We start from the raw sequence: 142,962 nt of genomic DNA, 5'->3' as shown, positions 1-142,962 counted from the left end.
CAAAAACAAAAAAACTCAACCTATTACCATTGGGTCGATGATGACAATCCATGGAGCGCAGATCACCACCTCTTCCTCCTACAGAACTGCTGGGGAGTTTGAACGGACAACCCTGAGCTTAGCAGTCAGTGTTCGACCACTGTGACGCCAGGCCTTTCTCAGGGCCCGTGGACAAATATTACAAAGGGCTGAGAATCTCAGAGAACTCTTCACGAGAATTTTATCGATTATTATTTCTTACATTAGAAATACAGTTGAGAATTTAAAACAACACTTGATTCATTTAAGAGTAGCAATACTTATGCTTTCACCTGGATAGCAAACTCTACTTATAAAAAGATTCCATGGTCACATTATACTCAAACAAACAAAATAAAGTTAAAAATATGTGTTTTTCAACCAACATATACCCTGAACAGTCAACTGCTGTAGTCTAGGGAGCTTTATGATCAAAGATTGAATCAGTTTTCTGGTTGTTTCCCCAAATCATGCATGTAAGCCATCCTAGAAATACTGAGGATTTGACGTCATTATTGAGTATTTTACTTCCTCTCCGTTACTGTGATGACACGAGCAGTCAGATTTATCACTACGACAAGGAACCCTTTTAAAAATAAATTTAAAATAGCAACGTTAACATCAATATTTTGTGAACATAACTTTCATTTTTCAAACCGGATGAAGCGTGCCATTGTTTCTGCATTTTTGCAAGTCTCTAATGTCTGTGTTAGTGGAAAAAGCTAAATTGCCATATCTGCTTCTGCACTCAGTCTCTTGTGAGATCCTGTTTTGATTGAAATATATGCAGATAATCTCACCTTGCATAGATATGTAATGAGAAAAAGGAAGGAGCATTTAATAGGCTTTCCTGATAATTGTGGATATGTTTTCTCTAATGTTACACTCACTTAGCAAATCCTCTAAGGCTCATTTTCATGTGGAAGCTGAACCCATATTAAATGAGCCTGTCTTACACAGTCACATTAAGAGGCCTGGGTCGTCTTCATATTTGAATGGATCTCGTATCCATGCCCGTGTGAAGTACTAATTAACTGAGGTTCGGTGCTCTTCCAGACACTGGTACATCTCTGACACCAAAGCACATCCCATCCACTTAATACCACTCCCAATCTCCACACGAAAGTCCATTGGAGCTGCTGGTGGCAAATACAAGTTTCCCCAAAATCTCCTCTCAACTTGAAAGCTGAAATGATACCACAGTCAATTACAGACAATTGTTTTCCTCAAAGTGACAGGCTTTCCTCCTTTGCTTCTGAGAAAATGCTGGCCGCATCCCCAAGTCGGAGTAACCCTGGATTGACTGCCATGCCTTCAAGTAAAACTGATGTTTCACTCCGCTCACAACAGGATCGCACGAGCACGTCGCATAGAACAATCACCGAACTTCAGAACGCACGCCTAGTGCTGACTCACACTTTGCAGGTTGTCCCACGGGATATTAAAAGACATCATAGTTGAGATTTGCTAAAGTGGATTTTTTTTTACTATTTACTCAAGAACATTTCTAAACACAACATGGAGATTTTAAATTCAAGAGTATCATAGTTAAAAAAATAAAATAAAATAATCAATGACAGGTAGTCCAGTTTGGAAGGTAGTGGAGATTCAGCCACAGACTTCTCACCATCTGTCCTGGGAACCTGGGTGTGAGTCCTGGCCAATGACCAGTCCGTGGAGACGGGCGTGGCACTATGGTTTCCGACAAGGAAAAATCTGGGAACCCACTATGGAAATTTACCAAAAAGAACCCCTGAGGATTATCAGACCACCTTTTATTCCAATGACAAATTAGCACACAAAATTAAGGATATGACCCATAGCGATGTTACTTTACTTAAAAAAAAAAATCATCTACCTGAGACCCAAACACCTTAACTCTAAAGAATAGATTCACAAACTTCTTTGGCCTACCACCATCTTTTCATATCTATATCTCGCCTCCTGGCAATTAAACACTTCTGTACAATAGCCCACTGACCAAGATCAAGTGTAGGCACCTGCTTCACTGCTTCCGTTGGTCCCCGGATCATCTCAGCACTCCCCAGGGGGTGGCATCTATCCTCTACTTTGGGAAACGCTTCTCTAAAGCAAAAAATGAAAAGATAAGGGGGCAAGGGATCTAGAATACTGGACGCAGAACAAACAGAACACTTTTTTTTAAATGCTGACACATTGTGAAAACAAAATTAAGGTCACTGAACACTTGGTGTAGAAATCGTCAAGGTTTCATTCAGGATACGGACAACAGTATAGATTGACACTGTGGGGAAGCTGGCTCACTTCTGCAGTTGAATCTGGATTTTGCATCTGGTTCATTGACTTCCTGTTATATTTGCCTGCCAATCCCAGAAGCCACCAACAACCTGCCAACCATGGATTCGTTTGACTCTGCATCCACCTGCCTGGCTGGTCTTTCTTCTTCATCTTCCTGCTTCCTGCCAGTCAACTCCTGCAGTTATATGAGTCAGGGGAAGCCTGGGGAGTTAGAAACCTCTACAAGGGACCTAATGCCCGTTCCACACAGTGCTGTGCGCCTTGCCAAAAGATGCAGCCGTGGCCTCAGGCTCTATAAAAAATATCTTGTCTCCATTCAGGAAACTTTAATAAACCAGAGACCTCTCTCTATACCGCCGTTATTGATTGAGCAAGCCTGAGCTCAGGGCATATCATTCCTAATGGGGCCCATCTCACTCGCGATCCTAACCTCAAGCTTACTTACACTTGACCTCTAGACTTAAACCAGACCGGACTTATCCCTTTCCACAACTGGGTGAGCCATTTCTTGTTCTAAATCTCTTTCTATATATACATACTCATATGGATAACTGGTTTTGCTTCTTTACAGAACCTAGCCTAACATAAAGGGAAATGATTGTCAAGGGGAAAAAAATTATCCCTTTTAGCCAATGTTTAAAGGTCAATGCACAGCCGTGGTTCCCAAGGTGGGAGAGAGGGAGAGTGCCGTATCACTGTGGAGGGGCAGGCAGGGAGTTTGGTAATGGTGGCAGAATCATTTGGGAAAAGGTAGTGGTGACCATTGCATGACATGAAGAATGTAACCAGTGTCACTGAATTATACATGTAAAAGTTGTTGAATTGGCAGGTATATATTTTGACCACAATTTTAAAAGAAACTATAATCTTTCTTCTTTGCCCTAAATAGCATCCTTTTAATTTGATTTTATTGTCTAAAAATTTGTAACCAATACAGTAGAGAAATTCCCTTAAGTATATCCAAATAAGAGACTTGAATGCTTTTGAGTAATATTTGCTAAAATGCTAGTAACTGAATCAGTAGCAATATGGTGTCTGGAATCAACTTGAAAAAGCAATGATCATTCTGTCTGAGTCATGATATAAACTGTGATAGAAGTCATGTATATGTTGATAGAAAGTCATGTATATGTTGGGGCCATAATCTTTATGATACACTGAGATAAGTCATCATGTTAATTCCCAATGTGATTTAAAAAACACACTAAATTACTTATCATGGGTTTCATACACTGTTACTACCATTCAGAGACCAGTGATTGAGATTTTTCTTTCTTTGAAAATTTAAAGACTGTAAGATATGACAAAATAATAATTTACAAATTATTAAGGGTACATGAGAGAGGGGAGCAGGAAGGAAGGGGGAAAATGAAGAGCTGATACCAAGGCCTCAAGTAGAAAGCAAATGTTTTGAGAATGATGAGGGCAACAAATGTACAAATGTGCTTGACACACTGGATGGATGTACGGATTGTGATAACAGTTGTATGAGCCCCCCATAAAATGATCACATACTATTCAATAGACAACAATTAGGACACCAGTAGGCTAGATAATAAAAATGCCCTAAAATACGGACCACACAGAGATAATTGAGATCACAGGCCTGTAGAACATGAAGCTTTTTCTTTACTAGCAGGCTCTGCCAGTACCTTGTTTGGGTTCTGGGTTTGTGCTTATCTGGTATTGTGTGGACACAGGCTGGAATGTTCTGAATTTTTGAAGAATGTGTGCATGTCTGAGGCTGTTGTTGATATGCTTGCTGGCAAACATTTCTCTTAAGGAAGAATTTTTGATAAGTTGTGAACATTTCACAACATATAGACACTTGATAATGGCAACATGTCTTCCTTGAGAAAAGCAACGGGAGACCCAAAGCCATTGACATTGAGTGTGTGCTGTTGTGCAGACTCAAACTCTGGGTAGAGAGTGCTGGGAGTTTGTATGAGGGCAGAAATTTCTGGAGTTTGTAGGAACAGCAGAGTTGTGTCGTACTGAACTGTGGTATTGATTAATGAGCATGTAGGAAGATGGTTCTCAGTTCTATACTCTGAGCTTCCAATCTTCATAGAGTCAAGCCTGCTGATGGTGGCAAGAGCAGGTTATCCAGTAAGCAAGGGAAACAAGGGTTTACTTGTATTTACTAATCTGGCGGGGACTAGTCACTACAGATGAGTAAATCAACCCGGGCTGATTCTGTAGGAAGATACAGTTTGAAGAGAAGCAGGTTCCAGTCATATCTAGAAGCAGAATCTTTGAGGAGGTGAAATTGTCCTCTACAGACTGCTAAATAAACACAAGGACCTGTGCTGGGGGCATAATGAGTATCCATTGGGTAGCTATCCCAAAGCCAGCAGTTCAAAGCCACCAGCCATTCCTCAGGAGAAACGACTATCTGTGGAAAGAGATGATGGAGAAGCTCAACACTATCAATCGGAACAAGTCTAGGAACCAACTGAGAAACAGATCATCAATTGCTCATATACACGCTCATTTTGAATCCTGCGGACAATGAAAGCAAGTCCATGAAAGCCAAAGTACAATCCTGAGAACATTCCACCTGAATTTAGAGACCAACTCAAGAAAGATTTGACACATCACACATTAATGACCAAAAGACAGAAGAACTGTAGAATGCCCCCAAGGACATCATACATGAAGAAACCAAAAGGCCATTAGAAAGACAAGAGATTAAAAGGTTTTAAAAGACGACAATGGCTGTCAGAAGAAACTCTGAACCTTGCTCTTGAATGTAGAGCAGCTAAAGTAAATGGAAAAGTCGTGAAATAAGAGTTGAACAGAAGCTCAAGGATACCAGGTGTTATAGTGAAATGAGGAAAGACCTGGAGATAGCAAGACAACAAGGACAAACATGCTCAGAATTTTTAAAGTAGATAGAACTGAAGAAGCAAATGCAAACCTTGAGTCACAACACTGAAGGATTGCATAGTCAATATAGGGAGCTCGGGTGGTGCAGTGCAGGAGAAAAGCAGGACTTTCTACTCCCATAGACAGGTGCAGTGTTGGCAGCACAGAGGGGCAGTTCTACCCTGTCCTAGAGGGTCACGATGAGATGGCATCAACTCAATGATGCTCAGTGAGTTGGTCTTCTTCATTTTTGTTTTGTTTTTTGAGGGGGTGGAAGGATGGGGATGGTAGTGGAGCTGATAACCACAAGGTCAGCGGTTCCAACCCACCAGCTGCTCTGCAGGAAAAAGATGAGATGGCCAACTTCTGTAATGATGTAGAGCCTCCAACCCCCCAAGGAGTTGGCATCAACTCAATGGCAGTGAGTGGGTGTGCATACATCCATACTAAGCAAGTAAACAGTTGAGATCACTTAAAACAATATTAAGTAAGAAAAAGTAGCAGGATCTACTAATAATCTAGGCAAATATGTGTTAAATTGAGTCATAAGACCTGACTCGGGTCTGGTGATATAGCAGGAGGTGCACTGGGCAACTGACTGACCGGTCAGTCGTTTGAAGTGGACAGTCGCTCCACGGGATAAAGATAAGGTTTCCTAGTCCTGTAGAGAGCTAGTGTTCCCGAAGCCCACAGGGACAGATCTGCCCTGTCTGCTAGGGTCACTGTGAGAGCATTCAGACAGAACAAGGTCATTCTGTATGTGCCGTAATTTAAAGTCAGGGAAGATGTGCATAAGCATTGTATTCTTTCACCACACTTATTCACCTTGCTTATGGTAAGCAAATAATTAGAGAAAGGTAGACTATATGAAGAAGAATGTGGTAGAAGAAAGGGAAAGGGGATTGGAGGAGATGCGTTAACAATCTGGAATATGCAGATGACATAACTTTGCACACGCAAAGTACAGAGGACTTAAAACACTTACAGCTTCCAGTATGAATTAACATAACAAAAACAAAAATCCTCATAACGGGACAAATAAATCATGATAAATGGAGAAAACAATGAAGTTGTCAAGGATTTTATTTACATGGTTCCACTGTCAACACCCTGGCAGCAGAAGTCCAGGGATCAAACAACATGTCACGTTGAACAATCGCTACCAAAGACCCCTTTTAAATGTTCAAAGATGTCCCTTTGAGGACTTAGGTGCATCTGACTCAAGCCAGGGTCTTTTCAATGGCTCTGTGCAAAAGCTGGGCAACGACTCAGGAAGATCAAAGATGGCTTGATGACTGTGAATGATGACGCTGATAAAGAATATGGAATAGATTGGACATCCAGAAAAACCAACAAATCTGTCTTGGAAGATGTACCACCAATATGGCCCTTAGAAGGGAGACTAGTGAGATAGCATATGTTCTTTGGGCATGTTATCAGGACATTCCATTCAGTCCTTGGAGAAAGACATTGTGCTTGGTAATGTAGAGGGTTAGCGGGGGAAGACAAGCACACTCAATGAGGTGAGTTGACTTGGTGGCTGCTAACAATGGGCTCAAACACAGCCACAATTGTGAGGGTGGTGCGGGACTGGGCCAGTGCTTCATTCTGCTGGGTGGGTGTGGGAAGTCATGACTCAGAACTGGCTCAAACGACAGCATCACCAGCCAAGCTTACTACCCATGGTCAATTGATGAGGGTCTTTCCCCTGAATTCCAAGCCAGAAATGTTTTTTTATTTCCCTAGCTATGAGAGGATTAACCCAGCAGAGTGTCTTTCACATCAAAGGTGCCTCAAATAGCCACTGTCACATCTGTTGGTTGATCCCTATACTAAAAGCAGATCAAAGGGTATTAAAACTGCATTATCAAGTGTAAGGTTATTCAAGCCGAAAAGCACATGGGCCTTCTTTCTACAGTTATTTCTATTTTTCTAATTATTCATCTATGTTTAGAAAATACATTGTTAATTCCTCTTTACATGATACAGATATTGTAAGCCTAGCCTAAGAAAAATCAAGTAGAATATTAAATTTCTGGACCATAAAAACATACAAATAGCTTCAAATGCACATTTACATATAAATGATGCATAACATTGGTCCTTGCTGGACGCATCCATTAGGTCAGCTGAAGGGAGCAGGTCAACTGGCCATGGATTGACAACCAGCCTCCTGGTCAGGCTCCTCACCTGTGTGCTGTCTAAGGTCATGTGTCTGCACAGGCACCAGGTCCCTCTGCATCCCAGCCTGCCCGGTCTTCTCCACTCTCCCCAGAGTAAGCCACACAGCCCAAGTCCTACTCTAACCAAACATATTATACCTGGGAAGCTGGGAGGGACACAAATTCATTTTCTAACAGGTCGGGAGGCTAAACTTCAGAAATCAAGGTGAGGCTCTAGACCAGTGATTCTCAACGTTCCTAAAGTCACAACGCTTTAATACAGTTCCTCATGTTGTGGTGACCACCCCCCCCCCCCAGCCACAAAATAATTTTTGTTGCTACTTTATAACTGTCATTTTGCTACTGTTATGAATTGGGCGACCCCCCAAAAAAGGGTCATTTGACCCCAAAAAGGGTCACAACCCACAGGTTGAGAACCGCTGCTCTAGACTCTTATTTGTTTTTTTCTAGCTTCTAGTAGCTGCCTGCAATCTTCTGTGTTTTGGGACTTGTAGCGGCAACCCTCTCCGTTTGCGACAATTGTGTGTTTGTTTCTGTTGCCTCTTCTGCTTCTCTGGATAAGTCGCCAGGCAAATGTGATAAGGTTTAGGACCCGCCCTATACTAGTGTGGCCTCAGTGACATGCCACAAGAACCCCAATTTCTAAATCAATCCATGATGCACCCCCAAACGGTGTATTAAGCTTCATTTAATTTTTTAAAAGCTCAAATAGCTTCATCAAATAGGCAGTGGAAAACAGTTTCCTTCATCAGACTGTTCAAAGAATAAAACAAGAACAGACACACCCAGAAACTTATTAAATATCTTCCACAATTTAGTTCTATTCCCATCCCCACCCTAATCCCACCCCCATTATTTTTTTCCATTGCTCCAGAATACTCAGTACTCAAAGAAAAACATACGTTTGTAGCAAATTGTGTTACTTGTATTGATTCAGGATAAAGGAGGAAATCCTCCTGACTACTTTCTTTGTGCTTCAAAACCACCCCCGCAGGCAGATGATACCTTTGCAGCTGCCAGAAACTGTTGCGTTTCAGGTAGCATTACATTCTAGAAACCTCCTCCAACCTTACTTTCCATTTGGTGCTTGTCAGTTAGCTGCCTGTTGCTGGACCATTGTGCTAAAAGCAAATCAAAGATGTGAATGAAAAATGAGTGTAAATGTGTTCAAAGGCTCAGGCCTGAAGACCATGGCATTTCACTCATTTCCCTTTCCCTTTGTCAACAGATCAAGACTGCTTTTCTCACTGGAGCAGGCCTTTGCACCTGCCACCAGTGCCCAGGTGGGCAGCTCGACACTGCTGTGGACCTGCATCCAGGGGACAGTGGCGCTCTGACGCTACCACCCAAAACCGAACTAGTGCGTTCAAGTCAACTCCAGCTCAGAGCAGCCTGCAGAGCAGGGCTGGATTCCCAAGGCTGCAGTCTTTATGGAAACAGGAAGCTACATCTTTCCCCCGTAGAGTCGCTGGTGGGTTCAAACTGGCAACCTTTTGGTTAGCAGCCAAGTGCTTCCACTTAACACAATGTTAAAGCTCCTTTCTACATGACAGGGCCAAGCAAATTGGGGAAACCGAACTAGATGTGGGAGGGGTTGAAAACTCACTCACCAAAACAGTTGTTTCTACAGAAACCTTGGAGGCCCGTTCCTTCTGGCTCTCCCCTCCCCTCCCCTGCCACCAAGTTGCCGAATAGACTCTAGTCTAAAATTCATCCTTCCCCTACATTGTATATAGACAATACCCGTAAGACCAAGTCCACTGCCATCCGGTCAATCCTTGCCCGTACTGACCCTGCATATGAAGCTTCCTACTCTGGGAACCTTTGCAGGGTCAGACAGACTTATCTTTCTCTCCTGGAGTCGCTGGTGGGTACCCGACACTACCATCGCCGTTACACCTTCCAAAGAGGACGATCACAAATTTACCGATACATTTGGGGACACTCGTGTCCCAACCAACCACCCAAACCAAACTCCCTGCCATCAAGTTGATGTCAACTCATAGAGACCCTTACAGGTCAGGGTAGAGCCGCCCCTGTGAGTTTCTGAGGCTGTGGCTCTTTACGGGAGTAGAAAACACCCTCTTTCTCCTGCAGAGCTGCTGGTGGTTTCAAACTGCTGACCTTGCAGCTAACAGCCCAATGCCTAACCACTATGCCACCAGGGCCCACCGTGTCCTTTTCCCAGAGCCTTTGAAATACTTTCAACTGCAGGAGAGTCGACAGTTAGAGGCTCATAACGTAGACTGAGTTTGAAGTGTCGGCGACTTGTCCCCACCTGGAAAGTTAGAGATGGCAAGAAACACTGGGTGTTAACAGCCCTGATATCAAGGCCTTTGATCCGTTCAAATTGGATCAGTTGTGGCAAAAGAAGCAACATTAAGACAGACTTCTTATTTTTTCTTTCAAGTTGGAAGAGATGTAAAATAACAACGATGGTAAAAATCACGAGTCATAGCCCTGCGACAGGAGACTCAAACGAAGCACCATGAGCCCATTCAGTAGCCTGATGCAGGAGACTGGTTTACTGCCAGGACTGTGAAGACCAACCTGCATTCAAAGCATCGTGGTTGGCACCACTCTGAGCAGGGCATGGACGCTTCCAACGCTGTCAGTCAGGAGACTTGGTCGCTATGCAACATGAATGCTGCCCTTGTTTCCTGAGAGGGAGATCATGTTTCTAGCACGGTGTCCACCTGTTATTTTCCCCACCCCACTTATCCTTTTGCTTCACCCACATTTGACCAAGTCTGGTCCGCTTCAGGTACACATCACAGGTCGTGACTGAACGGACAAGAACCTGGTTGGAAGCTCTACCCAGTACAGATGAGGGCTCTGCCTGTCGCCAGGCTGGAGAACGGGCGAAGAACGGATGCCACGGTTATGTTCCATAAAGCCTCCCCAAACCTCAGGAGATCGGAAGGAACTGTGCAGCTGGAGGGAACCTTGGTGGCCTTGTGGTTGTGCGGGGGGTGGTTCACTGCAAGGTCCACGGTTTGAAACCACCAGCTGCTCTGCTGGAGAAAGGCAGGACTTCCCGTTCCCAGAAAGAGTTATAGTCTCAGAAACCCACAGGGACAGCTCTATCCTGTCCTATGGGGTGGGGGAGGGGGGAGGCACTGCAAGAAGTGAGCATTGGCTCCATGGCAGGGAGTTTGGTTTGTTTTTTCGGTGCAGCTGGAGCCGGAGCCTCCACTCCAGGGGGCACCGGTTCATAGGCAGCCAGTATGAAGGGCCCCCCGGGGCAGTTCAGGACAGGAGCCCTGTGTTCCTCTGCGGGCCTTCGAGAACAAGAGAGCCTTTCTTCAGAATGAGCCTGGTGGTTCTCCTGAGAGACACGCCACAGGGAGCTTCCTGGGCTGGAAGCAGATCAGCCCGTGAATGTGAGAGGAACTGGCCATCTGCAAACAGGACTTACTTCGGTGCCTTTTGTCCACAGAGGCTTGCCCTGGCATTTTTGGAACTAGCTCAAGGTTTGGAGTCAGGAAGTTAGAAAACTGGTTTTGTTACTTACAGGCTGTGTGGCCTTGGGTGAGTTATTTATCCTGTCTACGTGTCTGCTCTCTCATTGGTCCAATGAGCTCGCTGGTTTTAATCCTAAGCGTTATCACACCTACTTAGAAGACTTTCGCCTTTCTGGGTAGACAGTGGGCCTTTCCGTGTGGGATTGAAGTTCCCTGTAAGGGGAAGTAAAAGGAGGCCACGGGAGCAAACAAGAGAATTATTACGAGAGGGAGCCGGGAAAGTCCACTGGGAAAACATGAGTGAAAGGAGAGACCACGAAGGGGCACCGCGGCCGGCCTGCGGGGACGTGGAAGCAGGGGACAGAGGTGTGAGCGCACTGTGTGACAGGAGCAGTCTGGAGAGAGGGGAGTGGGGCTTGCATGATCATGCATGGAATGTTCCCTCGGCATTTTTAGAGATACTTCAGTCAAGGTAGTGTATTGCTTTCCATATTGCCTGTGTGCCTGTCAGCCCTTTGGATGCTACATGGAACTGTGCTTGAACCCCGCCAGGAAGCATTTTGGGGTCACGGTTAACATCCAATCATATGGGTGTGAAACAGCCAACTTTCCATAGAAATCCAATTTTTCTTCGCGACTTTGGCATTTAGCAGGTCCCAAACCAAACTCAAGTAGGGCAGGGTCGAGCTGTCCCGGCAGGTTTCCAAGGCTGGAACCTTTTACGGGCTGGAATGTTCGCTCTTTCTGCCTGGAAGTCACTGGTGGTTTCACACTGTATACCTTTCGGATCAGAGCCAAATAGGTAACCACTATGCCACCAGGGCGGTAGGAGTTTTTTTTTAAAAAAAAAAAAAACCAAAACCCCAAAACCATCTGCTTCTGTCATGTCCTAGGTGTGTGATGGGGACCAAGCCACAATGATAAGCCACATGTTCACAATGATGATTATTGATTATGTGAACTCTTTTCAAGGTAATGTTTTCTGTGATGTTTCTAGGTCTCGGGGGCCTCTGACACTCCTGGAGAGTGTTGCGACAGAATTACAGCTTTCTGTGACTTCATCCTCATGGACTGTGGTCCTAGGCCTTGTGATGACCACTCCATGGAAAGTGTGATATGAGCATCTTCTACAAGTACCTTTGAGGAAGAAAGACAGGCTTTCTACTGGGGTAACCAGTTATAATCTGGGACCCACAGAATCCAATTATGTCATTGAACACTTCCTGAATCCAAAAGAAAGTCCACAACAGTCAGCTAAAAACCTTTATAGAGGTCTAAATACAGGCATGTACATATATAAATAGATTTATATATGATGACGGGGAAATAGATCTATGTACATATATTTATAGATTTAGTATTAAGGTAGCAGATGGACATTGTGCCTCTACTCAAGTACTCCCTCAATGCAAGAACACTTTACTCTATTAAATGGGCATTCCATGATGCTCACCTTCCCGGCACCATTGCTGAAGACAAATGGGTGCATAACCAAATATGGTGAAGAAAGCTGATGGTTTCCAGCTATGAAAAGATATAGCAGCTGGGGTCTTAAAGGTCTGAAGATAAACAAGCAGCCATCTAGCCGAGAAGCAACAGAGCTCACATGGAAGACACACACCAGCCTGTGTAGTCATGAGGTGTCAATAAGATCAGGTATCAGGCATCAAAGAACAAAAAGTCATAGCATCGTGAATGAGGGGGAGAGTGGAGTGGAGCCCAAAGACCATCTGCAGGCAACTGGACATCCCCTTACAGAAGGATCTTGGGGAGGAGACGAGCCAGTCAGGGTGCAGTATAGCACAAATTAAACATACAACTTTCCTCTAGTTCTTTAATGCTTTTACACACACACACACACACACACACACACACTATCATGATCCCAATTCTACCTACCTTACAACACTGGTACAGATCAGAGCTGGAAACACAGGGAATCCAGGACAGATAAACCCCTCAGGACCAATAATAAGAGTAGCAATACCAGGAGGAGAAGGGGAAGGTGGGGTAGAAAGGGGAAACCGATCCTAATGATCTACAAAAAACCCTCCCTGGGGGACAGACAACAGAAAAGTGGGTGAAAGGAGACATCGGTCAATGTAAGACATGAAAAAATAATAATTTATAAACTGTCAAGGGTTTGTGAGGGAGGGGGTGTGGGGGAGGGATGGGAAAAATGAGGCGCTGATACCAAGGGCTCAGGTAGAAAGCAAATGTTTTGAGAATGATGATGGCAACAAATGTACAAATGTGCTTGACACAATGGAGGTATATATGGATTGGGGTAAGAGTTGTACCAGCCCCCAATAAAATGATTTAAACAAACAAACCAACCAACAAAGAAATGCAGTGTAATAAGAAGGATCATATATGTAAAATATGTTTGTCATCAACCCACAGGGCACAGGGGAAGGGGCGGTAAGCATCTAAAGAAAGGGTGGTAGCATTTCTTTACGAGGCATCAACTCTCTTTTGTACTTACATTTTGCTCACGCTATTTTTGGCATACAGACATCTTTCTGTCTGTCATAAACTCTCCTTGGATGGTGTGACAGGTCATATATATTTTTAAATCACCCATTATGTTAAGCACATTTGTACATTCGTTTCCCTCATCATTCTCAAAACATTTGCTTTCTACTTGAGCCCTTGGGATCAGCTCCTCACATTTTTTCCTCCCTCACAGCTCGCCCCTCCTTTATGACTGCAAGGCTTTGTGGAAGCAGCCAGCCTCGTGTTTCTTCCATGGAGCAGCTGGTAGGTTTCAGGGACCAGCTGTTCAGAGAGCAGCCCAGCATGTAAGCAGCGCCACCAAGGCTTCCAGGAAATAGCCGTGACCATGTTTGGAGACTGATGCCTGCTCCGAATGGCATGTCGGGCTTTATGAGCGGATGGCAGACTTGAGGGGGTGGTGGGGGTCAGGAGTAGACAGGGAGACTTGTCCTGGGCTACATACTAGGGGAGGAGCCCTGGTGGCACAGTGGTTAAAGTACTCCTCTGCTCAATGAAAGGCTGGTTTCCCTGGAGAAGGATGTGGCAGTCTGCTCCCATAAGGATGTATGGCCTTGGCAAGTCTAGAAGGCAAACTCACTGCCACCGAGGAGATTCCAACTCCTTGTGAGCCTGTCGGGAGGGCAGTCCCACTCCGTCCTGCAGGGTCACTCCGAGCTGGAACCCACGCACCCGCCATGGGTCTGGTTTGGGGTTTATAAGTCCTGGGCGCTCACATTTAGAGGTTGGGAGGAGGAAGCCTGGAGCAAAGGCTACTTCCTGCAGTGACTGCCACTTCCGGCTGGCTGTCGTTCCTCAGGCACGGGGTCAAGCTGGGTCTGGCATCAAGCCATAACAAGTCAGCTCAGAGGGGGCAGCCTGAGAGCTCAACTGGGCACAACTGCACTGAGACTCTCAGATGGCTTTGGTCTCCTCTCCTCCACTGGGGCTCAAGCTGCACCGGCACCAGGACACGGGGAGGGGTCATCCCCATCCCGCTGGTAGCAAACAGCTGGCGTTGGCTTTGGAGATTTCCTTAGACAGCAAACCACATATTCACTGTGAAGAAGCTCCTGACCGGAATGGATCTCACCAGTGCCTTTTCATTAAGTCAAAGTCTTGTCCTTTGGCTCCAATCCTTGCTTGCTGAATATTAAAAGCTATGGCTGAGTGGAGGGACAGAGGATCTTATGAAATGCTATCAGTTGATGTCAGTAAAAGAGAGAGGGCAGGGGTCAATCAATTATGTTAAGATTAGCCAGTGCTTAATACCCTGGGTTTCTCCCTGCTCTTCTCTCCTGGGGCCTCTGGGGCAGAGGGGCTAAGTTCCCGGGCTGCCCACCCACAGCTGGGCGATTGGAATGGATGCCACAGCAGTGGGTGTGCTGGTTTTACTTTTGGAAATTGCATCGTACCTAACTTTTCAGCCTTTTACTTTTCTCTAGATGGTTTTCCTATGTGCATACAGAATAATAATTATTTTTTCAAATCTTACATTCAACTTATCTTTAACACCCGTCAAAACCTGTTCTGTTTAGGAGCCCAGTCACTCATATTTTAAAAAGCTGGCCTATCCTGGTTTCATTTCTTCAGCCAGGACTGAATGGAACTGGTCTGAAGCTCTGCCTTTTAGGAATCGCACATGCCCCTTCTTCGAAAGCTAATGAATACCCCTGTTCTATCAACTCTAAAGAGAATGTAACATGACCAAGCGTAGTGCACAGTCTCAATGGGTAGCCACTAGTTTACCTCCCTAGTTTCAATATAGGAGCCCAGGTGGTGTAGGGGCAACAGGTTGGTCTGTGATCTGCATGTTCCGCAGTTCAAAACCACCAGCAGCTCCACAGGAGAAAGACCGGGCTTTCTGCTCCCATAAACAGTTACAGTCTCAGAACCACAGGGGTTGCTATGAGCTAGCACTGATTCCGCGGCAGTGAGAATTTCTAATATTCGTCACAACGGCTACACGAAACTCACAGACCAAATTCATGAGTACAGGGTTTATTTCAGAAGTTAACACATTCATGCGAGCGAGAAATGCTCAGAGTAGTTGTTTTCCAGGACAGGTGACAAAGTTTCCGGTCTGCTAATAAATGCCCAAAGGGACACACCACGTTGTTGGAAGCCTCAACCTTAAGGCTTTCAGCGCACACTCTGTGGGTCAGCTCCACGAAGTAAGTAAGTACCCACAGGTTCCCCACTCCAGTAAGCCTCAGCCCAAATCCACTCGGCTCCACTTTTATGCGGCAGCAAGACCAGCTTCCCAATTAAGTGCCCAGGGGCACTCCACTCTGCAAGCCAGTCTCTTGCACAAAAGCTCATGAACTTGCTCTGTGGGTTGGGAAGACCATCACTCTGTTCCATGCTGTGGCTCCTGGTTCTACTGCTGCTCCTCTGGTGGTACAGTTGTCATCGGGAGGGGGGGGGGGTGTCCAAGGGGACTCACTCGACTCCAGGCTCTTGCTGATAATGGGATCTCTCTTCTTGCTTCTCAGAGGGTTCCCTTTATGCATAGCAGGATGCCCCTTCAGGGAGTCCTGTGCACAGCTACTCACAGATGTATCCTATCAGCATCTTTCCCCACCTTCGTACCAGACCCATGAAGTTTGGGAAGGTCATTTGGTGGGAGTTACACACTTTGGCTGGAAAAGCCACATTACCTCATTCGCTGCTCCTGATTAAGTAGCATCTGGATCGAGAGTTAACTTGGCTAACTTTTCTCTATGAATAGTTAGTTGGTAAGTGATTAAATCGTGGAGAAATTTTTACATGAAGAGGGTTCAAAGGTTCGAAGGTGCTTGGTTTGTGGAAGGCTGTGGGGGCCTAACTACATTTTGAGTCTGACTCTTAACCTAACTTCAGTCTCCATTTGAGTTCTTTGCCATTAACAATCCACTAGTAATATGGCAGTTTTGCTCTCAATGCGTATCTTTGAAAGTAGATTACAACCCCCTCAGTGAAGCTCTGGTAGTGAGCTATGGGCTGGATCACAAGGTCAGTGGTTCAAATCCTTGGGAAAAAGATGAGGCTTTCTGTTCTGGTAAAATTCCGGTGTCATGGTAGTGAGTTGTTTGGGTTTTTTGGTTGTTTGGGGGTGGAGGCTGGGGAAAGGAGCCCAGGGAGGTGACAACATTTGCCTTCTGATTTGCCAGGTCATATCCTTAATGATTTTTTTTTTAAATAGACACTTTGTTTTCATCAAGTTAAGTTAGGGTCCTGGGGATTATAACTCAGAACTGAATGGTCACAAGTCCTACCTAGGCCACCATGTAGCCCAGGGGTTGAAGCCAGATAAGCTTTTGAAATTTATAGCTCTGCATATACCCCCATGATGTCCTTTCTCCAACTCTGTCAGCATGTCTGCCACAGTGGTGAAATGACCTGCCATCAGTCACGATTTGATGATGAGTTCCCTGAAATTTACATCACCCACAATTAGCCCCATGGCTGTGAATCAGGGGACTCCATTTATCAGCTTCTGAAATACCTACATGCTGATCGTCTCCCTCATTCCAACATGAATGTCTTTGTTTTTGTCCCGTTTGAGGCTCAATAAAAAAGGACTTCTATAGGTGACATTTGAAACTGGGGTCAAAGATCATGTGACTTTCAACCTTCAGAAACTTAAAAGCATGATGGTAATGAAAAGTCAGTTCCTCTCCACGAAGCCCGGCCCAGCTGTAAGAGTTAACACGGTCCGTGTGTTTGAATGAGAAATCCTGTCACTACGCAGATGACTCGCGGAAACGGGCTCCAATCTCAACAGTTACAAAAGACAAGGCGCGTGATATTCCTTTAAAGCTGATTTGGCTTGGACAAATTCCCCCCGCTACATTCTGCCATGCTTAACTCCTAAGTTAAAAACAACTCAATAGCAATTTGGACCACTCCAGAGTTCCCTCACTGCTCTGTGGTTTCAGGCAATCCATCTATTGTACATGTACATACAAGGACTTGACCTGGAGCAGCAGCACCAAGAGTGTAATTAGAAACGCTTCTGGGGAAATGACGGTGACAGCTGAAGGCTGGAGGCTTTCCTCGTGTGCCCGGTACTTGGGAGGTACGGCTGCCTCCGCTAGTCATTGTGTTGCTGGGGGCAGGCGTGGGCAGCCCAGGGCCACCCAGAGCCAGAAGCTGTGTCCATGGCGACAGGCTGCTCCATTTTAGAACTTTTCTTTACATTAAAAGGAAAATAAAGCCCCTTTAGTTTTCCTCCTGCCAATGTAAACGGCATAGACCTTCGAGGTCTAACATTTCCTGGTGTTTCATGAGTCACTGGGTTAAGTGCCATGGCTTTACCAGACAGCACTTTCCAATCAAATTATTGTGTAGTCAAAACAAAAAGAAAATGAACCATTATCGCTATCATTAATAGTGATCAACTCTCCCTCTGACTCTAAACGGGAATGACTCAGGTTTGACACGTTGTGATGTGGGTTCGTGGAAGTCCTTGTGCGGGGTTGGCTCAGTTGCCCACCAAAAGGTAGGAGGTTTGTTTTCCACCCAAAGGCACCTTGGAAGAGAGGCCAGGCAATCTACTTCTGAAAAGACAGTCACTGAAATCCAATCACCCTGATACACATGTGGTCATAATGAGGCAGATTAGGGTCAAGGGCAGTGGTTCTCAACCTGTGGGTCACGACCCCTTTAGAGGTCGAACAGCCCTTCCACTGGGGTCGCCCAGTTCATACAGTAGCAAAGTTACAGTGATGAAGTAGCAATGAAAATCATTTTATGGCTGGGGGCGGGGGTCACCACAACATGAGGAACTGTATTAAAGGGTCATGGCATTAGAAAGGTTGAGAACCCCTGATCTAGGGCCCAATGACATTGTATCTAATGCCTCAGGTTAGTCTGATGTGGGCAGGAGGAGGGGGACACGAACCAGGGAGGCCCAGGAAGCCATTCTGGCTCTGAAGTTTTCTGGTCATTTAGAGACCAATCCTTGAGTCTTCAGTTTTCCTTTCTGTCAGTGGTCTTATGCCCTCATTGCTAAATCAACTATCCCAAATGTTTCTCTGGAAATAAAAAAGGAGAAGAGATTGCTTCTAAGAGCAATGGATATGCCACACCTGGATGGCCCAAATCACCTTATGTCCTGAGTGCTGACAATGTGCCCCCGGCTAAACACATGATGTAGGATGTACTGAGTTATCCATTGGGCTGCTAAGCACGAGGTCAACACTTTGAGCCCAACAGTGGCTCCGAGGGAGAAAGACGAGGCTCCTGTTCCCATTGAGATTTACAGCCTCTGAAACCTCACCAGTCTGCCGTGTTGTCACATTATGGTAGCCTGTGTGTAGCTAGGATGTTCGATGCTGTGCCACGCGCATCTCAAACACCAACACACACACCCGTGGCGAGCCGATGTCAGAAGAGCTTCACAACTCAGAACAGACCTCAAAGAAGGACTAGGCTGTCCACTTCTGCGGGATTCGCTGCTGAAACCCTTTAGAATCGCAGCAGAACATTGTCAGACATCGTGCCAGAAGACGAGCCTCTCAGATCCGAACCAAAGAGCCACACCCCCTGCCGTGGAATTGACAGCTCCTCATAACGACCCTAGAGGCCAGGGTAGAACTGCCCCTGTGGGTTTCTGAGACTGTAACTCGCTGTTTGTTTGTTTTTTAATCATTTTGATACTATGAGAGTAAAAACCTCATCTTTCTGCTGCGGAGCAGCTGGAGCTTTCAAATGGCGGGCCTTGTGGTTGTCAGCTCAATGCAGAACCACTCCGCCACCAGGGCTCCTCCTCCGGTCAGAAGGCAATCACAGGACACCTGAGAAAGAGCTGCTGCGTCCAACTGGAACGGACCTTAACCACACGGGTGGGCAAAAGTTGCCAGGACCATCATTTGCAGATGGGATGAGACGGTAAATGAGAACAGACATATGTACATGTTCATTTTCAGAATGTGCGGTGCATGAAGTCCGCATGTAAGAAAATCAGAAATCATCAAAAATAAAATGCATAGACATATCTTAGGCACTAGTGGCTAACATGGACTGGTATGGGCCATTCTGAGTTTGTATAGTAAACAAGTTTATACAGTAAGCAGGTGTACTACACCAGGAATGACAAACCCAAGAGGAATGCTGTTACAGTCATGGTTAAAAAGAACACCCAGGGAACCGATTACAAGGATCTACATATAACCTCCCTGAGGGGTGGACAACAGAAAAGTGGGTGAAGGGAGATGTTGGACAGTATAAGATATGACAAAATAATAATCATTTATAAATTATCAGGGGTTCATGAGGGAGGGGGAGTAGGGAGGGAGGGGAAATGAGGAACTGATACCAAGGGCTCAAGTAGAAAGCAAATGTTTTCAGAATGATGATGGCAACAAGTGTACAAATATGCTTGACCCAATGGATGGATGTGTGGATTGTGATGAGTTGCATGAGCCCCCAATAAAATTATTTTTCAAAAAGAACATGTCAAGATCTATTTCAATAACAATGTTGTCTCTGAGAGGATAATATCTATAAGTCTACAAGGAAGTTCACTTACAATGACAAGTATTCAAAAAATACAAGTATTCAAATTTATTACCAACCACTAAGGTAGAGAGCAAATTGAAGAATTCTATCAAATTCTGAAACTGATCAAGCACGCAGTCAAGATACATTGATAATTAATCTCAATTAGAAACAAAGAGGAGGGAATCGCCATTGGAAAATATGGTCTTGGTAGTAGAAACAAAGCTGGAGACTGATTGACCGAGGATTTCTTCATTGCAAATACCTCTTTCTAACAGGAATGTGGACTTCTCCAAATGGAAAACACAGAAATGAAACTAACTATATCTCTGGGAGGAGATGAGAGAGCAGCTCAAGATCAGCTTCTGGAAACAAATATTTGCTATGAATAAGGGCGGGCTATGGAACTGAGCATCAACTGCTAAGATGCAACATCAGGTAAAAGCCAAAGAAAATGAACACAAGTCCACAGCAATCAAAACAAAACCTTGAGTATGTCCCACTTAAATTTAGAGGGAATCTCAAGGACATCTGTTTGATACTGAACACGAAGGGTAGAAGGTCTGCCAAGCTGTGGAATGGCATCAAGAATATCAAACATTTAAAAAGCCAAAAGCTCATTGAAAGGACAGGGGAGGAAAAGTCCAGAGTGCAGGTTAAAAGAGACTCTGAAACTTGCGCTTGACCTGAAGAAGCTAAAGCAAACAGGAGAAACGATGAGGTGGAAGAGCTGAACAGAAGATTCCTAGGGGCAGTCTAGAAGACAAAGTGGAGGCTTCTGCTGAACTATGCAAAGACTTGGAGTGAGAAAGCCAAAAAGGAAGAACATGTTCAGCATCTCTCAAAGATGACTCAAAGGATTGGAGAAAAAAGTCAGGCTTCAGGTTTCAATACTGAAGGATTCTATGGGTAAAATGTTAAATAATGCAGGAACCATCCAAAGAAGATAGAAGGAATAATCACCATACCAGAAAGAATTGATTAATGTTCAACCACTTCCAGATGTAGCATCTGATCAAGAACTGATGGTACTCGGGCTGCAGTGAACTCACTGCATGATGAACAACAAGCTAACGGGACTTGATTGAAAACCACTTGAAAGGTTTCAACAAACTGATGCAGCAAGGCAGACACTCACTAGTCCACACAAAGACATTTAGCAAAAGCTATATACCTAGCCAGGCACCTGGAAGAGATCCATCTTCATGTTTATTCCAAAAAAATGGTGACCCCAGAAAGGGCGGAAATTATTTAGCAGTATCATCAATATCTCATGCAAGTAAAACTTTACTGAAGAAAAGGTTAAGTAGTTGCAGCAGTTCATCCACAAGGAGCATCCATTCAAGACGCAGCAGAGGATGTGGCACATGTGATACCATGACTAGTGTCAGCTGGACATTTGCTACAAGCAGAGAGCACCAGAAAGATGTCTGCTTGTGTCTCACTGACTGCGCAAAGGCGTTCGACTGTGTGGCTCATAACTAATTATAGATGATATTGAAATGGATGGGAATTTCATAACACGTAGTGGTGCTCATTTGGAAACTGGAACTAGATCGAGAGACCTTCATTCAAAAAGAACAATGGAATGTCGCAGGTTTTAAAATCAGGGAAGGTGTGCGGCAGGGTTGTCTCTTTCACCGTACTTAGTCCGTGTGCTGAGCAGACGGGTTGAGAAGCTGAACTATGTGAAGAAAGCAAGATATCAGGATTGGAGGATGGCTTCAATATGCAACAGCACAACCTTGCTTGCTGAAATCTAAGCAAGTGCTGATGGAAACCCAAGACTGCAGCCTTCAGTATGGATTGCAACTCAACGTAAAGAAGACCAAAATCCTCACAACTGGATTCATAGATAATGTCGAGATAAATGATGTTACTCTTAGACTACATGAAGGATTTACCCATTTCTCTGGGAAATAGGAATCAAAGTCGTCAAGGATATAACTTTGCTGAGATCCACAATCAACGCCCAGGAGAGCAGCAGTCAGGAAATCAAGGGATGCATCGCCTGGGTGAAGTCACCAATACCAGAGCTCGTGAAAGCAGTGAAGAGCCAGGATGCCATTTTGAAGACAAAGGTGCCCTGATCCACGTGACGGTGTCTACCATGGCCGCAGATACAGGTGACAGTTGGACAGCGTGGATTAGAACGATGACAGAACAGCTGGGGTCTTTGGATTGTGGGGCTGGCAAAGAATATGGAAAGGATCCCAGACTGCCACACGAATAAATAAATGCGTCTTGGAAGACGTACCGCCAGAATGCTTCTTAGAAGGAGAATCGTGTACTTTTGACATGTTATTAAGAGAGACTAGTTCCTGGAGAAGGGCATCATGCTTGGTAAAGTAAAGGGGCAGGAAGATGTGAGATGAATTCACCTGGTAGCTGCAGCCCTGGGCTTACGCCCAACAACGATGGTAAGGATCGTGCAGGACCCAGATGGGTTTCATTCTGCTGTGCATAGATAGGGTCCCTGTGAGCTGGAATCGACTCAAGAGCACCTAACAACAACACATGCCCAATGGCCTCACCACAGTGGATTTGGTTTGGGTTTTGATAATGTACCAGGCAGGAACTGTACCATGTAAGCTATAACCAGGCATTTTGGCACAATTCAACCTAGAGGAGAGGACAGTCATTATCCAAAGTTCATAGAGAAACTCGGAACAATTTGGACTAAATTGACCGCAGCCTGGTAAAGAGCAGAGCTGGCACTTGATTTCTAGTGTTTCCATCTGAGTCTAACTCTTAACCACTAAGAGGCTTACAGACCGGCACCCTCAGTTCCCAGCTGTCTGTCCACTGTGTGTCTGTCCCATGGGCACCTCCTCCTCGGTGGCTCAGCAGCGTACCGTGCGCTCATCGGTGGGGCCTTCACAGCAGCAGAGAAGAGGTGCTTACCGCCAGACACCTCGCGAGGGTTGGCCAATGGTAGTGGGATTAAATGGTACCTATTTATAAAAATTTCCCAAAGCTTCATTCCCTCGGGTGGGATCCCACAACTCCTGGCCTGAGTTGTGTATCCAATGGAGGGTGCGACTATGGCAGAAGCAGGAACTCCAGGGGCCACCTAGGAATTCAAGGGTGAACATGACCGGGTCCCTGTCTTCAAGGAGTTCCCAGTGTCATCTCCAAGGTCGCTGTGTAGTGCGCCATGGGTGGCAGTGGAGTGTGAGTCAGAAAGCAGCCACTCACCCTCACCTGTGAGTGGGGAAAGGCTTCATTGAGAAAAGTTGGATTAAACTAAGTTCGAAAGGGTTGAGAAGGAGACGCAGGCAGGCAGACTGGAGCTACTGCTGCATGACTACAGTATCAGGAGCCCTTGGTGGAGCAGGTAATGGGTTCAGCGTGATGATCTACTTCAGAAATCTCAGCCACTGAAAATCCTAGGGAGTGCCTCTCTACTCTGATACCTGCGAGATTTCCAGGAGTCAGAATCCGCTCAGCAGGAACTGGTTTTGTGAGGGGTCAATGATGGGGGGTAAGTTCACGAGTGGTTTAAAATGTGGGGTTGGTGTTGTTGATAGGCGTTATCAGTTGGTTCCACCCCGATGCACAACAGAATGAAACCTGGCCCCGGTCCTGTGCCGTCTCCTCCCTGGTGCCTATGCCTGAGCCCAGGGTGGCAGCCATGGTGTCAATCCATCCTTTGTGATCTCTTGACAGCTGCGTCCAGAAGCACTGATTGTGGATCCAAGCAAAACAACATCCTAGGCAACGCTAACCTTTTCTCCTTTGACCATGATGCTCCCCATTGGTCCAGTGGTGAGGATTTGGGTCTTCTTGATATGGAGTCACAATTTGTAGTGAAGGCTACAATCCTCGATCTTCATGGAATACCAAGTTGATAACCTGAAATGTACACTCCCACCTAATCTGCAGTAAGTGAACAAACAAAAACAGCGGCGGGTTTTGGTTTTGCTTGTAGAGGTAAGAGGCCGGTCCAGGAAGGCAGACAGACGGAGCTACATCCCACATCCTTCATCAGTGTCAAGATGCAGAACATGGATCAGACATAAGGCTGCGCTTCAGGAGATGGTGTCTCCCAGCGTTCTGTGCTTGTGACATAAGACACTCGCCAGCCTCCTGGCCCTGCCAGCAGAGGAGGGAGCCCTCCGACTCCTCTCCCAATGGTTCTGTTCCCTCAGAGGACAAGAACTCCCATTTGCGGAACAGCTACTTAATATGCCAAATGCATCACAAAGTTTTGCTCTTTTCAGAACAGGGATACCCACTGGTGTCTTTCGACAATGTTCATTTTGCACCAAGTTCAGAACCTCTCAACACTGATGGCCATGAGTCAATTCCAACTCATTGCCACCCTCTAGGACAAGGTAGAATGAACCCCCGCGGGGGTCTAAGACTAACTCTTTATGGGAGTAGGAGAGCCTCGTTTTTCTCCTGAGGAGTGGCTGGTGATTCCAAACTGCTAACCCTATGGTTATCCACCCAGTGCAAAACCCACAACACCACCAGGCTTCCTGGAGGAAAAGTTAAACAACATCATCAAATGGATCGTAGGTATGATAGCAAAATGCTAAATGTACATACATCTGCTAGTAACATCTTATTTAAAGAGCTATTACACCATCACCACATGATTAAAAATTCAGGAGGGGAAGGAATGAAAACTTACTTCTCTTCTCTCACCACCCAGCTTCACTCCCTGGAGGCAGACAGGAGGCCTCTTTTCTTGGGAAGTGCTCTATACATGCTGCTGCTATAGGGTACCACAGAGTCGGTCCCGGTGCATAGCAACCTCACATGCAACCAAACGAAACACTGACCAGCCCTGCCCCATCCTCACATTGTGGCTGTGTTTGAGCCTATTGTGGCTCACTGTGTTCATCCATTTCGTGGAAGGCATGCCTCTGCCCTACATTTTTCTTCTGCAAACTGCCCATCCCACATAGACCCGTCCCTTGGTTATGAAAGAATATTTGTCGGAATGAGCCCCAGCCAAGGTGACTGATCCCGAGCCAGCTCCTGTTGCAAGTTTTGCCACATGGAGCTTTGTTTGGTAAATTTGAAAAGATACGAAGGTAGGAGTCTGATATACAGGGGTCATCATTCTTCCCATGATTCCCAAGGATCAAGAGGACCCAAATATGCAAGGCGGATAGAGAAGCTGAATCAGGCAAGTGGAGAACGTTAGGAGGGAAGCGTCACAAGGCAGTTACAGCTGGGTTCTTAGGTGTGCTGTGGGCCCAGCTGCTCTCCTCTGTGGTGCTTAGAACCCTCCAACACCCTCAGAAGACAGTCTCCTTTTCAGTGTCAGCTCGTTTGACCTGGATTGCTGTTACCTGTTGTTACCCGAAGGGTCCTGGACTGTGGCCAAGCTGTGTCTGATCCTGAAATTGTTGGTTTCCAAAGTCGTCCCTCTGGTGTATTACAAAACGGAGCGAGAAGGCTGATTTGGCTCTGAATTGTGGATCAAAGGGCAAATGAGCGATCGGGGCCAGCTGGGGCACTGCAGAGGCCAAAGCCTTAGCATTCCACCAGTCCCACCACAGGAACCAAATTGGAGGGATGAGCGAGTGCAAACTCGCAGCCTGCGTCTCTCACAAGCTTAAGACGCGATTTAGAGAAACAAGACGTTCTTAGTCTCCTCACAGGGCCCCTGTGTGAAGGTGTGGAATGGGAATTCAGCGAAAACCTAGGCAGGGATTTTACCTTGTCACCTGACCTCTTCTCCCCTCCCTTCTAGGAACCTCAGCTGCCCCCAAGCTGGGAATCTGGAAGACACTTTTGCCTTGTGAGGTCTCTTCCTTCTCAACGCTTCCTTTGTTTATTTTTCCCATTTTCACTGCCAAGTCCAAGTGATATTACTTACGTTCCTAATGCTCCTGCCCCTGCGACTTCAGACAGCATGAAATGCCCTGGCTCACTGTCAACCAGAGCCCATGTCCACAGAGCCCCTCTCTCTGACCCCTTCGACACCAGCCACAGTATAGGGTACACACCTGCACTAGCAGACAGCACATGGAATGTCGGCTCTCAAACCAGGCTCCGCCAAGGATTGGCCAGGGGACCTGAGGCAGGCCAGCATGCCTCACTTTGCTTGCACCTTGTTTCTGCATCTGTCGAATAGCACAAATCACAGTGTTGTGGTGAGAATTCAACAAGGGTGTTGCAACGCCTTAATGCTCTCTATGTTACTTCTTGGGGGGTCTAATAGTCATTGAATGCTACACAGAACCTCGCAGACAAAATTCACAATTAAAGGGTTTAATGGAGCGGTGGACAAGTTGTAACGTCAGGTAGAAATGTTTACCAGTCTGTGCTACAAAGTCACAGGTCTGCTAATAAAAGCCCCCCTGGGGCATACTCTGCTCTGCTGTAAACCTCACCTCAAAGGCGTTCAGCGCAAGCTCTGTGGGTCAGCAAGCCCAGCTTCCTGAATTAAATGCCCAGAAGCACTCCACTCCAGGGAGCCTCACTTAAAATCATTATAGGAATTACATTTCTGGAGTCCGTGTAACAGATTTTTGTTTCTTTTTTACATGATCGCACTGAATGCTCAAACCAATGCTGTAAGGCCAGTCGTGTTACTCTCATTTCACTGGTGTCCAAAGAAAGTAAAAGAAAAAAAAAAAGTAACGCTCAAAGTCATGATACTGAAACCCCACAGGACAGAGTAGAACTACTCCATAGGGTTTCTGAAACTTAATACTTATGGCGACAGATAGCCTCATCTTCCTCCTGCCGAGTGGCTGATGGACTTGAACTGCGGACGATTTAGTTAGCAGTTCAATGCCTAACCTACAACACCACCAGGGGTCCTTTAAAGTCATGATATCAACTGCACTGCCATTGAGTTGACTCCAATGTAGAGTTTCTGAGACTGAATCTTTACAGAAGCCCATAGCTTCATTGTTCACCCACAGAATGTCTGGTGGGTTTGAACCACCAAAATTAAACCCAATTCAGCGTGACTCAAAAGCCCATGCTCTTGAATCATGCGCTTTCTAAGACTTTTGGTGCAAACTGCCAAATTACTTTCCCAAAAGTTGTTCTAATTTACACTCCATCAGCAGTCTAAGGGCATCCCCCTCACTCTGCTCTCTCTCTGCCAGGTGATTACTAAGCATTAAAACCAAAATTGGTCATCTTAATCCTCTTCGGTGTAGAATTCGGTCACATTAATCACATTCATCTGGCATGTCCTCATTACCACCAACTGTTCCCACAAGTTTGTCATCTCCCCAAACAGAAGCTCAGCAGTCCTTAAGTAATAATTACCCCCCCTCAAACCTCTCTAGTCCCTGATAACCACTAATCCACTTTTGTCTGATGCATCTCTTTTCTAGAAATTTCATAAACCCAGCAACATATACCATCTATGCGTTTGTACCTGACTTATTTCACTCAGCACAATATTTTCAAGGGGTATACATGTCACAGCATATTGCAGAATGTCAATTTTCTTTATGGCTGAATAAAACTCCCTTGTATGGCCATATGACCTTTTGCGTATTCCTTCGTCTCCTGATGGACACTTGGACTGTGTCCACCTTTTGTTCATTGTGAATAGTGCTGCCATGACCATGGCTGTACATGTGTCTGTTGGAGTCCCTGCTTTCAAGGACTGCAAGGCATTTGTATTTGACCTTCTGTGAGCTGACTCTTGTTTATTTGCCATTAATGGAGCAAAGGATGCCACTGGTCACCAATCAGTCTAGCTTGAATCTCTAGGGGCAAAAGGGCTGCTTTCCCGACACGTATCCCATGTGAGAATGCTCTGAACAAATGCCGATTCTATAACATGCTTTTGTTATTACTCACACACACCCCAAAAGTCGCTGCTGAGGCTGTTTATGTAACCACAGACCTCGTGGGATTTGGCTCTTTGGTTTAGAGCAGTGGTTCTCAACCTGTGGGTCACGGCCCCTTTGGGGGTTGAACGACCCTTTCACTGGGTTCCCCTGATTCATAACAGTAGCAAAATGACAATGATGAAGTAGCAACAAAAATAATTTTATGAAAGGGGGGGTCACCACAACATGAGGAACTGTCTTCAAGGGTCGCAGCATTAGGAAGGTTGAAAAGCACTGGTTTAGAGGCTTAGGATCATGGTTCCATGGGACATCCCAGTTAATGGGCCTAATCGTAACATGTCTGGTCTTTCTGTTCTACCTTAGTTTGCTGTGAAGTGCCGAGGATCTTAAAAGCTTGCAAGCAGCCTTCTGGATGTCTGTCACAACAGAGAAAGAAGCAGAGCCAGGAGTTGGAGGAGAAAATGGAATGTGTGGCTAACTGACCCCGACTCCACTGTCTCCTCTGCCCTGAGACCAGAACTGAATGCTGCCCAGCTACCATTACCGAACACTGTGATAAAAGATTCTATCGAAGACTCCCGATCAAAAGGAGGGCAATACAGAAAAGAATTCAAATTCTCCTGGACTTGAGACTTCCTAGAGCCATAAAGGTTGGATGTGTCCGGACACTGGTGTCCTGTGATACATTTTACAACTTTAACCAAAAGTGTGCCCTGAAGTCTCCTTAGAATCGAACAATAGTTTTGCTTAACTAGTGAAAAATGCCTGCCTTGAGCATTAAGCTCTTTTGAGAACCACATGAGATTAAATGAATAACAGCAACCGGGAAGCTGTGCTAGCAGCCTGTGGCCATAGCGGATTTTGCCCATGAGGGATGAGCAACTCAGAAGGGTGAGGATGGTCGCCCAACTCAAAGAAGGCCGTCGATACACATGAAGGGCACGCGGAGTCATGTAAAAGGTCGGAGAGATCCTGTGGTATGGGAGGCAAAGAGCCCTCTAGGCCTGGACCTCCTTCTGCTCTGCCTGTCTGTGGGCTGGAATCTAGAGACGCTTCTTTGGAGGTTTGCGGGTGCGGGTCACATGAAAGCTGCATGTTCATGGGCCGTGATAACAGGAGCAGTCCTTTCTCCATTTTTCACGTATGTTTCCATATTGCAAGCTTCTTTGTTCATGTAAGCTGGGATATTGTTCAAACTGGGTCAGAGTCCAAAGAAGAAGAAAGCAAGCAAGCAAGGGTGCTGTGTTTTGAGCCTAAACGGAGCACAAGAAAAGCATTGATTTCCAACCGGCTACATAGAAACTCCGCAGCTGGATTCTGGGAGGAGTTGTGGGTATGGACAATCCCTTTTGGGGGGCTGTGCACCTCTCATGGAAATATCTAGAATGTATGTTCCTAATAGTCTTGAAGCCGCGTTTCTTCCAAGGCAGTGTTTTGGATTGAATTGCGTGTCCCCAGAATAGGTGTCAACCTGGCTGGGCCATGATTCTCAGTGGTTTGGCAGTCATGCCATGATGTGATCGCCCTCCATGATGTGAACTGATAGGTTCTGTCATTTCATTACAAAGGGATTCTGTTAGGATTCTACACTTTTATTTGGGTCAGGGCCCTGATCCTATGTAAGGGGAAATTCCCAGGATCACCTTTTATCTTACAAGAGATAAGAGAGCAAAGACGCTGAGAGAGGCAGGAGACCAGCATCAAGGAAGAAGAGGTAGGAGCTGAGCACAAACTTTGGACCCACGGTCTCTGAGCTGAAAACTTCCTAGACCCAGGAGAAGAGTGAGGCCAAAAGGCAGATGTAGAGCTCCAAGGGATGCTGTGTCCACAGCAGAAGGCTGGGCTAAAATTAGACACGGGCCTGCCTTCTGAGCTGACCGAGAGTGAGAGCCTTTCCCCAGAGCCAGCTCTTTGAATTTGGACTTTTAGTTCCTAAACTGTTTGCGGAAGCATTCACTGTGGTATCTCTGACTTAGCAACACTGATGTTCATGGGTTGAACAGGATGGTTATTGCCCCCTTCTCACACCAGGCTTCTCTGAGCTCCCTAATTTAAACAGGACTCTAAATAATGGTGGGAGGCACCACCCACTCTACACGGAACACCTGCTAGTGTTTTGTCACTAAATCTTCACAGTTGCCCTAGGGGGGTAGGGTGGGTCTGCTGCAGGTTTGCAATGTGGAAGCTGCAGTCCAGGGGTCCTGCAGAGGTTCAGAGGCCTGCATGTCAAAGCCTAGGCCCTTGTCCTCCCCGAGCTCACCCCATGGAGACGTCCACCAAGGTCTCTTTTCCTTCATGGTTGGCTGGGCTGCATGCAAAGGACACTTCAGTTGAATCACAGGCATCTGGGGTGAAAAAATAAAGTTGTTTTAAGAAAGGAGGAAAGATAAACCTGAAGTGGGCTTGGAGCCTAAGTGACTGTTATTCTGGATACTTTTGAGAAACAAATCCACAGAAACTCACATGTATAAGAGAGAGTTTTATATAATGGTTAAGTGCACATCAATAAAACATCCCAACCCACTGCTGCCCAAGCCCACAAGTCCAACATTAACCCATATGTCCAACACCAATCCACAAAGTCCTCCTCCATCTCACAAAACACACAATGATGCCGACTGCAGGAGGAAAGCTGAATCAGTGAACATGTAAGCATCTCAGAGCTAGCATGGGTCTCCACACAGCTGCTCCAGCACCCAGGGCTGCATCGGGGTAGGTCCATGCGGCTTCTCCTTGGGGATGTCCTGCAGGAAGTGAGCCTTGCCAGCTGAAGCAGGGAACTGGCTACGGCAGTTGCACTTTGGTCCGACCATCAGAAAGCAAGAGACCCAGATCCGAGAACTCAAAGGCGAGGCTCACTGAGCAATTTATCCCTCTGCCCTTCAATTAACCCCACATGTGTTTATCGGTCAGGTTGGCACAATAAACTAACGAACTAGTGACAAACAAGCTCATTTCAACTAAAGAAGGAAAAAGGAAGAAGAAGAAGACGATGATGACGACGATGGCATCTGGAGTGTAGGCGGATCCCACCACCATCTCTGGATAGCTCCTCTACACAGCCCGGGCAGATGGGAAGGCCTTCCTGGACCACTGACCCTTCTCCTCAATGGGCCAGATTACTAAAACCATGCCTGGCTCAAATTACTCTCCTTAATCAACTGGCAACACATGCTTAGGAGGCCAGCCCAATGGACGTACCTCATCGCCTGTTTTTCTTAGTTTTTCATAAAAATAACACCAGATGGAAGGCTCCCAAATATTTCTAAGCAGAGGCTGTGGCAAAATGTAGTTCTCCTTCTGTCCTCAATATCGTGTGGAGTTCAGAGAAGAGCTAAACAGGCAGGGGCTTCGCCGACAGGCTCGGGGCTTATGGCGGCACCCCCAGGGAAGGGCAGGTCCTCAGTCAGAAGACACTCAGTGAGTGCAACAGAGGAAGCAAGTAGAGCAAAATGCCATCTCCCCTCGGCATTCTGCTGGTGTGGGGAGAAGGGATGGGTGATCTCAGAACGAAGATTGAAATACTCTGCTTTAGCAAGCATGAGTGGGGAGGCTGAACCCTGTGACTATAGCGCCCCGCTCCGGTTTGGGGAAACACTTAATGTACTATGTCAAAGCACATTCAGTAGCTGAGTGTCTCCAAGAGCCCAGGTAATGTGCTGGTGCATGTCGGGCTGCTAATGGCAAGGTTGTTAGTTTGAAACCACCAGGTGCTCTGGAAAGGATTTCTATTCCTGGAAAGGATTTCTATTCCCGTAAAGAATTACAGCCTCGGAAACCCACTGGGGGCAGTTCTACACTGTCCTTTTGTATAGCTCTGGGTCAGGGTCGACTTGAGGGTAGTAAGTTCGATTGTAAATTCCCTTCATCTTTTGGGGGGCTAGTATAAGTGGTATTGCTTTCCTGATTTCCTTTTCAGAGCTCTATTTGGTAATGTAAAGGAATTCAACTGATTTTTGAATGTTGACCTTGTATCCTGACACTCTGTGGAATCTTTCCATGAGTTCCAATAATTGTCTTGCCCATTTATTGGGATTTTTAAATTATAGAATCATCTCATCTGCAAATAGAGAATTTTACTTCTTTTTTGTGTGCCATTTTTAATGCCTCTGATTTACCAATTTTGTTTGTCTGGGTTGACTACAGAAACAAATCCAGGGAGACACTCATACATGAATAAGAAAGAGCTTTATATATATCAGTAATTGAATATTAAGAAAACATCCCAGCCCAGTCCAGATCAAGCCCATAAATCCGATATTAGCCCATATGGCTGTACCAATCTATAAATTCCTCTTCAGACTCATGAAACACATGCAGTGGTGCTGGATGCAGGAAGATCACAGGCCAGTGGGTAGAAAGTCTTGTGGATCTAGTGGTGGTGGAAGCATCTCAGCACTAGCGTGGGTCTCCATGTGGCTCCTCCAGCTCCAGGGCTCTAGCGTAGCTCCACATGTCTTGTCATCAGGAATACAAAGCAGAGGGTCGGTGTGTTCCACCTTCAGGGAGCTATTTATCTCCTTCCCATTTCCAAATGAAATCATCAAGCTGCAACCTGATTGACAGACTAGACTCCACCCCTTTACAAGTTGACAGGAGATTATGTAACTTCCACACCAGTCTTGCCTTTAAGCTCTGGCGAGGAGTTGGAGGCACAGGGAATTCAGGGCGGATGATACCTTCAGGACCAGGGGCATGAGGGGCAATACTGGGAGGGTAGAGGGAGAGTGGGTTGAAAAGAGGGAACCGATTACAAGGATCTGCATGTGACCTCCTCCCTGGGGGGCGGACAACAGAAAAGAGGGTGAAGGGAGATGCCGGACAGGGCAAGATATGACAAAATAATAATTTATAAATTATCAAGGGCTCATGAGGGAGGGGGAAGTGGAGAGGGAGAGGGAAAAAAGAGAACTTGATGCAAAGGGCTTAAGTGGAGAGCAAATACTTTGAAAGTGATTAGGGCAAAGAATGTACAGACGTGCTTCATACAATTGATGTATGTATATGTACGGATTGTGATAAGAGTTGTATAAGTCCCTAATAAAATGTTTTAAAAAAAGAAATATAAAAAAAGAAGAAGTTCAAACACAAGCAACCTAAAACAAGCTCAAAAGCAAGCAACCAAATTGATGTCAAGGGGTGTGAACTTAGTGGAGACCCAAAACCCGCCTGAAAAATCATTGCACAATCCCTCACAGAGGGCCATATGGGAGGGATGCTAAATCCAGGATGCAGTATGGCACTGATGAACCTCACAACTTTCCTCTAGTTCTTTAATATTTCCTCCCCCTTGCTATTATGGCTTTTATTTGTTTTACCTAATTAATCACATTAGATTTTTGTATTTCATTTGTATATTTAAGAAGGTTTGCTATATGAAAGCCAACGTGAGTTGAAGGACTTCCAGTATATTAACTGTTCCATGAAAATGAGTTGAACTGAGCCCTCTGTACTGCTGTGTAGACTAATTAGCTGTTATATTCCTTCTTGCTGTATATATATGAAAGAAAAGACCACTACCAGTAATTAAAAAGCCAGAGAAGAAATTTCTGTCATGGAGCAAGCCAGAAATACTTGAGCCTAGAGCAAATTTAGCTTCGGTCAAGAGGGAAATCAACTGACCAACTATCGTATTATACCCTAGTTTGATCCACCATGATAAAGTTTGCAATAATCCCTGTCTGATAGTAGAGCTGTTGCAGACCCTTGCCTGTGGCTAGAGGGGATCTGCTAGAGGCTTAATCTGACTAGTTACTCAGCAGATGGGTTCGGGCTCCCACTGTCTTCCATGGACTTCCACGAATTGGGGGTTTACAATTTAAGTTCTGATACTTTTTCTTTCATCATATTTGGATTTTTGTCATCTTTGGGCGCAAAGGCAGATGTGCTTCTTCCACGTGGACTTAGTTGAGTCCTCACTTAGATGGCTGCTTGTTTGAATACAAACCTTGAAGACTCCCGACAGGATTCCAATTGATAGTCAGGCACCATGTGCTTTCTTCACCACTTGTTATCTTCAGTGCACTTGTCTTCGGTGACCTCTTCATGAAGGTGAGTATCAAGCAGGGCCATGGTATCAGGACTAACTGTTTTTGGACTTAGGCGAGAGTTAAGTGGGAGTCCAGAGGCTATCTGCTTGTTCACGATTACGAAAGACTCTGGTTGACTTTGGCGGTCCTATTACGACAAAAAGCACAAACCCACAAGATCAACAACAGCAACTAAAAACCCAAAACCAAACAAACAAAAGGCAGAAAAACAAAACAAGCAAAGAAAGAAACAAGCAAAACCCAGCACACTATTGAAAAGGTGTGGTGATAAAGGGCACCCTTGTCTGGTTCCCATTCACAAGGGGAATGCTTCCAGTTCCTCGCCATTGAGGGGATGTTGGCACTGGCTTTGCACATGCACCCTTTTTGTGTTGAGGGATTTCCCCTCAATTCCTTCATTGCTGAGGACTTTTATCAGGAATGGGTGTTGGATTTTGTCAGATGGCTTTTCTGTGGCAATTGCAATGATCATGTGCTTCTCTTCCTTTGTCTTATTTAGAGGATAGATTGTGTTGACAGTGTTTCTAATATTACATCATCATTGCTTACCTCCTTGATAGAGCCCCTACCTGGGGCAAGTGGTTATGTGCTTGGCTGTTGACCAAAAGGTGGGTGGTTCAAATCCACTGGATGGGGTGACTTGGAAAAGAGGCCTGGCCATCTGCTTTTTTAAAGACCACACTCCCTGGAAGTCCTAAGAAGGACCCAGGCTTCCTCAGATACAAATGGGGTTGCCAGGAGTTGGAGTCATTCTAGAGCAACTGGACGAGAGTCTCATTGGAGGGTACCTCAACCAAAAACTGGCATGGGCTTGGTATTTAGTAAATTTGGGGATGAGGGCTGCAAGTCACATTTTCTAAATGCCATATATGCTGATATGCTAATCATTATATTTATTTCTTCATCTAATACTTCTCGATCAAGTATTATGTATTTAGATATTGTATCCAGTATTACATATTTAGATATTGTACCTGATCTCAGAAGTCCTAGGGAAATTAAAGTATCAGTGTTTGGGCCTTGGTGGTGCAAGTAATTTGTGACGGAGTGTTAACCTGAAAGTTGCTAGCAGCACCACGGAAGAAAAGCCTGGCTATGTATGTGTCACAGCCAAGAAAGCACTGTGGAACCGTTCTCCTTTATGGTACCCGAGATCAGTCCATGGCAATGGAGAGGATTGAGTCCACTTGCAAAGGAGGGAAACAATGACCTCCCTTTGCCCTTTCCTGCCTGCCAATAGAAACCATCAAAAGTCCCCAAATTTCAGGGAGAAGAGTGGGCATTCCTTTGCCATGACCAGCCTCCGGGGAGCTAAACTACATTTGGTTCAGGAGAACAGCCTGTTTCTCACGGGTGCTGGGTGCAGCTCTGAGGTCTCCAGTCTAGTGGGTGCTCCAGCCATAGGCAGCAGCCTGTGATTCCGTGAACACGCGATAAAATAATCTGATCTCACCGGAGCTGACAGCTGGAGTTTCTCATGGTCCTTCCTGCCTGGCAGAAAATTATGCTGAAAAAAAAACTACAACAACCGAACAGCTCCCAGCTTTGGTTATACGCACCTTCTATAATTTGCAAGTTTTTCTAATAATAGCCAGCCGCCAAATGTCAGATACTCTGCTAGTTACATAATTTATGTTGCTGCTAATCTTCACTACTCTGCAGGGTAAAATGTTGATGGCTTTCTCTCCTGTACAGAGGAGGCGACCAAGACACATCAAGTTTGTAACCAAAAGGTCACCAGCTTGTGAGCTGGCATTTGAACCCCATATGTGTGACACTCATAGCCACCCTAGAGGACAGAGTGGAACAACAGATTATGTAGCAACCACATTCCTTATTCATTCCACTTTTGCTTAAGAAAAGATTGAAAACATTGTGGCCCGGTCATAGATACCTTAGTGGTCAAAGAGGCATCTTTGATTTTTAACATATCAAACAACATGATGAATGGGAAAAATATGGACATTGTTGTCTTGCAATGCTTACAGAAGCAAACTGTCTTAACTTTCACCTAGGGAGTGACTGACAGGTTTGGACTGCCAACCTTTTCAATAGCGAGTCAATACTTAACAAGGTTCCTAAGAGCTATTAACTTACATAACTTGAGAAAATTATTTTATTTTTTCTGTGGCTCCGATGTTAAAAATCGACAATGCCAAGGACTGTCGGTCAGAAGGATTTGTAGCCATCATGTGGCAGCTGTTAATGGGTGCCATTGAGCTGGTCCTGACTCATGGCAGACCTACATATGACCAGGCCCTGCACCACCTCACAGTCATCGCCAGGTGGAGCTCACTGTGGCCTCCCATGTCCATAATGCCCAGGGACTTCCCCTTGTTTGCTGACCCTTTACTTTACCAACTATGTCAGGGATGGGTCCTTCTTAATGACATGTCCAAATGACGTAAAATGATCGCACCATCCTTACTCCCCAAGTGCCTTCTAGCTCTACTTCTTCCAACACAAATGTGTTGATTGTTTTGAAAGTCCAGAGTATGTTTAATATCCTTCACCGGCACCATAAATCAAAGCCGTCAAGTTTTCTTCTGCCTTCTTTATTCATTGTCCAGTGTTTGCATGCATATGAGGCTACTGAAAACACAGTGACATCTTTGTTTTTTTTAACACATTAAAGAGGTCTTCTGCCCAAGACTTTCCCAATGCAGTCTGCTACTTAATGTTCTGATTACTGCTATCCTGGAGATTAACTATGGGTCAAGTACAATGAAATCCTCAGCAATGACCATATTTTCCCATTCGTTGTATTGTTTAATATGTTAAAAATCAAAGATGCCTCTTCAACAACTAATTTGAAATCTTTTCTTACTCAAGCAAAAGCTGAATGAATAAGGAAGTATGGTAGTTGCTTAATCTGTTGTTAATTTGAGAGGATTAAGAGTGCAGGGGTGGAGTCTAGCCTGTGAATCAGGTCATAACTTTATTACCTCATTTGGAGGCGATAAGGAGATAAACAGCTCACTGGAGGTGGGACACATGCTCACTCCCTGCGAGCTATTTCTGATGAGAAGCTACATGAAGCTACCCTACTACAACCAGAGCCCTGGGAGCTGGAGGAGCCACGTAGAGACCCCTGCCAGCACTGAGATGCTTACTCTGCCGCGAGATCCACAAGACCTTCCACCTACTGGTCTGTGCTCTTCCTGCATTTGGTATCATTGCATGTGTTTCATGAGTCTGAAGAGGACTTTATAGATTGGTATCAGACACCTGGGCTAATATCGGACTTATGGACTTGATCTGGACTGGGCTGGGATGTTTCCTCAATATTCGACTTCTCTTGTATATAAAGCTCTTTCTTTTTTTAAAAATTTTTTTTTATTTTAACAATTTATTGGGGCTGATACAATTCTTTTCACAGTTCATACATATACATACATCAATTGTATAAAGCACATCTGTACAGTCTTTGCCCTAATCATTTTTTTCTCTTTTCTTCTTTTACATTTTATTAGGGACTCAAACAACTCTTACCACAATCCATACATATACATACATCAATTGTATAAAACACATCCATACATTCCCTGCCCCAATCATTCTCAAAGCATTTGCTCTCCACTTAAGCCCCTTGCATCAGGTCCTCTTTCCCCCCCACCCTCCCTCCCCATTCCCCCCTCCCTCATATGCCCTTGGTAATTTATACATCGTTATTTTGTCATATCTTGCCCTATCCGGAGTCTCCCTTCCCCCCTTCTCTGCTGTCCCTCTCCCAGGGAAGAGGTCACATGTGGATCCTTGTAATCAGTTCCCCCTTTCCAACCCACTCACCCTCCACTCTCACAGCATCGTCCCTCACACCCTTGGTCCTGAAGGTATCATCCACCCTGGATTCCCTGTACCTCCAACCCTTATATGTACCAGTGTACAGCCTCTGTCCTACCCAGCCCTGCAAGGTAGAATTCGGATCATGGTAGTTGGGGGGAGGAAGCATCCAGGATCTGGGGGAAAGCTGTGTTCTTCATCGATACTACCTCACACCCTAATTAACCCATCTCCTCTCCTAAACCCCTCTATGAGGGGATCTCCATTGGCCGACACTTGGGCCTTGGGTCTCCACTCTGCACTTCCCCCTTCATTTAATATGATATATATACATATATACACATACATATATACATATACACATATATACACATACATACACACACTTATATCTATTTTTTTTGCATGATGCCTTATACCTGGTCCCTTGGGCACCTCGTGATCGCACTGGCCGGTGTGCTTCTTCCATGTGGGCTTATTTGCTTCTGAGCTAGATGGCCGATAAAGCTCTTTCTTATACACATATAAGTGTTTGTGAATTTGTTTCTCTAGTCTACCCAGACTCACATGGGAAAACTGAAGAAAGACTGATGCTGGCCACCATCTAGTGTCTTCATCACACTTTGCTAGACCACCATATCTTCAGTGATCTCTTCATGAGGGTGAGTATCAAGCAGGGTCATGTAATTAGTAGACTGGGGTATAATTAAGTGGAAGCGCCAAACCTATTCATGTATCTAAATGTTTATATATGTCTCTGGTTTATCTCAGAGACATCATTGTCATTTAATATGAAAGAACATTGTCAATCATCCTCCAGGGGTATAAGATAATTCTACTGTAGTGTCATTAATTTAGCCAGTGATATAGAATGTAAAATACTGCTGAGAAAAGCACATTATACAAACATAGGCTGGTTATGAACCACAATACATAAAATGTTGACTTGTGCAGATTAAACTCTTAAAGTAACTGAACATTATTTACACAAACAATGGGGTCTGGTGAAAGGGTAAAATGTTCAATAATATTCATTCACAATGGGAGAACCATACCTATCAGATAAATATGTGTGATAATAAAGCAAGGAAGACATTAAAACAGTAAGTAAATGGTAGTCCCAGGCCACCATTCATTGGGCACCATCTAGGCAAGAGGCCAGAACCAAAGTCCAATGACTGCCAGTCTATACCCTTGGATTGCAGTCACCTGCTTCTTCTCACACCCTTGCACTATCTTGTGATGCTTTCTGCACCATTCAATATTTGCCTACAGAATCCTTCAGCCTTTCCACTCAAGGCTTGAAGCCCCCACCTCCACCACCAGTTTTTGCAGCTTGAAAAGGCTGAATATGCTTCCCCCACCGTTCAGTTTTCTAACTCCATGTCTTTCTACATTTCATTATAATACTTTGTCCTCTCAAGCTGCCCTTTGAAGTCTATTCAGCTCTTTTATAGTCACCATTTATTCCGGTGGCTTTAGTTTCTACACTCACAAGCAAGTTTCAGAGTCTCTTCTGACATCCATGTTGGTCTTTGTTGTTGTTATTGGCTGAACTTTTTAATGTGAAATGACTGTCAATGTCGTGTTTTTGTTTGTTTGTTTTTAAAATCATTTTATTGGGGTCTTGTACAATTCTTATCACAATCCATACATACGTCCATTGTGTCAAGCACATATGTACATTTGTTGCCATCATCATTCTCTTCTACTTGAGCTCTTAATATCTGCTGCTCATTTCCCCCCTCCCTCCCCACTCCCCTCTACCTCATGAACACTTCATCATTCAGCAATTATTATATTGTCATATATTACACTGTCTGATGTCTCCCCCCTCCTTCAATGTTGGTCTTTTCTTTCTTCCCTGTTTTTTTTAAAGGACCTATTGCTTCCTTCATGTGTGATATCTTTAGTGGGATCCTACAATTTGGCCTTTGATCATTAATGTGTTAAATCTATTCTTTGGAGATGGTCTCTGTGTTAGTCCAGGTTGACTAGAGAAACAAATTCACAGATACTCATATGTGTATAACCAAGAGGCTTATATACAAGAGCAATTGAATATTGAGAAGACATTCCAACCCAGTCCAGATCAAGTCCATAAGTCTGATATTAGCCCATGTGTCTGATACCAATCTATAAAGTCTTCTTCAGACTCACACAACATATGCAATGACACTGAATGCAGGAAGATCAACGGCCAGTGGGTGGGAATTCTTGTGGATCCAGTGGAGAGGTAAGCATCTCAGCACTGGCAGGGGTCTCCACATGGTTCCTTCAGCTCTGAAACTCTGACGGCTTTAGGGTAGCTTCATGTGGCTTCTCCTCAGAAACGTCTCCCAGGGAGTGAGCCTTGTCAGTAGAGTCTCCAAGGGATGAGCGAGAGAGAAGGGAAGAGAGAGAAAGAAAGAAAGAGAGAGAGAGAGAGAGAGAGAGAGAGAGAGAGAGAGAGAGAGAGAGAGAGAGAGAGAAAATCCCACCTCCAAGGAGTAAATACGCGAGTTCCCAGAATCCTCAGGAGAAAGCCTTGTCCATACAGAGGCCTCATTGGCTATCATCTGATTGACAGGTCAGACTCCACCCCTTCACTCTTAATCCTCAAATTGACACCAGATCATATAACTACCACACTCTCTAAATTCAGGTGAGATATATTTGAGGTTGTACTCTGGCTCTTACGGATTTATTTTACTTCTCCTCAGCTTCAACTTGAACTTGCCGATCAAAAATTGGTGGTTTGTTTTAGTATGCCTCTGGCCTCATTCTTTTTTTTTCCCCAAAGTTTTACTGCATCTTTAATATTGGGAAATTTGAAGTTACAGGTTGATCTGAGCCAGTGTCTGCTATCAGGTTTAACTGTTGGTAGAAGAACCACTTTTTCTGGTGATGGTGGGGGTGGTGGAGGCGAGGGTGTAACTGGCTTGGAGAGCAATCGAGAGGCTTCTCTTTTCTTGAAAAATCTTCTTGCTTTGGCTTTTTGCTTTCTTCTTCGTTGCTTGAACTTGGGCATGATTTTAGTTTAAGAGCCCGTGGTTAGGTGAGTCTGGGCGGTGGTCTCTCCCACTCCATAAAGCGGCCTCATTCTAATTGATGATCTTGCACACCTCTGTCATCTCTTCATAGATGAAGGCTATGTGAGTCCTGTGGGTTCCAACTGGTAAGGTCCGTGTGTATGAATAGTTGCTATTTATTGTTGGGGAAAATGTATTTATAATGAATAACTCGTTGGTCTGGTAAAAGTCTATTATGTGATCTTTGGCATGGTTCTATTACCAAGGCTACATTACAACTACCAATCCCTCTTTGTTCCAATGACTAATAATCAATGCATCTTGACTGCATGTTCGATCCATGTCAGACAGACGTTGGTACAATCTTCGATTTCTTCATCTTTGGTATTTGTAGTTGGTGCATCAATGTGAGTAACAGTCATATTAACTGGTCTTCCTGGTAGACCTGTGTGTGGATATTACCCTATCACAGACAGCACTGTACTTTAGGACAGAGACAGTGCTTGAAACAGTGAATGTAAATGTCCTTATTCAAATTGCAATTCCCAACATAGGAGACCATATGCGGGTCTCGTTCAAAGTGTCCCTGACCCATCTATCTCAGCTCCATAATGCCCAGGATAACGATCTTCAAGCGTTCTATTTCATACTTGACAATTTCAACCTTTCTAGATTCGTAGTCGGTCGTCCACATTGGTATGAGTAGGTGGTTGCAGTGCCTTCTCGTTGTGAGTTGTGCCACAGTAGAGATCCAAGCTGCTGAAGGCTTTGTGCCAGTCAGGCCATGAAAGGTGACTCCACTGGGAGGAGGCAGCTCGCCCCTCGTCCCCTTTTCAATGCCTCCCAACCTGAGGGCCTCATCTTCTGGCACCGTGTCAGACGATGTTCTGCTGCCACTACTGAGGTCTTCACTGACTCCCCCCACCCCACCCCCTCTCCAGTGGATGGTCTGTCTTGTCTTCCTAATCTTAGTCTGGAAGCTTCATTAAAACTGTCCTCCACGGGTGACCCCACCTGTATGTGAAATAGCAGTGTTACAGCTTCCGGCACACCACTAACCTGTTCGTTTGCCATACCGTGGTGGCCTACCAAAATGCACTCCCACGGACTCAGTTCAGATTCATAGTAACCCCACTTAGGGTTTCTGAGACTAGAAATCGATATGGGGACAGACAGCCTCGTTTTTCTCCCTAGTAGCAGCTGGTGGGTTTGAGACTCCAACTTTGTGGTTAGCAGTCCAACTCCTAACACACAGTGCCATGAGGGATTCTGTGGTTGCTATAGTAGGGAATAATCAATTGGATCTCATGATTCCCAGGAAGTGATTGCAGGAGTATTTTGGATGTTATATAGATCTTGAATTTTTGGTTGTTGTTTCATCCTGTGATAAATACTTGAACATTTTTTGCAGATGTTATGGCCACTAAAAGGATATTGCTGCCACTGTCTGTCAGTTTGTCATACCGTGGTGGTGTGTGTGCTGCTGTGATACGGGAAGGTATGCCACTGATATCTCGAATGCCAGCCGGGTCAGTCAACGTGAGGAGCTTCTAGACTAAGAACAGACGAGGAAGAAGGACTCAGCCCCCACTTTGGGGAAGGAACCACTGCAAACTCTGCGTAGCTTTGGAACACTGTCAGAGGCTGCCGGCCTGAAGACCGGAAGCAGGACATTTTCTGAGATAGCAGTGAAGGATGGGCCCGTGGGTCTTAGGGCACTTGAAATGTGACTGAGGAGGAGCTGCTTGCTCAGAATGGAGTCAGGCCTGGGAATCATTTCGAGGATGGTGAAGGACTGTACCGGGTCTCTTTCGTTGTGCATAGGGTCACTATCGGTCAGAACCGACTCGATGCCCCCGCAATAGGATATTGATGGAGGAAAAAATTGCAGGCAGGAATGTGAGGATGCAGGAGATTTCAGACCAGGCTAGGGAAGAATGTATTTGTGGGAAATCTTTTTGGACAGAGAGTCTTAAACACGATATGCTTTTTGCCCTAGCTAACCTGAGATAATAATGGATGGTTGCCAAGATTTAGAACAGCAAAGGATGCCATTCCCACTGGATTTACAACAGTAAGATGAAAACAGTCTGTACTAAGTGTGAGAGTGGAGTATCTCCATGGAATTGAATACCATGCGGTCATTAAAAGAATGCTATAGAACAGTGGTTCTCAACCTTCCTAATGCTGTGACCCTTTAATACAGTTCCTCATGTTGTGGTGACCCCCCCCCATAAAATGATTTCCGTTGCTATTTCATAACTCTGATTTTGCTACTGTTATGAATTGGGTGACCCCTGTGAAAGGGTCGTTCGACCCCCAAAGGGGTCACACAAGACCCACAGGTTGAGAACCACTGCTATCGAAGAATATTCTGAATGGAAAGATGCTCACAAAATGCTCAGCAGGATGAGACGTTTGTTTCAGAGTACGCGCAGAGCAGAAAACAGCTGTCTCCAGGCTTGGTGGGATTCCAGGGAGACTCACTCTCTTCTCATTGTTCAGCTAACTGTTCGAAACTTTGACAATTAACCTGTGTCACTTTTGTAACAGGAAAGTAAGTTCAAATGTTTTTGGTTTGATTTCTTGAAAATACACAGAGGGCCTTGAAGCCTTTTCATTTAGCACTCCCTCACAGTACAACCTTTCAGGGCCACTGGTCATGGAAATGAAAGCAATTGTAATACAGGCCTTAGAAGTTTCATGGTAATTAGTTAAACAAAGTAATTAAAATGCTGATGGAATTTCACAGAGCTGGTAAAACTTTCACTTAGCAGCTCCAAACCAGAACCAAACCAAACGTATTGTCCATGAATAATCCATACCAACTTCTAGAAACCCTATGGATAGTATAGAATTGCCCCCGCTTCCCCAGTTGGGTTTCCAAGGCTGGTGACCTAGCCGTTACATATCAGGCTGCTAACTGTAAGGTCGGCTGTTCAAAACCACCAGCCGCTCCTTGGAAAGACAGGGCTTTCTGCTCCCTTAAAGAGTTTTTTGTCTTGGAAACTCACAGGGCCAGTTCTACCCCGAGTTGGCATCGACTCCGTGACAGTGAGTTTTGTTTTCTGTAATCTTTAAGTAAATGGATCGCACATCTCTCTCCCCTCGAGCAGCTGGTGGGCTCGAAACTGTTAGCAGCTTAGTTTTACTACTGTCACCATGACACTGCTGCAGACATTAGATGCCACTTTTCAAAAAGCCTAAACAATCACATAAAATACAAGCACCAATTATTCAACTCTTAGGCCATGCCTGTGCTGTGCAAATGTAACAGGAAACCCAGCCTATCTCTCCCTTTGGTTGGCTGTACCTCTCAGCACAGGGCGTGTTTGCTCTCCATTACTTGATTGACTTTCCCGAACTTGAAATGGAGTGGAATTTCCATGTAGAGTTACCCATTAGCTCCAGGGCTAAATTTAAACCTTTAATTAAAGTAATCCACTGATCTAATACACATTTCTTCTCCCTTTGAAAAGTGCTGGGAGGTTTCCTAAGTGTCACAGGGCTTAATTCAAGTGTGGCAGTGGGTTCCCCACCGGCCTCTGGTAGAGTCTCCAAAATGCATCCCCTAAAACCCCCGCACCTGTGTTTTGATGTCCTTGTTCCAGACAGGGCAGGCAGTGGTTAGTGTGGAGCTGAGGAGAGGTGGGGGATAGGGTACAGTGCGATCCCTCCCTGATCCGGTGTGGCGGTTCTGGAAGGGTCATTGATTCCTTCCAGGCGTCCTCAAACTAAGGTGGACCACATGCGGCCCACCAAGGACATTTATCCAGCCCGCCGAGTGTTTTTGCCCCGTTTTTTTTTCACTTCAAAATAAGATATGTGCAATGTGCATAGGAATTTGTTCATAGGTTTTAAAAAAACAACAACAACTATATCCCGGCCCTCTAACAGGTCTGAGGGACAGTGAAGTGGCCCCCTATTTTAAAAGTTTGAGGACCCCTGCAAGTTAGACAGTAACCCATCTTTACAGAAGGTATGGTAGGTGCCAAAGGATATCTATGGTACCAGTGGCAGGAAGTATCTGGTCTTTATGACCCGATCGGGTGAGGAACCCTGGATGTGTAGTGGATTAAGCACTTGGTACTAACTGTAAGGCCAGCAGTTCAAAGCCACTAACTGCTCCACAGGAGAAAGATGAGGCTTTCTGCTCCAGTAAACATGTACAGCTTCAGAAACTCATCCTGCTTGTTCCTGCCTGTCCCACGGGGTCATTACGCATCAGAAACAGTAACTCAATATCAGTAAGAGAGATGGAATGTTTGCAAAGGCAGACTTGTTACTTGTTACAGGTTACTTGTTGGGCTGCTAACCACAAGGTCAGCAGTTTGAAACCACCAGCCTCCGTAAAGAGTTACAATCTCAGAATGCGCAAGGGCAGTTTTACCTTTGTCTGTAGGATCACTATAAATCGGAATTTACTAGACAGCAGTGTTGGCCTTTGGTTATAAAGCAATTGAATAGAGAGTTGAACAGAGTTGCAGTTTTGGGGGTTGATGGCACCTGTCTATTGGGGAGTGGACACACAGAAATCACAATCCTCCAAAGGTAACAAGACCAGGAGGAAGGATGTGGAAAATGTAACACCATTGATGTGGAAAATCGCCAGGGCGCCCTGCTGCTGGGCTCCGTTCTGAGGCACCCAGGGCTGCCCCTTCAGCCTTAGAATGAATGGGACCCAACCTGGAAGGGTGGCGGTAGCTTTGATGTCAGGCTGTATTTGAAGAGGCTGTGGACCAACTGCTGTGACGACTAAGGATCTTTTATATCTTGGAGGCTCAGTTAATGAACTTGCCGGTCCAGTTGCGCATCACCCCCATCCCCTGACCGCCCTGTAGACCCCAAACTCTGCCGAGAACACACCCCACTCCGTGATTCACGTGGTTCTGCCCACACCCCTAATCCCTGGCCGGAAAAACGTGCTCGCCTCCCGCACCTGGTGGCAGAGCTCCCCGGGCGCTCCCATCTCTGCCCTCAGTCCCCCGCCCGCCCGGCCCCCTGCCCGGCTTTTCCCTCCCTCCGCCTCTTCCTCCTCCGCCGCCCCGTTGCCTCCCCGCGCCGGCTTCCGCGGCCGCCGCCTGCGGCTTTGTTTTCCTCCCAGGTTTCATGCCCCACACGTGATACCGTGTGATTGCAAAGAGCGCTCCGGAGCGCGAGCGCGGGGCGCGCGCACCTATAAATACGGGCGCCCGGGCGCCACAGACCGCGGGGGCGCGGAGGGCCCGGGGCCGAGCCACCGAGCGGCCGGCGGGCGGGCGGGCGGGCGGACGGACAGGCAGACGGCCGGCCAGCTGGCAGGCGCGCGCGTGGGCCCCGGCGGCAGCGCCCCCCGGCCGAGCGCGCGAGGGGCGAGCATGGCCCGCCCGCGGGGGGGCTGGGCCGCCGCGCACGCCGCCCGCGCTCCGCGCCCTGCCCAGCCCGGGTCGCCGCGGCTCGCGCCCGCCGCTTAGCACTCGGGCGCCGCTCGCTGCCGGGGCACCGCGGACCTCTCGCCGCACACGGACACAATGGCGGCGGCTGCAGCCACCGCGGCCGCTACCGCCGGCTCGGCCGCCTGCAGCAGCAGCAGCAGCAACGGCGGCGGCGGCACCGACGCCGCGGGCAGCGGCGGCCGCGGATTGCAGCCGCGGCCCCCGCCGCAGCCCCAGCCTGCGGCCGCCTCGCCGCCGGCCCCGCCGCCCGAGCCCCCCAGGAAGTCGCGCATGGACCCGCGGCGGCGCCAGGCTGCCCTCTCGTTCCTCACCAACATCTCGCTGGACGGACGGCCGCCGCCGCCGCAGGACGAGGAGGGCGGCGGCGGCGAGGACAGCGGCGCGGGGAAGGCGGGCGGCGGCGGCGGCGCCAGGACCCGCCTCGGCTGGTTCGCCGGGGACCGCGGCGGCTGCCCCGCGCTGCCGGGCTCGGGCCCCTGCGCCCCGCAGCCGTCGCCGCCGCCGCCCCTGCCCCCGTGCGGACCCTTGTCCGCGCCCGGCCCCGCGGGGGCGCGGGGCTTCGCCAGCCCCCTGGGCGCGGTCCGGGCGCCCGGGGAGCCGCCGCCGCTCTCGGACGGCCCGGGGGGCGCCCGGCCGGAGGAGCTGGAGGAGGACGACGCCTTCACGAGCGTGCAGGTGCCGGCGGCCGCCTTCTGGGGCTCCGGGACCCCCGGGCCGGGGAGCGGCAGCCGGGGCCGCCTCAACTCGTTCACTCAGGGAATCCTGCCCATCGCCTTCTCCAGGCCGGCCTCGCAGAACTACTGCGCGCTGGAGCAGCCGGGCCCGGCGGGCGGCACCGGCGCCTGGGAGCAGCTGCAGCGGTCCCGGTGAGTATCCGGGCTGGACGCGCGCCCGGCCTCCGCGCGGCGCCTCGGGCTCCCCGGCTTCTCCGCGCCCGGCCGGATCCTGGGCTTCCAGCCGGTGCTCCCTGCCAGGAGGGCGTGCGAGGGAGGCGAGGGTGTCCGCACGTGTGGCCGCGCGGGAGCGCCACGCCTCTGCACGGGGGTCGGGACCTGGAAGCGCGGGAGCCCGTGCAAAAGACGACACCCCAACCTTCCGTCGCCAGGAGGAGATCGCGAACCTCCTGGAACGCGTAGCACCGCGTGCGACACCGGGCAGGCTTAGTTAAGTGCGGTCCAAATGGACTTAGGGAGCCCGCCCCGGGTCCGGCCTGCAAGCTGTGCGCGCGTGTGAGCCTCAAACTGTTGCAGATGCGCCCTGAGTCCTTTCCTGGGAAGTTCTTGCCTGGCACTCAGAGGATTCCCTGGGGCCCCCTTACGAATTTGAGGCTTCTGTTTTGCTTTCCTGAATACGGTGCTCAACATTCCCAGGAACCAGTCCCTGGAGGTGGGGACAGGGAGAAGATAAGGCTTGCGGATGTTTTATTCCCAGACGAATCATCTAGAGTTTGTTCAAGGCATGTACTTGCTAACTTAGGTTCTATACAGGTATCCGGATTTTTAGCAAAATGGTGACGTGTTGTTACATTTGCTTAGTGTCAGAGGACTCGCTAGAGCTTCTGTTTGTCCAGCCACCTGGGGTGAGGTCTGTGTGGAGCAGTGGGACCAGAGAGGAGGGAGTGGACCCTACAGGGGGGGTGTAGGTTCAGACAGGCCCTTCACCTGGTAGTGTCTTACATGTTAGTTATTCCTCCCAGGAAGCTAGTTACAGCACGGACTCCACTCTGGTCCGATTAGTTTAACCTCTTTGAGCCTCAGTTTCCCTTTCTGGGATGGAGACTTGCCCAAATTCTGCAAAGCTCAGACGCGGAGGGATAACATTTTCGGTTACAGCCGCTGTCCGCTGAGGCTTTGGCCTAAGTAAGAAAGTGGCACTGCGGAAACTTCACTTCCTCCCTCCAGGAAGAAGTGGGGGAGCAACCTGAGCTGGTCTCGAAGTTTGCTCTGGCCTCCTGTCTTCCCCAGTGGGTGAACTCGCGGTATACGTATCACGGGAGCGTCACTGTACGTGGCCACCGACTGCGTGTAGAGCCGGAGAAGCAGCCGGCTGCCGCCCCAGTGGATTACATATCTGTGCTGCGCACAGGTGACAGTCAGCGCTGGCGCTTCTGCCCGGAGCCCGCGTGGCATCCCTGCTTTTCGGGGCAGGTAGCGTACACGCAGCAGTTTCTGAACACTTGCACTTCATGACTCTAGTTTGAGCCTAAGCCCAGTTCCGTCAAGGGGGTCATGGCAGCGATTGGAATAAGCATACATGTTATCCTAAGCCAGGGTGGAAGACTGGCCTGTGTCTGGTGACAGGCATGTGCGTGCAGGCCCCGCCCCCCCGCCCCCATCCCCTTTAAAGCATCTGGAGATCAGATTACCTCACACAATCCGCTCCAAGGAGCTCCCTGCAGGCGCTAGTGAGGATTTCGTGTGTCCCTACTAAAGATCGGAGAAAACCCAAAATGTCAGCGCTGGTTCTATAAATGGGAACCTCGGACTTTTATCGATCCCCTCCGGCCCCGCCCACTCATGTTGTTTGAGTCCCCCACTCCCGTACAAACATACAAGATGCTTCCTTCCCTGACAGTCACATTAATCTACTTCTGAATAATCCATATCTGGCAAGTAAATCGGTTTTATCATGAGCATTACAACTGTCAACAGAAACAGCACCAAATTTAATATATCGAGTCGAGGAGGTGAAACGGATCTAAGAAGGGCTTGAAGGGTGAGCTCGGCTCTGAGAGAAGCTAGCTGCAGATTTGTTCAGGCAACGGAGTTGAACTGCCCTGGGCGCTTTGTTTCCGGTACTGCGCGCCCGCCGCTGCCAAGAACGCTGACTGAGGTGTGCTGCTGCTTTTGTGCTAGTGAAGGAGTCTGGTCACCTGCCTCCTTCATGCGCGACTTGGAACGCAAGCCCGTTTGAACCAGGCCTACCCCTGTTTCAGAAATGGTCAGTCTGTGTGGAGTGCTCTCCTTCAAGGAAGTCTGTTAGCTCCTGGAAAGTTGTTTATATGTCAAAATACACATTCCTGGGATTAAACCAGATGACAAGCCTGTTGCTTTGGGGTAGATTCTTTTAGTGATCCTGTAGGAAAGCGTAGCACTGCCCCATGGGGTTTCTTTACTGCACATCATTCTCCCCCTGAGCAGCTGATCTGTTGGAAGCCCCCACTTCTGGAGGCATGCTTCTGCGCCACCAGGACTCGTTTCCCTGGGATTGGTTTCTTGCTATTTAGGGAATTCCACACAACTTACTACTCAAAAATGTGGTCTCTGACAGAGTATTGGGGAGATGGCAATAGCAGATTAAAATGATAAATCTGACTTGAACAGTTAAAATCTTGACCCTTGATCTCCCTTCTGACACACTTTGGGCTTAATCTGGTTGTTAATATTTTTGCTTTTTTTCATATTCAGATTTATCTCTGTTGTATTGTCGTTGGTGGTAACCTTTTTGACTCTGTTGTATGTTTTTCTGTTTTTCCATATATGAAACCTAGGATAGGTGAATCTATTGAAATAAGAACTAGAATACGGGTTCCTGGGGGGGCTACAGTGGGGGAGGTGGGGGGGGGTAAAGGAGAGCTGATATGGAGGAGTTCGAGAAGGAAGAAAATGTTTTGAAAACTGATGTTGGCAACAATTGTAGAACACTGCGAGACATGGCTGATTAGTATGGTGCCTGGATTCACAACCAAACAAGCTCATGCCATCAAGTCAGTGCTGACTCAGAGCGCCCCCCTGCGGGGTTCTGAGACTGTGAGTGGTTTTCAGGAATAGAAAGCCCTGTTTTGATTCCTGAAGAGCTGCTGGTAGTTTTGAACTGTTGGGTCACAGTCCAATGTGTACCCACTACACCACCTAATAAAATGTTATTTTTTGGTGGGCAGGGCGTGGGATGTGGTCTCTGGACCCCTGACTTCCCCAGGAACTCCTTGGGAATGCAGAGTCTCAGGCCACCTGATACTAGACAACTGAAGTCCTAATATGTAAGTTAACAAGCCCTTGACCACCCCCACCCCCTGTCTGGCCCGTGATTTGTAAACAAATTGGCTGGGAATCTTTGCTTTAGTGGATTTGTGTCGGCCTTCTTGTATGCACTTGAATCTCCTGTCAAGTTTGTTGTGGGTCCCTGGGTGACACAAAGAGTTTTCCCTTGACTGATAATCCAAAGGTTGGCTGTTCATACCCACCCAGAGGCATCGCAGAAGACAAGTCTGGTGGTTTTACGAAGACTATAGCCAAGGGAGCCTTGTGGAGCAGTTTGACCTCGAAATCCCAGGGGTCACCGTGTGGCAGAGTTGACCGTATGGTACAGGATCTGGTTTGGTTTATAAAACTGCCAATGAATCGATGCCAACTCATCATGACCTTATGAGACAGTGTAGAACTGCCCCTGTGGGCTTCCGAGTCTGTCTAACTCTTTATGGGAGTAGAAACCACCCCCCGCCCCCACCATCTTTCTTCCATGGAGCAGCTAGTTTTGAACTGCTGACCTTGCGGTTATGAGCCCAACATGTAACCATGGTGCCCTTGGCTTGTAGAAATCACAACTTCCTGGTCTGTATTCTGAAAGCCCTTTCTTCTCAGTTACTCCCCTCTGGACACTTGTGAAACCCAACAGAATTAGTGCTTGGGCATTGGACTTTGAAAGACCACAGGGGAGGACCATTCCTGTACCCAGGTGCTGAAGGAGTGATGATGCCAGGCCATTTGCTCTGGTGTGGATACGTAGCATCTGTTTCATTTCATCCTCACCACGTGGGTCAGAGGGAGCAGTGGTTATGAGTTGGGCTGCTAACTGCAAGGTCAGCAGTTTAAAACCACCTGCTGGCTCCTCTGGAGAAAAATGAGGCTTTCTATACCCTAAAGAGTTTGTCTCAGAAACTGATAGGGGCAGCCCCACCCTGTCCTAGAGGGGGCTATGTGTCGGCATCGACTCGAAGGCAGTGAGGTTGGCTTTAGGTGGGTCCAAGTAGAACCGTGCTTCCTCGGGCTTTCTATGGTGAGGCGTTGAAGGTTGCCCGCCAGCCCTTTTCTCTGAGACACCTTTCAGTGGACTGAAACTTCTTGGTTAGCAGCTGAGCGTGTTAACTGTTGGTGCCACCCAAGGACTCCTGCCGCCTCCCAGTCTCATGCTGCTGGAGGGCCTGGGGAAGCCAGGCCAGTGGACCCGATGGTCCACATGCACACTGGGAAGTGAACTTGCTGGGGTGTACGCATAGATGGAGGTACCCTGTTGAGATGGGAAGCCCGGAAGGATGCCTGGAAGCTTAATGCCCTGCTGGGTTTCTCTGCCTGGGCAGCCAGCGCAGCGGGTGCTGCTTCAGGGAGGTGTTAATAGGTGAAAGGGCATGTAAATTTATAAGGTGTGTTTTAAGGCTTCATTTTGCTTTAAAAACTTCACCCCAGTCAGCAGCTGGCAGAAAGAAGCCTTGGGTTTCTCTACTTCCTGGAGCAGAGGAGCGGCAGGCAGGCCCAGGTGAAGACTCCGGTGGAGGAATGTGTGCTCTGAGACCTGACAGGGGCCTTCCCAAGGGAATGAGTGGGTGTGTACAGGCCCCTCCCTCACCCCCATTTTTATTATAAACTAGCAGGTGGGTTTTACCTCTCAAGGGCACCTAATGTGGCTCTGTGTCTTAAATACCCAGTAAGCCAAACCCGCTGCCACTGAGTGTCTTGCGTAGGTAGGCCTTCCAGGAAGGGAGTGTGTGGTGGGCAGAAGAACCCTGAATTAGGCATCGGAAGTCTTGGGTTCAAATCCTGACGCTTCCACTGGTAGCTGTATGCCCCCCGGGCAAGAGACTCACTTTGGGGGGGGGGGGTCTGTGTCTGCAGCATGCCTGGTCTGTTTCCTAGGCCCTTTCAGATGCTAGTGTGTCTGTGAGCTATGTACTGACCAGGTGGTGCGTGCTCTGGATCCGGACCTCGGCAAGATAAGGGGGCGTGGAATCACCTGGGGTCAGGATTTTTGTTTAGTAAGTCTGAGGGACCTGAATGTCCTCACAAGCTCCCCAAGAGACAAATCCAAGAGAAGACACTTTGAGTAGCGAGGCTTTGTAGGGTACTATTCATGATTATTGTAGGAGCCCTTGACTATGCATTGGGACTGCTAACCCACAAGGTCAGTGATTTGAAACCACCAGTCGCTCTAAGGGGGAAAGACGAGGCTTCCTACTCCCATAAAGAGTTATAATCTTGGATAACCCACAGGGGCAGCCCTGGCCTGCCCTATGGGGTCGCTGTGACTCAGACTGGACGTGTTGGCAGCGAGTTTGGGTCATTGTGACTTTCAGGTCCAGGAAACCCAGGCTCAGAGACGTGAAGTAACTTGCCTCTGGTCACTCAGCCAGTGAGCCAGGTAAAGGGTAGCACCCAGCCCTGCGCCCCCGCCCCCACCCCCGCATTGCCCGCCGGGTCAAAGCTGGGTTGTCCTGTGATAGCCATATCAGTCGTTCCTTGGGTAGCCCAGGAAATGGACTCCCTAGTAGAGGAGGGGAGTTGGGTTGTCCCAACTTTGCCTTTTCCTAGCTTGGTGCTCCACCTGAAACTTCCCTACCCTCCTGGTTTGAGAAGCCCTAGAGGACATTGATCTCCTCAGCATTAAACAAAGACAAGCTATTGACGAGTGTTTCCACAGCCCCATGGATTGAAGGTGCTAAGACTGAAGTCCTAGGCCATCTAAAGGCCCTGGGGAGGCCTGAGCCCTGCCCTCCCCGGGGTGGAGACAGTGACCCTTGCCCAGGGCTCCCTCACCATCTTTGTCCTGGTCCTCACCCTCTCAGCCCCTAGTGTTAGAAGTGAGCTTGGAAGGGGAAGTCAGTTGGAAGGGAGCCTGCTCTTTGCTGGCAGATGCCCAGCGAGGGCGATGAGTCCCAGTGTGACCTTTTGCTCTCCGGGAAGGAAGGCTGGGGAAGCCAGCCCAGGCTCTGTTCCATGTCCCCAGCAGTTGGTCAGAGAGGGAGGGTTAGCTCTCCTCGCTGGTTCCTCTCCCTCATCAGAAAACGATGGGCATCCTCTGATGCTCACCTTCCTGACACAGTCACTGAAGTCAAAATGGGTCCATAAGTAAATGTGGTGAAGAAAGCTGATGGTGTCTGGCTATTGAAAGATTTGGGTCTTAAAGGCTTGAAGTTAAACAAGCAGCCATCTAGCAGCAAAGCTCACACCATCTCCACTATCATGACCCCAGCTGTACCTTAAAAATCCGCCTAGACTGGAGCATGCACACTGGTACAGATAAGAGCTCTCGACACACAGAATCCAGGACAGATAAACCCCTCAGGACCAATAATGGGAGTAGCGATACCATGAGGGTTTGGGAAAGGGGGAGGGGGAAGGGAAAAAAGGGGGAACTGATCACAATGATTAACGTATAACATTCCCCTGAATAATAGAAAAGTGGGTGAAGGGAGATAGCAGGTGATATAAGATATGAAAATAATTTATAATTTATCAAGGGGTCACGATGGTGGGAGGATGGGGGAAGGAGGTAAAAAGAGGAGCTGATACCAAGGGCTCAAGCAGAAATGATGGCAACATATGGGGAAATGTCCTTGATACAATTGATGTATGGATTGTTATAAGAGCTGTAAGAGCCCCCGATAAAATGACTTTTTTTTTAAATGACTTCTTAAAAAAAAAAAAAGTCATCAGGTTGGGGGGGGGGGCAGAGGCCTTTGGAGCAGAATGGGGAGGAGGAGCAAGGGAGTCCAGATAAAGAGAGGAGATGTGGGATAGGGAATGCCCACCCAGAACTTGGGAGTCCCAGCTACCTGCATGGTACCCCTGCCAGATACTCCTTCCTCTGGCCCCAAAGGGGCCCTCAGTTGGAGCTGAGTGTGGACCCTGGGAGGTGAGTGCTACTGTTCAGGTGTGGCACCCTGGCATCATCTCTGAGGTCTGGGGTGATTTCGGGTGGGTAGGTGTGAAAGAGGGCTAGACTTGCACTGTGTGGCAGAATGTCGATGAAGAAGTGAATGAAGGGGTCCCGCGGAGGACGTGAGAACTTGGACATCACCTTAGCAGCGCCCCCTTTGGCAGCCACGGTGTCAAAGCCGCACTGAGAGCTCAAAGGGGTTATCAGTCCTCTAAGACCACCGCCCTTGCAGAAATGACTTACAGAAGCTCTCCTCTGAAAAGACATTCGAGTTTACAAAGCGCTGGTGATCGCAGCTGCTAACCCTCCGGAGGGGCAGGAATTCCTGTCACGAGTTCACATTTATCACAACCCTGAGCTAAGGCTGAGGTCTTGGAGGTTTGGTGGTAGAAGTCTCACCTTCCGTGTGGGAGGCCAGTTTGATTCCTGGCCACTCTGGCACGCATGCTCTGCCAACCCCGGCCTGTGCAAGGAGGCGTGCGGGCTGCGCAGAGACTCTGAACTGATATCCGTGGTAGTTCTAGACTAGATTAAACCAGGGAAGAGAGCCTGGTGAACTTCTGAAAGGCAGCCGATGAAAGCGCTGTGGATCACAACCTTCGGACCCAACAGCCGATGGTGGGGACGGCACGGGCCCAGCAGCTTCTCCTGTTGTGCACGGGGTCGCTCTGTGAGTCAGGTGCCAAGTCGACGGCAGCAAATAGCATCGTCAGACAGGGACTCCTTCCACCGACCCCAAAGGGAGTCGCAGCAGGCCCAGAGTCGCTAGGCTCCCACTTGGGAGCTGACTTAACCCCGGTAGCCTGACTCTTACATACCTGACCTTGCTGTGCTATGCTTTAGAGGCAGGGCCCATAATTGCTTGTTAAATTGGTTTCAGCTGAGTGGGTAAGCGTTGGTCTCATTGACCTCAAAGGCCACTGCGTATGCTGTGCTTTTTCCTGACTGGTTTCTGCCCTTGTCATACAGGGAGGGTCAGTCTGGGCCACCAGGGGTTTCTGGGGCTGTGTGATGAAGGCCTTCCCGGAGCATTTCAGTGCTTCCCTCCTCCCAATCACCCCTAAACGCCTGTAAACTTTATTTTAAAATCATTTTATTAGGGGCTCATACGACTCTTATCATACATACATACATGCAAACATACATCAATTGTGTAAAGCACATTTGTACATCCATTGCCCTCATCATTCTCAACCCCTGGTAACCTCATTGCCTCTCTTCCTCATCTGGTACCTGCTGTGCCTCATGAGGCGTAGGAACGTGGGCCGGGCATCTGGAAGAACTGGCCTGCACCCTGCTTCCGGCCTCTTGCTTTGTGACTCGGTTCTGGTCCCTAGAATGGGAGGGGTGTTGAAGCTTGCTTCTCGGGAGTGCTCCCTTTGTAGATGGCTCCCGGGGACCATCTGGGTGATTTGTGGGCACCACCCATTCCCCGAGGCCAGGGCTTGGCAAACCATGGTCCCGGGGTCAGATCTGGCCCACTGGCTGTTTTGATAAATGGAACTTTATTGGGACACAGGCGCTGCCCCACGTTTGTGTACGAGCTCTCTGTGGTGGTGTTCTGGCAGCGAGCGGTCATTGCAGGCGAGACGTGATGGCCCACAGAGCCAACATGATTCACCCTCTGGATCTTTAGCAAGAAAAGCATGTGTACCCCTGCCCCGCCCGTGCCCACGGCTCTGTCCTTAGGAGGTGTGTGGGTGAAGGGCCTTTCCTGCTCCATGCCTCGGACCCTGCCCTGGATGAGGCAGTAAGCTTCTCTTGTCATTGTTTTGTTGGCATATAATCCATGTGTCGTACAGTCAGTGGTTCAATCACAGTCAGAAAAGTTGTACATTCATCACCACAATCAGAGCAGTGGCCTTTATCATAGCTCATGGCTTTTGTCGGACACCCCCCCCCCCAGTGACCTTTGAGAACCCCACTTCTGACCTCGAGAGTCCTAAACGCCTTCTGTTTCACATCAGGTGGCCCGTGGCCCGGCACCTGGCCATCCCTGCCACCTCACCTCCTGTCCCCCTGTTCACTACCTCCTTCCTCACACCACCACCAGACAGCCTGGGGCGTGAACGCTCAGGTTCTTATCAGAGTTACGTGAGGCAGGTTATGTGGGTGCTCCCCTCCCCACCACCACCCTGGCCCAAGCCATCGAGTCAATTTTCCAACTCATAGCTTCTGCTCTTGGGGCGCTGAGGGGAGCCCTGTGCGGTTCTGAGTCCCGGGCTGTGTGGGCGTGGCTTGGATTCATTTGCACAACAATCCTGTGAAACACAGTTTTCCTTCACTTTGCAGCTGAGGAGCCCGAGGCTTGCGAGATTAAGATGCCACATTGCTGGAAGCAAGAGGTTTCGCTGGGTTCTGAGGGGTTCATGCTGGCCCCAGAGGTGTGCTGTCACTCGTTCTTCCAAGAGAGCACACTTAGGCATCTGAAATCGCTATCGCAATGGCGGTCGTATGAGGGGACTCAGAAAGTTCATAGGAGATGGAAATGAAATTATGATGGAATTTTTCCAAAAACTTGTTAAAGTCACTCTTATATTTACACCAGGGAAATCAGCCAAAGCTGCAAGTTGGGGCTTTTTCATTCCTCCTTGGTTCTGGAGAGCGGGTGCATAAACACACCGCTGTCTACACCACACGTCTTAAAAGGTTGCTCTCAGAAGAAGAGTTTTGAAGACCGGACAGTTTTATAAGAAGGTGCCGCTTAATATCTCAACCCGCTGCCGCAGAGTCGATTCTGGTTCCTGGGGTTTGCAGGACTAGAACGACCGTAACTCTTATCAGAGCGGACAGCCTCATCTTTCTCCCAGAGAGTGGCTAGGGGGTTGGAACACCAGCCTTGAGGTTAGCAGCCTGCTGCTTGCCCACAGCAGCAAACAGAGTGATGGGAATCTCCCTGGAGTTACAACCACGCACCCTGCAATTTAAATACCAAACTGTCCAGAGACACGGGGGGGAGGGCTCCGGCGTGATGTGCAGGAATCACAGGGTCATTAGCCAGTGTTCTTTTTACAGGCTGTGGAAGGTGGAATTATTTTTGTTTGGCTTTTAAAAGCCTCCAAGAACATATAATCAATCAGGGTTTCCTGGTTTCCCCCCTCCTTGTTTGTGTTAGCAGTTTGGATAATTGCGCACCAGTTTATATTTAACAAGCTTATCATTAATGTGGTTTGAGGTTTACTGGTGCACAGTTAGACACAAAGACTAAAGCTTAGAAAGCAGAGAAAGCAAATGCTAGCCCTTGAGGACTGGGACATTATGACAGGGTGTGCGGTGTGCCCGCGCACACAGTATTGTCCTTGATTGAAAGCCAAACTCGCTGCTATCGAGTCAACTCCGACTCAAAGCGACCCTACAATACACTTACATCTAAATTAGGTCCCGCGATAAATAGATGACAAGCGATGTAACAAGACACCAATGCCCTGTTCACGAATGCCAGCGATGTCTTTGCGCCTGGCCCATTGATTTTCAGTTTAAAGCCCTTTACTCATTGATCTGTCTTTTTATAGAGCAGCCTGCCTACTTTGACAGTCGTCGGAAAAGAGGGAGAGGGGACAGAACACAAGGAAGTAGAGGGTGAAGTTGATGAAGTGTTTTGCTTAGGAACAAAAAGTGGCCTGTTGGTGGACAAGTAGTTGATTTGATGTTGATTGATAGGCCGCCCTCCATGAATCGCTGTGGGACAGCAGTTGAAAAAGAGGAAGAGCCTCGGTGAGATGGGTTGACAGAAGCACAGGTGGGGTGGGCTCAAATGCGGGGATGGCTCAGTGGTTCACTCTGCTGCCCGTTGGGCTGCTCTTAGTCAAAACACTCTGTGGTACCCAGCAACAACAATGGAGCTCAGTGTTTGCAGTGAGTAGTAAAAATCAAAATGGGGGCATTTAAGTTAGCCATCACAAAACTAACATGTGGAGTAGCATACTAGGTTGCTCCCATTTCTACTGTGACTCCCGGGGGCTCCAGGGCTGGCAGAGGAGAACCATGTTCTGTGAGGGTTTCAGCGGTGGGATTTTGGATCTAGCTTGCCCGGCCTTTCTTTAGAGCAGCGGTTCTCAACCTATGGGTCGCAACCCCTGTGAACAGTAGGAAAATTACCGTGATGAAGTAGCAATGAAAATAATTTTATGGCTGGGGGTGGTCACCACAACATGAGGAACTGTATGAAAGGGTCGCGCGATTAGGAAGGTTGAGGACTACCGTGCTAGAGGCACCTGTAGAACCTCCGTTGTTTCAGTCAGCAGCTGAACCTATAAACTACACCACCCAGGGAACCCAATAGTATTATTATTTTGGGGGGTATTTAAAAAAATCATTTTATTGCATGCTCCTACAATGCTTATCACAATCCAAACAACCATCCATTGTATGTACATCTGTTGCCCTCATCATTCTCAAAATATTTGCTTTCTACTTCAGCCCTAGATATCAGCTCCTCATTCTCCCCCTCCCTCCCAACTCCCTCTCCCTTTTGCATCCTTGATAATTTACAAATTATATTTTGTCATAGCTTATACTGTCTGACATCTCCCTGCACCCACTTTTCTGTTGTCTATCCCCCAGGGAGGAGGCTATATGTAGATCCTTATAATCCGCTCCCCCTACTCTCATGTCATTTTATCTTAGCATTTCAGAAAAACAGTTTGGTAGGTATGTAATAGATCAGAAAGTCTAGACAATGAAGCAACTCAAAGTCATACACAATATGTGTGGCAGTGTTGGAAGTTTGAAACACTCTCATGGATTGAGCACCCCTAAAAAAATTATATATATCTATCTAAAATGCCAGCTTGGCTGGCCATGGTACTCAGTGGTTTGGCAGTTGAGTGTGTAATGATGTAATCATCCTCATGGGGTGATCTGATGTAATTGTGTAGTATGTTGTAAATCCTAACTTCTGCGTATTAATTGGCAAGATTAGATGATGTTAATGATGATTAGGTTGTGTTCTGTGTATAATGTAGAGTAATGGTGAGAACACCCTTACTCCGGTGTTCCATGGAAGGAGTTTGCCTGGGGTGTGGCTGGCATCACCTATGTTACAAGAGCTAAAAGGAAAGAGAAGCAAGCAGAGGGTGAGACCTGACTACCACCAAGAAAGAAGAGCTGGGAGCAGAGTGTGTCATTTGGACCCAATGTCCCTGTGCTGAGAACCTCCTAGATCCAGGGCAAGACTGATGACGTCACATGGAAAGCTCTGAGGAATACCAGGCCCACCGATGATGGAAGGAGACAAGGACTTGCTCCCAGAACCAACAGAAAGAAAGCCGTCCACTAGAGGCAGTGCCTTACATCTAGACTTCTGGTCTCCTACAGTGTGAAAGAAGACATTTCCGTTCGCTAAAGTCATCTACATGTGGCATTTCTGTTCCAACAATACTAGATAACTAAGCCACCTACGTTTTCTAATTGTACATGGACTGTTTTCAGACAGGCTAACCTGAACCCTCCCGTAGCCATACCATGAAGAGAAATAGCTCTATCCTGCTGTGTAAAGCTCTGAAAATATGTTTTCAACTCTGAGGTTCAAAGGAAAATGCTTTCATTTTTCACGGCAGGTCCTCTGAACAGCCCTGTAAACCTTTTATTCTCCCCACCCCACATCTTCCACTCGGTGTCGTGGTAGCTTCAAAAGAACAAAAGGTTAGGGCCCCATCCATCTCCAACCTCCGGCTTGGCCTCAGCCAAGGTCAGTGTTTTAAGTACAAAGAAATACTGTGCTATGGTTTGGGCCAGTCAGCGACTGCTCATTTGGTGGGTTTGCTGATCTCCATGTGATAACCTCTGGTGCAGGCCAGCGGAATCTTGGGCTGGAGCCGTAGTTGTGGAAAATTTTCCTCAATAAGGACAGCTGCCTCTAAATAATACTGGTGTCGGTGCCTGCTACACGAAGAGGAGCCTTCCACCTGCCTCGCACTCCTTCTTCCAGAGCGGACAGACAGCTCTGCTCCTTGCTGCCACCTGTTGAGCAACTCACTCACTCAACCCTTCCCCTCTCTGGGCAACTGGGGCTGCCTCAATGGACGCCCACGTGAACAGTGGGGGCATGGTTCAGGACCAGGAAGCGTCTTGCTCTCTTGTACATATCCTGACACTCTCAGAGAAACCTCTGAGCACAGGGCAGAGCCAGTGGCAGGAAGAGCCGCAGAGAGGATCTTGGGGGAAGCCAGCGTGGGGTTTTCAACCAGGAGGAATCCGAGGGAGGCCTCTGTTTGGACATGATTGCTGGGGTGCAGGAGAGATCCCACAAGGAAGCCCTTAAGAGGGGACAGGGCCCGTTCTGCGGTGGCCCAGGCATGTGGGACTAGAGCGGCAGGGGTAGGTTCAGGGAGAAGTGGGCGAATGTGATTTTGCATGATTTAGGAGTTGTCACTTGACCTTGGGATGGATTAGATTTGAAGGGAGGCATCCAAGGAGTCACGCAGGTTTCTCTGAGTGTGTCCAAATAGACGTGCGCTCCGTAGGGTTTTCCGTGGCTCATTTTATGGAGATCATGGCCAGGCCATTCTTCCCAAGGGGCTTTAGAGTGGCCTTGAACCTCCAACCTTTGGGTTAGCACTTCAGCTCAACTGCACACACTGTCCAGGAACTCTAAAGTGGGTGGTAGTGCCTGTTTGAAAAATGCGACCTCAAAGAAAAATTATAGACTTGAAAATAACCATAGTTCTTTTATTGCCTCCCCGCCCCCTTTCTTTTTACGTCGTATGCCTTACTCTGGATCAGTGGTTCTCAACCTCTGGGTTGTGAGCCCTTTGGGGGTCGAATAACCCTTTCACAGGGATTGCCCGATTCATAACGGTAACAGTGATGAAGTAACAATGAAAATAACTTTATGGTTGGGGGTCACCACAACATGGGGAACTGTCTTAAAGGGTTGAGGCATTAGGAAGGTTGCGAACCACCGTAGATCATTCAAGGTGATAGGTCAGCAGGGTGATAATGTGTCAGGAGGTGATAATGTTTAGATTGAACGTATGCATGTGAAAATCTTTTTCTCTCAAAGTAGAGAATGTTTATTTATCTTGAGAGATCTGTCCAAGGTTTATGTTCATCTCCAACTGCTTTTGGCCAAAAAACCCCTGAAGGTTTCTCTTTAAGGTAAATGTTGAACATGCCAGCAACACGACCCAAGTCAGAGTTCAGTAATGGCTTTGTAGCTGAAGACATGTGCGCCCTTTTGGAAAACATTGCTGTAAAACATACATGCGTGTAACAGGCCGATCAACCTCGCCATCTCATGTGTACCAGACAATATCTTTATATTAAAGAAAGCAGTCTTTGAACTCGATGATTAGTGATGTTAAACGATTCTAGTTCATTCCACACATATTTGAAACTTATTTCCCAGGTGCCAAAGTCTGAGTTGTCCCGGTGTGGAGAAGAAAGATACAATACTCCAAGGAAAACTGCCTTGGGGAACTGCCTCGTTGTTGGCTTCCTGCAGTGCCTGGGTCTGAGTTATTTTACACTCGCCCTGGGAGTCAAATAAGACTGAGGTGTGGTCTCTGTATCTCAGCAGCAGCTAGGTGTCATTTCGTTGGTGATTTTTAGTAATACTGACTGTCATATATTGAACACGACCTATTGGGAGGCAAGGAGTAGGAGCTGTGGGACCACCTGGAAGCCAGCTCTCGCCCCTGATCTGACGTTTACTCTGTGAGCTTGTACAACTTCCTTAATCTCCTGAAGCCTGTGTAAAAAGATCATGTAAAATGGGAGCAGCTGAGTTGAATAGCCAGACCCCTTCTGGGGTGGCCATCAGCACCGGGACCTCGATGCTCTCTCTCTGTGGCAACATCCTCAGCACAATGTTCTCATTAAACATCCGATGTCATTCTAGTGCAGATATTATCCTGGGGATTACGTATGTCCCAGGGGCTGATATCACCACCCACCATCGTGAAGTCAGGTTATCACACTGTACTGTGGTCGACACCGCTGGTATTTCAATGACCAGCAGGGCCACCCATGGTGGATGGGTTTCGGCAGGGCCTCCAACGAATTGACCAAGGAGGAAAGACCTGGCAAGCTGTGTAGGTAATGTAGCCAATGAATACCCTGCAGGACACAGCAGAAGGTGCTCAGACTCCACAGCGAGGGATTTGAGCAGGCGGGCAGTCACGGGGATGGCGCAGAACCTGGCGGCCCTTTGTCCTGTGTACACAGGGGCCGTGAGTCGGAGCATCTAGCAACATCGCCGTATGCACAAGGCCTTTGGACTCTAAAGGGTTTCTTTTTTCCAGCTCACACAGAGCCTCTGGGAACTGGGACCCTGGCTAACTCTGCAGAGCTTGCTCCTGCCCCCCATGGTTATGAGCTGCTGCCGCCTGCAAAGTTTGTCACCCTCTTGAGCAAAGTGGGCGCTTCCCATTAGCACCCCGTACCATTTCTTGACACTTCCCCAGCCTCATGCTATTTACATCATTTACCCATCCTCTGGGGCAGAGGTCTGCAAACTTTTGAGACAGAAGAGCCAATCCTGTCCCTCACAACAGTTTAGAAATTCGTCGAGAGCTATAAATATAGTTTTGCAAACAAATGAAATCACCATCATCCGAATAATAGCCTTTAAGACATTTCCGTTTCAGAGCCACTGACTGTACGCACTGACGGAGCCGCATGGGGCTCTCGAGCCAAAGTTTGCCGGCCAACCGTGGTTTAAGCGGTGGATGCGTCCGCAAGGGGCTGCCATGTGCACGGGCCAGGATTGTTATTTGGTTCCATTTGCTGCCAACGTTGGTGGATACCGAGGGCCAGGCAGCTTGGAGCAGATGTGAATATTGTATTTGAATCAAGTCCTCCCAGCTAGATGCACCCCCCCCACCCCCAAGGCAAACTGGAAAGAATTTCAACTGCCGGCTTATTAAGAAGTGCAATATTTGTTATGTGTGACTTCAGTTCTTTGGGAGCCAGGAAAATAGAAGCTGAGACTGAAATATAAGGGATTTAAAAAGATACGTGCAAGTGGGTAAAATCTGGAACAAGTAAAAAATATTTACATGGGAGTCGAGCTTTGATTTTATATTGTCACAAATCGGTACCAGATGCCGACATCACAGACAGATCCCCTCGCTGATCAGAGTGTGCGTTGGAAAACAAACCACTTTGCCATTTGGAATGCTCGATTGATATTTTAGAAGTTCCCTTTGTGTCTTCAAAGGGAAAAGCAGTAAGGTCTGTTGCAGACCTGGAGAACAGAGCTTTCCTGAGTCGCAATTAACAGGAGATGCCCAGGGGAGGAAGTCGCCAGCTTCTTTTTATAGCACGGGCAGAAGTGATGGAGGTGACATTTTATTAGCATTGGCATCCCCACGCTCCCTGCGAGTGAGTTTAGCTCCATGGAGCCCAGTCCAGAGCTGGCGGCCTCGTTTCCGTTTCCCTTCATCCTCAGTCGGAGGAGAAATACCTGACACTTCCAGGGGCACTTGCTGCGGTGCTTCATGTGGTGTCTCTTCATGCTGGGTCCCCCACGCCTGAGGAAAGCTTTGTCGTTTGGAGTCTTGGCTCTCTGCTCTCAGCTGGGTTTCCTGGGCTGTCTTTTTGCTGGCACCTGAGTGAGCTTGAATGAGCACGTGACTTTGACACCTTCGGTGTTTGCAGAAGGCTTTCGAAGAGGTGCTGCCGGTTTCAGCTGTGCGAGTCACCCAGGTGGCCTGGGGTGAGAATGGATCTGGGTCAGACAGTGGAAAAGGAGTGTCCCTGGGGGAGGGGGGGCGCTGGAGTATCCATGAGGTGTGTGGTGAAGATGCCCAGGACAGAGTGGGGGGGTGTCATGGGGGGGGCCACCAACCAGCCCTGTGGCTCCTAAAGGACCTCAGAGAGATTGCAACGACAAAGAGGCTCCAAGAGGCGAGGCAGTGCTCACTGCACCCGGAGACCTTTCAGCTGTGGACGGGACACCCCAAGGGCCTGTGTTCTAAGTTAAGTGGATCTTCATTATCCATGGGTTCCATGTTTGCAAATCCAGCTACTCGTGAATATGTATTTGCCATCTCAAAATCAACACTCGGGGCTCTTCATTGGCATGGTGCAATCTCCTGACCTTTGAAATCCCCGAACACTTAGGTACCCTCTCCCGTTCTGAGGCCAAACAGGGCCACCCTCTGCCGTCCTGTTTGGGCCCTTGTGCTCGCCCCTCCTGTGGTCCGTTAGGGTCGTTGCCTTCTGCATTGAACGCTTTTAGTTGGTGGCTTCACGGTGTAAACTGGCCCCGCTGTGCTGATGGGTGCCGTCTCGTGGGCCTCAGCGCAGGGGGCTGACTGTGCCGTGCCTTACAGAGGAGCTCGGTGTGGGAGGTGAGTGTGGTTCTGGCCCAGGTTACAGTGCTGTTGGCCATGAGTTCAGCATGCACGGTTCCGTTCTCAATAAACAGAAATGTGTTGTTGAGGGGTTGACACAACTGTTGTGTCCGAAGCTGGCAGGAACCTAAGCCTGTAGTTTGCCGAGAGCAGGGTTCGGCCCTCGCTGATTGTGTGTTTACAGTGACTTTGTAAATCATCGCCAGGGTTTCGAGCTGGTTTTGTCTGGTTTAACCCCCTTGCTGAGGATTAGCACTCCCACCCCAGATAGACCGAATCAGAACCTCCATCCACTTTAACAAGATTGTTCCAAGACATAAGAATCACCTGGGGGGGGGTCTGTAAGAGTCAGCTAGGATTCTTGTTAAATGGGATTCTGATTTCATACATCTGGCACGGGAATGCAGCTTCTCAACAGTGCGTTGGACCAATTTGAAGCATGGAACATAATTCCCTCAAATAATGAGTGTTGATGTAATCATACATTTGGTCTATAGAGCCAGGACTCTCTTTAAAAATTCACTTACACCCACTCTTCACTTTTGGACATAGTTAGGTTCCCAAGGACAAGTCGATATGAAATTCAAGGCTTTGTGCAAATGGAGGTGCACCACATCAGGATGATGCTATCCTTACATATCTGCCAAGTCACATCCTAATGTAACTGCCAAATCCCTAAGAATGCTGACCCAGCCACATCATCTTCACCACCACATCCAGTGGGGCCCTCACTTCAAACTGGGGCATTCGTTATTGAAAGACAGTCTTCATTAATGCACAAAATAGTCAGGTAATAGATTTTAATATCATTGTGAATGTGGAATGTCAGAGAAGGAGGTAGTCGCTAAGTGAGGAGCAGGTGTAGTAACACCTAGGGGACCCCCCCAAACCAAACTCACTGTCATTAATACTGCTTCATGGAGCCCCTTTAGAGGGTTTCTGAGGCTGTCCATCATTACAGTAGGTCCTCGTTGCCTGTGAGCTGTGCCTATTACTCAGGAAGGCTGGCATTTAGGAGAGGCATGTTGAGTCAACCGGCAGTAACTCCAGATATGAGGGAAATGGTGAAGTGTAGTCGTAATTGCATGGCCCAGAGCCAAGGGGAGATTATGCAATTTTCCAGTCATTGCGGCCCACTTGGGTTACGTAATTCAGAACTAGAGATTGTTCCAGAGCACTGTTTTTCCAGTTTGACTCTGCCCAGGCTGCAGAAGAGCCGTCCTTTGTCATGTCGGTGGCATTGTTGATGAAGGCCCAGCTAATCAGATGAGCAGGTATCCGTGGTGCTGCTGGGTACCCAGCCAGCCGACTGCTGGGCTTAATGGTCCCTGCATGGAAGGGGTGAACATTTAAGACATAGAAGAGCCTGAGATGCCACAGGGCAGGGCATAATCAGTCATGTAAACAGTGCATCCCCACACCTGTGTTCACAGTTACTAAGATGTATTTTAGGCTTTTTCTTCTTCCTTCTTCGAGGGGCTGGTAGGAAGCAGGTTGCAGGTGAGCCTCAAACAGAAGCAGCCTCAGATCTTTCCAAAGGAGCCTCAGGCAACTTGCCCATCTACTTGGTAATGACTTTGATGGGCCCAGCAGGTGATGATTATAGAGGAAGTAGGGTTATTTTTCATAAGGTGATAATAATTTGGGAAATTGATTCTGTTTTCTTCTCCCTGGGATCCTTACTACCAGGCAGCTGAGGTGCAGTCTGCCTGGCTCCCGCCCTCTGGTGACCCCAGCCTCCCGGTTGAGTGGCACAGAGTTACTCAATCTCTAGGCTGAGGGCATTTCCACTCGGAATGAGAGTCACATTTCTGGTTGCTCTTGTGGAGCTCCTGCTGGGGCTGTAGGGAGCTAAGTGCAGGGTCGGCAGTCTAAGCCCACTGGCTGCTGTTCTGCGGGAGAAAACAAGCTCACTGCTCCCGTCAAAATGTACAGTCTTGGAAACCCTATGCTCCCAGTTATCTTGTACTAAACACGGTGCGGCTTACGTGTGTTAATCATATAAGGCCACGCAAGTTCTGTTGCTAGAGAACTCAGATTGCCATACGAGAAAAGGGCACCTTTCCTATGAGCGAGTATTCTGTGGCACATGGGCCTTGATGGGTAAGGACTTTGCATCAGTGAACACGTGAGTCTTTCTTCTGTGCCTGTGTTTGTTGGGGGTGTTGAGGCAACACTTGAGGCAGCAGTGAGTGATCTGCCACTCATAGATTCATCAGATGATCTAGGCTGTGCGGCCTTATAAAAGACATCTGTTTAACAATAAATAATCAAGGCACACACACACACACAGACTTGGGGTTGTGGCTCCTCAAGAGATAGAACAAATCTGCTCCGGCCGGCTCTTTAGACTTTTCTCCAGAGATTATTCCCGCCCCCCCCCCGCCCTTTTTCCCGTACTCTGAACCTACAAATCTAGGTAGGGAGCATCCAAAGAGTTTGTTTGTTTGTTTGTTTGTTTATTCGTGTATTGGTAAGGTGCGTAGTTGTAATCTACTTACATTGTGCTTTCTGGAGAATGGTCGTGATGACCTAGCAGTGGCTTTAAAGTTACCTGATTGGGGTGAGATCATCGCCCGCCACCCCCAGTTGTTCTATCTCATGGCTTTCATGTTGATATGAAGCTGTCAGCAATGCCACTGGTGTTCCAAACACCAGCAGGATCACCCGAGGTGAACTTCAGTTTGGGGGAAGTTTCTAGACTGAGAGTAGAGGGAAAGGCCTGGTGATTTACTTCTTGAAATCAGCCAATGAGAAACAACCTTAGGGATCACCCTAGAGTGCCTACTGACCACATTGCTGAAAGACCTGTCACTGAAGAGGTCATCAGGTTTGGTGAAGTGGAGGGGGCAGGTCTTCCTCCACAGTGGGAGAGGGAGCCCCTTGGTGACATGGTTTGACATAGTAGCTGGGACAATGGGCTCAAACAAACCACAGTTGTGAGGCCCCCAAAGGACTGTCACACACAAGACCCCCCCTCCCCCGCCACCCCCAACAAACCAAAACAAACCCTCTGCCATTGAGTTCGGATACTCAGCATCTGTATAGGACAGGACCTAGTGCAGCCCAACAGGGTAACCGCTAAGCCCTATTGTATGCAAACTAACCATGAGCCAGGAATACCACCTAATCATTTTCAGATAGCTGTTTTGATCAGTGATGCGTTGGTAGCATCCGGCCTACACATAGGTGAAGAGGCAGCCTACAATCATCTTCCAGTTTTCTTTTCAGCGCCAGGGTGCAGCCTCGCTGCGCTGCCTGCGGGCTCCAGCGGAGACACCCGCGAGCTGGCTGCTCGCGAAGAGGCTGGGCGCAGGAAAGCTCTCTCCTGCGGAGGGCGCTGCACGGTAGTTGCTGTGCTCGCCCTTCGCCCGGCTCTCGGTGGGAAGATAGAGCGCTTTGCAGAGCCTGGCCCCTATGGGGTTGATGGAGGGTCTTAGCAACGCCATTCTCCGGGTCTTGGAGCAGAGAAAATCCGAAGTGGACGCTCCTTCCGAAGGACTTAATCGGGAACTCGGAAATAGAAACCAGATCCGCCCCGCGCTGACTTTGTACTTGATCCGTTTGATAAAGCTGATCTCAAGATCATTGTCGGCGGAAATGATTTTCACTAATTTCCTGGGAGTGTGCCTTCCATGGTTGCTTAGTGGTGATTTCAGTGCCGTAGCGCCCCTCGCCCCCCACACACCCGCACCCCCCCTCCATCCCTTATCCACAAGGTCCAAAAATGTGACATAGCACCTTCCAGAAGTAAACAGTGAGTGTGCGCACACGTATCCCTGCTGTGGCCCCGGGCTCACCCCCGCGCCAGCACCCGTCCCGGGGTCCCCTCCTCCGTGCCCGCTCCGGAGCCCGCTCGGTGTGGAGACCGACTGCGCTATCTCGTAGCGCTTGTGTTCACTCGATTAAGTCCCGAAAGATCGGACTAGTGATAGGGCCGATCGGTGCTGCGAAGGGCTTCCTTACATGGAAAGGGGGAAGTCCTTAATACGGAAAACACCAAAGACAAACCCACCGCCTTCCAGTCAATTCCGAGCCAAAGTGCTCCCATTGGGCAGAGGAGAACAGCGCTATACGCTTTCCCAGGCTTGTAAATCTTTACGGACTGAGCGAGCCTCAGATTTCTACAAAGGAGCAGCGGGTGGGTTTGAACCGACAGCCAATCAGCAGCTCAGTGCTTAACGCACCAGGAATCCTGTAAGCGCGGAAGAACACAGTTACGTATTTGAAGTTCAGTACTGCCCACCATTTCAGACATGGCTGCACCTTATCCCCTGCATCTTTTTTAAGTATTGGAAAAAAAAAAAAAAGACTGTTTTCCAAGTCTCTTCCGGAGGCTCTGGAGAGCTTTACTCTTGTATTGCTGGAACCGTAGGCAGCCCCATGAAACTGGAGCCCCGGGGTATCCTAGCCCCCTGCTGCTGTCTACATACCCAACCCCATCCCCCCACCCCCATTTCGGCTCCATATGGGCCAGCCATTTGCCAATTTTCTCAAAAGCTGTTTGGAAATTCGGGCCCTGTTTTGTTTACCAGCTGCCTTCGCCTCCTCGCAATTTTATGAGCTCATCTAAAATATACTTTAAAAAGCCAGCAAGATGCCCGCCTTATGGAAATGGTGGTGGCTACAGGCTGTCTGTCAGTCATTGCCCTTTTTGGTGTTCATTTGATGCTAAATATTTTGGTTTGTTCGGTGCTTCTGCAAATACATATTAGACACCAGTAAGAGCCTACTGTGAGGTCCAGCTCCCGGCCACCTAGGAGAGCCAGATGCAGCAAACCCCTCTCTTAGAGTGTGCCAACACAGGGCCCTCAGTGCCAGGGCACCATAGAAAGGGCTGGAGGGGCCAGTTCAGTGGCATGCCCTTGGAGAGCTGCTGTCCCCCTAGGGAAAGTCGTGTCTGGGGACCTGGCCCAGAGCTGGAGGATGGGGAGCTGTGTTGGTCAGTCTGGCTCCATGCTGGAAAGCAATGAGCAGGTCCCCATTGCGAGGAGGAGCTGACAGTGTAGGGTGATCACCCAGGCCATGTGCATAGGGGGAGCCAGTGACCGTTCCTGGGATGGCTTCTATTTCCATCCGAGGCCCTTCAGGGCTACCCCACCTGTGGGGTGTCTCACGGCAGAGAACAGAGCTGAACTGGGGACAAGAGCCCCTCAGCCCTTCTGCTTGTTCCATCCTCAAGGCGGTCTGTCACCCCTGCCATGGATCCATTTCTGAAGGAGGCCCAGGATCATCCTCGGAGTCCTTCTGCAGACATTCATGGGACATTATCTCCACGGCCCCAGATGTGATTTTGGTGTTGATGTTAGCGCACAACTCATAGCGAACCTATACACTACAGAACGAAACACCGCCCAGCCCCGTGTCACCCCTCAGTCAGTTGCAGATCAGACTGTTGTGTGTGGTCCGTAGAATTTTCGTGGTCTGATTTTCAGAAGTATATTACCCAGCCTATTTTCCTAAACTGCTTTGAACTGGAAGCTCTGCTGAAGCCTGGTCAGCAACATAGCTGCACTCACTCACCCACTGAGAGGTCAGTGGTGACTCGAGGTACAAGGGCCAGGAACAGAGCCTGCGTTCCCCGCCCCCCCACCATAAAACCAAGCCCGAACGTTGATTCCCGTGGGGTTTCCAAGGTAGTGATTATTTACTGAAGCAGACTGCCACATCATCCTTCCTCCCACAGGGTTCGAACCATTGACCTTTTGGTGAGTGGCTGAGCACTTTAACCTCTGTGCCCCTCAGACTTCAGGGCTTACAGAAAAGGAGAGTTCCCCTCTGGCTGGATATTTGATAAACAGTTCTGCCAGAAATTCTTTCTAATAATAATTGAGTTAATAATTTTTTTGAGTTTATGAGTGTAAGAATGACATGGAGTTGGCATCTGACCTCTTCTACACGAGGGGGGAGGAGAATCAATATTTCCAAAATTTCTGCAATGTCAGTTTCTGTGAGGCAGGGCTCAGACATGCCCTCCACCCCTGTTCTTCCTTTGCTAACCCTGACACAGCCCTCCCATAGCATTCTCTACTGGGTTCAGTCACTCATTGCAATGGTTACACAATTCACACTCCATACTCATAGTTCCGGGGTTGATTAAGGAAGTTAACAGGATATCAATCAGGATTAGAAATGTTCAGGATACAGCTCTTTGGTCAGGCAGCCTCTTCTTTGCTGGGTCTGCAGGCAGGCCTCTCTGGTACTTGGCCCTTGGCCCTTGGCCCTTGGCCTGGCTTCTACCCTGCTCAGGTAGTCTTACAAAAATTTTTCAGCACTGCCAATAGATGCATGAAAACGCTCAGCTGTAGCTCCATGGATCAGCAAAACTGCTTCGCCAATTAAGTGTCTGGAGGCATGCTACTCCACAAGCAAGCCTCATACCTGAAGATACTAAGCTTTACTCACTCCATGAGCCAGGAAGCCTGCCTCTCTGTCTTGTGCGCTGGCTCCACTGTTGCCGTTCCTCTGGTGCTCTCCTGAATCACGGAGGTTCAGCACGCAGGTCTCTGGGGTCCAAAGGACCCTTTCCACTGCTGGTTTTTCTTCTTGATGGTGGTGAGATCTCTGCCCTTCCCCCTCCCCTCCCCTCAGCCGCCCCTTTCTGAGATGGTTCAGCTACCCAGCAGGGTATCAAAATTGACCACTCCCCACGTTAGAGTGCCATGATTTTACAATCACAATTAACCCTGCTAGTAATGACAACCGAGTCCTGTAATCCTTTCAGCATCTTCCCCCATCTGCTCTTACCCAGACCCATAAAAAGTCTGGTTACAAAGTGAGAGTTACAGAGACTTTCCTACCCGAGGCTAAAGTTCCAAACCTAATTTTTTAAAATGTCAAGTCATTCCTCCCCAGTTAGGGCAAACCATCTTCTTTCCATGGTAACGTAGCTTTCATATGAAAGTCAACTTTGAAGTTGTTTGAAGCTAATAGAGCTCTTTTTGTAATGCAGCAAAAACCATTAGAGCTTCGCTTGTTTTGAAACACACTCTGGAACTCAGAATGTGGAAGGCCTGTGGGAGCCGAGACCCTGTTGCTGGGATAAGTACTTGAGGGAGATGAAGTAACCTTCAAAGGCTTCCTTGGGACTCCTTTGAAGACCTGTTGTTTCCCTTAATTGAAGCCGGCCACCGCATGGGGTCGTGTCCAGCCAACTGGGGTGAGCTGCCCATGCCTGGACTTGGCAGTAGTAATTGGCTCCAGGTCAAGTTTAGGAACAACAGCTGAAAACCCCCAGTGGGGCTTTGAATTGGCTTGAATTGGCTCAGTTATATGGCTGTTGGAGTGAAATCAGAACAGACCTGAATTTGCAAAATGTGGTTGTACCAGAACGGAAGGAAAACAACCTGGTTGAAGTCCCACAATGGGAGACTCAGAGTTGTGGTGAGCCCTTCCAGGAGCCTGGGGAGAGAGGAGATGATTGCCAGGACATTCAAAGTCAGCTTCTGTCTTTGAGCTGAGCACAGTTGTTTCCGACTCTGCCAGTCACGAGATTTCATTGCTATGCAGCACAAACGTTGCTCTTTTTTCCTAAGAGGGAGATTAATTTTCTATCAGGGCGTCGACCCACAACTGTTCCCACTCAGGTTATCATTAACTATATACTATCTACATTAACTATATACATCAACAATAGCAAACTATTGGTAGATATCCTGATCTTCTCCTCAGTTGTCAGCTGGTTGCTCTGGAAGAAGCAAGATGCTAGAATATTCTCTCAAGGGTGTAACTTCAGACGAGTTAGCTTTGAAGTGGCTATCTTCAAACTACCAACTGTACCATCTCCTGGCTCTATAACCTTAGGCCAGCTCCATGCCCAGTCTAAGCCGCAGTTTCCCCCTCTGGAAGACGGGAATTAGGAAAACCAGGTAAGCGGTTGCTATTGCCCTGACGCCTGGTGACGTCCATGTGTGTCAGAGTTTAGAACTACACTGTAGAGTGTGCAGTGGCTGGTCATTTTCAGAAATAGATCACCAGGCCTCTTCTGCTTGTACCAGGACCTTTAAGCCTTCTTTGAGCAGCTGACTGCATGCACCGTTTGCTACCACCTAAAGATGGGAAAGAAGAACAAAACCCACATGGTAGGGGGTGCTGTGAGAATTACATGCAAAGATATTCATAAAGCCCTTACAGTGCTTAGTGCATATGTTCAAACAATGGAATATACACATGGACTAGGGCCTGCCTGTATTTTGATCTGATCTTGCTGCTCTTCCTGAGAGCCTCCCCGCTGTCTGAAGGCACATCTGGCGGTGCACAGATGGATGGTTCTCTGCTTCAACCTTGGCTCGGATCCTGGGAGGGTGGGTCAGCCCAGGAGCTTCACAGGGCTTTCTGAGTAACCAAGACCACCTCCTAGGCTTCTCATATCACTGAGCCTCTGGCCTGTTTAAGCCCCTCATGCATGTTTTTAAAATATAATTCTGTGTTGTTGAATCCACACAGCAAAACCTATACCCAACTCAATAGTTGCTACATGTACAATTCAGTGGTGTTGCTTCCATGCTTCCAGAGGTGCACCCTCCTCTTCTGAGTTATTCTTCTGCCATCAACATCAACTCCCACTCCCCTACCCCCCAAGGTTCCCGTGTACTCTTTAGAGTTGCTGTTGTCAATGTGAGCTCATATAACCAAAAGCAAACCAGCGCATTGCCATCAAGTTGATTCTGTCTCGTAGCCATCCTGTAGGACACGATGGAACTGCCCCTGGAGGTTTCTAAGAAGTTCTTTAAGGGTGTAGAAAGGTCTCTGTCTCCCACAGAGCAGCTGGTGACCCCATGTAGATGGTTTTTGAAAGAGCATGATGTTCAAGACAGACCTTACATGTTTGCCTAGTGAAGCAGAAGTATTGTTCCGCTTTAGGATGACATCAATAGGTGTTCGCAGCTTACGGCTTAAAGATTGTCTCAGGATAGTGGTTCCAGGGGTTCATCCACCCTCCATGACTCCAGGAAGTCTTGAGTCCAAGAGAGTTTTCAATTCTATTCTGCGTTTCCCCCTCTTGCCCGCCCCCGACTTTTGATCAGGATTCTCCCTGGAGTTTCTTTTTTTTTTTTTTGGAGTTTCTGATGAGAATGTTCAATAATGGTATCAGGCAACCTCCATTCTTCTGACCTTCTGGCAAAGGAGAACGTTTATCATAGAGGCAGGTAACCCCGGTCTGTTTTCTCCTCCTTTGCCTGCCCCTGCTTCTTCCGGAATAGAAGACAGTTGTTAAGTCTTGTCTTGGATGGCCATTGGCAAGCAAGACCTCAAGCACTAGGCAGCAAACATTATCAGACTACTTCAGTGGAGGGCCTCAGGAAGCTGTGACCCCCAACCTCCAAACCAAGGAGCCCAGTCCCATGAGGTGTTTTGCTGTGGATAAACCACCTCTGTGGCCGCCTTTTTTTGGTCTTCCTTATAACTGCGGCGATCACATACCTTTTTACAGGTACGCAGCTTATTAACAGTAAGCGCAGTCACAGCTTCCCAGGCCTACCCGTAACGAAAGGGTTACTCTCATCGCTGATAGCCCCACCTTTCACCCTCGCCCAGCCCTGGTAACCACTCGTCCCTTGGTCTTTATACATTTGGCTTTTCTAGGCTTTCCATATAAAGAAGGCCAGAGGACATTTGACTGCCTTCATTCAGCTTAGTGGCTTTCGCTCCATCCAGTCCAGACATCATTTCTCGGAGGAATGTCTCATTGTGTGCATGCCCGCTTGTGTTTGTCCATTCATCTGTCCATGGACAAATGTTCAAGTAGTCCCCCCTTTTGGCTATTGTGAATGGGGCTGTGGGGAGCATTCATGCACCTCTGTTGTCAAGTCTTCTAGAAGTGCTGGGCCATGTGCTAGTTCTGTTTTTATGGTTTTGAACCCCATATGCACCCTCTGTTCCTCATGACCCATCTTCTGCAGAACCAGAGCACAGCGCCGAGCAGGTCCTGCCGCCAAGCCTTGGTCACTGATTATTTGACCCGTTCTGGTAACTCTAGAACTGTTTGCTTGGTCTTCACACCAGGTCTCAAGTCAACCAGGATAGGGGCTGCTCATCTTTTTGGATTCTTTTTGTATCGCCTAGGACCGCAAAGATATGTGTGTGTTGGGGGCAGGTGGGGAGTGCTGGTGGTGGTCGGGGCTTGCTTAAAATCACACCGTAGAAAGAATCGGATCTAGAAACCTGCCCTCTCTGGCCCTTTGGCTACCTCTGTTGGCACCACTCCCTTCTCTCAGCATGACCCTCACTGCTCTTGCTGTCATTGGCTGCTGGGCAGCTGGCCTGTGACTCCTCGTGACCCTGTGCACAGTGGGACTGACTGCTGTGATCCCCATAGGGTTTTCATTCTCGGGAGGTAGGTTGCCCAGCCTTTCTTCCCAGGTACATCTAGAGTAGGGGGTGGAGCTGCCAACTTTTGGGTTAACAGCTGATCTGCCTGCATGTTGGTGGCACCTAGGTGTCACAATATCAGTTTCTCACACACACACACCCCCGCCGGGGCATATGGGTGCTTTTTGAAAAAAGAGGAGGAAATGCACACAGGAACCCCCACACTCACCCTTTGCATCGTTTTCAGAAGGCTTACAGAGCCCTTAGGAAAGGGCACACGCCTGGCTTAAGCTTCCTGCCGTAAAGAATGATGCCCATCCAGCCTTCGAAGGAAATTCCTGGCAACAGACTGCATTGATCCCAGGCTATGGCTTTCTGAACACATCAGTGCTTTAGGTCACCTGCCCTGGCCATCAAGAAGTGCTTCTGTGTCACCCTCACCGTGTGGTAGCTCCCCAAAGCCCAGGCAGAAAGAGCCCATTTGGACCTCAGGGATAGGCGTTTGCCAAAGAGCCTGTAAACTCTGAATCCACGTAACAATCTCTAGCCCAATAGTCATACAGTTTTAGGCTGAATGCTGCTCTCTGCGCTGAAAACCTTTCCTGAACAGCCTGGTAATTAGAACGGCAGTTGCTAATTATGTATATGGCGAGGCAGCTGTCTTAATATATCTTCAAAAGGCTCCAAATGAGCTGTTAAAAAATTTAACTACCTCTGCAGACATAGGCAGAACACCAGGAGGCTGTGCTGGCTTCCCTGGGGGTGGGGGAAGGGGCAGGGGACAGGGGACAAGGGACAGAAAGCGCCTGAGTTCTCCCCTCTGAAAAGGCTGCCTGCCAGCCTCTGGAAAAGAATCACAGACAAGCTTTCCTCCAGGCAGAGCCCAGCAAAGGGGTGTGCACCTGGAGGAGGCGGTCCGCCTCCCCAGTGGGACCCAGAGAGGGAGGGCAGGGAGTTGGGGGCTTGCCACTGGGTGTTTGGAGATACAAAGTGGCCGACTGCTTGATACACATTTACGTTGCAAGTTTAAGGCAGCGGTTCTGTGGCAGGATTCTCTCTTCTCTTCAGCGGATCCGGGTTTGAGTCCCAGCCACTGCCCCCCCCCCCAGTCGCACCCCACCCCCCACCAACTCCTGACACAACTTGGTCTTGCACAAGGTCTCCCAAGTGTCCCTCAGAGAAGTGGGATTCCGGCTGCCTGGAGGTGTTGGGATCTGTCCTCACCGTGGTCAGTGGCTGCTGCTCTCCTGAGCTATTAGGTGAGCGCCTCCTGAGTCCGGGTAATGTGCTTGCCCTGGTCACGCTGCACAGACTGGGCAGCAAGTAGAGAGCTCTTCCCTCCAGGTACTTGCAGACCCTTTGAAGATGGGTCTCTCTCTCTCTCTCTGGCTCCGCCCCCAAATTGTAAGGCCCCAAAGGCAGGGGTTTGCCTAGAATAATAAGGGCATAAAATGACGTCCAGTAAGTATGTCTAATTGTTTCTACTGTCGACAACAAGGGCAAAATAATAGAACATTTTTTATAAACTTTCAAAAGTAATAACAAAGGCAACCAGTCTACCAAGACGTAGGTGAAGAGTATAAAGCAGCTTCAGGATTTTCTTTGGTCCTAAGATTTGGTCCCTCATGGGACATTCCTGACCCCACAGGCTTACTGTGTTACTACCAATTCGTCACAGGCTCACCCGTTCATCTTTCAGTAGACACAGTGCGCACTGGAGGCCCAGGAGAAAGGCGGTATTTAGTAGGAGGCTGCCCTTCCAGGAAGGATGGTGGGCTCACTCGAGATAGTTGGTGGGGGAAATGGGATGGGCAAGGACAATCTGGAACCCATTTGGATTTCCATGAGCCGCTGTTGAGCCTGGGCCATGACTAATCTCAGAAACTCCTGTTAAGGAATAGAGATTTTGAAAACCCCCACCACCCCAAATTTGTGACAGCAGCGGTTCTCAACCCGTGGATCGCGAGCCCTTTGGGCATCGAACGACCCTTTCACAGGGGTCTCCAGCTTCATAACAGTAGCAAATGACAGTTATGAAGTAGCAAAGAAAGTAGTTTTATGGCTGGGGGGGTCACCACCACATGAGGAACTGTATTAAAGGGTCGCGGCGTTAGGAAGGTTGAGAACCACTGGATTAGAGAAAGGTCGGGCCGGAAGGCAGGAGGGACCCTCCTCAGGCCAGCGTTGCTGCTGGCCCAGGCCTCCTAAGGATGCCCCCAAACATCACAGAGGAAGGACGTTCATGGCCGACCTGCCTCCCTGCTGCCTCTGATGAACCCCCAGTGGACTTCGGGGGTTTCCCGGGTGTGCAGCCCCAGAGGGAGAGAGAGACTGGCTCTTCGCTGGCGGACTCTGGTCCTCTCTTGTCCCTCACCCTTGGACACTGAGCAGGTGCCATTTTGCTCTCTCATTTTTTGAAAAACAAAGTGCTCTGACTCAGACAATCTTCAGATTGAGGATGTCACTCTTCCAACAAGCAGCCTTGGCATCAGCCCCCCACTCCTAGTGACGGTTGGCAGAGGGTCCCCCCAAAGAGGAAGCCCCTCAACGAGATGGGCTGGCACAGTGGCTGTAGCCAGCGGCTGGCTCCAGCTTAACGGTGATTGCGGACCGGGCAGTGTTCCATTCTCTTGGGCACAGGGTCACTCCTGATGAGTTGGAACGACGTGTTGGCATCTAACGACTGTAGGAGATTTGCAGAGCCCATCCTCAGTTGTGCATGCAACAATTGTTGTTCCAACTCACTGGGTCCCAGTTTTTGTTTTCACGTGCCTGCTTATCCTCATCTCTCTGCTTCTTGGCATTGGAGCAGGGGGTCCTCTCCAGTCACGTGTGGGCCCCTCCCTCCAGGAGGAGGGTAGGCCAGCAATTCGAATAAGCAGTAGCACCGTGCACCTGGCCCGTTCTTCCTGTGATGCCCCAGGGCCGCCCTGGAGCCTGGTCAGGTGCTGTCCAGGTGTGCTGTGCTGTTCCAGTTGTTGACCCTTGACCCAGAAGGCATTTGAACTTGGTCACAGAGGGAACCGGTACTGGGTTGTTTTTTTTTTTTTTGGTAAGTTGTGGACCAGCCAGGGGAAAGGGTGTTATTGCAAGGTGAGCAAGGCTGTGGTGGGCAGGATGGGCTTGGGCTTCCCAGGATGAGTGCCTGGCTGGTGATCCAGCCCTGGTCACAACTCTGTGTGCTCCCAACAGCCTTTGTCGCACTGAAATGACCTCCTGACCTCACACCTTGGCTTTCTAGGATTTGGCAAGACTGGCGAGAACCCTTGAAATGCGAGTAGATCTCGCAGGCCCAGCACCTCTGTATTCTCTGCAAACATTTGGAAAACTGCCGCCTTGGCCCTGGGTGTAAAAATACAGAACCCGATCTTATTTGAACAAATCTTTTTCCAGCCCCCGGGGTAAAGGTTTTCATTTGATTTTTGCTGGAGACTTTAAAATGGGTGGATTGAAAATCAGCATCGGCACTGTGTCTGTTTTCTGACTGGAGTATCCTTTTTTTTGAGAAAGTGTGCTCTTCCGGAGTGCTGGCCTCCAGAGTCAGGCTCTGCAGGTGGCTCCGGGCACAGAGGCTGCAGCTGGCTGAGGAAGCTTTGTTTCTGCCATGGCTCCTTTGCTCTGGGGCACCCATGTGGGGTGGGGGGCTGACTTCCAGGAGGCCTGCCTGCTGTTCTTCACCCGCCCCCCTCACCGCCCACCCCACTGGCCTCAGCCCTGCTGGCCACGTGAGCCCAGCTGCTGCCAGATCCTTCTGCCGTTGCTAGGGAGCAAGAAAGGACCACCCTTCATGCCATCGGCCCCTCCGCTCCTGCACGAGGCTCTGGTGGTGGCATGTCATTATTGTCACTTCTCAGACTCACGGTGACCCCATGTGACAAAGTAGAACTGCCCCGTAGGAGTTTCTGTGTATTCTATTTTTTTAATCATTGTATTACCAATATGTTAACATTTTAATATTTTATCATTTTATTACCAATATTACAACGGTCCACAAATCAGTTCTATCAAGTGAACTTGTACACATGCTGCCATCATTATTTTCAACATATTATCTTTTTTATTAAGCCCTTTGATAACAGGTCCTCCTTATTCCCTCCCTCCTGCCCCCCCCCCTTTTTTTTCCCAAATTGGGAGTTAATACATACCGTATATACTCGTGTATAAGCCGAGTTTTTCAGCACATTTTCATGCAGTTTTTGTGATAAGATTCGGTGCCTCGGCTGATACTCGGGTCGGTTTATGCTCCAGTATATATGGTGTATCATCCCATAGTTCGATCCCATGAAGTAGTATTTGTGCAATCGCTCCCACGATCAGTTTCCAAACATTCTCTTCCTTCCTGGGCTCCTTGACAGTGCCTCCCTTGTACTGTGCCACCCCGATTGCTCCCCTCCCCCAGAAACCCTTACTCTACTTGTGTATAGGGATAGGTTCATCAATCCTGGGTTTCGTCTACTGAAAACCAGAACAGGTGTATTCTTGGGAACATGTTGCAGGTTTGCCCCGAGGAACCACTGGGTAGTTTCAAACGGCCGAGGTTTCCGGGAGCAGCTGAGCACTTGGCCCTCAAACGACCGGGGCTCCTGGAACAACACAGAAAGCCCCATGCAATTTATTCTTGTACCATTACATAGGGGGTTGCAGACGCAGAAGTATAAGTCAGGTATTGCCTCTTAAGTTAGGCAAAGTCAGCAGTTCAAAACCACCAGGCACTCCCCTGGAGAAAGGCAAGGTTTTCTTCTCCCATAAAGAGCTTTAGTCTGGGAAACCCACAGGGGCAGCTCTAGCCTGTCCTAGAGGGTCGCTATGAGTTGGCATCCAGTCGATGGCGGCGAGTTTACTGTGTGAGCCCATCGCGGTGACGCGTGGCTATCAAGACTGCCCATGAAGCGTGGGACCTGGTGACACTTTGCAAAGAAATGTTCTTGTAACCCAAATGACCCGTTCTAGACTGGTGGCCGCCACGCTTGGCTCGGGGTTTCTGATGTGGCACCAGGGAGGATGGCTGGCTCTGGAAAAGGAGGCTCAGACATGTAGGTCCCTTAGAGAGGGACAAATGAGTCTGTGAGTCGTGCAGTTAGTTGCACACTTGGCAACTCACCTAAAGGTCTGAGGTTTGAGTCTACCCAGAGGCCTCTTGGAGGAAAGGCCTGTTGCGTTGCTTCTGGGAAGTCAGCCACTGAGCACCCAGGGAGTGCAATTCTACTCACACTGGGTCACCAGGACCCAGAGTCCACGTGGCCCAGCCCCACGGTCACCACAGCCCTGAAGCACTGGCTCTACCTGGACAGGTCTGGGGGCTGAGCCGGCCCGCAGGACCACTGCCTTCTGGTAGTCCTTCAGCGCCCTCAGGAGGGTCTTGGGCCACCACTCGGTACCTGCAGCTTGGCTAGGTGAAGGCTGGTGGCCCCTGCAGACATCGGGAGCAGCCATTGGCGTGTAAGGTTGAGACCTTTGATCCCCCTTGGCCCCAGCTGGAATTGCAGGTGCTAAAGCCTGACCCCTCTGTACTGACTGCTTTCTTCATTTGTTTCCATAAGAACTTGTAGTGACAGTAGAACACACACACACGCACGCCAGTGGTGCCCTTTGGTTGGTGTCTCCCCGGCAGTCCGTGCACAGATGCCATGAGGATCGGCAGCTGTGAAATCCACCTTCTGCCCCGGACGGGAGGCGAAGCTTGCTTCCTCTCATCCCGTGTCCAGTCACAGACTGGGAAGGTGGGAATGGATGTTTAAACTCCACAAAGGCCCATTTTGAGCCATTATGCCTGGTGTGTATGATTGCCCCCGCCTCCTCCATCCCCACCCCCCAATTGACCTGCTGGATGAGGGTCTTGTGCCTCCCTCAGGTCGCTTGACGTGAGGGGCTCCAGAATGACCTCTGGACTTTGATGGAGCCGACTAGGCATTTCTGTATTGGACACTGACAGCCAGGCCCCTTCGAGTTGAGGCTGACTCCCCGTGACCCCTCGGCTGCAGTAGAACAGCTCTGGTGGGTTTCCAAGACTGGCCCTCATGGCACGGAGCAGACCCCTCCGCCTTTCTCCTCCAGAGCGGCTGCTGAGTCCGCACGGCTGGCCTTGCCATTAGCCGCCGGGCAGTTAACCACGAACCCCATTGCCCCCAGACCAATGTCCACTCAGAGACCACAAGCCCAGACAAAAAGTACTCCTGGGGACCCAGTCTGACAGGGGAGAGCTGCCCCTGTGGGTGGCCGAGACGAGAACTCTTTACAGGAGGAAAACCGTCCCTGTGCGTTTCTGAGATTGCAGCCATGGGTGAGAGAAGGAAACCCCGTCGTTTGCCCTCAGAGTGCCTGGTGGTTTCAAACTGCCGACCTTGCAGTCAGCAGCCCAACTCATAACCACTCACTCACCTCCAGGACTCCTGTGCCAAAGGAAAACAACAACAACAACAGCAACAAAATCCCCGTTGCCCTTGAATCCGTTTCAACTCCCAGTGGCCCCATGCACTTCAGAGCAGGACTGTATCTGCAGGGTTCTCAATAGCTGGGCCATTGGGAAGTAGATGGCCAGGCCTTTCCTCCAAGGCACCTCTGGGTAAATTCAAAACACCAGCCTTTCTTTCACAATGCGTTCCACCCAGAGACTCGTTATGTTCAGTAGAGAGCGTCCCCTAATGGGGTGCATAGACAAACATGGAGTGCAGGGGACATGATGTGTGGGGCCCGGCCATGATGAGGGGATTATGTGAGTCAGACTCGATTGAGTATGCAAAGCCTGACACACACCCCCCGGGGTAACTTGGGGTAACCACAGGCATGGCCCTCTCCCTAGCAGCTCACTCTCTAGCTTGGCTCCTTTTTGATCGGTCAGTGGGAGAAAGACCCAAGTCACCACACAAATGAGAAATCTGAGGGTGTCTTACACTCCATTAAGTTATTCTTTTGGTTGGTTGGTTGGGTTTTTTCTTCTCACCCCGTAGCACCTGTCTGCACAGATCTGCAGAAGTTGTGACCTCAGGCTTCCCATCTCCTACAATGGCAGGCCTGTGATAACTCTGGCCCCTGGCCTGGCCTGCCCTCCCCTCTTGGCTGGGGAGCCTCTGAGCCACACTATAAATCCCATGGCCTTTTGTGAATGTGTAGATGGTAGGACTTCTTGTTCACCAAGGTCCCTTATGTTTTTCTTGCAAGAAAATGGAACTAATTCTTCCCTCACGTGGGTCTGCATCTATGTAACATACGTACATACACACCAGCTGCTTGTGTATGCCGCTGGGACTTTCCCAGCTCAGTCTCCCAGATAAATAGTCCTTTTTCCTTTGGCTTGCTGAAGCGTTGAAGGATCCTTCAAGGGTGAGAGAGACAACTTATTATTTGAGGGGCAGCTGTGATTGTTATCATCCCTCCTTGACTCCTGTAGGGTGGTGAGGTGACTCATTGGAATGTCACATCCTCACCCCTCTTGACCCGCAAGGAGCCTTGGAGAGGATTGGCTCAGTGATGCTGAGCCTCCTGCCCGGTAGACACACCCCGGAGCTCAGACAAATCCCCTTGCCCAGCCCCGCCTGGAGCATTTGGTCAGAAGCCTGAAGGTGGGGCCCAGGCCTGAGCAGCTGTGCACATTCCCTGCAGATACCAGTGTGCAACGGGGTTGAGAACCCTGATCTGACCTCACTGGAAACCCAAAGAAACTGGCTGAGGTGAGAGCCCAGGTCCATGCCCCAAGCCAGCTCTTAGGCCCAGACCAGCTCCCTCTGCCTCCTGCAGCCTCGGCTGAGCTGCCTCCCAGGCAACTGCCACAGGGGGTTGACCATTCTCCCCATTTGGACCCCAGGATGACCCTGCACCAACTTCAGTGATCAGCAGGGACATCATTGAGCCCCAGAGACAGACTGGGGTGTCTCCCTGCCTCTTTTGTCATTTGGTCCACTCTGCTCAGACCTGCCATCCCACCCAGACACAAGCCCACCAGGCTAAGCAAGACACTGGGCATCTTGCAAGAGAACTGATGACCGCAGTTCCGTCTGCCTTCACTCTCCTGAGGTTCTCAGAGGACACTGACAGGCAGGAGCAGAACTTTAGCTGGAGGGCCCTTCCTGGGGGCCAGGCCAATGGCCTGCTTCCCACTACTCAGTTGCTGTGGATAGCAGCAGGTCACCACTCTCGCCCTGAGATAGGAGCAGTGATACGTTCATGCCTAAGGGACACTTCAGAAATCCTGGTTCTGGTCCTAACCCTCCCCGCTGTCACACGTGATGTCCTTCTCTTCAGCCTTCTGCTAGGTGGATTCATTATCGCTCTTCCACCGCTATCCAGCCTGGGTCCCAGATTCCTGCAGAGGCTCGAATGGTAGATGAATCATTAGCCCTTAGTGCTCAGCAGATGAATTGGCCCAAGTAGGCATAGCCAGGTAAAGTCACTGTCATGGATTATGACTGCCTGGCTCGGGCAGGTGAGCACTCGGCGGCTTTCCTTCTGAAAGGAGTCTGTGACTGTTACCCACACCCGAAAAGCACACCTGGTCGGTGTGGGCAGGGCCAGATGGCAATTGTCAGACAAGACGGGTGCCCGTCTGGGGACGAGCCACACACGCTTCCTTCTGATGATGTCAGCACAGGATCCTTTTTCTCTGTGAGTAGTGCCAATCTCTTTCACAAGGTCTGCCTGGGTAACAGGGTGGCATGCTGTTTCGGCCGCAAGCTAAGTAGTCTGCCAGTTGTTGAAATGTGCAGAGGCCTCTGCTGTTGCCTTTGCCCCTGAGAAGGAGTCTGCACGGTAGCAGACCTAATGGGGGAGCACAATGCGGGCTGGGAAGTGGCTTTAGCACAAGTTGGCCACCACCAGCCCCTCGGCCTTCTCGGTTGCAGACTCCCATACTTGGGAAGGATCGGACGAGGTGGCGGGAGGCAGAGATGCCCACGAACACACACGTAAAACAAGGCTGTGTCGAGGAGAGGGCAGGAAGGATGGCAGGCTGGCTGGCAGGCAGGCAGGCAGGCAGGCACCGCGTGCTCTCTTGTCTGCATGGTGCCCATGGTGGTTTCTTTAAGGTGAGAGCAGTGGCTCTTTTCCAGCTCTGGTTTCCCCTCTTTGAGAATCTCCTGCTCTGTTCTTTCAGGGACTCCCCCGACTCTATCCGGAGCGCTGGGCATTTGGATTTGGGCTTATTTATTTTTCCCCTTCAGGAATCTTGCCCCTAAGTGCCCATGCATGATTATCTGCACCTCCTGGGCTGCCTCCTGAGAAAAAGGGCCTTCTAACGTTCCGAGAGAGACGTATTCTAATTTGGCTGGATTCCATGACTTGGTTAGTTTCTCACGGGAATAGCAAGTTTCTGCTTTTTGGCAGGGGGATTTTCAAATTGTGTGTTTTTGTCAATAGAACTGTTTTTCTGGGGCGACCTGTTTTTCTCTGAATGTTGGAGACAGTTTGCTGGGTGGCTTCCCATTTCCACCCCGCATTCTCTGGGCCTTTTCAGTATTCCTCAAAGGGTGGGCCAAGCACAGAGACGCTGGAAGCCTGATTTCTACAGTCCCCTGATTACTGCCCAAGGGCTCCCCCCGAATCCACCTGGGCTCCCAAGCGCAGAATCAGGCCTGAGCCAACTTGATAGTCAGTCCTCACTATTCAGCGTCCATGCCTGTGGATTCACCTACTCGCTCAGGTCCGTGAGCATATGAAAAATTCGAGTCACTCGATGCGCACAGCCCCAGCTGAGGTCAAAGTAGGTGCCACCGTGCCTCTGTTTCAGAACTCTTACTGTAAACCGTGCCCTTGTGCTTACTGCTTAGTGCCACGGGAGAAAGACGGGGCTTTCTACTCCTGAGGTCGAGTTATACTCTCGGAAACTCACGTGGCGGTTTGGTTCTACCCTGTCCTGTGAGGCCACTATGAGTCGGCATCGACTTGATGGCCATGAATTAGGTTTTTTATTTTTAGTGCCGTACTTTCTGCGCTTTTGTGCCTTAAAAAAAAAAAACAAAACGAGAGGGTGGGGGGCTTTGCTGTTGAAAATGATCCCCGTGTAATGCCCCGTGTTGTCAGCGTCGGAAGCAGGCGAAAGCCAGGACCTGCCTCGGGGAGAAATGCATGTGTTAGATCAGCTGCCCACAGGCAGCGGTTAGGGGCTGTTGCCCGAGTCCCATGTGAACAAGCTCCCGGTGTAGACTGACTACGGTGGCTTTAGACAGAAGCACTCGCAGAGCAAGATCATGTAGTGATCAGTGTTTGAGAGACAAAGTGACCTGAAGGTTGGAGGAACCTAGCCCTGAATTTCCCTCAGACTGTGAGGGTGGGGAGTGGGGGGGCGTCTCTCTGCCAAGGGCCATTTGGATATCTATCCCCTCATTCAAGGGCCATACTGGACAAACATTGAATTACCCCCACCCTAATGAGAGCGCTAGGAGCAAGAGCCTTCTACTCCCATAAGGAATTGGCCTCTGCTCCCCACTGGGACAGTTCTCTCCTCTCCTCTGGGCTCCTGTGAGTGAGTCAGCAGTGACGGGATTGGCAGGGAGTTTGGTTGGAACACGATGGCTGGACCTGCCTCTTTGGTACGGTGTGCCCTGTTAGCTGGTGCGGGTGATTTCCTGTGTCACATACCCCCTCGGGCGGCACGCTCCCCACCCCAGCCTTCAGTGCTTCCTCTCGGTGTGCACGATGGCTTTACACTGAGAGTGAAAGTCACTCTATTCCCAGTAGGCCAGGCTCTCAGTCAGTGTTGACTGAGCAGCACTGCTGGGCGTCAGATGGGCTGGGCTGTGTCTGACGGCTACAACAGCCTGGGCTTGGCAGGCGCTTTGGACGATGCCTACACCGCCCAGGTTAACACCGCCAGCATGGAACTTACAGGGTGTGAGACACTCTCAGTCTTCCTCTGTCGTCATAGGTGTTACTTTTTTGCTGGCCCTCGCTCTTGCATGAAACTCTTAGGTGGTTGGGGGGGGGGGGGCGGGGGGAGGTGCTGGGTGAGATTTGAGCATGAGAAGTGTCAGTAATTCCCTCATCACCTCAAAAAGGCGAAAACTGTACCAGACAGAAGGGGCTGTGTTGTCCTTGGGCTGCCCGTTGGTTTAAATGGACTTCACTTTTCAAAGCCGCTTTGAATTTTCAGAAACGAGCGATAAGTTGTAAATGCACCTTCAACTCATCGTGATCTGTTTTTGCCCTTTCTCTGCAGACGTCGCCTCATCTCCCAGAGGTCGTCCTTGGAGACGCTGGAAGATATTGAAGAGAACGCCCCTCTACGGAGGTAAGGGTCCCCTGTTGCATTTACAAGTGTGCAAGTGGCGTGCCATACAGGGTGGTGGCAACAGTGAATAAGAAAGAAGTTCTTGACGTACAGGATTAAGCTGCTCCCAGGGGACGGTGGCTCGTACGCCTAGTTTGGAACCCCAGCTCTGAGGACCTTTAGGAATGGAAACCTAGTCACTCTGTATTATTAATTGCTCTTGTTTGCTACCATTGAGTCAGACCTTGATGGATGCCCACTCCGTGTCTAGTCACGGGGGCAGTTCAACCCACCCTACGGGGTCGCTGTGTGTCGGCATCAACTTGAGGGCAGCAAGGGAGGGAGGGCAGCGAGGGAGAGTCGCCCCCCCCCACACCCCCTCCCCTCCCCACCTGGTTTTCTTTTTGTATTGCCCTGTTTGAAAGCTACCAGCTCAGGGCAGAAGAGCCCCTTGTGTTCTCAGCTCTCTCCCCAGAAACGGTCTTGTCATTGGATTTCCCTGTTGGCGGCAGGGACACCAGGACTTAGGAGCTGGCCACGAAGACTCTCAGAGCTCACTGCTGAGCCGGTGTGCCAGGGCCTTCGAGTTGGTTGTGTCTGTGCAGGCTCCTAGCCGGTTCCCTCTCAGGTTAGGGACCTGCTGGCAGGGCAGCTTTCTGGTGACATAATTGCTGAACTGGTCGCTGGCTCCACCTGGCAGATGTTCCCCCTCCGCCCTGGGGCTTTCCACACCCTGACCCTCATTTGCACCACCAGCCGCCCAGGCCCTTCCTCCAGTGGAGGAAAACACAGACACCTATGCGATCTCGAATCCTCACCTGGGGTGGGGTGGGGGCTCCTTCCTGCTGCAGAAGGGGCTGAGGGCGGTGACTCTCCTGGTGTGGGGGCAAGCAGCTGGGAGTAGGGCCCTCTAAGCCCTCTGGGCCCAGCGCTGAGGCTGCCCGTGAGGACGCAGGCTGGGCTCCTTCATTGAGTCTGGGCGGTGCCGACGTGGAAGGTGGAGTCTGGGGAGAGAGGTTGCGCTTTGGCTGGAGCTCAGTCCTAGGTCAGATAGGTGTTGCCCACAGGCTGCACCAGGGGAATGGAGAGCTGAAGCAACTGTCCTAGTCCTAGGAACCAGTCCTTTGGGCAGCCTGACTGGGGGCATGGGCGGGGCGGGACACATAGATTTCATCACGGACACTATTCCAGAGAGAAGGACCATCCCAGACAGCCACATGTCCGCCGTTGACGACATCCACACGTGTATTTTGAGAACATATGCATTCAGTGTTCTGGGTCCCATCTTCTGTGCAGGAGACCCAGCGTCAGCTTCCACCTGCCTACCCAGGGAGGCCTGCATCTGAGTTGTAGCAGAACTTGCAGCCTAAGGAAGGCCTGGCAATCCGCTTCCTAAACTTGGCCAGTGAGACCACAATGGGCCAGGGGAGAGGGAACACAGGTGTTAACATCGTGAGGGAGAGGGTGCTGTCCAATGAGAGAGAGGCGGGGCCAGGCAAGCTAGTAGGAGGTTTGAAATTATAGAGTAAAAAAAAATGATCTGATATATAAACCATAAATTTAAAAGTTTTTTAAAAAACACCCTATGAATCATAATCTTCCAAGTCACTACCAGTCATGAGGACTGAGTTCCTGGGGTTGTTAAGAGTCTGGGCTGACTCAATGGGCAGATAGCCACAGCAACATACATCCCCTGGGACCACTTAGTGGGGGAGGGGGGGCAGCCAGCATGAATGTGCTGGTGAGCATGGCTTGGGTCTTGACCCAAACTCACTGGCATCGAGTCAATTCTGACTCACAGTGACCAAGAGCCCTTGTGGCTTAAAGGGCTACATCTGGGACTACTAATCAGAAGGTCACTAGCTCGAAACCACCAGCCTCTCCTCAGAAGAAAGAGGAGGCTTTCTACTCCTGTGAAGAGTTACAATCTTGAAAACCTACAGGTGCAGTTCTATCCTGTCCTACAGGGTCGCTATGGCAGTGGGTTGGGTACAAGTGTTGTGTTTGTCACTGCTCAATGCTGGGAGCAGACTTTCTCCCTGCTCTGCCAGTCAGTTGGCAGGAGTACACAAACAATTGCATTAAAAGTCAAAATAGGGACTTGGTTTGGATACAGAGTAACCAGTTCAGGTGTAAGCGGAATGTTCTCTGCCGGCAGCATGTGGCTTTGGTATTAGAGCAGGTAAGGTCATGTTCTGACTAATTTTCTCCCTCATCCCTGCCACAAACAAGAAAGTCAATAAATAAAACTCAAAAGCCCCTGGTGTGTCAAGAGGCTGCTAGAAGCCAGTCATGTGAGCAGTAAGTGAGCAGAAGAGAAGCAGGTGAGCAGGGTACAGGCCAGGAAGTGCTATTCCCACCTCAGGGAATCCACGACAGGCCTTTTGCATGCAGAAAGCAGATACTCCTGAAGGAGTGGCCCAAGCTGTTTTCCTGATGAGTGAGGGCCCTGTGATCCCTGCAGCCCAGACTGGTCTCTGCCTCTCCATGTCTAAACTCTGACAATCCGAGTGAATGGAATATAAAATTCTCAGCTCTCCTAATGATGAATTCATCCAAATCATACGTACAACCTAAAAACACCCAGCAGCCTACAAAGCACAATCAAAGTAATGGCTACCAAGAGATTAAGTGGTCCAGGCAAAGCAAAAGCAGGTTGGTCCAAGAGCCAAGGGCATGGTGGTGTCTTGATATGTTCAAGGCACTGTGCTTGCTGACATTCTGGAGAGACAGAGTGATAGCATCTGCTTTTAGGTGAGCATTTTTAAGGCCGGCAGAGCTTTAGCAGGTAGACACCTGGACAAGCTTCACCGACAGTCCTTCATAGCAATGCGCCTCCTCACTCCTCACCAAGCCAGGGACAGCTGGTCAGATTTCTATGGGAAATCATTAGGCATCCTTATTTACAGTCCTGCTTTGGCTCCTTTGAACTCTTTTTAAGAAGCCCTGGTGGTGTAGCGGTTATGGTTTGGGCTTCTAACCACAAGATCAGCATTTCAAAGCTACCAGCCAGCTCCGAGGGAGAAAGATGAATGAGGCTTTCTACTCTCATAAAGAGTTAGTCTCAAAAACTCACAGGGACAGTCCTAGCCTGTCCTGTCAAGCCAAATGAGTCAGCTTCAACTCAGTGGCAGTGAGTGAGATTTCTTTTTGTTTCTAAATCTTTAAAAAACAAACAAGCTTTCGGCCACCCATTTCTCTTGGATTCCTAATGTGAGAGAGATTGCATTGGCGTGCATAAATTCCCAGGACTCTCTTTAGACATGGACTAGATGGCTGCTATCATTTCTTATGCAAGCATCTTAGCCTTGATTGAGTTTAGATTAGATATAGATACAGATATTCAGCTTTCATTCCATTTTCCATAACCTCTTTGAAGTCTCCCTCATGTTTATTTAAAAACGTACTTGTTCCTGGGAAATGAAATGAGCGTGATATGGGGGAAGGATATTAGTTTGGGAATTCTTGCCCTACCTCTTCTACTCACCAGTTTGGGGGCCTTGGAATGTTAGCCTCTCCACGTCCTTGGTTCTCTGTCTGTAAAATGGGAAAGCCTGAATTGCTCTCTGGAGCCCTTTCCAGCTCTGTGATGGTGCCAAATGGATGGTCCAATAATGACATTGACGTGTTTTGGGAAGTGTGGGAGTGGAAGGCTATTAGCCAGACTTGCTTTTAAACTTAGCACTTTGAACCAGTGTCTCCAAGGCAGCTATTAAAAACCTTTTGCATAATTAAGTATGCCCTGTAATCTGTGCTGAAGCCACTCCGAGGCAGTGGGTTTGGTTGGGTAATCAGCGCTAACAAGGAAAAGCTAATCTTTCATTAAATTAGTTTTTAATTTGATTCCATCCTAATTTAATTTTGCATCACTTAGCATGTATGTTTGCAAATGCATATTTACACATCGCTGCAGGAGGCTTTGAAATTAATTTGTTCTTTGCTTACCCTGCCACCACCTGAGCACTCAGTATCCCAGTTTCCTTGGCGATTGTTGCTAACATCACAATGTTCTTAAAGCAGTTCTTAGATTCCCCGGGGGTTTTATTTCAATGCTGGGGAGAAAAACACACAAAACCGCCAACAGCTTACTGACTGAAGGGGCAGGGTGTGCACTTACGAAACCGAGGATCCATATGAAAATAAAGGACCCTTGTTAGAGTCCTTTTGGAGGGCGGGCGTTACTCTTGCCCGTCGTGGTTAGCTGGTCGGTGGGTTTTCCCTGCATCCAGCCTGCTTACACTGAGGGGTTTTGCACTTGCCCGGATCTAAGGGGTTAGGACATCGCAGTGTCCACTAAACCTGTGGCTGGTCCAAGTGCGGCAGAGGTGGTCCCCGTTGCCATCGGCGCTGAGTGTGGTCCCCTGTCTGGGTGGATCACAGCTGGCGCTGCAGCTGGTAAAGTGATTACTGCATCCGACTGGACTCCTCCCCCACCAGCACGGACACCTGTGGCCCTCTAGCCCCTTCCAGGCCCAGCAGGAAGCAGAGGCACTCTGGGCTTTTATGGAAGTCACAGGAGGCGGCGAGTGTCTGAAGGTTGTCTCTTCCCCTTTCTGGGGGCAGGTGCCAGAGTTTGCCAAGGCAGCCGTGTTCTGTGGGTCCCTGACCTGCTGGCAGCCTAGGTCTTGGCCCGCTCCGCTCAGGTGGGCTGCCCCGCCCGGAAGTTCTGCTATTTGGGAGGTCATGAGGATGAAGGTCAGAGGCTGCTCCTGAACACTTATTCATTCATGTCTAGAAAGCACACAGGTAGCTTTTTACACTCCCAGAGAGGTTTTGTGTGTTAACTAGAAACTTCAGCTGTGTGTGTGTGTGTGTGTGTGTGTGTGTGTGTGTGTGTGTGTGTGAGGGAGAGAGAGAGAGAGAGAGAGAGAGAGAGAGAGAGAGAGAGAGAGAGAGAGAGAGAGAGAGAGAGAGAATGTAACCATAGGTATCCCACAGACACAGAGCAGAGGCAGGACAGAAGAGAAGCCTGGGCCTACGTTCCGACCGTGGCTCCGAGAACCCGGAACCCTGAGCAGACAGCCTGGGTTTGGAAGTCTGGTGTGGAGAGCAGAATTGCTGGGCACTGACCCCCTCTTCCACCCCAAACTGAGATCTCCAAGAAGCATTTACTAAGTGTCCTTTCCAGGTTGTTTTGTTTTTAAAGGACCGTCATAAAAATCAAGTTTTGGGCCCATAATAAGGGCTGTTACCAGCAGAGCCCAGTCCCGGGAGGGACCTCCCGTCTGGTGCAGGAGGCGGTGAAGAAGCAGAGCGTATTCTCTGGGATGGACTGACGCAGTGGCTGCTGCAGTGGGCTTACGCGTCGCAAGAGGGTTTTGTTCTGTTGTGCACAGGGTCTCCGCTAGTCCGAACCCCTGGACAGCACCGAACAGCCGCCGCAGCCGCAAGGGCTGCTGCTCCCTGGTGGCACCAAGGTCAAGCGCTCTCGTGCCAACCAGAATGTTTCTGGCTCCAGTCCCCCAGCCACATCCTGGAAGAAAGAGGTGACAACAGCCTTTTCTAAAGCTCCCAAAAGGCCAGTTGTGTTGACTGGATTCTCCCTCAGTGACCGGATGGGACAGCAGAGCACAACTGCCTAGGGTTTGAGGGAGCAGACTGCCTCCTCTTTCTCTCGGGGGAGGACTGGTGGGGTTCTTGGCACCGGCCTTTCGGTTAGCAGCCCCGCCCCGGGCACGTCCCAGGCACCGCAAAGCAGAGATGGGCCTGGGCAGAGAACCACCACTTGCGAAGGCTGATGCCTGGAAGAAATGGCCTACCTTCTCTGGGCCCCAGGGCATTCTCGCCTATACACAGAGGAATGATAGCGTGTACCCCACAGGGTTCTTATAAGGGCCCCATAATGCAGATACAAAATGCCAGGCACTTCGCAGAGACAGGGCCGCTCGCTCCTTCCCACTCTGCTCACCTCGAAAACCAAGAGACCGTAGTTTTGAAGCATCGCTTGTAAGCGCACTGTTGGGGTTCGCCTTCCTGCTTCATGGTCCGCCCTGGCAGGGACTTTCCTGACTGTAAAGGGGAACGAGGTGTCTCCCAGGGGAAGGGCAGCTTGCAGTGTCCCCGGTGCTTGCTGGCCCTGAAGAGAAGTCAGGCTGTTGTGTGGGAACAGGAAGAGCGGGCCTAAGAAGGGCTGCCCTGCCGCCACCCCCCCCCCCCAAAGCAACACTGGTTTCGTAGCCGCCGGACCCAGCAGGCACAAGGTGGTACACACGGAGCAGGACAGGGCCTCCTCGGCCCCTTCCCCGGCCCTGCCTCTCGGCCTCTGTGTGCTTTATGAAGCTCACAGGCAGCACCTGGGGGATGTCCAGGCCCGGCCGCCCTCAGGGGCAAATCAAGCCTCCGAGTTGTAGTGCGTGCTCTCCAGGCCTGTTCCCAGGGTGCCCCTCTTCTCCCCCCCCCCACCCCCACCATCCCCATGTCTCCTTGTGGAGCCTCCTCGTTCCCACTTTAGCTGAACCCTGTATGTCCAGAATGGACCCTGTACGTCCAGAACAGCCCAGACCTCGCCATTAGCCTTGGGGGACAGGCATTAGCCTGAGGGACAAGGCATTGCTTGCTCTTTGTCAGCTCAGAGGCACCATGACGGAGGGCAGGAGCTGACTGTGCCCTGTGGTCACAAAGGCGTAACTAAATATAAGTCTACATATCTATTAGGTAGCAAGAACTCAAGCAAGAAAAGACAGAGTTCTCTGCCTTGAGAAAAGACCAAACTTTAGCTTTCACTTTAGAGTATTTTGCATCTTTCTTTCGTTAAAAAGAAAAATGTTTTCTAACTTCGAGTTTGCCAGGTAACTTTGAAAGCCATGAGCACAACTCGGATCTTTCTGGTCTGTGGTCTGATCTCTCAAAACTGGGGGAGTAAGGAAATGTATATTCTTGGTGGACGGGGAGGATATTTTGGATAGTGGTCACTTATTTCAACAAATATTTATCTTAAATGTATCTTTTTTTTTTTACTAAAAGCAACTGGCCAAGTCTCTGATTCTCATTCACATTAAAACTGACTCTCCGGACATGCGCTGAGGGCTGAGGCAGCTGTCCAGGTAACTCAGGCCAAAATCCTGCTACTGAAGAAAAACGATTCAGGGTTGTTTTTAAACTGAATTTTTCCAGTGGTTTTATTTTTTTCCCTCCTCCCCCGTCCTAAATTCTTGAAATCTAGTTTTCCAGTTCCATTTGCTTTTGTTGATCCCGGATGAGTCTGGTGAAGATGGCTGTAGAGGAAAATGTCGTTTGGGATGCTGGCAGGTTGCATGGTTGTAACTAAGGACAGTCCTTTTCATTAGCCGGCCTCTGGAGGCCCTTATAAAATCTCAGTGTTGTTAAGGAAGCTGTCTGTCATCGGGCTTTTTGCAAGTTCGCTGCTCCCCGCCGTATTGTCTTACGATTCCTGCTGACTCCTGGCCGCCTTGGGGTGACTCAGACCCTTTTCTGGTCTTTCCTTCCTGCCTTTGTGCAGAAAGATGTCTCAGCTGTCCAGGCCACTGACTGTGTCCTTAAAACGGCCCTGTTTTTCAGATGTCGAACGCTCTCAGGTTCACCCAGACCAAAGAACTTTAAGAAGATTCATTTCATCAAGAACATGCGGCAACACGACACCAGGAACGGCAGGTACTACACAAACAGCCGGGCCCTGCCAGGTTTCCCGCTGGGGGAGCGTGTGGACTCGGGCCGGGGAGGGGAGGGGGAGGCAAGGGGTGGTGGCGGGTCTGGAGGCTGGAGCCAGGAGGGTGAGTGCTGTTTGACTTGCCAGGTCTCAGCAACACTACACCCGGCACTTTGCCGTGTCATCAATGACTTTGTCGTTGTTGTTGGTATGCGTAGTGACACACGTCCACAGACCCAACAGCTCTCCATGTGTCATTCAGTGCACTGATGCCCGTGTGCGAGCTGGACGGTCACGCACACCCTTCACTTTCAGAGAAGTCCTTTACCCTGAGCAGCAGTGCGCTGCCTCCTAAGCTTTCTGCTTCGGCCCACATTATAAAAGAAAGCCACGTTGTTTTATTTTGGTTAACACGGGATTTCCCCAAATGGTGAGAACAAGGAGTCCTTTTCTGTTTCCCCCTCCAAAGAAGGCTTCTTAACATCCTACCTAAAACACCTACTAGACTTCATGTTGCTGTTCGTTTAGACTCAAGTGCAGCAGGCTGCTCAGAGGCTGACCAGGCAGCAGCAGGCCAGGCCTCCATCGCTAGGTGCCATGGAATCGCTCGTCCCCATGGAGCGGAGCTGCCCCTGTGAACAGGAGCCCCCACTGCCCGCCCGCCCACCTCCCCCAGGACCATCGAGAGAAGGCCGTGGAAAGCGCTGCTTTCTGATGGCCACTCAGGCCTTGGTGAGGCTTTTCAATCCACCACCCGCTGAATTTTCCACACTCAAGTATATTCGTATAGGAAACGTTGCCCAGGAAAACAGGGTTTTGTGTTTTGTTTTGTTCTCTCTCACTCGATTGGTGGTGGTTTAATTTTTTTTCCGCCGGGGCCACGTGAAGTGCTTAGCCACTCTGGTGGCAGGGTGGTTAAACACTTGGCTGCTCGCTGGAAAGTGGGCCGTTCAAGTCCACCAGCTGCTCTGTGAGAGAGCCATGTGACCGCGTCTGCATCTGGAAAGATTTGCAGCCTTGGAAGCCGTGTGGGGCAGGCCTTCTCTGTCCTGTAGGGTTGGGATGAAGCAGCATCGGCTCAACAACAAGGAGTCGGTTGGGTCAGATTCTGCAGGAATCATTATTCCGCCAGGCCTGCGGGTGCACCTGGTCTGGTGCTGGCTTTGCTGACTCCGGACGCTAGAGTCACAGCTTTGCCACCCCAGCCTTCCTGTCCACTGATTCCACCCCCGGGCCACCAGACACCAGACCCACAAGCTTCTCCCGAACTTTAGTTGCTCTTGGGGAAGGCTATGAAATGTGGAGATTTACATTGTAGTTACAGTAACTCTTCCGGCAGCAGAGAGATCCGAACCACCGCTGCCCACGCTATTAGTATGACTGGCAGAGTCCCCTCATCTCCATAGGGCGGCAGGGGGGACAAAACCCCAGACACTCAGGGTTACCGCTGTGCTCCCCAACTCTGTTGCTCTATAAGCCATCCCAGACAGCCCTCTGCACTGGCCTGGGATCCGGGTTGTGCTTTCACGTGAGCCAGCGAGTCAGACAGTGCCGTGCAGTGGAGGGCTACCACAAGGGCCGCTTCGTTTGACCTGATGGAGAGAAGGCCATCTGGTCCCCACTAATACGCTCGGATCCATGTGAAAGGGAAATGGTCCGTCAGTCTTTCAGCGAGGCTCACGGAATGGCTAGGACCACAGTGAACTGCAGTTTGATGGCGCAGAGCACTCTCTCCCGCCTGGGCCACATCGACAGTTACAGTCTTTAAAAGCTGGGTTTCTGGAAGTCCGTCCTATTTTCAAAAGCAGGGCAGGGATTTGATCTTATGTCTGTTGCCGTGGTTCCTGGTTAGCAACGCGGAAACAGTCTTCGGTTATTCCTCAGGTAGCAACTCGTGTGCTCTTATGTTAAATGGAGCGCATCCAGTTGGCTTACATAGCTTCGATCTGCTAAACAGAATGCTCAGAATTCCCCTCTTAACGCCTTAGCCCTCTCACTGCCTGTCACTGAGGACGATTGGGCCCCATTCGCTTACCCACACCTATTGCTCCTATTGAAGTCAGCCTTCCACACCATATTTTTAATATAACTATGCCTCACTTATTTGCATCTATGTTCTGTCTGTAAACTCTCTGTCAAATAAGCAGAGAAACGCTTTTAATTCCTAAGTAAGATCAATGACAAAGCCAAAGAAAGGCACCCAATTGCACCCCTCCAGATGTGCTCTAGGACGGAAAGGCAGAGTGCTCCTTGGCACGGCTGGCTGGTGAGAGGATTAGTTCGAGGACTTGGAGGAGGAGCGGGATTCCCCAGGGACCTGCACAGCCCATGCCCAGGCACGCCCTGACCGGGGAGCCACAGAACCAGTCAGGGGAGCATGCAGTCGCTTGCCTCTTTGCTGGGGGTGGTGGGGGGGCCGGTTCTCAGAGAGAACCAAGATGGGCGGCTAGTTTATTAGAAGATCTGAGGTATGAGATTCGGAGCAGGAAAGACGCCCAGGAACTGCAGGCACCGAGAGACGTAGCCAGTCGTGCTGCCCCCGCCCAGAGCCGGCTTTGCTATGTGAGAAGGGGACGGGCCTGGAGATGCTGCCCTGCTGCGCCCTGCTCTATTGGCCAGACTGGACTGAAAGAAACCAGAGGAAGTCAGAAAGAAAGACGGCCATTTCTGAGGTGACAGACGGAAGCTGTGGTCCAGAGCCTGGTGGAGGGCAGGATGTAGCCCAGCCTGTGAAGAGAGGAAAGGAGAATCGCCCCCCACGCCTCGGAGGGCTCGGGATGTTTGCATGAGTCATCCACCCAAGGACGGATGGTGTGATGCCCGGAGACCTCAGGGTCCCACCTCAGGTGCACGACCTGCCTGTGCCGCACCCACAGGAGAGGAGCGAAGGCCTGCAGCGAGGAATCCAGCCTCTCGGCTCAGGTGTACCTCCCCTCGCAGGAGCCTGGTTTACGGGGAAGTCTGGGGCCTCATGGGAGGCTTTGACATTCTGGGATGAAAGCGGGACGGCCTGCGTGTCTAGGTGGTGTTCTGCCCTTTCTTGTCCCCAGAGAAGAGACTGAAATGGAGCTGTGGAGATGAGAGTATGCCCTTCCCCAGCCCCCGAGTCCCCACCTCCCCCCACCAACCCACCCACACACCTACACCTACACCTACACCCTCCCAGGCCAAGCGCCTTGGTCAGTGCCTGTCCCACAGTGGCCGTGCCAGATCCCGAGACCCCTTGTGATGGCCCCTGGCTGTTCTCCCCGCTCCTCAAAGGCTCTGCTTGGAGACTCCCCCCTCCGTAGGCCCACTGAATGAATGGTGGGTAAAGGCTCCTGCAGTGAGGAGCACTCTGGCTCCCAGCCTCGGCAGGGATGAGGGTGTCATTCCGAGAACAGGTGGGGAGCAGCCATGGTGAGAACACAGGTTTGAGGCACAATTCTGAAACGTGGTTAGGGGCTGTCAAGCCCATTCTGACTGATCGTGACCCTGTGTACAACGCAAAGCAACACCGCCCGGTCCCTGCCCTCCTCATACCAGTGCTGTGTCCGAGCAGCTTATTGAAGCCACCGTGTCAGTGCATGGTCTGTGGGCATGGTCATCGGGTGTCCCTGAGTTAATTTCAACCCGTAGTGGCCCCGTGTGACGGAGAAGAACTGCCTCGGGGCGGGGGGGGGGGAGGGTTGTCTTCTGGGCTGTAACCTCCTGGGGAGGAAATCAGCAGGTCTCTTTCCCTCGGAGCTGCAGGGTAGGTTTGACCCGCCAACCCTGCCACTAGCAGCCAATCACTTTACCTTTGCACCGCCACCGTTCCGCCACAATTTCTATCGCAAATGTAACAAGTGCAAAAATAAACAGCAGAAAAGATGGATCTGGAAATCAGTAGCTAAAGAGACAAGTGTAAAGAATGACTTCAGCAGGCTTGGGAGACTGGCGCGAGGGAAGCTGACACGCAGCGTGCACTGAAGATTGTTCAACAGAGGAGAAAGGCCTGTGACGGCAGCCACGAGGGCGTTTGAAAGTCCGCTCGGAAGAGGACGGGATGGACGGTGAGCTTCTTGGAGTGGACAGCACAGCATCAGCAGATGTCCCCGTGGCTCGCCGGCTTTTAGCTGCATCAGCACCTGTCTGGGGGTGGGGTGGGGTGTAGTATAGCCTCACTAGAAGGAAGAACCAAAATCTCGTGCTGGGTCATGTAGGCACTCGGGAGATATCTGTGGACTACATGAACGGAGAGACCATTTGAAAGACTTCCCTGCTGTGGGACTAGAGTCCAGGGAATGGAATTGTAAACCATCTAGAAAGTACCACGGTCAAAGGCCTGGAGACAAAAGTCGATGGGTGGTTAACAGGCTAGGCGAGCATCAGTAGTAGAAGGGACAGAGAAACTGGGAGGAGTCGAAATGTAACACCCCCCCTTCTAATTTACAGTCCCTTTTCTAAAAGTTGATTGATCATAGGGACTGAGGGGAGAAGGGCACTGAGAAATACTGTTTTAGGGGAGCTGAGCTGCTGTCTGGGGCAGTGAGAAGCCTCTGGAAGTGGGGGGCGGGGCTAGCTGCGCAACCCAGAGAACGGAATGTCACTAAATTGTGAAGTTTCGTTAAATGGTAACTGTTTGGTTGCATATCTTTTGTCACGCGAGAAAACCAACATGGGGAACAGCAGACATGCTCCAGCTCATGGCTGGCAAATGCTGCCTTCCGAAGGGAGGTGATTTCGCTGGCAGGATCCCGGGATAGACGGTGAAGCAGATGGGTTGGGAGCTCCCGGGAAAGAGCGTGGCAGTTGCAGGCAGTCAGCGTGTGTTCGCGTAGAAATAAAAGCCATGTTAAATTAAGTCCGCTTCCTTATTGAGGGAATAACCAGATCAGCAAAGTAACGGGAGGCCGTAGACATCACCCTTCTTGATTTCAGCAGGCCGTGAGCCTGTGGCTCGGTACAGCAAGCCCCCTGGACAGCATGGGGGGAAGCAGGTTTGGTGATGGGGAAGCTGGGGAGACTGCAGTGGCCGACTGACCCTGAGAGCTGACCATCACCAGCCTGAGGGGGCGTCTAGGTGGACCGGCATGTTTTTATTTATTCTATTGAGCACCGTCTCCTCTGTCGTGTGTGACAGTGACTGGTGTGGAGGCCAGTAGGCACCATTGCCCACCACGCAGAAGGCCAGAAGCAGGGCCAGTAGGAGAGGGGGCGAGCACTTCAGACAACGGCTGAGAATCAGTTACCCCACAGCTGGCTGTGTTAGACCCAGTTCAGTGACATAGCAAGGAGCGTGGAGGCGTGCAGCGTGGGTAGACCGTGAAGTGCAGCATAGGAGAGACGTCTCAGTTTTATGTCAAAAACATCTTGGCATTTAGGTGGACGGTGTGCTCCGTAAAAGCTAATCGTGTGTTGTAAGTATGGAGAGAGCACATTTAGCTCGTCCCAACAGAAACAACCCACTGCCATCGCCTGAGGGCAACTCACAGAGACCCTATAGGACGGAGCAAACCTGAGCTGCTTCCCCTGCTGTGTTTCTGTACAGGAGCAGACAGACATCTCCTTCCCCCACCCAGCAAGGCTGGTGGGTTGAAACCACCCGTTTTGTGGTTAGCAGCCCCCTGCTTAGCCCACAGCTCCGCCGGGGCTTCTGAAACACGTCCTCCTTGCTCCTGGCCAAGATTGCGCCATCTGTGGCCTTGCAGCGAGCGTGTGTGCCCTGTTAAGACATTCCGTTTGCTTTCGGATGGCAGGTTCACACGACGCATAGTGGGAGCAGCCGGGTCTTCTCGGGTCAGATCTCCTAGAAGCACTTAGGTTTGAATAGCCGTTTTGCTGGAAGGAGCTGTGTGCTTCTAGACAGAGGATGCCTGCGAACACAGTTCCTTGACTGGACACAGAAGGCAGGATGCATGTGTTGCATCTGTTCCGCAGAAACTTACTAGCTACCTTCTCTCTGCCAGGTCTGTGTTCAGTACTGAGGAGGGTGGATCCAAAGACCAAGGTGGTGCTTCAAGGAGGGAAGTCTAGCTGGGGTAGGCACACAGCCAACAGCTGAGTGAACAACGTGGGCTGGAGAAGCCCTGTGAGCCCCTTTGAAGGAGGTGAGGGAGCGGGCCTTGTGGCTGTCCCTGCAGAGCTGAGCAGCAGGGTTGGTGGAGTCGGGTTGGTGGAGCCGCAGCTGCAGAGAGAGCCTGAGGAGGAATGCTGTCCAGGGGCCAGAGGAACTGTAGGAAAGCTATTGTTGATGGAAGAAGGAGGAGACAAGACCTGAGAAAGCAGGGAGGTGGGGGGTGAGGACAGGAGCATGGGAGGGTCCTGGGCAGAAGGAGGACAGGATCCAGCTTGCATTTGAACAGAGTTATCTGATCCACAATTAAACTCATTCTTCATATTAAAAATTTCATGGATACGTGTGCTGTTGTCTAAAAGACAACATAGCATGGGGGGGGGCTTCAAAAAGTTCATGGAAAAATCTTATTCTTGGTTAATTCCCTTGTTCTACAAAGTTGTTTTTTTTTTAATGTGGATGGACCTGGTGATATGAGTTCACTATTGTATGTGAATATATATATATATATATATATATATATATATATATATATATATATATATATATATATATATATATATATATAAAGAGAAAGATGTTCCTACCAAAGGGAACAGACTGGTGTTTCCCTATCTTCATGGTTCGATATGAATGGATTTCTTTTTATATGAGGTCCAGAAAAGGTCCCTAAAACACTGTTCACCAGCGTAGGGGCCAGTCTTTCCTCAGGGCAGGAAGTAAAATGAGTCTCTGAAATGAGCCCTTGAACTTCCTGTGAGGGAGCTGTGTGGCTGTCTCGTGGCTGCCACTCAGCTGGTCACCAGCCTGCCTCCGTGCTGGGAGAGGAGGTTAGACGGAAAAGCAGACAAATCCCAGGCCTCGGGGATAGGCTGGATCCTTGACAGCGACGAGTGGTCATGGATTTCACGGACCATGGTCTGCGCACACCCACTTTGGCTTTCGTGCTAGCCAGCGGAGCAGATTCATCGGAGCGACCGCCTCTCCCAACACCGGTGTCCAGTGACCCTCCTGGTCTTGTTGGTAAAGAACCTTTGCCACTTCCTGGCATTCTTCGGCATGTGCCCCCGTGGCAAAGAGGTGTGCTCCTCCCCCAGGCACACAGCCCATGTGGGTGTTCTCAGCTACGAGTGGTGGCCGTCGTGTGCCCTGTCCATAAGCACCCGAGTCCTGGGACAGCTTTGAGATTCACTCTGAAGAAACGGGGATGTTGTCGTGAAAGGACTGAGCTCTCTCTCCCTTTTGGAGGAATTGCCAAAGAGATTTAACGAGGTGAACTAGAACGCTTGCTCTTTAAAAGGTGAACTCTAGTCAAACATAAACGCTTATGTGAGAGTTTATTTAGCACCCTTTCAAAGTAGAGAGATAGAACGTGTGGTAACGGATCCGTGTGCAGCCTTTCCTTTACCCGCCGACCGTTTCGGAGGGCCGGTGGGAGGACGTCATTGCTGTGAAGTGCCGTCAGGTCCGCTCCAGCTCACAGCCACACACAGTCGTTGCGTCCGGGAGCTCATCCGGGCCAGTCTCTCAGCCATTTGGAGTTTTAAAAGCGAGCTGGAAGAAATGGAACATTTCCAAAGGTTAAATCATCTGGTTGCCCACTCTGGACTGGCCTTCTGAAAGGAAGAAAGACACTAGTTCCTTCCACCCCTGGACTGAACCCATCTGATTGGTAGATGTTGAACGTCTTCTGAAAGGCACCGTCCAAGATCAGCCCCTCCCAAGCCTGCTTTCCCACTTAGGGCATGTCTTCTCATTGAAGGACGAGAATTCAGTGGAGGGAGCATCCTTACGCATGTCAGCATGAGTGCTTAGAACCAATTGTCAGTGACACTTCGGGGTGAAGGATCCCAACCTTCATCTGTGCTCCCTGTTTGAGAGTTCGCAAGCAAAGGAGAACTAGGGGCACAGGTTAGATCAATGAGATTGATAGGCAGATATTCAATGCCATTGCCATTGAATCTGTTCTGACTCATATTGACTTTATATGACAGGGTAGAAATGCCCCTTCAGTTTCTGACACTGTAACTGGAGCAGATTGCCTCATCTTTTTCCCAACCTGAAGTGGCTGGTGGGTTTGAACTGCTGACCTTGGCAATTAGCAGCCCACCTTGTAACCTACAAGCCTACCGTGGCTCCTTTGGTAGACAGATAGATAATGTGCGTGCATGCATGGGTATGTGGAGAGAGGGAGAGAGGTTGTCATTTACATCAAAGTATTGGCCCATACAATTGTGGGAGCTAGACAGTCTAAGTTCTAGAGGTCAGATAGAAAGAGCGCAGAGACAAGAGAGCAGTAGTTGGGTCGATGGGTCAAAACACTCTCTAAGGAACCCACCTTCCCCTGGTTAATTTATTGCATTGCATTACATTGCTTTACCTTGTAGATGGTGACTACATCATATGAGATTAGTTTGCCTGTGGAATAGCCATTAACCTAGTGTTTGGTCAAACCACTGCGTACGATAGCCTAGCTAAGCCAAGTTGACACGTACAGTTAAATCACAGTTCCAAAGCAGCCTCGTCTTCCACTGAAGTGCCCCCCTAGAGCTGTTTGCAAGTATGAGTGGTGGGGGGAAGAGAGAGCACCCTTCAGAGCTCAGGAGGCAGGAGGATAGGTCAGCCCAGCCTCCCCAGCTTTTTACAAAATATGTAAGTTGTCCCAGCTTTTTGTGTGCCTGCGGAAAGCTTTATAGAGAGATTATTTTCACTCACAAGCAACTGTGCCTCTTGTGTAACTGCGTTGCTGTAGAGCTCAGGGTCCCTAAGTTCTTGTTGCCTCTTTCCAACCAGTCGGAGTCACAGGAAGCAGAATAGGTCAGCAAGGGATGAAGAACTGTTTTAGATTGGGCAGAACTTTCCCTTGGTGGTTGTGTTTGGAGACAGGGCCTGGAAGCCCAGTGCACGCCAGTCTGTGCTCCTCTGGTGCGCTCCGGGAAGGAAGCTGGCCGTTCCAACTTCACAGACTGCTGGACGAGGGCCAGGGAGCCTTAAGAGGTGACTTCCTGACGTCTACAATGCCACGCTTACCTTGTGTCCTCCTCCTTCCCTGACTCTCCTGAGGCCGTTGTGAGCTCTCCCATAAGGCCAGGCCCTTTGCCTGGAGCAGTTCATGCAGGCAGTGGTGGTGATGGTGGTGATATGAAGACAAACACCCCTAGGGTGTTGTGTGTTTTGTGAAGGAGCCCTGGTGATGTGTGAACTAGGTACTGAGCTGCTAACTACGAGGGAGGTTGGCGGTTCAATCCTGCCAGCCATTCCATGCTGTCTGTCTCCCCTAACGAGTTAGTCTCAGAAACTAGGTCGGGTCACTGTGAGCCAGAATGAACTTGAAAGCAGTGGATTTGGTTATTTGGTGTTAGTATGTTTGTAAGCTCTGCAAGCGCACCATCCCTCTCTCCCACGCCCCACGCTGCCCTGTGTCCACTCCTTGCTCTGCTGGCTGTGCTCTGATGCCCTGCGTGGCTTCACACATCCCTGACACGCTTCTCTTCATTCTGGTGTGTGCGTCCCCTGCCCTCACCTGCCCTCACCCCCTCACCTCCAGATGAGCCCCTGCTATGCCGGCCCCGCCCCGCCACTCCTTCTGTTTCCTGGTTCAGTCTGTCTCCATAGTTCCACATCCTTGTCCCAAATTCTCTCTTCTGGAACCTTCTCTCCATCCCACCCAGGCCCGGGGGGCTCCCCAGAGAGCGATCTTGGAACCCCTGCTCTTCTCTGCTTTTGCCCTTGTACTCACGTGACGCATGTCTAACGGGGAGCGAACATTTCCTCAGGAGGGAAAACACCCGCCCCTTCAATGGCTGATGAGTTTTTCTAGAAAGGAAACTAGAACAATTTACCTTTTGTTTTTCTTTTCAATTCTCAGTATCTCACTGCTAGCTCTAGCTCATGAGAGAGAGAGATGCCAAATTGTCTTTGTTTCTGCTTTTAAGAGAGCATGAAGTGTCTCGGGAGGCGGGCGGCGCGTGGCTCTGGCAGGTGCTGTGCCTTCAGCTTTTATTATTTCCATTTGCCTCCCAACGTCAGTCCTGGCAGACTTCCTTGCACATGGCAGCCATAGCCCCTTCTGAGCAGGTGACTGGGGCCCCAAGGAAGGCGGTGAAGACTGTGACCAACCCCCAACATCCGTGCAGACAGCTCCAGAGTCTGGGCAGTGTGTTTCTTCAGAGGGGCTCCACCCGACCCCGCCTGGGGAACCCCAGGCCTGCCGCCCTCCAGCGCTGCGTGCCTTCAGTCCCGTGCTCACCCAACACGGTTGCTAATGTGACTTTCTTACCTTGGCCTTTTGAAGTTGGCTGCTTGTTTGTACGTTCTTAAGATAATATTCGACTTATAAACGTAATATTCCAGCTGGAAGCAACCCAGCATTCTCACATCCAACCGAGGTGTCTCAGAGCACGAAGCTAGTGTTTGGCGGAAGGTTGGGAATGGTGTAGACACCGCCCCGCCAGCACTGGATGTGGATCGTGGAAGTTACATCAATGAATGAGCCCCATGGATTGCAGGCAACAGGGCAGCCCCTGTGCACCATCTGGTTCTCCAAGCGGTTGAGTTAGTCTGGGTACTTTAGAGAAACAAATCCACAGAAACTCATGTATAAGAGTTTTTTATACAAAGGTTAAGTGCACATCAAGAAAACATCCCAACCCAGTGCTGCCCTAACCCACAAGTCCAACATTAACTTATATGTCCAACACCAATCCACAAAATCCTCCTCCATCTCACACACAATGATGCCAACTGTAGGAGGAAAGCCAAGTCAGTGAATGTGTAAGCATCTCAGCGCTGGCAGGGGTCTCCACACGGCTGCTCCAGCACCCAGGGCTGCATCAGGGTAGGTCCATGTGGCTTCTCCTCTGGGATGCCTTGCAGGAAGTGAGCATTTCCAGCTGAAGCAAGAAACTGGCTAAGGCAACTGCACCCTGGTCCGACCATCAGAAAGCAAGAGACCCAAGAACTCGAAAGGCGAGGCTCACTGAACCATTTATCCCTCTGCCCTTCAATTAACCCAACATGTGTTTATCAGCCAGGTTGGCACAATAAACTAGCTACCTCAGTGGTGAAATGGCTATCCTGCCCAGAAGTCTGGAAATGCGTACCTACCTCAAGGTGACTTGGAAGAAAGGCCTGATGATACCCATCCAAATGGTCCCAGCCTTCAAGACTCACTGGAGCAGCTCTGCTCCACACACCTGGCGTCACCGTCACTAGACATCGGCTTGATGCAGCTGGTGCGTCCCCGGAAACACAGAAACTCTGTGATCCGAAGCCTCGGGAGAGACTGTTTTTAGCCCCATGATAAAACAGCTCCACAAAGAAGCGAGTCTGATGGCGGTGCAGCTGCAGAGGGCACGCTGTGCTCCCCAGAAGAACTTGGGAGACACCATGTACCCGGACGGGTAGTACTTTTCCCTGGCTGGGTTTTCCTTCTGAGGGCAGATGTTTACATGGAAATATGACCTTTAATTCCTCAGAGACCCAGTCTCTGCCCTGGTTTCCCGCCCTGACTCTGCAGACAGTGGAGTCCATGAGCCCGCTGGACCCGAGAATGGACAGCCCCGTGCCCTAAGATGCCAGCTGTGCCCTTGCCTCTTCCCGCCCCCAGCTCCCCCTCCCTTTCTCTGTTGCAGATGTGGGGTGACAATGAGGAGTTACAGGGATGCAGGCGGGGGGACACACGATGGTTGAAGAACCTCTGTCCATCTAGAAGGGGCCCAAGCTGAGCGTTGGTGGGGTAATAGAGCTAGCTCCACGTGGCTTCAGCAGGTCTGATGTCAGGCTCTCGTAACCCGTCTCCTTCAGGCCCTGGGACTATGTCTGGTGACCTCAGAGCACGTTGGACAGCCACACTCGCTAGGAGACATGGGTGAAGGAAGCCTTCCATGGTAGAGTGCCACCCACTCACTCACTCACTGCCATCAAGTCGATGCCAATTCATAGCAACCCTATAGGACAAGCTGGAACTGCCCCTGTGAGTTCCCAAGACTCACCGTGTACGGGAGTAGAAAGGCCCGTCTTTCTCCCATGGAGCAGCGGGTGGTTTCAAACTACTGACCTTTCGCATCATAGCTCTCGTGTAACACTGGACCACTGGGCTCCTCTGGCACCGTGCAGGGTGCTGTTTATGCATGGTGTGTAAACCTCTTGTGTGCATAGTCACACAGGGCCAGACTTGGACCCAATCCTGAGTGAAGCCAACAGCAGTGATTGGGGCCCCCACTCAGATCCTGTTGACCAGACTCACTACGGCATCATGGGATCCCTCTTCTCACACTGTGCCTCATCAGTCCTGGCACTGGCTTAATTAAGGGGATGGGCCTGGGCGGTGCTGTGCTGCAAGCAATGCTGCTGGCCCTGGGGGTGAGGGGGAGTCCAGGGAGGAGCCCTGCTGGGACTTAGGAGGATGTGACCAGGATTCGTTGCTGCCCTTGGTGCCCACTCTGGACAGGTGTGGGCCTTGTGGTGGTCCTTGCTGCAGCAGGAAGGGTTCTCCACGGAGACAGACCCTACAGGAGAAGCAGCGTAGCTAGCCAGCAAGTTCCCCAATGTGCTGCGGTAGCTAATGCAGACAACCGCAGTGGCATGTGAAGGACTGGGCTGGCGGACAGAAGGTGGAATACTGCTGGTTCTCAGCACGGATGAATGATAACCGAGCCAGGATGTGGGGACTGGGAGTGTTGCAACTGGAGAGGCAGAGAGAGCCTGGTTTTCCATGCCAGGGAACCTGACATTCCTTGAGGGGCGTAGGCAAGCACCATCATCTCCTTAAAGGCAAGATCTCCAACTCCAAATCTGGATGCACCACCAGTTTGGTTCTTTGCCTCTAGTTTGAGCGTGACAATTGGGGACAGGAGGGACAACAAGCGCAAGTTCCCTATCTGATTTGTATTGACATTAACCTAACCCCCGGCATGCTCTCCTTTCCCCATTTTTTTTCTCTTCAGCAATTCCCTTTGGCAAAAGTTACCCTCTATGCCAAGTTAAGTATATTTGAGAGTTTTTGTTTAAAATGTTTTACGTGTCCCTTGATTGCCTAAGAGCATCATACAGAACTATTCCTAGAAGCATCTTTACAGTAGGAACAAGCGCTAAGACTGATTATGTAATTGCCCCCTAATTTATTCCCTGAAATCTGTGAGCGTATAAAAAACGTGAGGTTTTTTTAAAAGGCAAAAAAACACAAGAGCCTCCTGGCAGGAGTATCACTCCTGCGCCCCCGGCTGTGGTGGGGTTTACTACAGAGCAGAGATGGGTGTTTCCAGTGGGGCGGGACTGGGAGCCCAGCCCTGGCCACCTGGACTCCAGGTTGTGGCTCCTCCAGGGTTCACGCCGTGCACACCACACGCCTCCCCGAGCTGGGTCCGTGTGCTCCGCAGGGAGCCTCGCTGGGACCACTCACACGGAGACGGCGGGTGGTCGCGGGCGGCAGCCTGGTCTCGCTCCTGGAGCGGGCTGCCCACCCTCTGGCAGAGGAGGCGGCGGAGTGTGTCCATTCTGCTCAGGAGTCTGTGAATGCTTAATGGCTTTTCCTTTTTTTTGATTTGAGTTTTTGTATTTAGTTTGTTTCTTTGTTGTTCTTTTGTTTTGTTTTGTTTCCTTTTTGTTTGTTTTTTAGAATAGTCCTTATCAGTGGCAGAAGATCCTTCTGTAGTATCTTTTCAGTGCTGCCGTACCGTGACAGTACCCCAGCCGGGTATGTATATCCATGCATGCTGCGTCGTCATTCCCCGGGGCACCAAGTGGTGGCGCCGGTGCACGGGATGGGGTCGCCCTTGCCCGTTGTCCACAGTGTGCCTTGCTGTGACCCCTCGCGCTTGCTATGCGTGGGAAGCGGAGAGGCAAAAAGCCCTCCGCTTTCTTGTCAGCCATAACGCTTCCTTGTCGAAGGGCACGTGTGTGTGTCTCCTCTCCACAACGCCTGCTGTCTCTGAACGTGTGCTTAGTCACCTCTGCCCATATTGCGAAACAAGAGCAACACGGGTACCCCACGTCCCCTGGGGCCACGTCCACTTTGGGAGAAAGGTAGGTCAGGAAAGAAAGGAGACCAAGCCGTGTGGCCACCCCACTGCCTTACATTGGGCTTGGGGTCAGGGATCTGACCAGCAAGCTGGAGCTGCCGCCACCGACAGACAAAGATACCTGGGATAGATTAGCTACAGACCAGAAGGCCACTGGCCACTCTGCGACAAGCCCCTCATTTCACGACAGTAGGTCTTGAGGGCCGGTTCTTGCGAGCCCTCTGCTCACTGCCATCCCCAGGCTGAGCCCGGTTCCTCATTGGAGCCTCAGCTCCCTTGCCTTCTTCAATTCCCCTGCATCAGGGCTGGTCCCCCGGGGTGCAGTGGGTGCCTACGCCCGTGCTGTGGAGGCAGCTCCTGGCCCAGCTGTGTCCACGTCGAGCCAGCTCCATGTGCTGTGCTGGGGCAGGTGCTGGAAAGAAGTGGATCACCAGGCTTTTCTTTGGAGGCACCTCTGGGTAGACCCCACCCACCGACCTTTGGGTTCGCAGCCACGTGTGTTGGACATTTATCACACCCGTTGTAGGATTGTGTAGGAAGCCAGCCGTGACCTCTGCTCACTGACTGCTGAATGGCTTTCCCATTCATGTGGAAATCAAAACACCGCCCCATACTTCATGCCCCTCCTAGGGCCCCTGTCCTGACTCTCAGTGTATTCATCTTTCGCCATCTTTCATGAGTTCTGCCCCTCTGGTTCCCGCTCGTCCGCTCCTCCCTTTCCCTTCTCCATGCGTCAGACTTCAGGCCTGCTCAGTGCATGGTGGTCTTCACACATGTTCCAGACCATCAGTCCATGGGACAGAGAGCAGCACGTCTGTATCATGGAATCCCGACCCGGGCATGTATTCCCGGGAACCCTGGTGGCATAGTGGTTGCGTGTTGGTAAGCACCAGGTCAGCAGTGAAACCACCGGCCGCTCCTCAGGAGAAAGAAGAGGCTTTCTACTCGCCTAAGGCATTACCGTCTGGGAAACCCACAGGGCCGGTTTTACCCTGTCTCAACGGGTTGCCATGAGTTGGAATTCACTCGATGGCAGGGAGTGGGTGTAAGTGCCTTAAAGAGCAATAAGAATCTTCTATTTCTTTTTTTTAATTTTTAAAAATAATCTTCGAGTTCTTTATTGAGCACTTGCCTTGTGCTGGTACCTTTCAGTATCTGTGTCCGTACAACAACTGTACAATGGAGGTTTTCTGGAAAGAGTAGCAGCAACTTCTGCAGTCCAGAGGTTTAAGGACCAGCTCGGGTGGCTAGCTGGCAGACCTTCTTGCTCTTAGCAGTCTGTTGCGGCCCTGGGTCTGGCTGCCTGTGTGGAGCGGGCTTATTTCCTGGGAAAACTCCCCAGTACCAGCTCGCAGACTTGGCGGGAGCCCATTTGGCCAGATCGTTTTTCTGGTCACAAAGAAAACAGTGGGCCCAGGGACCAGTCTTTGCTTATGGCAAGCCTATAGGCACACCTCCAGCAGAATCTGAGTCCTCGGTTGAAAGCTGCCGAGCTGGAGCTGGAGCCAGGACCAGCGGGATTGGTGAAGTGACCGCGTAGTCACCAGGCAGAAAGAGGCGGCTGTATCAACTCCTCGAGGGTTCGGGAGACTGGGTGACTATTTTGTTTGCCAGATGTCTCTCACTTGGACAGGGCCTGGAGGGACGCCGCCCGTGTCTGCCTCTGTTTTCCGGGTTCCCCCTGCTCACCAGCACCCTTTCTGGTCATCTGTATGTAGACACTTTATCCATTCCATCTTTTATTGAGAGCTTGTGGCTGGGCAGTAGGGATGAAGGTCAGGCAAGATGGAGTTGATTCCTGATCTCTTGTAATTTATAATCTAGCCAGGGAAGAAAGACGTTAAAATTAAGTTTCTGAGTGCTTACTGTAATTGCAATTCTGAATACAGTAAGTCCCCAGGGTACAAACACCTGTACTTGCCTTTCAATGTTATGCAAATTGTCCCTCACTTGGAAATGCTCAGATCATCCCCTACTCAGCAACAAATTCCTCACCTTCTCTTGCTGCACAGCAGATTTTAAGTCTCCCGCACATGCTCTGGGTGTGTGCTCCCCCTGAGGAGGCCTAAGTAAGAACTGCAGGCAGCCGCCCTGACTTCCTACAAATGCAACTACAACGACACACCTAGGCTGGGTCTTGTTTACACCGGTACCAGTTGAGCCGGAAAAGGTCTTCAAGACTTCCTGCCCAAGGACTCATGGGGTTCCTGGGAGAGTGGCTTTTCCTTGCTTACGTCATTGAAGTGTTGATTTGTTTCCCTCTCAACTTGGAAATGTCCTCACTAGGGCCCAGGTAATGACCTGCATTTTGTAGCTAAGATCACTGATCCTCAAAAGTTGAGTCTCAGACAGCAAATGTTGAGCCAGGGCAGGAATTTGAACCCACGTCTGCAACCATGGAATTTTTGTTTCATGGTCCACATTGGCAGATGGGGGAGAGAAATGGCATATTGTCGTGAGCCCTCTGTGCATTGGAGTTGCATAATCTCTGCCTCCCAGGGATGGACAGGCCCCCTGGAGTGACTGGGGTTGAGCATCCCAGCGCCAGACCCGGCACCTGGACAGGTAGGTAGGGGTCGATGCTAGAGGACCATGTCTTTCTTACCCAAAAGCATAGAGGTCATTTCCTTTTGGAGAACTTTGGAGGCTTGAGCATTTTTGCTTGGGGAAATCACTTACCTTTTGTGAGCCTGTTTCTTCCTGTGTAGAAGGGGCATGAGAAATTATTACCTTGCACACTTCTTTAGAAAATCATAGCATTTTATACAAAACCAGGGGGAAATCCAAAAACTTAAAATACCCAGGAAAACTCCACCCAATCTATCGGCAACCGCGTCCTTGTGGATCTGCATGGCTCTCTGAGGTATTAGACGCCTCAAGGACATTCTAGCTGGAAGCCAGCTGGTGCTAGGGACCCTTGGGTACCTGACAGTGCTGGGTTGCCTTCAGTGCATCAAAGTCCTCGTGGATGTCAGGACAGTCACCTCAGAGGATCCTAACTGTATGGGACCCTTAGATCTAGAAACCTGAGTGTGTGGGGGCTACAGGGTAGAATCTTTTAGAGCTAAAAAGTATATTATAAATCAGTTCAAACCTAAGAAAAACTAAACCCAAACCAAACTCTTTTTCATTGAGCCACTTCCGATTCAAGCCACCCTCTGGGGCAGAGTACAACTGTCCCAGAGGGATTCCAAGGATGTGAATATTTACAGAAGCTGGCTGCCACGTCTTTCTCCTCTGAACCCACTGGTAGGTTTGAACTTCTGACCTTTTGGCTAGCAGCCAAGTGTATAGCCACTGTGCCACCAGGGCTCCTACCCAAACCCACTAGCCCACTGATATCATCAAGCCAATTCTACCTCGGAGGGGGAGGGAACTTCTAATACAGAGTAGAGCTCCCTAGGTTTCCAGGACTATATGCCTTTATGGAAGCAGACAGCTTCCTCTTCATTCTGTGGAGCAGCTGGTGGGTCTGAACCACCGATCTTGCGGTTAGCTGCCTGATGCTTAGCCCACCACAGCACCAGGACGTCTGCCAACTAGGAAAGTGATTCAAAACATCATCACTTAGCAGCAGGATTAAGAAGCATTCTGCTTAGTTTCAAATTTGTTAATCAGACGTCCTATTTATGAATATTTCCATCTATTATAGTCACAGGGTTGTGTGTGTGTGAGTATGTGTTTGGGGTTTTTTTTATTATTATAGGGAAACTGCTGTGGTCAAGTAATAAACAAGTAAGAAAAAACATTAATTCTAGTAAATTATACACCTATATATCAACCTACTTTTAATTCATGTATGTATTAACCAATACCTTTCCGCTGTGGAAAATTCCTTTTAAACTGAAACCCTTAGATTGTAGGAATCTCAGGATGGCTGGGACTTTGGAGGTTGAGTGTCACCTTCCTCCTTCCCAGAGAAGACACGTAGGCAAAGCCTACCCCAATAGAGCCCACGCTAGAACTGTGTCTTCTGGCCACTCCCACCTGCTGACAGCATGACTTCTAACTCTATTTCCTTGGCACTTGAGTGTGTGGCTCAGTCCCCATGTGCCTGATTATTCAGAACAAGCGCAGCTTACCCTGATGGCGATAATGGGCAGCTCTAACTGCATCCCAAGAAAGTTCGAATAACAGGAAGCACCGAAGTTCATCCTGAAGATCCATGAACCCCCTTTGCGTGGGAAACGTCTATATCCGGATGGCCTGATCTTTTCGTTGTCATCTGCTGGCTGCTCACTCTGCACTGGCAGATGAGTCTTAGAAGTGTTATCCTCTGTACTAGGTTAGTGTCCCCTCTGAAGTCTGTGCCCTTCTGGAAGCTCCGACTGTGTCCTCACGAGGCAGTGGGGGGTTGCTTCCGAGCTCATATGGGAGCAGGGTTGGCCCTTCATCCAAGGTGACGGTGTCCTTATGAGAAGGCCCTGGGGACAGGTTGGAGCAGTGTGTCCACAAACCAGGGCACCCGGCAACACCAGAAGCGAAGAGAAGGACCGGGATAGATGTTCCCCTTGAACTTTCAGAGGCCTACCAAGACCTTGTTTTTTGACTTTTAATTTCATATAAGAAAACAAAACCCTGCATGAAGCTGATTTTTTGAGAACAGTACATTTCTGTTAAGTCACCCACTTTATGGTCATCTGTTCTGGACGTTGTACGAAACGAATATCCCACCCATTCATGCATGTGACCAGGTTGCCCCAGAAGGGCCAGACCACTCCACAAGTTCTGAACTCCCCCAGGTGTTACTCCTGCCTCCAGGTCCCATGTGAACATTTCACACTGAGCTTCCACCTGACCGAAACTTCGTCACCCTTGGGAAGTCTGTGAAATGTAGTTTTGGGCCTTGCTGGGTACATTTCAAGGAGCCCTGGGAGTGCACTGGTTAAGCAGCTCAATGCTAACCCAAAGGTCCACAGTTCAAACCCACCAGCCACTCTTGTGAGAGGAAGACGTGTCTGTCTGTGCTCGTACAGATTTACAACCATGAGCAGTCTCACTCTGGCCTGCCAGTCCCTATGATCAGAGTTGACTTGAGATGGCAGTGGGGTTTCTTTGAGGGGAAGGGTCGAGGAAGGTCGATTTCACACGTCAGTAAAGTAGGTCACCAAGGCTTGGCATGGATGTTGGAAACTGGCCTGGTCTCCGCCACAGAAATTCACTGACCCCAAAATGTTAGGGGCCTTTTGCAGCAGCCATCTCTGCGGGCAGCAACCTTTGCCGGCGCTCCTGGAGCTTCAGTCAAACAGCTAGCTTGTCCCCCTCGCCTCTCAAGTGTTGGCACCTCTCCAAGCCAGCATCCCATGGCCACAGTGTAACCTACAGGTGTGCTTTGACATCACAGCTTGCCCTGCCTCTCACCTGGCTGGCTCTGCTGCGAGCAGGGGGCCCATTTGGATGGAATCTGACCCAGAGGTAGAAGGACCATTTTCCCGGGCTCCATGCTGGCGGGCCCCTCATCCTATCTGGGCTGTATCAAAGCATACCACCCCCCACCACTCCCGCTTTAGTCACCCTCACCACCTCCCACATAGTCATCACAGCCGTCTCTAATCAGATGTGGGGCTTTCTTGGCCTGCTTAGACCAAAGACTGGCTATGGGCTTTGCTCACTCCCTTCAAATAGCACAGCCACTAAGCCCCAAGTCCCACTAATTGTTACCAGGATGAACAGTATTCATAACAGGCCTTTGGGCTGAGCACAATGAGCAAAGGGGGGGGGGACATTCAAAGAGCATGTCGGCCCCTCCCAGAAGCAGAGCATCACCCCTTCTCCTCGAGTGGGGACTCATAGAGGGTATGTGCGAGGGAAGGCATGCCAGCGAGCACAGCTGCTCGGGAGCCCGGCGATGGGAGCACTCTGCAGTCCACAGCATACGACCAGTGCTCCAAGGACCTTGGAAGCCATCTAGCCTTGTGGTCCACAGACTTTATTATTAGCTGCAGAAAGTTTGCTTCAACACAAGTTCACACACCACTCCAATAACCAAGACAGCCAGCCTCAGAGCGATTCCAGAGAACCCCACTCATTCCAGCTCCTCCCCTGCTGTCCCGCCAATCCCACTCAGAAAACCACAGTTCTGGTCCCACTGCCATTGCTGCTGAGGGACCCGGTGGCCAGGAGGCAGGATGCTTCCCGGGGAAGAGCTGGTGGTCCGCAGGATCCCCCATGATGGCACGTTCACTAGCCTTGCTGAGCCCAGGTCACTCAGCTGTCACATTGACTGTAGGCTCTGCCTCGGGAGGTTGTTGAGAACATTAAGTGACATCTGTCCCAGGTCTCAGAGCACCAGCCAAGCTGTGCAGGCTCAGGAAATGGGTGTTGGGGTTCCCTCCCTTTTTTTTTTCATTTTTCTTCAAGCTCTATTGGGTTTCTGTTTTTTCATCAAACAGCTTTATTAGCACTGAATCCACATATCAGACAATAGTTCATATCAAGCAGAGTTGTACAATCAGCACCACAATCAATTTCAGAACATTTTCTTCTTCCTTATACTCATTGTTATTCGTGTGATTTTTTTAATTGTGGCACAAATCTACACAAGACCGTTAGCAATTCAGCAACTGCTACCTGTATAATTCAGTGCCACTGATTTCACACCGGTCAGTCGCAGAGCTAACTGATCCATTGTTCTGTCTGTATCTGCCCCGAAATGGCAACATCTCCGTCTGGCTCACAATGGCGAAGCCAGCTGTGCGGTAGACAAGCACGATGGATTTATCTTCCGATCTGCTTTTATCTGGTCTTCCCGTTTTATTCCTCAACGTGCATGACCTTGAAAGAAAGTTGGGAAGCTACATTAAAATAGGGAGAGACCCAGAAGTGACCCCGAGCCTCACCTCCTAAACAAACCCATCCTTACCACCTGGGTCTGTTTCTTTCCCCTCCTGCCCCTCCCACCCCACGGAGAGGTGTGCGCCTCAGGAGGAGAAGCTTGCTTTGTTTGGGTCTGTCTTGCTGGTGGGAAGAAGCTCTGCCAAGTCCCACCTCTCAAAACAAGCCGTGGGGAGCGTGTTAGTGAAGGGGAACAGATGTGGGCCATCTTCTGCACTGCAATCAAAGTCAAACCCTCCCAGAGCTGTAAACACTTCTCATGGGACGCTTTGAAATGATACCGTTTTTCTGGGGAGCGTCCCCGCCTGGAGCCAGCTTTCCCTTTCTCAACTCCTCAGTCACCAAGGCCAGCCAGGAGCACTTGGCCTTGCCTCCGGATTGGTCGCCGCCTTCTTTCTAGGCTAAATTTCTGGTGCCCTCCGATGACAGAGTGGATTGCAGACACCTTCCTCAACGCTCCAACGTCGGCTGACCTGACTTCAAAAGCAATCTGCTTGTCCCAGTGCCTATCCCTGTGACCCATTGCCGCCTCCTAGCCCCCAGATTGTGTCCCTCCCCCCGATCCCCGCCCTCCTTCCCACTGCCACCCCATGCATGCTGACTCGGCAGCTCTGCCCCTGAAGGTTTCCCACACTGTACACCTGTACTGGAGCAGACAGACTCCTCTTTCTTTCTCCCAATGAGTGGGTGGTGGGTTTGAACCCCTGACTTTGTGGTGAGCTGCCATGGAGAGATGGAAGACCTTGTGCAAAACAAACAGCAGAGGAGAAATCGCCCTGGGCTTCAGAGAGTGCGGCGGACCCGCTTTCACATGTTGCTGAGGTCAGCCCCAGACCAGGAAGCCCAGAGAGACCGGCTTCCTCCTGCTTTCTCTGTCGCCGCTCTGACCTTTTGCACCTATACCCGGTGCTCTGGCTCACACAATGTGCCTGGCTTGGGTTTTTTCCTTTTTATGGCTAAAAGGGCATTTATGGGCCAAGCTCCATGTGTAACATTGTGTCAGAGGGAAAATGCATTCTGAGTTCCAGGCAGCCAACTCATAAACGTTTGGAACCCACCCACTCCTGAGGGAGAGACTGGGGGCATTGTATCGAGGGCTCGTCCAGGGCTGCCTCCCGCCTGTCTGCCCTTCTCCCCAGGGAACTGGCGCTAGTGGCCCAGTGCTCAGGTTCCTGAAACACGTGGACCTCGTAGGGGTTTCTAAGTGGCCCTAACCCCAGGAAAAGACAGTGAACCCAGTTCATATGTGGCCATACAAGATGACTCAAGCTAAAAACAAAACCAAACCGTGCGTGCGCGTGTGTGCGCACGTGTGTCTGGGCGGGTGGGAGCGAGCTTACTTTACTGAGTGAGCCTAGCTAGGCTAGCTCACTACTGATGCCTCAGGGACCATGTGATGTGGAAAATGGCTTCCTAATTAGTGGAGTACAAGGTGTCTCCGGAAGCGGGTTCTGAAGTTGTCCATAGCATGTCCACAGCGTCCCCACGGTGTTGACGTCCTTAGCTTTTGGCATTCAGGCCATTCGGACGAGGTCATCCACTTGGCCCCACTCCTGAGTGGGGATCATTGTGTGACCCGGAGAACAACCTCCTCTTCTATTCCCAGCCCGAGTACTCCCTCCCTGGCTCTCCTCCACCCACTGTCCCCCTCTCCTCCCCACCCACTGTCCCCAGAAGCCGGCTTTCCGTTGTGGAAAATTACACATTCACAATTGTGTTTCTTCCCTCACCCCAAGCCTGTTCCCACAGAGAGCCGAGGTCTGGGATGCTCTCAGGGGTGAACCACGCCCTTCCCGCCTGCTCACGGGAGCTGCCTTTCCACACGAGCTCGTGGTATGCGCCCGTTCAGACCCCTCCAGGCCCTGCCTGTAGCAGAGGAGGGAGGCGAGCCGATGGCATGCTGAGTGTGAGAGGAGAAAGACAGATTTGATTTTCTTTCCTGTCCGCCCTGGGGCCTTGTTCCACCCCCTGGCCTAGGGTGGTGGAAGGTTCCACACAGGACGTTAAGCAGACCCAATCCAAAATGGCAGGCGGGCTGAATGCAAAGAAGCAATAAATGGGACTTCTTAAATAAAGTACGAACAACGTGTCCAGCAGAACTCAGCTAAACCCAGCACTTGTGCCTGTGAGTGCTCCTGGGCGTGGCCTCGGCTCATGAAAATGCTTACAAGTGGGATCTACTCTCCCCAGTAGGCTGCCCTCTCTGAGCAGCAATCTCTTCTTTTGGGGAAAGGTCTGGAAATCCTATTACTATTTAATTGGCTTTTAAATTATTATTTACACATCAAAGTGTCAGCCTATTGTCCTTTAAAGAACAAATGCCCAGTAGAGCTGCCGCCTGCCCTGCCGCACACAGGCTGACATTCCCAGCTCTGGCTGCAGCTCCCCCTTAGAGAAATTAGCCCTGATGGAGGCGTGTGCCCCATCCTGAGCACAAGAAGCCTGGAAACTGGCTAATTGAATCACACACATTTCCCATCCACTTCCTAGGTGTTAAGTATTTAAATCTCATAGCTTTTTTTTTTTTTTAAGAAGAATGCTGGCTCTCTAATCACAAGCCCCCTAAGGGACAACACATGGGGTGAACGTCTTGTTATCTAATAAAGAAACTTGTGGTTCCCCTGCCCCCCCCTCCCCTCCCACCCCAGTTCATGTCGATTCCATGCATTATGCCTCTGAGAACAGCTGCGGGGGGTCTTTGCCAATGAGCCGCAGTTGAAGGAACTGAGGATCATTTTGCTTTTTATAAAGGCAGGAGTTGGCTGTTTTATGGTTAATGGTGGCCTATAGCTAATCTCCTGTGGGCACCAAGATACCTAGATTGGCCATCTGCTCCAATCAGGTAGCTCCAGAGAAAACCCTGTAGTATTGAAGGCAAAATTTAGGGCCAGCCTTCAGGGCTCCCCCACCCATGAGGCTAAGAGCTGCCTCCGATGCCTATGTTCCCTGGTGCACCTTTGCACATTTTCTTTAAAATGTTGACAAATGCATGTGGACCATCCTCTAAAGAAGAAAACCCACCAGGTTCCTTGCCTAAGGGTCTAACTACTGGGCCGTCACCTCAGATCACTTCCAGCTACTGGGATGGTCTCCTCCCACCCATCTTCTGTGCGTCCTGCCCCTGTTCCCACCCTCCACCCACCACCCACAGTCTAGCAGTTTCAAAAGTCAACCTTTGTAAAAAAAAAAAAAATATGTGCTGGCTTTTCCAAGTGTTTGTTGCCTTACAGCCTCTGGAGAAGTTCACAGGCTTGAGTAGGATGAGAAATGAGCTCTTGTAGCGGAATAACTGAGCCAAGGCGGGACCCAGGGTACAGGAATAGGAGTCGGAGCCTAGTATTGGCGGCAGTAACGGTGTAAACATGTCTGCCAGAGTGAGCTCTTTCCCAATCACCATTTTTGAGTGCAAGCTGGCAACAGGTAACCCTTAAACCCACACCACTTTGGACAATGCCTACATGGAGTATTGAACTTGCCTCAGTCCCCATTCTGGAAGGGGATGAGGTATAAATAAACTAATGTTTGAACGTTAAGGTTCATGAAGGATGGGGGGTGGGAGGACCTGCCAGGGCATTTCAAATAAATTGAAGAAAGGTTCAACTTCAGATGGGCTGTCCGTGTTTCATCCGTGTCAGGCACTCTCCCCATTATCCGGCTCTATCTCCCACTGCTAGCCAGTTAGTGCTGGCGTTTGAGCCAAACAGAAATTTCTATTTTCATATGCTATTTTAATGACAACCCAGAACAATGATCTTAGAAAGAAAACATCACGATGTTATCACTGCTCCCCTGGGATTTCTGCTTCATTCTTGTTCACTGGAGTGCTTTTTTTAATCCCCCAAGATTATTTTGAATGCTCCAACTAGGCCATTCAGAGTCCCTATCTGAAGGCAGCAGCCCCCTCCGGGGCCCAGAAACAGTGGGGCATCAATACGGACCCTGTTCGGTATTGTTCGGTGGTGCCGTGTGAAATTGCTGGCTATGTAGGTCAGAAATCGCCTCACTGTGGCAATTGCATGTGGTTTGTGCTCAGGTAAAGATTCAGCGACCCACTCCGCTAAGAAAATTCAGCCTAGGGTAGTTTGTCGGCTTCTTTGTGAAAGACGAGCTTTTCCGATCCTTGGGAGTCTGCTAATGTATTCCATTTGAGCAGCTATTAAAAGAAAACCACATTGTTAGGAATCACTTCAGGGAGACCCATTTCATGTTTTGTGCAAATGGGGCTGCTAATGTGTGTGCACGCCTGCGGTCTTCTGCTCAGGTGTCCAGAATTGGCAGCCCTGGCGTTGGTGGCAACTGCTCCCAGAGTCTGAGGGCAGGAACACATGGCGTGACCATTGTAGGGTGCTGGTGGTGTTCATGTCTGTATCGGTGTACTTTTGTTTTCCTCCAGGGTTTCAACTACGTGTCTTGCTGTGTCTTCAGAAAAGACTCAAGGAGCAGTGTACCGAGTTCTAAACAGATTGTTTGGTGACACTGGTTACATTGTTTGTGCTGCACGACACTGTTTCCATTCTGGTCATTCCATGGTGTTTGTCTGGTTTGAAATGTGAGTGTAGCAGGTAATGAGTGCATTCACTCAATATGCAGGAAATACCTCATCTTTTTCTTCGACAAGGCTGGAGGGAAGTTAAAACTCAGGGATCATAAAAAGAGCCCCTCCCCACCCCCACGGTTGTGCAAAGGCCCCGGAGTCCCCGACACACTGAACGTTGGAGGAGCACAGCCTGGTCAGGGATCACGGGCATGCTCCGGGCCTGCCGGCGTGCCTACCACCCTGGTCCCTTTGCCCAGAGATCTACTGATTCTGGGACAAGTGAGTTTTCATCAAGGCGGGTACACTACCAGGGCACAAGGTCTGGACCCCACTGCCCTGCCCCAACCCACCCTCTCTAGGACACCAGCGTAGTCTCTTCAAGGAGTTAGACCCCCACCGTAGGAACATCCTCTCGGGCAGTCAACAGAAAGCGGCCCAGCCATTTGTGGGTGGGAAACTTGGAGACTAAACCCAACTGCACCCGTGTAGTTTCTTCCCACGCCAGGCTGTGCATTACCGAACGTCAAAACCTTGACAAGTTACCGCCAAGACTTAGTCCCATATCATAGCCAGTAGCCATACCTGGCTGTCAACATTGACAATGTCAAAACCATTGCACTTAATCCAAATGACACACAGAGATTCTCTTCCTTGGTCAAGAAGGCACACGCTTCAACATGCTCAGGAGCCTCAGGAGACCGTGGCTGCCCCATCGGACAGGCTGCTGGAGACCCTTTCCATCACTGGAGACGCCGCTGGGCTAGATTGAGCCATGTGTGTCTTTCCATAAACAGTTGACATAGGCTCATTTCTTTCCTCCGCCGGGCCTGAGGGATTCAGAAAGTCGACACGGTGGAAGTGGTGACTCCGGTAAGCTTGCCCACCCAGCCTTCCCGTGGCTGCTTTGTACTGAGTAGTTAGGGGCAGGGGGCTTCACCATTTGCCCTTTCAGTGTGGCCGGAAGCATCTACTGGGCCAGAGAAGCCCAGTGTCTGCCGCAGGAGTATCTCCCGGAGAGGAGGCTTAGGCTTACATGAGCAAGCACAGAAAGCCTCTTTTTAGCTAGGGCTCCATTCGCCCCAGGGAAGCGCCAAGGTGGCGTGTGGGACGAGCCAGGGCGGGTCTGCTGTGTGTGCGCATTTGGCAGCGAGAGGGCCAGCTGGCAAAGGGCAAGGCTGCCCCGGGGAAGCAGGGAGCCCACGAGGAGATGGCAGGCAGATGAGATGGGGTAGCCTGGAAAAGCTCCCTCATTCCCTGTCTTCTTTTCTGTATAAACAAATGCCAGCGAGGCAGCAGAGATCCGGACCACCTCCGCGCTGCACATTTCTCTCTACGATGCCTGTAGAGCAGACACTGAGTAGGCAGGACGCTCTTGCTGTAGCTCTCTGTCTAGGGCACTCTCCTTACGGGCTCACTTTAATACTCCCTGTCGCTCTCTGGAGAAGCCCTGGTGGTGTAGTTATGCATTGCCCTGCTAATCAGAGATCAGCAGTTCAAAACCACCAAACTGGTCCGAGGGAGAAAGAAGAGGCTTTCTCATCTCCTCAAGAGTTACAGCTTCAAAAGCCCACAGGGCCAGTTCTGTCCTGCCCTGTGAGGTCACTCTTACTGGGAACCAGCTTGATGGCAGTGAATTTGTGTGTCAGTCCGGGTAGACTAGAGAAACAAATTCATAGACACTCATGTATGTGAGAGATAACTTTATATCAAAGAACAATTGCATATTGAGAAAACATCCCAGTCCAGATCAAGTCCCTAAGTCCGATATTAGCCCATATGTCTAATACCAATTTATAAAGTCCTCTTCAGACTCAGGCAGTACATGCAATGACACCGAATGCAGGAAGATCACAGGCCAGTGGCTGGAAAGTCTTATGGATCCAGTGACAGTGGAAGTATCTCAGCTCCAGCAGGGGTCCCCATATGGCTCCTCCAACTCCAGGGCTCTAGTGTAGCTTCATGTATCTTGTCATCAGGAATACCAAGCAGAGAGTGTGTCCCGCCTCACCTCCAGCGAGCCAGTTATCTCCATAGCACCTCCAAATTAGGTCAGCAAGCAGCAACCTGATAGACTAAACCCCACCACTTCATTCTTAATAGTGTCAAGTTGGCAACAGATTATGTAACTACCACGGTTTGTTTTGTTTTGGGGGGAGGGTTTTTTTTTTTGTTACTCTTAAAAAATCCCTGGTGACGCATTGGACTACTAACGAAAGTGTTAGCAGTTGGAAACTATCCGCTGCCCCCCAGAAGAAAGAGGCGGCTTTCTGCTCCCATAAAGACTTATACTTCAGAAGCCCAAAGGGGCTGTCTTGTAGTGTCACTATGAGTCAGAATGGACTCGACGGGATGGAGTGAGTGGGGGCTGACTTACCCGAGACAGATACTCTGCTCGCAGAACACCTCTGCCTGGCAGATGGAAACAAGGAGAGAGCTGCCTGGGTGCTGGGAACTTGAGGAGTGTGCTCACTGGGCCTGGCTTCTGGAAAATGAGGAGTCTGCAACCAGGCGGAGGCCCTTGAATGAAACGAAAGACGCTGCTGTCTTTGTAGCTGTCACCCTCCTATTCTCCCTGCGCCCCCACCCCTACCCCCCTCACCCCCAGGTGTAGTGGGGCCAGGTTGCCTGGTTCAGGTTTTTGCTTTGTAGGCATTTCCCTTTGTTCCTGCCGGTGCATTCATTCATCATCGCTGCCCGCACCTGCTCTTGGGAGCCTGTGGAGAAGCAGCCAGAATATCTCGCTCAGAAGGAGCGGTGCTGCAGGCCGGCCGGGGGGGTCTGCACACGCTGCAGATCCCACCTGGGCTGCTTGCATCAGCTTGCCGGGTTTGAATGCCTGCTCTTCCCAGCACTTCATTTAAGGTCGCCACACCGAAGGCAGGCCACTTGGACGGCACAGTGTATTTGGAGAAGTTCCCAAATGGAAACAAAAAGCAGTTACCATCTTGGAGATTCTGCCTCGTGACCCCGTGTGGGTAGGGCAGCTGCGTCAAGGGTGTGACCTTTAGGAAGTTGAGATCACCAGGCCTGGCTTCAAACCTTTGGGGAGTGTTTTGTGTAGTAGTTAGCGGTTAACCATCGGTATCACTAGGGACAGCATTGTTTCTAAGGTGATGGGATCTAGAGTTGAGAGTGAGTGAGTGAGTGAATGCTGGCCCCAGGAGGACCCCCAAGGGAAGCTCAGCTACTCCCCTGCTGCCCTGCCACCCCTGAAGCTCAGGACAGTTTGGGACCTCGCATCTTCCAACTGGAGGGATAAGTCTGAGTTTGGGAATGAACCAAAAACTCACTGTCGTCAAGTTGATTCTGACACACAGCGACCCCATAGGACAGCGTAGAACCACCCTTGTGGATTTGGGAGACAGCTGCTCTCTACAGATGTAGAAAGGTCCGTCTTTCTCCCTCCTCGTTCCTTCCTCTCGAACTGCTGACCTTGCACTTAGCAGCCCAACATAGAACCACTCGGCCACCAGGGGTCCTGATGTGAGGCACAGCATGGAGCTATTGATGGCCCCACCTGGCGAATAGAGAGCAGCGACCATGCGGATCCATGGTGTGCGGAGTACAGTGTGTGTGAATACACCCACGAGGAGGCTTCAAAACCGCGCTGGGGAACACTTGTCTTTTCGTTCTACGTTGCCAGGAGCAAAAGAAGGCCCCTCGTCTATCTGAAGTTTTCCCACCATGGGTTGGAGTGGGGGGTACTTTCTTCAGCATGATGTGTTGATTCCAGAAGGGTCTCCCTCAGGCCTTTAGAGCACAGGCTGTACCGCACGCTCCGTGGTGACTGAAGCACGGGACTTACTGAGTGCAGGGGGTCATGGCGTTTCTTTTGAGGTCCTTGTTCACACCCCACGTACAGGGAGCATGAGGGGCACTTTGCTTGTGGGACCCTCATAGACAGAGTGACGGCCCAGTACATGGACGCATCCTCCTGTTCTCGGCATACTGTGGCTTCTTTTCGCTCTTCCCTCGCCCAGCTGCTGCCCTGACTGTTCCCTCTGATTTCCGCTCCTCCAGCCCCACCTTTGCATTGTCATCGTTCTTGCTGAGCATGCAGGAGGGAGCGCAGGGCCTGAGGCTCCCCTCGGGCAGAGCAGAAACACAGGTGCTCTGACCGGCTCCGGCTACAGCTGCCAGCACGTACTGTGATCGAGACACAACTGGATGACAGCCACTCCCAGATTGGACTGCTAATCCATCCCTTCACCCCCAGGCCACACCTCAGACCCCCTAACTCAGAATGTTCCGGGTGGGAGCCAGGCAGCCAGAGCCGCTCACAGGGAAGCTATGTCGCACTGGGGGGACACAGCGAGGTGTGGGAACACTTGTGAGCCTGGAGGGCTCAGCCTTGGGAAGGGCAGGCCATTGCATGGGAGTTCAGCCCCAGTGGACACGCCTCGCAGCGGGCTCTGCTAGAGAGCAGGGTCTGCCTCTTCCCCTCCCTGACCGGCCCTGGGCCTCAGTGTCCTCCTCTGTAAAACAGGATGAGAGTCGTCACCTGTCTCCCAGGGCCATCGTGGAGGGTGGCAGTGTGGGCAGAGTGTGAATGCTGGCTACCGTGACTGTCCATCCGTCTTCTGGAGGGGGGTGGGGGGGACAGGCATTTCTAGGTGGCCTTGCAAGGTGGCTGAGGTGATTCCTGTGACATGAATTCTTTCATTGCCTTGTATAAACCTGGGAGCTGTCCAGGACAGAAATTTCTTTGTCCCACATAATTAAGGGCTGGCAAGGAAAATTGAGGGCCTGAGAGAACCCCCTTGTTCCTGCCCGGCTCCAAGCGTGTGGGGGCCAGGCAGAGGGGATGCTAGAGGGCTGCCAGTGGAGGCCATGGGCCGGCAGCCCGCTGTTTCCAAGCTAAGCCTCATCTCTGGGCCTCGGTCCTAGTGGACTTCTTTTTCTTGGAGGAGAGAGGACACTGCAGGCAATCAGTCACCGAGAAGCCCCGAGGGAGGGACAGTGACTCCTTCAGCCACCATGCCCCTGGGTCATGTTCACTAGTGTGATTGTGGAGTCGTGTGCGGTGAACACGACAGCTCTTTCAGGGGGGAGGAAAACATTCCCCCCACCCTGGCTTCTACTCCCCAGGGATCTGAAGCTGGATGGAGGCAGACAGTCAGCAGGCGCCGTGAGTCTGAAAGAGGTCATCGGCCTGGAGGGCGTGGAGCTGGGCGCTGATGGGAAGGTAAGGGGGCCAGGTTCCCCACATACGTGCACATGAGGTCCAAGGTGTGTGGGACCCTCACTCTGTCTTGGGCAGAGGGCTGATGGAGGAAGCTGGCCCTGAGTAAGGTCCTCGATTCTCCAGGGTCAACACAAGTCCCCTATAAGCCCGAGGATTCATTTGAGCTCCCAGAGAACCTTCTCTTCCTCTGTCAACACTGTTTACAAGTGTGTGTGCGGTTGCTGGTTTGTTCAGTGACGTCAGTTCAGCTCTGATGGGCCATCAGTGACCCCTTGTCTGCACAATGAAACGAAACACGAGCTGGTCCTGGTCCCATGTCTTCCTCACAATTGTTGCAGCCCCTGTGTCAGTCCAACCCCCTGGGGTCTTCCTCTTTTCCACGGCTCTTCTGCTTTACCAAGCACCGTGTCCTTCTCCAGGGACTGGCCTCTCCTGATCATGTGACCAAAGTCCGGGAGATGGAATCTCGCTAGGCTGGCTTCTAAGGGACCTCTGGCTGTACTTTGTAGACAGATTTGTGTGTCCTTCTGGGAATCCACGGTGCTTGCTTTCAACATTCTTTGCCAACCCGCCCGAACACAGTTTCTTCTGTGCGCTTCCTTATGCACTGTCCCGCCTTCTCACGCCTGTGAGCCGATCGAAAACACTATGGCTTCTGTCCTTAGTCCACCTCAGTCCACAAACTGACAACTTAGGGGTTTAATTCTTGCTGCATACGACCGCTTTAAAAGGGTCGAGGTCTGTGAAATACTTCCCAATGTCTCACAAACACGTGTACACACACACACACACACACACACACACACACACACACCAACCAACCATGGCTTGGCAGGCTCTGGGCAGGCCTGGTAGCTGGGGGTTGAACATTCTTCAGTGATGAATGAGGGCAGCAAGCAGCGCGCCTGTACCGGGCAGTTGTCTAGTCCCACGGCCCGCGGCTCTGAGAACCTCAGACACCCACAGCGTCGCTCTGTGACCCCTGAGCACCACGCTGTCAGCTGCCGCAGGTCCACATTGCAGGGGGCTGCTGAGGAGGGAAAGGTGGAAAACTGAATGTGACCATTAGTGCTGGGCCCCAGGTGGGCCGCACCCGCCCTCCCAAAGCCTGTTGCTGGAGACCAATGCGCGTGTTCCCTTGGGGAAGCTGCTCCAGGGTCCTCTGCTTGGAGGTGTGGCTGCTGGGATTGAGACACACTCCTAAGCCCTCCATTCCACCACCCTCCCCTTGCCAAGTCCCAGCTGGATCATAACGACAACACCCGAGGCTCCAGATGCCGGCCCGTGGCATGTTTCCTCCGCGCAGGTGAAAGAAGCACGCTGGTTTTCGCCTCATGCACAGAGGCGGATCCTTCCCACGGGAGGGAGGACGGGGGCGGAGCAGGGTGGATGTGGCCCACCACATCTGCCAGAGGGGCACAGCAGGCATCCAGTCCTTATCAGAGACTCCTTGGGCCAGATGTACTTTGGCATTCTCCACTTGGTGGGTGACCTGAGGGAACACGGTGTGTGTTTCTCGTAGACCACACAGCAGCATTAACCATTTCCAGGACAGTGCCTTGTTAGCAAGCCTGCTCTTTTTCTGCAGCAGAATTGGGCTGGTGGCAGGGAGGAGGGAGCCGTTAGAACCAACGATGACCCCAGCCAGATGAGGTTAGGCCTAGGCACGAATTGGGTGCCGTGAACGCCAGAATAAAAAATCCTTTTTCAGGACTCGGAATTTCACCGCAGGTGTAAGCTCGACCTGAGGGCCTGGACGCAGGCAGTAACACCTCTTGGTCAGCGTGCAGCCTGTGCCACCCCAAGAGAACCACTCATCTGTCGCTGTCTTCTCCTTTCAGACTGTTTCGTATACCCAATTCCTCTTACCCACCAATGCCTTTGGGACCCGGAGAAACACCATTGACTCCACCTCCTCCTTCTCCCAGTTCCGGAAGCTGAGCCACCGCAGCCTCTCCATCGGCCGGGCCAGCAGCACCCAGGGGAGCCTTGACACAGGTAGGGCTAGTGCAGGCCGGGAGCCTGGTGTTCTCAGAGGTCAAGCTCACCCTCCAGTGCTGTGGCTTTTGGGAGAGCTGGAACTCAGGCCAGACCAGCTCACCATCAAGGCATGGGCTCCTTTCCCCTCCCACTGGACACCTCTGTGACAGGACCCCCCAAGGGTCCCCCAGGAGAAATGCCCAGGACCCCTGCCTAGGCTGTCCTTCAGAGGAGGCTGGATGTCCAGCTTCTCGGTCACCCTCCTACTGCATTTCTACTTGGCTTTCTAGCACATTATTGGAGTGGGCAGCGCAGGCTCACATGAGGGTGACCAAGTGGGGTGGGTTGATTTGGCTGCTGAAGGAGCACCTGACTATAGCCAGCTTGGCCAAGACAAACCTTGGTAGAGCTTGGCAGCAGGGAGAGACAGCGTTAGGAAGCAACCTTATTTGCACTTGTAGAGAAAGCCCAGGTGCCAATGAAATTGTCCAAGGGGTTCCCAGTGCTGGGTTCTGAAGGAGAGGTCTTAGAGCAGCCTCTGTGTTGGTGGCTGCTCGGATGCGTCCCCGGGGTAGGGATGAGTCACAGTGACCAGGTGCCCACCTAGAAGCAGTCAGGCCACACCTGGCTTCTCCGAAGGCCCAGCTGGGTTTAAGGATTTGACCAGCAAGGGGCACAAGACAGCCTTTCCCCAATTCCCCCTGTGACTCCCGAGGACGGTAGGCCTCGTCTGGGCTTTGTGAAGCCTTGCGGCACTCTCCAAACCTGCAGAGATGAGTGTGTCATTTCCTAAAATGGAAAAGAAAAAAGAGAGTCAGAATGTGAAGAATTTGGTAAAAATCCCTTTTAGGGGGCTGTGTGCCTCAGGATGGCAGGCAGAGCTGCCTGCTGAATCAGGTGGATGGGAACCAGAGGTCAAGAATCTGCCTTCAGCATCATCTCTCTCTCTGTCCCCTTCTCCCTGCTGCTCCGTCAGTCCTCCTTCTGCGAGTCCCGAGCCCCTAATGGTGACTTTTCTGTGACCTTCAGGCAGTGACCCGGGAGACTTCCTGGACTATGACCCCAATCTGCTGGATGACCCGCAGTGGCCTTGTGGCAAGCACAAGAGAGTTCTAATCTTCCCCTCGTACATGGTGAGTGGCCCTGGGTGGCCAGGGGGCTGCTGCTCCCAGCAGCCTCTCGAGTTGAGCCAGCCCTGCTGCCTCACGGGCCTGTGTGCCTGGGGAGCAGTGCTCTGCCATAGGGGGTTCTCACGGTGCTGCTAGCCACACGTTCGGCAGTTTGAACCCACCAGTCACTCTGAGGGAGACAGACGAGGCTGACTGTTCTACTCTGTCCTGTCGGATCTCTCTGAGGCAGAATCCACTGGTGGCAGTGGGTGTGAGTTGGCTGTGCCTGGGGTGGGGGAGCTCAGACTGCACTGACTGGGGGTGGGGGCCGAGGACTTAAGAAGCCTCACTATATGGGCTATTTGAGGAAGGGGCTGAACATGCTGCTCACAGGGGCCAGGGTGGTCCGATAGAAGAGCCACCAGTTCAAGGGAGGGCCCCTCACCTCACCTCATCCATAGACTGGTGCTGGGGGAGCAGGCTCAGCACTGAGGGTGCCGAGTTCAAGTTCAGCTCTGTTTCAGGGCCACGGTCACCATAAGCCTCTCTGGGCTCCCAGTGGACATTTGGCGCCCAGACTGGATGACAGAATTTTCTCCTGGGAGACTGAAAGTAGGACACTGTGGGTGTTATGTGAAAACCTAGCCTTGCTGTTTTCATGATGTGGGCTCTGCCTGGGTTTCCAATTATTAATTTGGGTTTCAGCTTTTGGCTGACCACCGCTTCCCACAGCCACTGGCTGCCACCAGCAGGGCTTGTGGGAGCCCCGGGGGCTTTCCCAGAGCCATCCTGCCCAGGGCAAAGGCCAGCTCAGCCCTGGCCGTGGGTGGAGGACAGAGCTGTGCTCCTAGCCCAAGCCACCAGGTCTGCTCCCTGCCCGCTATGCGCTCAACTGGGAGAGCTCAGGCCCAGATGCTCCCCACTCCCTACAGCTGCTTATACACCTGGCCAGGCGGGGCAGGCAGGGCTGGCCATTCCCCTGGGACTCCCTCTCCACAACCTTGCTCTTCTCAGAAGCCTCAGGAGGGAGATGGGGAGGGTCTTTTTTTCTGCCCCGGGCTCTTATGTTATGGAAGCCAGGGTGGGAAATAGCCCCGTGTATCCTAAGGGCACCGAGTCCTGCCTTTCAGTCACGGGGTGCCCCCTCCAGCCTCAACTTGCACTGGACATCTGGCGAGCAGCTGTCCTAGAGAAGCCTCGGGAAGAGTAGCCAGCTCGGCTACTCTCAGCATAAGCCTCTTCTTGATACTTGGCCACTGGCTCAGGGGCCAGTCGAATACATTGTGTCAGGTCAGAATTGGTGCTAACACCCTCTAGGGTCACATCCCCCCCCCCAACTCCTCACCCTCCCATTCTTATCATCATTCTTATCCTGTTCTTACCATTCCCCACCTCCGGGAGCACAGGGGAAAGGGAGAAAGATAGAGCTTTGTACTCCCAGGAAGACCGACAATTTGATGAGCTTTGAGTTTTCACGCAGAAGCAGACGGGCAGCCCAGGGAAGTCGTGTTTTTCCTGCTCTGGGATGAGGAGTAGCCCTGGCCGCACTGCCTGATATGCGCTGGTGACTAATCCCAAGGTTCAGGCCCACCAGCCGCTCAGCGGGAAAGAATAGGAGGCTTTCTGCTCCCTGAAAGATGGACAGCTTCGGAATCTAGGGCCACTCTGGGTCAGAATGGACTCAAGGCAGCGGGGGTGTTTTGTTTAATATTTTGAAGGATCTGTTTGATGATGTAATATACTTTTTTAAGCCATGGAATATTCACCATGCTCTCCCCGAGAGGCCAGCCCATTGCAAACGTCCAGGAAGTGGCCAGAACGTTGTGGCCTGGGAGTGAGTCTGTGGTGTGGGGCCCTTTGCTCATGATGTAATTGGGGCAGGACACGGTGGCTTCGGGAGTCAGCCCAAGCATCTGAGGTTGATGGACAGGAAGTGACGGGCGGCTCAAGAGTCCTCGCTCAGGCTCTGCGACACTCCTCGCCGTCTCCGAATCCTTTGTCCTCAGCAACCCCGGGCAGAGCTGCCATCCTCCGGCTAGGACACACTGTTGTTGCTCGAGCCCGGTGTTTGTCAGCTGGGCAGGTAACCCAGAGTTAAGTCGCCGGGCTTGTGAGGTGGTTGTACCTGGTGATAGCAAGGCCTCCCCTCTAACACCTACTGACAGGTTAGGGCCAGATCGGAGGACTTCGAATGATTTCATTGTGGAATCCCAGGGCGCACGCCTTGGCGTGTGTGGGCACACGTGTCCTTGTTCCTCCTTGAACTGTGTGCTTGTGCCGTGCCAGGTCAGTATAAATGGCTGCCGCCCTCAGTTTCACGTTCCCTGGGGCTCGGTTTTCCCATCATGCCATTGAACCTGTCTGTGCTTCCTGTCATGTTCCTGAGCAGCCTCTGCCTGCCCCGCTCTGTCTCTAAACCAGACTATACCAGCTACTGTGAGAACCACATGGGCAGAATCCACTTGTCAGCGTCTTCTTCCCAGCCAATTGTCACTTTCTACAAAGAGCCCGCTGTGCTGGTGACACAGAGGGAACCAAGCAGCACCCCCTCCTGGATCCCGTAATGGAGGAATGCCAGGCAGGAAACAGCCGGCGCAGGCAGAAGGTGGGGGAGGTGGCGGCTCAGAAAGGTGACCAAATGTCCAAACCCACTGCCAGCCAGTCATTCTGGCCCACGATGACCCTGTCCAGGGTTCCCGAAGCTATCAACCTTTACAGGAGCAGACAGCCTTGTCTTTCCCCCAGCGACCCGTTAATGGGTTTGAACTGCCAATATTGAGATAGGCAGCTCAGCACTAACCCAGTATGCACTAACCCAGTATGCCACCAGGCAGGGCTGCTTAGAAAAGTGATATGTTCCCTTTTAAAACCGGCTTGGCCTTTGTGGTCACACACACATCTTTCAACCATGCCAGTCACTCTGTTACTATTCATTCGGAAAGGGCAAAGGTGAGATTTTTGACCTAAGGAAAACAAAAAGCAGGTCCCGGGCAGGTGTGGAAACCACAGGTGTGGCCCTGTGACCGGGCTCTAAACTCACGCAGGCAGACCAACCACTGAGCTGGAAGCAGGCCAGCCTGGCCACCCAGCTGGTGCAGGCTACACAGGCGCTGGCGAGAATGACCGGCTTCTCCAGGCCTCCCTGCGGAACCAGAACCGGGTGCTTTGTGTGCCGTTTGGCTAGTACTTACAGTTTAGGACCCAGCAGCGGGCACCAGGAGGGGGTTTGCCTTTCTTCCCCTGTGGGTGTGGAGAGCAATGAGGGGGATAAAGTGGGAGTGCAGAGACAAGGGCCAGCGGAATTCCCAGGGTGGAATGGGTGTCCAGATGCGTCTCCTTTCTCAGGAGGAAAGCCCTCTCACCTGGTTCGGAGAGAGCAGAGAAACCCGGATGGCAATCTTTCCACTCTCCGCCGGGATCCGCATCTCAGGAGAGCGCGTTGTGCGTGGATTATCTCCGGGATACCGTGTCCCTTTCTTTAGTCACTGGGCACTGGCCCTGCAACACGCAGGGAGCCACTCCTCCCCAGCAAGGTGCCACTGTGTCCTGGGCTTGGGTTTGTCAGTGCTGTCTGGATGAGCTGCCCCACAGCGGGGCCAACATGACTCGCCGAGAAGAAGCCGCCGTCTCAGGAGTGGTAGGCCATCGGCCTCCGCTCCATGTTTTTGTTTTGTTTTAAATCATTGTACTTGGGGGGGGGGCGTATGCAGCTCTTATCACAACCCATACATACATCCGTTGTGTCAAGCACATTTGTACACTTGTTGCCATCATCATTTTCAAAACATTTTCTTTCTACTTGAGCTCTTGGTATCAGCTCATTCCGTCCCCCCGTCACTCCCCAACCTGCCCTCCCTCATGAACCCTTGAGAATTTATAAATTATTTTTTCGTGTCTTACACTCACCGCTGTCTCCCTTCACCCCCTCTTCTGCTGTCCATGTTTGTTTTTAATCGGAAGCTATCTCAGAGGCTTAGGTGGTGTTGACTTACCTGTTGGCGGGGATGGCTTTGTTGGGAGGTAACAGGCCTCACACTCCAGAGCCCCTCCTTGCACAAGCCCCTCTCAAGACCCCAGGAAGGGCCAAGGGCAGATGCAGGGGCCTGAAACTTACTCCAGTCCCTTGATCCTCTTTATGTAAAACAATGCAGTCATCCTCAAACACACGTGTGAGGGCCTCCTGAGCCTTGGAAAGGGGCCCACAGGCCAAAGCCCTGGAGCAGGGCTGCACCTGCTTCCAGCACAATGCACCCCCCAGGCACAGAGTAGTGGGGTCTTTGCAGCCCACCTGGCCTGGACCTGGATGCCAAAGTGCCCTGTTTGTGTTGGTGGTGATGGTGGTGGTGTTTGTAACAACTGCATTATACTTCACGCACCATACATTGTATTCGTTTACATTGTTCACAACTCAGTGGTATTTAGTGTATTAAGAGTTGTGTAACCATCGCCGCAAACAATTACGGAATATTTCCAATACCCCCAAAAGGAACCCTGTAACCTTCAGCTACTCCTCCAAGCCCTAGGTAACCACGAATCTCCTTTCTGTCTCTCTCAGTTTCCCTCTTCTGGACGCGACATCACAGGGAGCTTAGAAACCACCAGTCGCTCCTCAGGGGACAGACAGGGCTCTCTCCTCCCTGGCGAGTTCAGTCTGGGGGATGCACCGAGGCACCTGTACCATTCTGTAGGGTGACCAGAGTTGGAATCAATTTCACAGCAGCGAGTTTGGTTTGGGTTGAACGTGACCTATGAAGACAAGCATACACACCATAGCCTTTTGCGACTGTTCTTTCCCTTAGCATACGGATTTCCAAGTTCATTCCTGGATTGTAGCATGGATTGGCACGGTGGTCCTTTTTTCTACCTTGAGTCTACAAACATCAAGTCTTCGCTTTACACTTACCCAGGGGCTAAGGCATCCTCCCCCTCCCGGTGCATTTGTCTCCAATGTTTAAGGTAATCACATCATGATTTAAAAAAATATGTATTCTCGGCACAGTTCATCGACCTCCGTCCCGAAGCCACCGTTTAAAAAGCATTCCTGGAAAAGCGTATCCAAATATGGTCCAGGTGTGTGTGGATTTGGTGCCGCATCCACCCAGTGCCCTTCCAAGTGGGCAGAGACGCCTCTCCGCAAGGTTCTGTCATGTTGGAGGAATATTCAGGAAACACCTGAAGCTGTGAGCATGCTGGCCCGCCTGGCTAGGCCGTGTGCGGTGGACCCAAAGCCACGTTCCCGTTGTTTTCTCTCCGCACTTTGCAAAGCATCCCACTTCAGGAGGGACACAAAGAGCTGCTCCTCAGAGAGGGAGGGAGGGAGGGAGATAGGATTTGGAATTGAACGAATAGAGATAGAAACGAGTGTGACCCAAGGCTGCAGAGGCCAGGGCTCATTCCGATGCTGTCCCTGTGATGTACGGCCCTCCCAGGAAAACGGATTGAATGCCCAGAACAGCTGAAATGCCCATCTGTTCGTGGTTAGGGAGATTTCAGTGAGGGGCTGCCGCGCTGTGTCATTACCTTAGCAGCGAGCATATAACATCTGCTTTCCCGGTGCCCAGCTGAGCCGGGGACCTGATGGGTATCAGGCAAGTGCAGCTGACGTGGAGAGCTCTGGTCCGGCGGCAGATGTTGGTGTAGGGAGGACCTCAGCAGTCACTTTGCTATTTCACTCCCTCCTGTCACCGGGATGGGGGGGACACATAGTTCAAACGCCCAGCTGCTGACTGAAAGGTTGGTGGTGCAGGTCCACCAACGGGTGCCTTGGAAGAAAGGGCTGGCTGTCTACCACTGAGAAATGACTCTATTTAAAGCCTGTCCAGAGCACAGCTCCACCGAGACACACACAGGGTCACCACGAGTCGGCACTGAGGGGATGGCACCTGCCTCCTGGCTTCCCAGGTGGAGGACTGAGGTTTAGAGAGAGCGCCTACCTGCCCGGGTGTCACACAAGGACAGAGGTTACCGGTGGCCCTGAGACTGGCATTCTGCTCCCTTACAACGTTCCTGCCCTTGGCCGGTTGGGGAACACCAGCAGAGTGGGTGGCACGCTCACGTTCTCACGGATAGCTGCTCACAAGAATCCCTAGTGGGGGTGGAGTACTGGGTGTGGCCAGGGCTCCTGCAGCCCCCAGCAGTGGAAGGAGACTTCTGCTTTGCTCTTCCTGTTGGGAATGGACCAGCAGCTGGGAGCTCTGAGCGCCCCCGCCGCCGAGTTCCCCAGATAATTGTCCCCACTTGCTGCCTCCTCACCTGCCTCACCCTCTCCTGTACCCTCAAGCCCACCCTGAGGAGCCTTCGTCTGATAGAAGGGCCTGGTGCCCTGAGCCATGATGGAGTCCAAGTTCATTTCCACAGAGGTTCTCTCTCTCCTCATGACCAGTCCAACGTTTGTTTGTTTTTATAAAAAGCAAACTGCGTCTCTCTGACGCCACAGTGGACATGGTAGGGTCTCCCAGCGGGGTGACCACAATAGGTCTTGCTGTTTCTTCCTGTTGCCTTCGTAGGGACCTGGGGTGTCAGCCTGCCATCTCCAGAGGCCCAGGCAGGCCAGGGCTGGTGTGGAATCGCATCTCTGGGCCTTGTGTAATGGATGTGGGCTCCTCCTCCTCCTCCCCCTGTCTGCAGCTGTGTACACACAGCTTCCCTGCAGCCAGACAGCGACGAGAAAGTGCCTTCGAGTGACCTCTCCCCCCAGAGCAGAATTGCCGCCTCTGCAAAATTGCCAGTGCCTTGGGGCCAGGCCAGCTCTGGCTGGGGTGGGGAGGGAGGAGCCTGCATCTGGGGATGGAGGTCCCAGCCCACGGGGGTAACTCACTCCCCCACTCCCTGCTTCATTAGTCCTGTGAGTTACAGTGACATGTCGCCTCGGAGAAGCCCAAGCACTAAGCTTTGTAAACCACACAGTTACAGTGGCCGGGGCGGGCAGAGCAAAGCACTGGCCTGACTTCCCATTCCTCCTCACTCAGCTCATTACACCCGACCTGTCACAGGCACAGGGCACTGGCAAGCCCTCCAGTCAGCATGCTTTGGGCTGGTTTTCCCCAGGCTTCTGATGGCCCCAGGGCCCCTTTTGCCTCCCACCCCAAGACTGGGGCCTGGCTGATCTCTGACAGCCCAGGAGCACACCATACCCTGGACTTTCCCCACCACCACCCCTTTGCCATGGGCACTTGGGGGCAGGAGGGGGCTACCCATGGATGGTCAGAAAATGACACCAAGCAAAGAGGTGCCACCACCCAAGAGAATATGCCACCACGGCCCACCTGGGGGCCTCTGCTAGGGGAACATGCCACCACAGCCTGCCTGGGGGCCTCTGGCCCAAGGAAGAGCTAACTCTGGACTTGATAGGAGAAAAGTGGACTCTTATCGGGACTCCCCCAGCCCGCCATCTCCCACTGGGTCAAAATATATGCTGTCCAGTTTAGTATCAGCAGACAGCCTGGGTATGTGCGAGTGTAAGGTCAGGTGGGGGGCCAGGCCCTCTGTGGTGCCGGGAGCAGTCAGGCCCAGCCCCTACATGGAAGGCGACGAGGAGGGGTGACCAGGCTAAGTCTATGGAGGCAGAGATGAGGCCCAGAATTCTGTCACTTAGAAAACAAGACTTCAAAGGCGGGCTGGGCTCCTGACCACCCTGTTTGCTGTGAGTTTGAGCTGAGCCCCTGCCAAGGGTCTCACGAGACCACTCACTCACCTACTCAACGGACACCACCCCCCAGGAGCTAGAGCAGGCTGCTTGAGAGCCACCCAAGGGGAACCCAGCAAAGGCCTGTGCGATGGAGGGCTGAGTGTGGATGGGGGGGGCTCCAAGAGAAGCCGCAGAACCCATAGCTGCAGGCCAGGCTTCTCGGAGGCACTGCAGAGATGAGTGAGGAGGCCTGTTAGCAGTGGCTCACGTGCTGCTGACTGCAAGGTGAGCAGTTTGAACCTACCTGTTGCTCTGAGGGAGAACAGTGAGGCTGCCTCCTCCCTTACAGTTGCAGCCTAAGAGCCCCACGGGAGCTCTGCTCTGTCCTGTTGAGCCGGTGAGAGTCAGCATGGACACCATGGCCCCGAGTTTGGGGTTGGTTCAGTTCAGCGTGGGCATTGTGCAGAGCGTGTCCCTTGTCCTGTCATCCTCCATGTCTCTGGGGGACGTCGATGCTCTTGTTTTTATTTCACAAAAATATGGAATGTGGGAGGCTGGGTGGGGGGAAGGAGGGCTGATTCCAGGGAGTTCAAGCAGAAAGTGTTTGGAAACGGATTGTGGTAGCAATTGGACAGTACTGCTGGGCATGACTGGACTGTGGCCAGATAGGATAACTGCACTGGCTCCCAATAATAAGGCTTGGGGGAAACCATGTGTGTGTGTGTGTGTGTGTGTGTGTGTGTGTGTGTGTGTGTGTGTGTGTGTGTGTAGAACTGTGCCCCATGGAAACTTCAGTGGCTGGGTCTTTGAGACAAAGATCCGCTCTGGGTAGCAGTGAACCTGGAACCTTTGGATTAGCATCAAGGGTGTTAACCATCTAGACTCCACAGATGGAGTCGAGCCCCAAACCAAACTGTCTACCATCGAGCTGATTCCAACTCACAGCGACCCGACAGGACTGGGCAGAGTGGCCCCTGTGGGTTTCTGAGGCCGTGACTCTACAGGTGTCGCACACCTGGTCTTTCTCCTGAGGAGCGGCTGGTGGTTTCAAACTGGTGGCTAGCAGCCCAACACGTAACCCCTGTGCCACCAGGGGTCCTGTCCTACCGATGGTCTAGGAGCTAGTTTTACCAAATGTTGCCTGTGCCGCTCACAGCTGTGGTCTGGTTTCTACCTACCCTCTTGTACGCCAGCCTTCGGTCCTGGCTGGGTCCTCAGCGGCGCTTCCACTGGGTGATGGCTTGGGGAGTCGTCAGGTGTCATAATCCATGCGCGCGTCTCGCTTAAGAAGGCCCTTCCTTAAGGAGTAACCTGTGTTGACCCGCATCTGTTACAGACCACGGTCATTGACTACGTGAAGCCCTCAGATCTCAAAAAGGACATGAACGAGACCTTCAAGGAGAAGTTCCCGCACATTAAGTTAACACTCAGCAAAATAAGGAGGTAGGTGTGGAGTGGCGTCCACCCCACTGCCCCCTCAGACCGCTCTCCAGCTCGCAGGAAAAACTTGTGCTGTGTCAGATGGTGTCCTCTCCTTCCGGGACACCGAGCGTGGTCCCCGTCAGTTAGAAGAGGCTGCCCTGATGGCGTCCCGTGTGGTAGGAGAGCACTGGAAGCAGGGCAGGAGTGGAGCTCTGGGCCCGGCTTGGCCTACATCTGGGGTCATGAGCCTTTGCGAGAGACTCCTTCCATCCTGACTCACCAGTTCAGTCAGAGTCGCGTGATTAAAACTCAGCACGAGAAGCCATTTGTTCTCCAAAACCAGAGAGGAAAGAGTTGGTGTAGCAGGGATTGGAAGACCCATCCCCCCACCCCCCTGCCCTGAGAGTCTGTCCAGAGAGGGAAGTCCAGCTCTGCCTTTACAGTCACCAAGACAGCCCATTCGTCCCCAGCAGTCCACTGGATCAGCAGTCAAAGGCCTGGGCCCAAGAGAAACTGGTCCGAGTCTGTGTACAGTGTACAGTGTGTGTGCGCGGGTGTTTAGTGATAGAAGCTAAACTGTACGCCAACTGGATGTTAGGCTGTGTGTCCTAATAAGAAGTGATTCTGGCATATTCCAAGCCAAATAAATGAGAAAAACAAGGTCTTGGCACTTTGCCCACTGCTAGCTAGCACGGGGCTCTATAGCTTGAATGACAGAGAAGTCAGCAGCCCCGTCCATAAGGCACCCTGTGCGCTCCCACTTCACCCGTCTCACGTCGCCTTCTGGGAAGGGAGAAGGACACATGCGCTCCAGCTGCTGCTCGGGCGGCCCTGGCACCCCCAGGGCCCACCATGGCTCCCCGTTCCCGTCTCTTCTAGTCTGAAGCGAGAGATGCGGAAGCTGGCTCAGGAGGACTGTGGCTTTGAGGAGCCCACGGTGGCCATGGCCTTCGTCTACTTCGAGAAGCTGGCCCTCAAGGGAAAGCTGAACAAGCAGAACCGGAAGCTCTGCGCCGGAGCCTGTGTGCTGTTGGCAGCCAAAATCGGAAGTGACCTCAAAAAGCATGACGTCAAGCACCTCATCGACGTAAGTGGCCGCGCTGGCTGGGCGAGCAGACATGACATGTTACAGCCTGGTCTCATGAGCCTGCCCCCAGAAGGTTCCGGAAGACGGGGGAGGGTTGAGGAGTTGTCCTTTCAGGTAGATCCAGGTGCCATGCCTTAGAGCCAGGACGTGAACCACTTGGGCCAGGCTGGAGGTCCCCAGCGTGGGCGGCGTCTGGCCCGAAAACTCCCATTTCCAAAAACCACTCAGAGTAAAATTATTCTCACGGCTACAGGCGCCACTGTAATTGGCGTGCAAGGGAGCTATGGTCAGTGTGGTCCAGTCTCTGCCAGACACAGCAGCTCGCAGACCTGGGTGTTCCTAGCTGCCACCCCTTAGGGAAAGGGGCTTGGGTTTGGCTTGGTGGGTGGTAGTCTTTCGAAAGGGGAGTGCCCAGCAAAGCAAGTCCACACTGGCCAACTTGGGCTGAAACACGGACGCCCATGTCAATCTGTCTTCCTTAGTGATACAGAAAAGCACCTAATGTCAGTGGCAGGCACGCGAACACACACACACACATACACACACACACACACACACACACACACTGACCTCCTTGGGCTGAAACACGGACGCCCATGTCAATCTGTCTTCCTTAGTGATACAGAAAAGCACCTAATGTCAGTGACACACACACACGAACATGAACACAAAGAACATCCTATAAGTCTGTTCATTGCTGATTTGAAGCAGAAATGGCCCAGAATTGTCTGGCTCGTAAAGTAACTACTTTCAGAATGAACTTGGGGTCAGACGCCATGTCTGAACTGAGCCTCCGTAGGCTTACGGAGGGGCTCCGGGAGTCTAGAAGCAAACGGTCTTCATAAAATGCTAAGCGTTCCACGCACAGTTAATCGGGATTGGATAACAGGCCGCAGCAGACCCGGTGTATCAGTGCGGACTGGAATGGGTCGCTGGTTACCATAGCAATGAACTGAGAGACCATCCCTGTCAGGAACTGAATGCAGGCACCGCTCACAGGCATCTGTTCAGTAGACTCAGGGCCGTTCGTATAAGAAAAGCTGAGTGGGAGCCGGAGCACAATGCGCCCTAGGAAGAACTGGGCCCTTTCTGTGTGGCCGGCCTGCTTGCCATCCATTCTCCCCCCAGCTGCCCTGCACTGAGGCGGGCTGAGGCGGCATCCCGTCAGTGTGACCGCGCTCAGATGTGCACAGGCCGTGTGCCTCTGCAGTGAGGGGTCTCTCTAGTATCAAGTCCCTGCCCGGAAGATGCCACGATCAGGTCTCCCGTTCTAACCATCGGTCACGGTGGGTCCCTGGCTATAACTAGTCTTCCAACTCGGCCAGAAGAAGCTTGCTGGAACAGGGCAGTGTGAGATTTCAGTCTTCCCCTGTCTACGTGGCCTTGGACATGCCGGGTAAGCCCTCGAAATCAGGCTGCTCATCTGTACAGTGGAGATAGAACCCGCATCGCCCTATAAGGTTGAAAGGACAGGGGGACAGTCTCTCGGGCCACAGAAAGGCTCCCTCTCTTCACCTGCAGGGCTGAGGGCAGGGAGTCCTCCTGGCACCGCCCCCTCTTCCTCCACCGAGTTGTACTCACGGTAGGTTTCTATGTGAATGCCCACTGGCTGGTGCACAGAGATGTTAAACCAAGCCCAATGCTGCCCATTCAATGCCCACTCACAGCGACCCCTGGCACAGAGTAGAGCTGCCCCACTGCCCCATGAGGTTGGCCAGGCCATCGATCTGGACAGAAGCAGACTGCCAACATCGTTCTCCCCAGAACAGCAGCTGGTGTGGTGGGTTCAAAACGCCAACCTTTCGGGCCAGGGCTCCTTGATAGAGATGTGACCCCTGTACCCCACCCCCTAACAGAGAAAGCTTAAAACAAACAGACTCACTGCCACTGAGTCAATACTGATTCATGGAGATCCTATAGGACAGGGTGGGTTGACGAGACTGTAATTCTTTGCGGGAGGAGAAAGCCCCGTCTTTCAACTGCAGGGTTGCTGGTGGTTTTGAACTGCTGACTTTGCAGCTCACACGCAGCCCAAAGCTTAGGGTTTTCATTTTAAAGCTTTCTTTTGGCTTTCTTTCCTCTTTGCTGCAGAAGCTGGAAGAGAAGTTCCGGCTGCATCGGCGAGAACTGATAGCCTTTGAGTTCCCTGTGCTGGTCGCCCTGGAATTTGCTCTTCACTTGCCAGAGCACGAGGTCATGCCTCACTACAGACGCCTGGTCCAGACCTCCTAGCACAGGCCCAGCGGAGGGGCACTGACTGACTGACTGCGGGGCGAGGGCCGCTCCCTCCGAGCCCGGCGGCAGCACTTACTACTGGAGATGCAAAGCCAGAAGGGGCCACCCTGTCCGTCCACCTCTCACAACATGTTTCCGTGGAAACAGCACCGGAAACTTCCCAGGGAGCTTCTTGGAACAAGGGCAGGCAGGGGCATGGGCTGGAGACCACAGACCAGCTGAGGCCCAGGGAGGTCAAGGTCCAGCACAACCTCTGCAGAAGGCAAGAGTTCTTCGAGGACCGGTCCAGGCCTCCTCCTAGGCACCCCCATACCTTGGGAGTATCCCCCAGGACCTTCCCTCCAGACCTGTCCCAACTCTGAGTGGCAGGTGGGAGGGCAGAGGGACACTGGATTTCCAGGGCGGGAGGGGGGTGGGTGTCCAAAGAGCGTGCCAATCTATTTTTGTATCCGCTATTGGAAGTGCACTTTCCCCGGGCGCGTGGGGGTGACTGAGAGAGTGGGTGGGGGGTGGGGTGGTATGCGTGGCTGTGTGGGTGATGCTGCGTCAGCCCCGGACCCCCAGACCAGTCTCCTGTTTCTAGTGCGGGCCTTGGCCCGGAGTCAAGAGCCAGGCCGACCTTCCGTTTCTGGACAGTGGCCACTCTGTCAGCGCCAGACTGTTGGACACCCTGTGCCCCTTACACGGCGCCATTGTTTCTGTCACAGCTACCACCACCAGCGGGACAACGAAATGCTCTCAGTCACAGACCCAGCTGCGGGTGACCTTCCTAGTCTCGCTCGCTCGTGCACGGGGGGCACCACTGTGGGCGGGCAAGTGTCCCCCGCCTCGCACTTTCCCACCGTGGGCGCGGCTGGAGGGGCGCCCCGCGGTGTGCGCTCCTGTGCTCTATGTTAGAGCGGTCACAGCACGTCCACTGTGCCACCTATGTCCAAAACAGAAGTGTTTTATAAAAATCAAAAAGGGACGAGACCATGGCCGCTGAGGGGAGACTTTTGACAGCTGAGACAAACTGGGTTTTGAGCTGAAGCCAAATACCTCCAAGAGGCAGTGGCTCTTCACAGGGTCCCCCCGCACCTGTGGGGTTTCAGCCCGCTGGTTCCGGCAGCCGTGGTGGTCGTGTCCCTGCAGTAGCAGCAGTACCAGCCCAAGAGAGAGGTGCCAGCCGGTCCCTGACCTAGGAAAGTCTCTGTGTCCATGTAAAAAGAGAATTAAAGTATTTTCTTGTTTTATATATCCATGTATGTGTATACCCATATATCCTATCAGCACCTTCTTGCCCTGCATTGATTGGCCCATTCATCTGCTACCGCTCCAACTCGGTGTTGACCCAGTTCTGAGCTTTCAAACACGCGCACAGAAAGGGAGGTGGAGGGACAGGTGTGGTCAGCCGAGCTTGCGTGGACTGCATCATCTTGTAGGATGAGAATATCGAGCAGCGGCTGGTGAGAGAGAAAATTAAGTACTTGGGTTCTTGGAGCCCTGGAATATAACCCAGTTTACTCCTCTGTGCTTGGCTGACAAACGCCCTGGGTGGGATCGCTTTTAACATGACCGTCTTGGTTAGGAGAGCTCTTCTCTGGCTGATCTAAAGCCCTCGATTCTCAAGTTGACTCCTCCGCCTGCTGACCACTGTGGGTCAGGACAGAACTATGCTCCACCAAGCTTTCTGAGACGGACTTTTATCGGAAGTAGATCACCAGGCCTTTCTTCCGAGGTGTGTCTAGGTGGACCCAAACGTTCAACCTTTAGGTTAGCAGCCAAGTACTTAAACAAGTGCATTACCCGGACTCCAAGCTAAGCCAACTATGAAAGGGCAACTATTCAAGGGGGCCTGGTGGTGGTGTGGGTTAAGCATTGGGCTGCTAAGGGCAAGGCAGGAGGTTCAAACCCATTCGCTACTCCAAGGGAGTAAAAGGAGACTGTTGCTCCTTTAAAGATGCACAGTCTTAGAACCGCTAGGGAGCAGGTCTCGGTCCACAGGGTCACTCTGCTGACGGCGTGGCAGTGGGTTGTCAAGTTTCAAGGTTCATGAGGCAAACTGGGAAGCAGAGAATCTTTAAAGCACCTCATCACCCTCCAAATGCTCTCCACCGTCCCGGGTGCTCTCTCAGGCGAAGGGAGGGTGGACAGTGTGTGCGCTGCACATGCATCCTCTCCAGAGACAGGCCGCTGGCATCCAGAAAGGCCTTGCCCCTTCCCACTGTCCACTCAACTGTGAAATACAGGGGGCAGGGAGTCACTGTGGGGGGCGCGGGCCACAGCCCAGATGTGGTGACGGAACGCTCTGTCCTTCCTGGGTCTTAAAACCAAGCAAGTATTCTTAGATTTTAGAGGCTTCATTTGCTGTTTTGTGGGTTCTTTTTTTTAGGCATTTACGAGATGGAGATTTTAAAAGGTACCTATTTCGGGTATTTTTATTTTCCCAAAGACTCTATTTCAATGTGAAACTATGCTGTGACCTGCGGGTTCCACAAGCAGAGTTTTTTTTTTTTTTTTACTGGTTTTGACATTTCCCTTTACTAGTCCATAACCTGAGCTCTCTGGTGCCGGGAGGGTGCGGGCTGGCTGCAGGTCTCTCGCAAGCTGCCCCTGCACTTCCACTGGTGTGTTCTAGAAAAAGCCCTAGCCTCGGGCATTGCGGGGCCTGGTGGGAAGGATTCTCCATGGGCTTGAGCAGACCCTGAGGCCCAGCCCTTGGACCCTCCACCACAGAGGGCAAGCCCGGCCCAGCTGCCCAGAAGTCTGCCAAGTCTCTGTGTGCACAAACTCTTGTGGAGAAGCCCTGCCATGAGCGGGCACTGGGGCACAGCACCAGCTGCTCTGCCTGACCTGTTGCCCCAGAGCTGGTTTGGGAGGCGGGAGCAGGCAGGGGGCACGGGGGCCTCCAATCGTCTGTGCAGTCAGATAGGAGCTGGCTGGCAGAGCTGTCTTTGGGAGGAAGTAGGGACAGCAGGAAGGGGCGCCGTCCAGCGGGTGCCCTTGTGCTCCTGCCTGAGCCGGGTGCTGCCCCGCCCGGGACTCTGGACACTTTAGCTCTCATGGGCTAGACAACCACAGTGTCCCTGCCCCTGGGAGGTGAGCCCTGGCCAGCCTGGTGGCCCTTGGGGTCAGAAGTTTTCTTTTTCTTTTCCCGCACGAAGAAGCTCTACATTGGAACGGGAAGTCTCAGCCAGGCTCAGCCCTCGAACATGAGCCCTTGCTGATTTGGGAACGGGGAGGTTTGAAGCCGCTTCCCCTCCACCACCACCCACTCCTTCCTGTCCCCTCCATGCCCCAAGAGCAAATAAAACTTTTCCCGTGCTATTTATTCTCTTGTAGTCTTTATCTCTCCCGGCGCCTCTGAGCCAGGGCTGACTGGCCCTCCGCTGGCCCTGGCCACCTCAGATAACTCGGTCACGCCTGAGCCGCCTTTGCCATGCCATTGGAACAGAGCTGCGAGGGGTCGGGGAGTAAAGCGAACAGGCTGGGTGGTTCTGGAACCTGCCGCTGGGTCAGCCACCCAGTGTGTGAGGCGACGTCAGAATCAGCTCCATGCCCGAGGATTCGGTTTTAGTTTGCTCACTGTGTGAGCCCAGGCACCCTGGTGGCACAGCGGGTTGTGCATTGGGCTCCTAACCTCAAGGTCAATCGTTTGAAACCACCCATCGCTCCAAAGGAAGATGAGGTTTTCACGTCCATGAAGAGCTATAGGCTGAGAACCCCGCAAGGGCAGTTCTAACCCGACCTATAGGGTCATGAGTCTGAATCTACCTGGTGGC

The 142,962-nt window shown here is 50.6% G+C and overlaps 1 protein-coding gene across 2 annotated transcripts; it reads left to right on the top strand.

Annotated features, from left to right (window-relative positions):
• The first annotated feature begins 45,861 nt into the window (after positions 1 to 45,861).
• On the top strand, positions 45,862 to 142,511 carry CABLES1 (Cdk5 and Abl enzyme substrate 1). Of its 2 annotated transcripts, XM_075533156.1 has the most exons (10): positions 45,868 to 46,712; positions 85,471 to 85,542; positions 93,040 to 93,132; positions 106,783 to 106,860; positions 123,645 to 123,741; positions 125,583 to 125,739; positions 126,751 to 126,854; positions 135,794 to 135,900; positions 136,759 to 136,966; positions 139,058 to 142,511. In XM_075533156.1, exons 1-10 carry the CDS (start codon positions 45,922 to 45,924, stop codon positions 139,196 to 139,198), a joined length of 1,848 nt encoding a protein of 615 aa, XP_075389271.1. In that variant the 5' UTR covers positions 45,868 to 45,921; the 3' UTR covers positions 139,199 to 142,511. The 2 variants fall into 2 exon arrangements, with proteins under 2 accessions (XP_075389272.1, XP_075389271.1); XM_075533157.1 differs by lacking the exon at positions 106,783 to 106,860 and having other exon boundaries at positions 45,862 to 46,712.
• The last annotated feature ends 451 nt before the right edge of the window (positions 142,512 to 142,962 follow it).

This window comes from Tenrec ecaudatus, chromosome 15 (genome assembly GCF_050624435.1).
Source record: "Tenrec ecaudatus isolate mTenEca1 chromosome 15, mTenEca1.hap1, whole genome shotgun sequence".
Classification (NCBI taxonomy): domain Eukaryota; kingdom Metazoa; phylum Chordata; class Mammalia; order Afrosoricida; family Tenrecidae; genus Tenrec; species Tenrec ecaudatus.
The sequence above is the reverse complement of the archived record's forward strand: the minus strand, read 5'-3'. Positions and strand labels throughout refer to the sequence as shown.

What these genes read in the sequence shown, in the direction of transcription:
- CABLES1 (XM_075533156.1), top strand. Translation starts at nt 45,922, where the DNA reads ATGGCGGCGGCTGCAGCCACCGCGGCCGCTACCGCCGGCTCGGCCGCC. An exon ending in CACGACACCAGGAACGGCAG is followed by an intron (nt 93,133 to 106,782) that starts GTACTACACAAA and finishes TTTGTTTTTTAG; the next exon opens with AATAGTCCTTATCAGTGGCA. An exon ending in ACACTCAGCAAAATAAGGAG is followed by an intron (nt 135,901 to 136,758) that starts GTAGGTGTGGAG and finishes CGTCTCTTCTAG; the next exon opens with TCTGAAGCGAGAGATGCGGA.